The sequence below is a fragment of the Micromys minutus genome (assembly GCF_963924665.1).
Source record: "Micromys minutus genome assembly, chromosome: 6".
NCBI classification, from domain to species: Eukaryota; Metazoa; Chordata; class Mammalia; order Rodentia; family Muridae; genus Micromys; species Micromys minutus.
In genome coordinates this window covers 56,156,791-56,300,969 of record NC_137975.1, presented here as the reverse complement: position 1 = coordinate 56,300,969, position 144,179 = coordinate 56,156,791, and the positions used below count along the sequence as shown (strand labels likewise).

Here is a 144,179-nt window from a genome sequence, read left to right as displayed (position 1 = left end):
ACTTGGAAACAAATAGGTGTCCTATGAAAAGTGTCCACTAGATGGCAGAATCCATCCATCTATCTGCCTCTGACTCAGCTTTTCCGCGGAATAAATTCACTTTTGACACTTGATAGCTAGAGGGCAAGATTTCCTTACAAATAAGTTACCCACTTAAAATTAGTAATAACTCCAACTTCATAGAGCGTGGGGGAGGTTCGGTGCTCTGTTCCTGGAGGTCTCGGGTGCCAAGTTCCGCAGCTATGGGGGAGGAAGAAATTAATGTGTGATTTTTGTGACTTAACTGGGTAGTGATGATGATGATGATGATGATTTTGAGTGATAGACATCATTTGTCTTTCCAGGGAACATCCTCTCCCCATAACTGCCATTAGATTCTCTAGAGTTACGCTCTCTCTCATCATCACCTTGCATGAGAGGAGGGCCGGGCTGTCTCTAGGCCCGTCCCCTCTTTCCCACCCTGGGTGAGAGCAAGAATTAGGAACTCGGTTCCTCTGCCTTCTGGAGTCAGAAAAGCCAATCTCAGAAATGTGTGCTGTTCCTTTTGTGAGCAGTAGCGATGTTTCAAGGTCCCTCTCTGGGTCTCAGCCCCTAGGATTTTGACTGTTAGAGGGATCATGTGTTGCATGGGTTCGGGTCTCTGCAGCTTTGATGAGAAAGGGAAGGTTTAAGTCCACTTCACCCTCCTTCCTGCTCAGCCTGAAGTCATTCCCTTCCATCTCCCTATGGACTCTCCCTTTGTCCCTTCCTGCACACCAGGGGCTAGCCTTTCCTGTTTCGCGTTTTCTGATCTCTGATCGGAACAGCCTTCGGTTGTCTCCCTCTCTTTATCCTCGGCATTTCGTAACTTCCAACGCTGCCTTAAAGATGTAAACCTGTTACTAAACGCTAGTGTAGCCCACACGGAGATACGCAGGAGAAGGCTATTTCAGAATCCTGGGGGGCAGAGCGTATTTCCTGGCGAACCAAAGCATGTCAGGGCCTTTATTACCCATGACCAGCTCTTAACCTGGAAGTGGGGGCAGGGGAGGCCAAAGACGCCAGAGGAATCCCTCGTGCTCCAGCACGGGGCTGATGAGATGCAGGCGACAGCTCTCCCCGGACCACCGGACCACCGTGTTAGTCTGCTCTAATTACCATCAGTTCTGTGGCAGCGACTGCGGTCCTCAGGAAGGGAACTCCAATGTGCTGAAGAGAAAAGGAGAATTCAAGTAAATACATCGCCACCCTTCCCATCTCCGTGTGGCTCCCACACAGGGAAACAGCATCTCCTGCTCAGATTGTCCCCAGCCCCTTGCTCACATCTATTCAGGGCACCTTTGGATATGTGTCTTTACCTGGACACGTTCCCCGGGCCCCCTAAGAGCACCTTTTACATTTCTCTCTGAAAGTCTTCTTTTTTAATTGTTCCCATATTTTACTTATAAACAGGGTTCAGTGTGTGTGTGTGTGTGTGTGTGTGTGTGTGTGTGTGTGTGTACGCGCGCGCGTGAGCAATAAGGTTGGCAGTTTACACACAGGCATCAGGTACACTAGAGATGAAGTTACAGGCAGTTGTAAACATTCGGTGCTCTGAACCCAACTCTGGTCTTTTAAAAGAGCATCAAATGTTCTTAACTGCATGGCCTTCTCTTCAGAGCCTCTAAAGCTTTGTTTAAAGATAAAGAAAAGGGAAGGGAGTGGGAACACAGGAAAGACAGCCAGCAGCTTGGAAAAAGTGTCAGTATTTCCCCAGCATAAGTAGTCACTGGACACACACACACACACACACACACACACACACACACACACACACACGGAAAAGGAAAAAGGAAGAAAGACAGATTAGATTACAGGTAGAAAAGTAGGTAGATAGAGATGGACAGACAGACAGATAATAAAGAACAGATTGGGGACTGGAGAGATGGCTCGGTGGTTAAGACACTGACTAGTCTTCCAGAGGTCCTGAGTTCAAATCCCAGCAACCACATGGTGGCTCATAACCATCTGTAATGGGATCTGATGCCCTCTTCTGGTGCGACAGTGACAATATACTGATATACATGAAATAAATAAATCAATCTTTAAAAACAAGAACAGATTGGTAGATGATACTATATACATATACAGAGATAATACACTGATATATTACAGATAGTTGGATGGATAGATAGTAGATTAATAGGAGGTAGATAGACAATGGGTAGATAAATAAACAAATGACAGATGATAGATAGATAGATAGATAGATAGATAGATAGTAGATAGATAGATAGATAGATAGATAGATAGATAGATAGATAGTAGATAATAGATTGTGGATGGATAAAGAGAGAGAGAGAGAATGCTGTGTTGGCAACTGATCATTGTGGGAAGATGGGCTCTTCTGATTGAGGGATCTGCTAGGATTTGGACCCCTTTGTTCAGAAATTAAAACATTCATCTGGAGATCACAGTAGAAAATGCCTCCGCAGGTTTTCCTTCAGTGACATCCATGATTTACATAGTTTCTGTATTTACCCCAAATAAGCCACTTCAAAAATAAATCCCGATGAACTAAGACTGGCCCCACTCAGCCGTAGCGCTCCTTGGAAGGGACCCCCAGACAACAGTTTTGTTGTCTTTCGGACTGGTGTGGATACAGTGGGCTCACTTAATTACAATGCCACATGCTTTAAATATTTCTACTGAAATCGATCAGGCCACAGGGAGAGAGAGCCGTAGAAACCAGGGAGGCTGGAGGACAGTCCCTGGGGAGAAAGAGGAGATTGCTTCAAAGGCTTCCCTCGAAGAGGTTATGATTAAGAAGAAGCAGAAGGAAGGAAAAAAGCTTTATAAAGGAACGGGGTAGGGGTTCTGATTTTCCCTTCACACCCAGGTCTTGCTTTCTGTGTCAATAAATCTGAAGACATAATGGTCAAGCTCTGATTTTTTTTTTTTTTTTTGTACTTTCTCTTCAAGTAAAATGTGTGTGAAGGCAGCAAAAGCAAAGGCTGTCCTGGGAGAGTCAGGCTGATCGCTTTCTCGGATGAAGATGGCGAGACGGCTAACCTTCAGGCTTTCTCTCTGTGACATTCTTGTCTAGCTGCTCACTAGTCTGCAATGTCAAGTTTGGTGGGGAGGAGGTGTTCCCTCTTCTCAGTTGTCTGATTTTATTACAGCAAACATGAAAGCCAAATGGGACAAACGCAGCATGTACAAGAGCTCAAAACTATCCCTGAATTTCTCTTACTTTTGCTTATTAGTTTCCTTCTCTTTAGCTCTTTGTTTTTCTTTGGATGGAGTTTCTCCGTGTGGCCAGGCTTGGCTTTGAACTCTAAATCCATCTTCCGCAGTCGCTCGATGCTGAGGTCACAGCAGTGCACTTCAGGACCAGAGCAGCCCGCTTACTTTGAAAGATGTCATTGGCTCCCGTAATCCATCTCTCCCATTTCTAAACATGCCTTTCCACCTTAGTTTTGTGAGAGGAAAATGGTTTTTATTACACACAACCGCGGTTATTTATGAAGATAAATAAAATACAAGTCTTTCGATTTAGTTTCTCCAGTGGAATCACTGTGAAGGACAAAAGCTTTTCCCCAGAGAACAGGAGTTTATAACCAAAATTAGGTGAGTTTTCTGTACACATACATATGCATAAATAATTTTCACTCATTGCAACAGTAGGAAACGGTTGAAGTAGCAATCAGCAGTCTTAAGTTTATCTATAATTGACACATTCTTTGACACAATGTTGCTTTTCAGGCAGACTGGATTCCACACAATCATGATAAGCTTTTCTTTCTTCAACTTGTATCGGGCGAATAGTGGTCAGGAAAACCCGCTCAGTGGATTCTGAGTAGAATAGCTCTGTTGTATTTTACCTTTGCTCCAGGTAAGGATTGCTCTGTGGAGGTTTTGTTTGTTTCTAAGCTACCTGCAGCAGTGGAGTTATTAGAAACGAGACAGGATTTCACAATTCAGTCGTGAGAACCTGGGTCAGTGCCTACAATTTCATCCCAGAGTCAATACTAGGTTTGAAACACAGAGATTAGTCTGTGCCCTTAGCTTGTGGCTTTGTGCAAAGCCCTCCTCTCTTGTCAGATGCTAAGCAGCAGCCATTTTCTGTTTGTCCCTAAGATAATCAACTTCTTTACACTCCTCATTTTGAAAAATCTATTCAGCGATTCACTTAGGCACCAAATCCATATTTATTGTGTAATATTGATTAGGCGCCCATTCTGGGTTTCAATAGTAAAGCAAAGATTCAAAACATACCTGGTTCATGTTCCTGGGGATTATTCAGTAGAGGGGAGAAAAAGACATTAATCAAAGAATCGTCGGGCCCAAATGCAAAATGGACACACATGCATCCACGGAAAGGAGATAAAGGTGGGTATATATAGTCACAGGATTGGGAAGAGCAATGCTAGCTAGTCTTCAGATCCCAAGATGGAGCAGCTATGGCTGCAGAGAGGGAGGAAGAGGGTTTCTTCCCCACTAGCTGGGACTCAGAAATTGAGACTCAGTGCAAAGAGACAACAGCCAAGCCAGATGCCATTTGAACAACAGTAGAGAAGAAGAGGAAAAGCGCTCTAATCCAGGAAGGCCTGGAATTGCACTGAACAACATGACTATGAGCTAGGGTTCCAGATGGCCTCTCTGGCTACAGTGCAGCTAACACACCAAACAGCTTTCTTGGGGAGACACAGCCAAGACGGCTCGGGAGCACTCGCCTCTCCTGGAACCCATGGAGACCCTTCTCAGAACCCATGGGAAAGTCATTGAGAGCACAGGGAAGTGTTCTGCCACACGCGGAAGCTCCTCCCAACTGCAAGGGGAGGACTGTCCCTAGGAGCACACCCGTTCAAGAAACTAAGGAGTGTCCTTTGGCATCTTAGAAAAGTGCCCTGCAGGGCATAATCACCTTCCTTGCTAAGGGGACAATGGTAGCCCCAGCAGTTAGTTATTGCTGGGATGGTCTTCATAATACATGGTACAGAGTAGGTGGAAGCCTCCAGAAGAAGCTTCGCCTCTAGTGACAACAGAAAGGTGACAGTGAATATTTGTATAAGCATTTTTGGTGGTGTGGGGGGTTGGGAGGTATGGTTGTATGTGTAACATAGGACAACTCATAGTTGCCATGTCTTTCTTTATGCTGTCTGGGTCTTAAGGATCAATCTTAGCAAACTTGTTGACAAGCATCTTTACCCATTGAACTGTCTCATAGTCCTAAAATCATTGTTTTCAATGTTATAAATCTTTACACTTTGAATCAAAAATGCAACTTGAAAGACTATGTTTAGTTGTATAATATATGTACCAACTTCTACTTCACACTACATGTCAAATAAAAACCAAAATCTTTAAAAGGGAAAAAAAAAAAAAGAAAGGTGACAGTGGTGTCATGTACTATCTTCTGCCCTAAGCTATGAAAACATGGCCCAGTGTGTGTGTGTGTGTGTGTGTGTGTGGGAGGTTAGGTGGTAAATGGTAGTAGAAATTAATACTGTGGCTTGCTCCTAAAATTCTTTTTCCTTTACAGACTTTTCTCTCTCTCATCTCTGTGTTTGGAAATATTGCCACTTCTCTTCTTTATCCAAAGACAGAAAAGGAGAAAGAGTGGCTCATCTAAACGACATGAGGTGGCCGTCAGCAGCCCTGCTTCACACGTCAAGCCTTGCGTGTTTTAAATAGCTTTATAAATAGGAAGCCACACATCCCACTGGAAAATAGATTTACATCTGTGTGTGCATGTGTGTGTGTGCATGTGTGTCTATGCATGTGTGTATGCATGTGTGTGTGCATGTGGCATGTGTGTACATGTGTGTGCATGTGTATGTGCATGTGTGTGTGCATGTGTGTGTGCATATGTGTGTGCATGTATGTGTGCATGTGTGTGCATGTGTGTGCATGTGTATGTGTATGCATGTGTGTGCATGTGTGTGTTTGTGCATGTGTGTGTGCATGTGTGTGTGCATATGGCATGTGTGTGTACATGTGTATGTGCATGTGTATGTGCATGTGTGTGCATGCATATGAGTATGCATGAGTGTGCATGTGTATGTGCATGTGTGTATGCATGTGTGTGTCTGCATGTGTATGTGTGTGTGTGTGGCCAGTGTCTGTGAGCATTTTGTAGTGGCTCGAATTCCCTCTGTTCTTCAGCCGCTTGATTAATTTTTTTTCTTGGATGTCAGTGTGAGAACACTCCTCCTGTCTGGGTGTCAGCATAGTGGCATTATTCTGTATTGGCACACGGAGGATGGTAAGTACCAAGGACATCCAGATGGATACATTTAGACTGTGTCACCAAAGGAGAAAAAAGTGTGGTGTTTCTGTTTGCCCAGAGCTTCGGCTGAATGTCACACAGGGTGGGCCACCATAGAAGATTTTTGGCTGGATGGATGCTATTCCTGTGCTCAGCTAAGAACAGAAGTGTCGGGGGCTTTAGTGACCACTTGACTGTGTGGTCAGGGTATTCTTGAAGAATGGAGTGTGCTCAGTTAGTTGAGAAAGATTCATTACAGGGCATTAAAAGATTCACAGAATCTCTGCTTGGGAGAAAAGGCTGAAGAGCCAAGCCTGAGTCTTCAGTAACTGCTTCCAAAGCTGCATTGCCAAAAAAAGAAGAAGAAGAAAAAGAAAAAAGGCCACCAAGAAACTACAGTTTCATCACCATCAGAAAATGCCCTGTCATTGCAGATGTCCTCCAGATGTCCTCTGGGCCCCGCCTCCCTCTCTGGTGGAACCTAAGTTACACTGAGGATCTGAGAGTAGTCAAGGGTCTGCAGTTAAACAGAACCAATGGAGTGTTACTGGCTCACACATTAATAGAAGGTTTGCATGTCCTGTCTCTAGAGGGCAGAGACCCAGACTGTTGATGCCATAGTTCATGGTTTGTTGCAGTAAATATTAAAAATGGAAAGGCTTGTCTCTATAATGGCCCCTCGGTCTCACTCTCGGACACTGTTTCTAGTACAGAGCATATGCATGAACTCTGTCGCTCGGTCCGAGCTGCCCCCACGGTCTCACTCTTTCCACACGACTCCCTTCCCTGGCGGTTTACTCTGCCTGCCCTACTGCCTCTGTCCTGGGGGGTTTCTTTACCCCAAATTCCAACATAAACTCAACTCTAAGGCCCGAGAGCTTTTCATACAGGTTTATATATTCAATTCTCAATCCACAAACCCTCTACAGAACAAGATTTCATCAAATAGACAAAGATACAAACTGCCCCTCTATATGACATAAAAGACATATAATGTCCTTAAATGCTCATAGCTACCTAATGTCAATTAAGCCCACCTAGATCTAATTCATTCTTCCTGAGGGCCATCTTGGAGCTTTTCTCCTCCTCTGTTCTCTGACCCTCTCTCCACCTCCCTTCCCCTGCCCAATCACTGGCTCTCGCCTTTATTTTATTAATTAAAATGGAAAGATGCAGATGAAGTCAGCTTCATGAGTAGGTGACTAAGCAACCCTTCTTGGGGGAAGTGGGATTAATGTCAAATTAGAATGGCTGTAGGACCCCCTACAATGGCCAAAGATTATCTCATTACAAAATCCTTTCTTCTATGGAGGAGTCTGACTTTTGTTCTGCCAAGGTTGTAGCCCGGTCAAGTTGACCGCTACATTCCTATTTGCAAGGGTGACCACCTCAATAGGCACAGTACAGGAAGTAATCCCCGAGAGTCTGCAATAGAGATTGTGTGAGCTGTCTGCAGACTCTGCCAGACATCATGGCGAAACACTGAGGAAACTGGACTGATTCTTCTGGAAAGGTTGACTTACACAACCTTGAAGGTTAGTGACAGAGTTTCGCTGTGTCTGTTGGGGCAGAGAAGACGGTGCTACCGGTGAAGTTCTTGCCTTGCAAACACAAGAATCTGAGCTTGATCTCAGCCATCTAGGCGAGTTACTGTGAGCCTGCAATCCCAGGGCTGGGGGTGCAGAGGCAGGAAGGTCCTAGGCTCTCGTCAGCTACTCTAGCGACACCTGTGTGTTCCAGGACAAAGAGAGAGGTTGTCCTACAAAAGCAGAGGGAGAGCAACTGAGGAATACAGCCAAGGTTGCTTCCTTTCTCTACATTCACACACACACATGCACATCCACTCGTGTATACACACACACACAAACACACACACACACACACACACACACACACACACACACGGGAGGAGGTAGAGCTCAGTTGTATGTTTTCTCTTTGTATTATTTCTCCTCCTCCTCTTCCTCCTTCTTGAGATATTTTTTTAAAATAATGTCTTGCTATATAGCCCAGGCTGGCCTTGAATTCGAAATTCTCCTGTCTCAAATATATGAGATTGCAGGTACGCATGTACTTCTATGCTTGGTCTTACTGCAAAGTCTTAACAGAACTAGTTAAACTATTTCTGGGATGGAGGATATATCTTCACTATGAACAAGACTGTTTAAGGTTATGAAAGCAAAATCAGGGTCAGAGGCCAAGGCCAGGAAAGAAAAATACCGAAGCAAAGATTTCCACAGCCATCCCCACCCGTGCTCACACAGGGTTCCCAAAACATGATTTTACGTTCTTCCCCCATTACTCTTAAATAACACACAACTTTCCTCATCTATGTTCATTTCCCAAAATTCATGAGTCAAATCACCATTTTGCAAGACTTTAAGGGTCTCCCAAAATCTCAACCAAATTGCTTCTCCTTCAGCAAGAACTTTGAGTGCTCCTGAGAGCTGACTAGCGCAGCTCTCAAAACTTTGCCTACATCTTTGCCCAGTTCCCACATCCTTAGGTGCTAATCACACAAGTTAGACTCCTCCCTACCTGGCTGGTGCTTTGTGTTTGGAAAGAGTTTGTTTCCATTATCTTTGACTTTCAGGCAAGACAGTCCGTGTGGTGACTTCTCCTTTCCTCTCTGATTTCTCCATAGATGAAGAAAACGGAGCCACAGGTACCTTAAGTTACGTTCTCTCAGTAGTGTGGCTTTTGGTACTGATGTTGGAAGTACCTCATTCATCTCTATTCTAATCCCTTCATTCCATCCTCAACATCCCTAACCTCCATCACAGCACATTTCACGTAACTCTCGGTTACAAGGCTCTCAAGACCCCAACTCTACGCGATGGTTACCTTTAGTGCATAGCAACACTCATGAGGTAGTGCTAATGGGCAGTGAAATTTATTAGAAGTGCATTTGAATTCACTTCCATTCAAATGTATTTGAGATTTATTCTCGAGAGACCGGTCTCTGTTCTTGCATTTCTCAAGACTGTCCACAAGGGGGCAACAGGAGTTCTCAGAAGGGCTGAAAAGTGGAGCAAGGTCTTGTTTGTTAGATGTTATTACAACTAACCAAACCAGAAAAAACATTGCTTTGTCATAAAAATACAAGTGTGCCTGCTACAGGCAAGTCCATGAAAATTCTATTCTAACCCATTCATTTACACCGTTTCCTTACTGGGAATGTATATGAAATGCTAAGGTTTACATGTTTACCAAACCCCTTTTCTTCAGTGCCAACTTTCTTTTTAAAACAACATTTATTTTTATAATCTCTATCTTTGTGTGTGTGTGTGTGTGTGTGTGTGTAGGGTATACACGTGTGCTCACACATGTGTGTTGTGGATATTGCACATGAGTGCAGGTACCATTGGAAGCTAGAAAACCTGGTCCCTGGTCCTCATAGAGGTGGAAATACAGAGGCAGCTGTGAAGCAAAAAAAAAAAAAAAAAAAAAAAAAAACATGGGTGCTGGAAAAAAAAACAGTCCTCTGAGCCATCCCTCCATACCTCAATGGCAGCCTTCCTTCTGTCCTTCCCATAGAGAGCCACTTTCTCTCAGTGGGTATTAAGCCCTCTCTTGCTCACTTCTGCTGTAAGCCTCCAAGGTTAACCCCCCTCATGCCTCTTCTCCCTGCCCATGCTACTTGATAATATTCTCTCTATAATATTTGGGTCTTGGGGACAGAGCTCAGGTCATCAGCTCAAGCCATCTCACCAGCACCATAGTTTGCACTTCCACAGACAGGAGATTTAAAGGCAGAAGCATTTGGTTTCCAAAAGGAAACCGTGTGGCATTTCACACAACACATCCATGAGGTGCACACAGGGGGCAAGAGCTCGTGTGGTGTTCAAAGAGTAAGAAGAGAGTTCAGCACAGGTTCCATTCTGAATCCAAGACACCAGACTCTATTTGTATAGATAAAGACGGAGCTGAAGATGCCCTGACTCTTGCTTAGTTTTTTTTCTATCACAGCGATATGCATAGGTGTGACCCTCCGGGATCTGAAAGTCAGCCAGGGTCCAGAGAGCATGAGGGAATCCCAGCATGCATGTGGTTTGCTCTCTGTTTACAGTCCGGTCCAGTGAGCATGTGTTCTGCCAGCAGCAAAGACAGAGGCTCTGTCAGAGCGTTGCCATGGCACCAGGCGATGTGTCCATAACACAGCCTTTCCACATGCTCACAAGCCAGCTTGGAGGTTCGCACTGCCTGATGTTCGTGAGGCTGAAGTGAACAGGGGCCTTTGGGAATGACACTCTGGTTTGTGCGTGTGAAAGTTGAACTCTGGCTTAAGCTGGACTTGCCCAGGGCAGCGGACCCATCACTGACGGCCAGGCAAGTGCTAACTTCCATGGTTCAAGATTTTAGACAAAAAAAAAAAATTGTAAATTTTCCTAACTTTCCTACCACAAAGGAATTCAGTATCTCAGTGTGAACTTAGGCTGAAGGAGATCCTTGTGTCCTGTCCTGGGCCAGCCACCCACCATCTGCTCTTTCTTAGGTTATTGCAAAAGAAGTCCACAATTTGCAGAGTGCTGAGCTTCCCTTAGCATCCCTGTGGGAGCTCATGCTGATCAAGACACAGGGAGCCAGAAGCTCCCTCAGAGCCAGAGCAAAGCCTTGGCCAGGGTGAGAAGAGCAATTTTGCTGACCAAGAATCACCTGCAGCTGAGGCGCAGCAGCCACAGAACTAGGCCAGGGTACTGTGGGGTCCCCGTGGTTGCTAATGCCATTATTCTCTTGGGGACGCTATCCATTCTCAGGATGAGAGGATGACCTCTTCTCCATGATGACTTTCTTCAATCTTGATTGTCTCTCTAATCTGTTCAAGTTACTCACATGAAGCAGACATCTAATGGGTTTTGTGTGATTGGTTTTGTTTCAATATTATGCTTAAGCTGGCTCAGAAAAACTTACTGAATAGCCCAGATAAATTCCTTTCCCTCCCTCCCTCCTTCCCTTCCTCCCACCCTTCCTCTCTCCCTCCCTCCTTCCCTCTATCTTTCCCTTTCTTCCTCCTTCTCTCTGTCTATATCTAGCTCTGTCTTTCTGTCTCTCTGTTTCTCCCTTTCTTCCTCTCTCCCTCGTTCCTCCATCCCTCCCTCCCTTTCTTTCTCCCTCTCTCTGTCTTTATCTATCTCTGTCTCTCTGTTTCTTTCTCTCTCCCTCCCTCTCTGCCCTCTGTCTCTCCCAGTCCCTTCCTCCATCCTTTCCTCCCTTCCTCCCACCGCTCTCTCTGGTGAGACAAAGTCTTATTCCTGCCATGCTGGCCTAACTCATTGCATAACCAAGGATGGCTTTGGCCTTCTGACCTTTCTGTCTTCACTGCCTCAGGGAGTCTTTGGGAAAGAAAGATTCCTAACTGGGAGTGTGAACATGTGTGTGGTGTAAGTGCCCAAGTGCATGTATGCATGTGTACTCATGTGTATGGACACAAGATCAACCTCAGATATTTTAGTTACTCAGGAGCTACCGACTTTGTTTTTTGAGTTAGAGTCTCTCAACTGGATGTAGGACTCATGCATTTGTCTAAACTGGTCCAGAAAGCTCCAGGAATCCTCCTGTTTCTGCATTGCAAGCACTGGCTTGTCTACAGGCATGTATTACCCTGCCTACATTTTATGTCAGTATGGGGATTAAAATCAGGACCTTCTGCATATATGGTTAGCACTTTACTGTGAGATGTCTTCCCAGACCCAAAAAGATGGATTCTTAGGAAAAAATTTAAGTCTAGCCCTTTTTGGTGTGTTTAGAGTTCTATACAATGTTGATTTCCAGGGGAGTATAAATGTATAAGGTAGAGCTGATAACAGGGAAAGAGGTTTAAACATTTATTATTCAAAATGTAATTCAAGGGCTGGAGAGATGGCTCAGCGGTTAAGAGCACTGACTGCTCTTCCAGAGGTCCTGAGTTCAATTCCCAGTGACCATATGGTGGCTCACAGCCATCTGTAATGGAATCTGATGCCCTCTTTTGGTGTGTCTGAAGACAGCTACAGTGTGCTCATATACGTAAAATAAATAAATCCGTAAAACAACAACAGCAACAAGAAAGAACACTGAGTAAGAGAGAAGTTGATTGCTGAGAGTAGGTTATTGCTGTGGCAATCTTGACCATTCTGCTGGAGGAATATGGAAGATTTTGAACTTTGGGTTAGAAAGCTAGTTGGGCGCTTTAGGCAGGGCTTATGGACCATCCTAATAAAAGCATGGCTGACGGTTGTGGTGGGCTCCATGGAATATGGAGGCCTAAACAGTTTTCAGAGGAGAAGAATATCAGTAAGTGGCCTAAAGACCATTCTTATAATATTTTGACAAAGACTGTGTCTGCTTCCTGTTTTTGTCCAAAAAAAAAAAAAAAAAAAAAAATTCTGCCTGGGGCTAAATTGAAGAATTTGTAGATTAATGGTATTGACAGGGGAGACGTCATGACAGCCTAATCTTGACTCTGTTGTGTGGTTATTACTGAGCAGTCTTATGCAGATCTATAATGAAAAAAAGCAAGGTGAGCATGGAAAAAAATGCAAAATGTGCAGTTTGAGGGGAAAAAGAGCATCAAAAAGTATAATAAAGCTAAGGCCAGTGCTCACAGAGATAAGTTTGAGGAAAAGCCTGATGCTAATTGTAATAAAGGAGGTGTTGGCATAACAACATGACCCTCCACAGCCAAGCTTCTAACTTGTGGAAAGGAATTAAGAAAAAGCTCAATTAGTGAAGGAAACTAACAACATAAAGTTGATGCAGATATAATTGGAAGACAGAGCCAAGTTCTAGGTCCAGCAAACATCAGGACTTGGCAGCTTCAGCCACTTGTCTCTACTGTTAGAGTTGAAGGAACAAGGAAAGAATTGTTGAATCCTTAACTACCTTCTGTAGCTAAGGAAAGCCACTGAGGCTGGCTGTGTATCAGGGGTGACCTTGCATGGCACCCCAGAGAGGCCATTGTGTGAAGCTGTGAACATGAAGCCTGGGTTGCCTTGGAGACCCTAAGATGTTGGAGATGCCAGAGCTGTGGTACATTTGGCGAGTAGAGCTTCCGACTGGGTGTGGAACCAGCACAAGAGTGAGAAGCGTGCTGTAGTCAACAAAGCTGACAGGAGTTGGAGATCTGACGAGCCCTTTGACATCAGACATGAAGGTGCAGAATTTAGAGTTTACCTGGCTGGTTTTTCAGTCTTGCTTTCGGTTCTGCCCTTTCCTTCCTTTTGGGATGGAAATGTATATTCTGTGCTATTGCATGATGGAAATATGTAACCTGTTGTTTTGTTTTGTCTTGTTTTATGAGACTTACAGTTAAGAGATTGCCTTGGGATTCAAAAGAGACTTTCAACTCTGAACTTTTCAACAGTGGGACTGTGGTAGACTATGGGAACTTTCAAAGTTGGGCTGAATACATTTTGTATTATGGTATGGCAATAAGCCAAAATGGGGGCCAGGAAATGGAATGTGGTGGTGTGAATAAGAATGGCCCCTATAGGCTCATGTATTTGAATCATACGTCATCAGAGAGTGGCACTACTTGATAAGTATTAGAAGAAACTGGCTTTTTGAAGTAGACATGACTTTGTAGGAGAACGTTTGCCCCTAGGAGTTTGTGGTTTCAAAAGCCCAAGTCAGCACTGAGGAATTGCATGTAGAGCTCTCAGCTTCTCCAGCACCATGTTTACTTGGGGTCACCATGTTCCCGGCCACTATGATAATAGACTAAGCCTCTGAAACAATGAACCAGCCTTCGATTAAACGCTTTGTATTCTAAGAGTAAACGTGGACACGGTGTCTCTTCAAAGCAATAGAACATTGACTAAGACACCTTTCCAACCCCAAACCACAATCTGCATTTTCCCACATTCTCCGTGTGATTGTAGGCACCTTAACATCTGAGATGACTGACTGAAAGAAAACCCCCAGCAGCAGTCCCCAGAGGTGGTGACGTGAACACATCAGAGGCAGATTCTTGGCACAGCCCTGCAGAAGACTGAAAATTCCAGAAGGATTTAGCAATGATTCTGTAGTTCCAATACAAAGCATCATTGTAGAAGCTACTGGCTACCTCATTTGCAAATTCTGGGCAAATCAATAGTCCAATTAGACTCTGCCAAGTCTGCCAAGTCTGAGCAATGTGTGAAAGGGCAGTGGAGGAAAAGAAAAGGGAGAGACTGTAATATTTTCTTGTTAGTTCTAAAGCAACTCATAGGCATTGTGGAATTTCTAGACTTTAAGCAACTGTGAAGTATGAAGCTTGACAGCCGAACTGCTTCCTCTAAGACTGAACTAAGCACACAAAAGTGGTTCAGGCTGCAACCTGGATCCAAATTGGCCCATGGAGCCAAGCACTTACTCGCTGTGCAATCTCAAGACGATTATTTAATTCCACTGTGCCTCAGTTCTCTGAGCTATGAAGAAGAGGTAACAGCTGAGTCGTTAGGACATTTCAAGTTGAAATGTATAAAGTTATTTTAAACTCTGGTCAGGGGTTGGTTGTTATTCTAGTAATTGAATGATTTTTCACATTGAAACCATTGATCCATGTGGTATTTCAAAGCAAGAATGGCGGCAAGGGGTTAAGAATTCATTCATCTTTTAGTTCAATGATTAGTCAGTTCTACCAGCAACATTATTTGCTAATCTTCCCACATGTGTAGTAGATTGAATTATGTCATTCCCCAAAAATATGCTGGCCCATGTCCTGGGGATTTCTGTTGCTATGACAAATTATCTTGACAAAAAACCAATTTAGGGAAGGAAGGGTTTACTTTGGCTCACAATTTCATGTGAGAGTCTATTATCATAGGGAAGTCAAGGCAGCAAGCTTAGACTTAAAATAGCTGGTGACATGACATCCTCCTCAGGAGCGGAAAATGAATGTGTGCACACTTTGTCTCAGCTCACTGTCTATACTCTTGCACAGTTCAGAACTAAACCCAGGGAATGGTGCCTCCCACAGTGGGCTAGGTCTTCTTACATCGAGTCATGTAATCAAGTCAGTCCCCAACAGATGTACCCACAGGCCAATCTCATCTACATACTCCTCATTGGGGATCTATTCTTAGGTGATTCTGGACTGCGCCAAGTTGACAGGTTGAAATGAACCATTCTAAAGTCCCAATCTCCAGTATTTTGGACTGTAGCATTGCTTAGAAATCGGGTTGTTAAATAATTGACTTGCTAAGCTGAAGCCATACAGTGTTAGCATTTGGCCCTGGTTCAACACTAAACTGCTCTCTTTACTAAAGAAAAATACAGCGACACACAGGGAAGACAGTGATGGTAGAGACAGAGGCAGGCACAGGAGTGATTCTGCCACAAGGTACAAAGAACCCGGAACCCCCAGAAACTATCTCTCTTCAACTGATGGAAGCTTGTAAAAATTGCTGAGATGCAGTTGATAGTTTATAGGTTCCAACCACAGATAAAACTGAAGGCTTTGGTGGAAAATGAATTCTCAGTACACTGGCTAGGGACATTTTAATGACTGTTGGTGAAGGTGAATAGGGAAAGTCAATGCCAAGTTCTCTTTCCCATGAATAAAACAAACCAGAGTGAAAAAAAAAAAAAAAGAGTGACAATCTAGGAAGTAGAAGGCCTGGGGGAGGGGCAAAGACAGCACTTTGGGGCATAGCATGTGACCTTCTCTGTGGGATAAACAGGGATGCATTTCATAGTGGCTAAGCACCAGGAAATATGCTTTTAATTATCACTTAAGATGTAACCTGTCAGAAGTATTCTTATCCCTTATATGTAATGAGAATTGATTTTGGATTCTATTACCCAGGAAGCTAAGGATAATGGGAAGTTCTGGGTCTTTTCTGACCCATGACACATCTCCATGCTGACCTTAACAGTCACCAGACATCCCCTCTGGATCCAACTTAGGCAGAAGCCCACTCAGCCTGAAAGTGACTTGCAATGAATGACTGAGAGTCGATAAAGCCAGGCACAACTCAGGAGTCTCATTGCAAAGAGAGGAACCTCCAGGGAAAGCTCCGGAGGTGTTGAATTTCCACTGAGGTCCACAGGCTGGTCTTGTCAATCCAGGGGTAAAGTGCAGAAGTGAGGTGTTGGGGGAATTGTATAAACAATCAATGCCAAACTGACCTTCTGGGGTGTGTATGTGTGTGTGTGTGTGTGTGTGTGTGTGTGTGTGTGTTTGTGCTTACATTCTTTCATGGGGCCTTGAGCACTCTAGGGTGGCCTGTCTTTGACCTCTAGTCTGAACTCTTTTCGTTGTGCGCTACTGTCTTGTTAAATCGCTAACCTTAAGCTTTAGGTCTTTCTGCCTTGGCTTCCTAAGTAGCTAGGGTTACAAGTGTGTGTTCCTTCACTTGTCTGAAATGGTAGGCAGTTTCCGAAGAGCAGGCTGGGGTGGCTGTGCAGCAGATGCCACAGGCAAGGAAAACATGTCTGATTATTCAAGCATGTTCCAAATTTGTGACTTCTGCTTTTTTCTTTTGTTTTTCCTGGTAGAAAGTAATACTGCTTTGGTAATTATCTGTCTAATATTTTCCTTGAGGGTGGCCTAACTAAATTTTAAGGTTCATTTTGTAAAGGTGATTTAAATGGTGACACCGAGAAGGTCCATTTTACTGGTCTCCGAAGATACAGCATGGTTCAGCTGCAGATGAATGTTGCGGAGAGCTTATGGTTTTATTGTTTGGAGTCTATAGATCATAAAGGTTTGAGAGGTATTCAGCCATAGAAAAGTGACCTGGGCTTTCTCTTTTGTCTTGTTGGATTTTCAAAGGTTGGAACAAGTTCCATAGAGGACTTTTTTCTTTATTTATTTACATTCTTTAATTTATTATTATTATTATTATTATTATTATTATTTTACATATTTACTCTACATCTTGCTCACTGCTCTTCTCCCCATCACCCCAACTCAATCTCTCTCTTCATTCCTCCCTCCCCTTCTCCTCTGAGCAGATGAGGCTCCCCTCTGGGTATCCCTTCTACTCTGAAACATCTAGTCTCTTTGAGGCTAAGTGCATCCTTTCCCACTGAAGCCAGACAGGGGCACCCAGATAAAAGAACATATCCCACGTACAAGCAACAGCTTTTGGGACAACCCCAGCTGTTGGGGACCCACATGAAGGTCAAGCTGCACATCTTCTACATATGTGCGGGGAAGGTCTAGGTCCAGCCTGTGTGTGTTCTTTAGTTGGTGGCTCAGGTCCTGAGAGCCCTAAGGGTCCAGGTTTGTTGATTCTGTTGGTCTTTCTGCAGAGTTTCTATCTCCCACAGGACTCTGCAATTGTTCCTCCTATTTTTCCAAAAGAGTTCCCAAGCTCCTTCCACTGTTTGCCTGTGGGTCTTTGTATCTGTCTGAGTCAGCCGCTGGGTGGAGCCTCTCAGAGGACAGCCATGCTAGGCTTCTGTCTGCAAGCATTACAGATCATCATTAATAGTGGCTGGAATTGATGCTTGCCCGTTATAACATGAACTGATTTGTGCATTACTTTTCTTTCCAGTCAATATATACAAACCTTTTCCCAGGCCTTGAAATATTCTCTAATACTAAAGCCTATCATATAAATAACACCATCATTGGTGCTACTAATCACTTTTTGTTAAGATTTTGTTAAGTACCTGAGCTATCTCTAGTCTGGCCACAGCATTGTACATGAGCTTTTGGCCCACATCCTGATAACATTTACCAACCACTTTCCTTGAAGTAGGATATAAGCATGTCGAAGAGGACAGCTAGTGACAAGTTGCTCTTCAGACAGGTGGCAACAATTTTCCTTTGCATCATTAGGATATCAGAGTATCCATTCTTCTGAGTAGGGTTACACTTTCACTAGTGGTTGCTAAAGAGCAGTGTAAGTAGAGACTTAGTAGTGATGAGGACAGGAGAACTGACCAATGTGTGCAGACTCTAAACTTATGAAGACTAGGAGCCAAAAGTTCTGAGTTCAAGTCCTTTACCAACAAGTTACATGATCAGCTTCAGCGTGTGTAGGTATAAGCATGTGCGCACATATGTGTGTGTGTGTGTGTGTGTGTGTGTGTGTGTATGCTAAAGGCTGATTTCAGGTGTCTTCCACAGTTGTTTATTTTTTAATTATTATTTTATGTGTATGGGCTTTTTGCCTGTACATACATATGTGCTCTATGTGCGTGCACAGGTCAGATCCCCTGCAACTGGAGTCACAGGTGGTTATAAACCACCATCTTTTCTACTTTTATAGTACTAGATTTGCTTTTATTACACATGCGCATTGATGTGTGGGATGGGGCATGTAAGTTGTGATGATTTATATATACTTGGCCCAGGGAGTAACACTGTTAGTAGGTGTGGCCTTCTTGGAGTAGGTGTGTCACTGTGGGCCTGGGCTTTAAGACCCTCATTATAGCTGCTTGGAAGCCAGTCTTCTTTCTGCCTTCAGATGTAGAACTCTCAGCTCCTCCTGCACCATGCCTGTCTGGACACTGCCATGCTCCTGCCTTGATGATAATGAACTGAACTTCTGAAGTCTAAGCCAGTCCCAATGAAATGTTGTCCTTTCAAGAGTTGCCTTGGTCATGGTGTCTGTTTCTGGTAGTAAGACACATGTGGAAGTCAGAAGACAACTTAGTGGGGTCATCCTTCCTCAAGTTCAGGTTCAGACTAACAGGGCAGGTGCCTTTGCCCACTGAGCCATCTTCCTTGGCCCTCTACTTTTATTTATTGAAACAGGGTCTCTTACCAACCCAGGAGCTTATTCATTTGCCCAGTCTAGTTAGCCAGTTAGCCTAGGACATCTCCTTTTCAGGCTTCCTAGCACTGTGATGGCGGGTTAGCCACCACACCCACCCAGCTTTAATTTATATACATACATACCTGGATATATGTAATTTTATATATTTTATAACTTGTATGTGCACATATAATTTTATGTGCACGGGTGTTTTTATTCATGTATGTATGTGTATCATGCGTATGCCCTGCTGCCCATGAAGAGCCAAAGTTGTCTGATACTCTGGAACTTGAGTACAGATGGTTGTAAGCCGTCCTGTGTGTTCTGGGAATGGAACCTAGATCCTTTGCAAGAGCAGGCAGTGTTCTTAACTCCTCAGCCAGTCTATGCATCAGCACCCACCCACATCTCCACGGGTCCTGGGATCAGAACTCGCGTCCTCACAAATTACACACCAACTCCTGTGTCTACACAGCCATCTCCTCAGGCTCTTCAGCTCCCTCTTTCAAAGGGTGAGGTAATGGAAGATATCTTTTCTCTTGAGGCTAAACTTCCAGCTTCTCGGAAGTGACTGTGTATGGGAGCTGCTGCCCCCTTAGCTGGCATCATGACACTCATTCTCAGCGTCTTGGTCATAACACGTTCTTCTGGGTTACTGGAGAATGCATTTCTCCCCTCTAAGCTGATGGGGTGCTGCCTTGGCATCAATAACCAACTTCAGTTGGTTCATAAAACATTTTTTTTACTACACTATTACTCCCTCTATAGTGGGCAAGACCTGGTGGGCCTTGTGGTATGGGATGGGCCTTGTGGTATGCTGCTAGCTGAAGAAATTCTACCTTTGGTGGCCACAACATCCCAAATCTTTGAGCTCCTAGTTGGATGTTTGTGTGTATGACTGGTCACATAGAAAGCTCTGGCTTGACTGCTTTATGAATTTTCTAAGTTCAGAAGAGAGAGCAAGTCACATGCTCGAAAGAATAGTTAATCAGGAGCTCTCTGCTTTACACAGGATGAACAAGATTTCCTAAATGTGTCAGTTTCGAGGACAAAGCTGAGATCAATAAGACAGGTAAGATGGAGCCCCAGGTTAGGCACGAGAAGTGGGGTACAGTTCTCCTGGTTATGTGCCCCCCCCCCCGTTCATTCCCCACACTCTGCAGTTAGAGTGTATTCTATGCACTGCTTTATTTTCAGCTGATCAGCAGACAGAGTTTTCTCAGGTCGTTACTGGATCCGAGTTTCTGCTGATGACAAGCAGTATCCTTTGGGACAATGTGGCAGGATAGAATGTCTTCTTCAGAACTGTGTGACAGAGACATATTCATTCCCATCCCCTCGGGGGCACATTTGAACTCTTTCTGGCATATGGTCCAGGTAGTCACACTCTTCACACTCACCAGAGCAGAAAGATGAGAACACAGTGTGTTTCCCCCCTGTGTACTCACAATGCACACTGTCGTGCCTCCCACGCCTCAACTTCCCAAGAGGCAAGATCAGGACAACAGAAGCCAAGTCAACAACAATAACAAGAGTAGTAATGATAATAAAGGCTAACCAGGAATGAGTTGATCATTCCTGGGCTTTAGCCAAGACTTTCAGAAATGTAGACTATGACCAGTACATTAATTACCCACAAACCTCAAATGACACATTGCTGTGTTGTGCATTCGGCTGCCCTGAATGGAAATTATGTAGGCCGAACATATGCTGATCGGTGGCCATCGTTTTCTTTTCTCTTCAGTACTTGATATGTATCAGGCTCTCCCCTTAGCACACTGATTGTAATCCACAACTGAGGCACAATTATCACCTTGTCTACTTTACACCTGAAGACGTTTCCATATGTTAGGTGAATTTCCTGGGTTGGACACTCCCCAGGTAGGAATAAGAAACGGGTTGCTTATTTCGCATTGAGACATAATTTCCTTCTCATTTATGTGGGTTGTGAGGGACAGGCTCCAGCTTACTTTGATAAACAGAAAATCCAGTAATATTGTTCTATTATGACCCAAATCTCTGCCTCACTTAATTTAGGCTAAATGCCCTGAGTCTCACCTCCTTTTATGCACTTACTGGACATCAGGATCAGAACCCAGGGACCTACAAGGCAAGCCACTGTGTTATAATTCTAGGCCCGAATTTTATTTCCAAACACTTTTGTAGCTGCTTATTAAGTATATGTATTCCCACTGTTAGGCAAGGTGTTTTGTTTCTCATAGATTATCAGGAAATAGATCTCTACTGAAAGTTTTTTCCCCTCCACTCCCCATGAAAGTACCTAAAAGAGATAAAAATAAATCCTCACAAAAGAAGCAAATTCTTTATAATCGTCTGTATTTTCGAGGCATTATTTTTTTAAACAATGGGTATGTATTGTTTGGTCATCAGAGACAAACTTCACTTTGTCGGTAACTGAAAACGGAAGACTATCAGCCTGACTCGGAATGGAAGCAGAGCATCTCGGAGCACACTCTCCGATTCCATTTCTCAGGTGCCCGTTTCAGCCGGCGCTCTGAGGTCGCCAACACTGCCTCGGTGTCTCCCAAACATGAACAAAGCTCTATCTCACACACATTATCGTCTGCCGGTTACGCGTGGGAACAGAGCCCTGCTAGGTTAGGACTCAAAATATCAGAATGAAAGCAGGAGAGAGCTGTAGTCTGACCTTAGGAGTAGCTTTGAGGGTAGAAGCGTGTATGAATTTCGTTTCACTATCCAAATGGACTTGAAAATCTAGCTTTCAGAAAAGGGAAAAGGGAAGAAGGGAAGGGGAGGACAGAGGGAAGGGGAGAGAAGAAAACAAAAGGTAAAGGATAAAGAAAAGGAAGAGGAGGGAAGATAGAAAATTGGTTGAAACACTTATATGAATGCTACTCCAGTTTGATGATTTTGAATTATAAGGTGTTTTCTATCCATGGTCAGACATCACTATGCGTAAAGTCAGTCACAAGGTTCTGAGGTTCCCCACACTCAAACGATGGTCCCAGAGACACGGTGTCATGTTCACATCAACAGCACAGACCAGTGAGAAGTGTGCCAGCCCTGTGTCAGTGTTTTCAGACTGTAGCAGGTATGTGGAAGTGTGAGACACAATGGACCTCCCCACCAGCATTCTTCACATGTGAGGAAGCATGGGGGGAGCAGATGAAACCTGCGGGCATCTCCTAAGAGCACATCATTAGGAGAGACAAGCTGCCCTCAGAGGAACTAGACATTACTCTTTAGGATCCAAAAGGTTCTGTTAGGATCCTGTCTCATTTGGGCATTCACATTTAGTCCTGTCTTTTAAGGAACTCTATAACATCTTCTTAAAGACTTGAAGAGTCCAGGGCTTTTCTCTCACAGTTCACGACTGCTGGACCAGGTTACAAACCTGAGTCACCAACATTCCAGGAATGGGTGCAGTTCTTGGTCACATCCTGTCGTCTAGCAGGAAGAAAGAGGGTCTGGGTGCTTCTAGCAACGTCTGGCTAGGATTCCTCGGCTTGAGAAACAGCCCACAGTCAACACTATCTCCACACATTTCCTGACTGTCTTATCTTTATTTTGGTCTTGCTTAGCCCCTGAGGATTTTGTTCAGGAAGTAAAAGGCTCATGGGATTTTTATTTTAACTCGTGGTAAAATATACACAGCATAAAGTTTAGCCCTTTAACTACTTTTCCATGCAAATGTTTTCTCGTAGTTAAATTCAATCAGTAATTAATTTAACTTTTGCATGACTGTTTATAAGTGTTCATAGTGTTTACTGTGGTTATTGTTGTGACATATCTTTTCCATTCCCAAATTTTTCCTTTTTTTTAAAAACTGTGGTACTGTGGTTGGTCTAACTGCCAACTTAATATACCACATAGAGTCACCTGGGAAGAAAGCACAAAGACTTGTCTACATTGGGTTGGTCTGTGGACATGTCTATGGGGAACTGTCTTAATTTTAAGTTAATTGGTGTGGAAAGATCCAGCCCACCATGGGTCTCGAGGTGTGGGCCCTATAATGTAATAACAGTGAAGACATTTAGCTTATTCAGCTTCTCACAATCAAGCAGGCAGTCAACATTATGAACTGGGCTGGAGAGATGGCTCAGTGGTTAAGAGCACTGTCTGCTCTTCCAGAGGTCCTAAGTTCTATTCCCCACAACCACATGGTGGTTCACAACCATCTGTAATGAAATCTGATGCCCTCTTCCAGCGTCTCTGAAGAAAGCTACAGTATAATACACATATACTTAAATAAATAATTAGTTTTTAAAATATATATATAGCCAGAACAGTTACAAACCACACAACTCAAAATTTACTGTCTTAACCATTTTTAAGTGAACTTTGGAAGTGGCAAACGTGTCAACATTGTCATAAAGTGTCTTCCTAGAGTGTTGTCATCATGTAATACCGAAGCTACATCCATTAAACAACAGCTCCCTGCCCTCTCCCACAATCCCTTTCTTTGGCTGGCTGCTTTCAGTTAGCACAATGTCTTGGAGGTTCATCCATGTTTATCACCTTTCCTTTCTAGTGCTGCGTGCATGCGCCATGCTAGCACGTTTGTACATCTGCCAATCTCCTTCATGTCCCAGCTCTTAGTTGTTGGGATGGTTACGCCATGAATACACACGTACGAATATGTGGTAGTCATCAATCCACATGGAAGCACATTCACTCAACCCCAATGCAGAGGACTGAGATTAATCACCTAAGTCTGAATTCCACAGACCGAGATGACTGCTGCAATGAGCCCCCCCCCCCCAGACCATCCCAGGGGAAGGTGGGTCACTCACAAGGATGACTGGCATCTCACAGGGAAGTTTTCTTTCTGGCTAGTCTAGGCAAGTTTGGCAGGCAGAACCATCTATAGATGGCTATGATCCCAGCCACAAATGATGAAGTCTGACAAATCTCAACAGAAGTCTTGCCTTCAGGCTGTTCCTTCCAGGTCCTGTTAGGTTACTAGAGCCTGGTGGGGTGGGGCCAGCGAAGTTGCCTTCTGGCAAATGTTCTCCCACCAACCTTGATTCCCCTCACTACTCCTCAAATGCCCCCTCTTCTCTCCGGGGTGCTAAAGTTTCCGGCTATATGGGTGGGGGGTGGTAAAATGCTTCTGGGTTTATCAGAGTTCATCAGACTGTCGAACAGCAGGCGCCGGGCTGCCAGCATCCTCTCGAGTTGAATTTCAACCCGTTTTCTCTGCCTAACACCTCCCAGACCTCCCTTTCTGCCTCCACATAATAAACTCCATTCTTCACCAGCAGGCGGGCCAGTATAGCAGCCTGGGATCTACCTTGTGTAGATAGGAATTGGCTCTATTTAACCTGCTGAGTGTTTTTCCTTCCCTCCACCCCATCCCCTCCCAGTTCATTTAGCTGTAATCCTAGTAGACCCCAGCCCAAGAGGAGCAAGGAAGCATTTGCCTCTGGGAAGAATTAACCTCATAGGGCCAGGTGCTGATAGCTCAGCTCTGCTTTGCACCGGCTGTGTGGTCATGAGTGGCTTGGTAGGTGTAGCTTGCACCTTGACCTAGAAGGAGTAGACTTGCCTCCCCTGACCTCACAAGAAGCTCCTTGGAACTGAGGTGGCCTAAATGCTAAAGCACTGTGGAACAAGGTAACCAGATGATGTATATGTTTAACAGATAAACAAAACAAACAAACAAACAAAAAAAACCCCACACACAAAGCAATCATAGGTTTATGCCAAAAGGAAGTTCACTGAGAGGGATGGGCAGTTAGGAGTACAAGAGGTAGGGAGGGTCATCTGAGGATCTATGCTGGAGGGATTAGGTTTAAAACCGGACAGGGATACAAGTCTGAGATGAAGTCTGGTTGTCCCTGGAATATATTCGCAAAGAGCCGTGTCTGCTCTGGAGAGTTTCAATAGGATGCCCAATGTTAAGACATCCTTTGCCTGGGAGTCGATTTGCTATTGTTTGTATTTCAGGTCCCTTGACTTCAAATCTCCCATTGTGTGAGGTACAGAAATGTATAGGGGTGCACTGTGTGCGCTTTGTGAGGAGGCCAGAGGTTGACATCACGTGTCTTTCTCCAGCTCTCTCCACTTCACAGATTAGGTCGGTGGCTCACTAATTCAGCCACTCACCCCTGTGCCCCATCCACGATGCTGAACTCACAGTCATTTCTGCCTGGTGTTTACGTTGGATCTGGGGCCCTACACTCTGGTCCTCATTCTCTTCAGGCGCAGGCTTTATTCACTGAGCTCACTGACCATCTCCCCAGCCCTGAGCCACGATCATTTCTTTTTAGTTTTTTGGAGACAGGGTCCCTTTATGTAGTCCTGGCCGTCCTGACCACATAGAGTAGTAGATGCAGAACTCAACAAAGATCCTCCTGTCTCTGCTTCCCAAGTGCTGGGATTAAAGACCATTCACCAGACTTTCTCATTCCTTTCTTTCCAGCTACTGGGAATGTCGCTCATTTGCATATGATCTCATCCCAGGTATCTTCCTTTCTCACTGCAAACTCCTGGAGACTCGTTCACCTCTTCCAAAGGGGGTGGGGGATCCAGGGCACGGCTCACCCCACAACACAGCTGCAGAATGGCTGCCAGGCAAGGAAGGAAGCTGCCCCTGCTTCTTCTGCTCAGCCTGAGGCCCTCCCTGCCAGGCACTGCCCAGGGTCCTCATTAATCATGCGAATACCTGCATTGTCTAATCTTCTCACAGGAAGACAAGTGACATTTCCAAAGCCGCTCAATATGCAGATGAGTCTGTCTCCCAGTTTCTTCCCAGCCAGCTCTTGCTTTGCTCTCCATGGCCACCCCCTTCCCAGCTCCTGGGTGTGTTTCGTGCACTTCCTTCTCACAAGGATTTACTCCCAAGATCTGCAGGGAAAGGTGTGTCTTAGGATGCCCGAGGAGAAGGGATCTTCCAACGACCTTCCAGAAATTCTGCAGCAACTAGTCCTAGGTCTCCTGGGATCTAAGGAATTAAGTTGAGACAAATGTCGCTCAGCCACGGGTCCAGCAGAAAAACCTACGTGCCAGGCTGAGGCTTTGCTCTCTACCCAGGCTCCACAGTGCTGGTCCTCTGTAGACTCTCCTTTTCTCCCAGCAGCAAACACTTGGAAGACAGTGGCCATCCTAAAGACTCCTTGTGCTGTTAATCCACCAGACCTCATGACCTGCTGCACCAAAACCAGAGGCCACAACGGTGACCAGCTTCTGCCTCTAAGCACTTATAAAAACACACCTCCTGCCACCTCCCAGATTCTCCCGGCATCTTAATTTGCCCTGGAAACGAGAAGCCCACAGTAGTCAGACCAGCCACACCCAAGAAACTGTGTCTGAGACAAGGGCAGGTTTTCATTCTGTCTGAAAGCTTGCTTCTTCCAAGTAATTTATTTCCCCTATTTTTTTATGGCGTTTCATGAAGGATCTGTGAAGTTCCTGGGCCTTTCTCTTTTCCAAACCAGTTCAGTAAGATCTAGATCGCTAGTTGCTAACATCTGGCTGGAGACCCCTTTGCTAAGTAAGCTCTACCTCCAAACTTATGTATATTTCTATTCACAGCAGTAGCAAAATCACAGATATGAAGTAGCAGCAATACTAATCTTACGGTTGGGGGTCAGTACAACTTAAGGAACAGTACTAAAGGGTCGCAGCATTAGGAAGGTTGAGAAGCTCTGTTCTAGATGAAATAGGGTTTCTTCTTTGCCTAAGGGTATGAACAGTTCCCCACTCCCTGCCTTATTTAACCCCCTATTTATTTGAAGCTCTGTAAATCCGACTGCTGTCTGTTACCCTAACTAATTAAGTTTATCTGTGGGCTGCACAGAAAGATCGGTTTTACTGTGCTCCTGACATTCCTTTTGAATGCATGATGAGGAAACATGTCCATTTTGAGGACATTTCTGTGCTGCGCTAAATGGCTTGAACAGAATAGGAGGCTAATGTCACTGGACAAGGCACAAGCTTTTGGGTTATGTTTCCCTCAACAGCACAGTTCTCACTGTGGTGTACTGTAGTGTCCCAATTAGGCAGACAAAGAATTCAAAGAAGAAGTAATTGCTCACAAGTTCTAGAACATTCCGTTTCTAGAATATTCCTGAGCTTCAAGTTTTTTTAAAAATACATATCACTTTGTGTGTGTGTTCATTGTTGTATACATATACATATGTGTGTAGGTAGAGGTTAAAGGTCAAGCTCGGATGATTTCATCACTTCACCCACCCCTGTTTTTGGAGACAAGGTCTTGCTTTCACTCACAGTTTGCTCACTGTGCTCATCTTTTTAAAGTCGATTCTGGGGATCGAACTCGGGTCTTCATACTTACTTGCCGAACACCAACTACACCGTCTCCCTAGCTTGGCATCTCACTTCTGAATTGAGTCTTGAGCTGTTTTTGTCTGTCCATGGACAGGTTTGCTTCTCCTGTAGCTTTCCATAAGCCTACAGCATAGAAGCCAGACTATATTATTTGAGCATTTATTTATTTATGACAGTTTTACAGCTCATCTTAGCTTAGTGCCTGGAATATCACAGAAACAAGAGCAGACTTCTAGTTGGAAACCTTACCAGGATGAACAGGTATAACTCTTCTATTCAGCCCTTCATTTATACTAAACTATTTTAAATACTGTTTTTTCTGCATTGCTGTTTTTTTTTTTTAAATGATTTGTTTATTTTATGTATATGAGTACACTGTGGCTGTCTTCAACCACACCAGAAGAGGGCATCAGATCCCAACATAGATGGCTGTGAGCCACCATGTGGTTGCTGGGAATTGAACTCAGGACCTCTGGAAGAGCAGTCAGTGCTCTTAACCGCTGAGCCATCTCTCCAGCCCTCTGCATTGCTTTTGGAAGTCTGAAATAAAACGAATTTTAAAAATCATATTGAAATGTATTTATGATGAATTTTACACTCACAGTTTGATGAAGTTATTTTGCGGTCATGTCAATGAGTTTATCGAGAATGGTGTTCAACTTATATAATCGGAAATTCCCAGTAAGCTGTTGGACACTGGGTCTGCTCTCGCACAAACACAGCTGTTGTTTGGGGGAAACAATATGAGTAGGGAGAGGAGCACGGGGAGGGAGAGGAGCACGGGGAGGGAGAGGAACACAGGGAGGAAGAGTCAGCCAAAACTAGCACTTCAGGAAAAGCCTCAAGGAAATCTGATACCTGGCAAACTAATTAAAAGATTAAAATTTCAAAAATTAAAAAAAAACATAAGATAATACAATTACTTGAGAACTCAGCTCCCTATGAAATGTACCCAGCTCATGAATATGCATATCTACTTTTATTGTCTGAAAAAAAGGACAAACACTGGAGTATTTCCCTCCTTTTGGCTCAGGTTTCCAGATCCAAGGCCCCATGCAATTACAGATACTTTGAAGAAGGAAAATTTGCTGTAGTTTCCAAGTTTGAGATAAAGTCAGAACAACAACATCTGGGAACTGAGGTCTGAAGTCCACATTGCAGAGGTGAGTGAATTCTTTAGCCATCTACGAGGGGACAAAGAGCAGGCACTGGGGGGAGTAGGTTTGGGGCCTGAGGAGGAGAAACCCCAGGGCAAGTTCTCAGTCAATAGGAAGAAAGAAATCTTTCAAAGAGACTTGGAAAGATATAAGAAATACTGGTACTTAAAAGAAGGGGGGACCCTGTATCACTGAAGAAAAAAAAAAAGGCTAGCTACACCACAGCTACTAGAGTTAGACACAGGGAAGAAACTGTGGTGTCAGAGATTTGAATCCATTGAGTTATGCAAAGAACAGGCTAGGAGGTGGGGAAGGAGGGAGGAAGATTCAAGCACACCCCCCAGCAATTCTGAGGCTGAAGTGTAAGGAAGGAGACAAGTGGCAGGGACAAGAGTCTCGGGTCCTCACACAATTTCATGGCAGGCATGTGGATCTTCGATGGGAAAATCTAAAACCTCAGCGCCCTCACATAGAAGATCCAGCGAATGTTTTAGATTCTGAAAAGTTCTGAAGTCTGAGACTTGTACACGAAGAGACAACCCATCTGTGTTTGAAATCAAGGGGCAGCGCTTGGTACGGTTCACCAGTCTAGAAGGGGAAACTGAGTCAACCCCTCAAAGGAAGAGAGGAAGGAAGGGACCAGAGGAAGGCAAACAGTCACACATGGAAGCTGGAGGGTTGGGGCCAGATGACACAAACAAGAGGGGCTGCTTCTTCAGTTGCCTCAGAAAAGTCCAAGTAGGGTTGCTGTGGAGAGTTACAATTGTACAGCCTGCTGGAAAACAGGAGCATTTAAGACAGTGGACTAGATGAAGTTGGACCAAATACTGTCAGAATAAACCTTTCATTGTCAGAATAGATGTATCATTGACGACTGCGACTCCTCGGTGTCATCTGAATCCCAGGAACAGCAGACAGTGTGATGTGAACATGGGTTGTGATCCGTCCAACACAGGGTCAGAGAACCCAGGATTCCAGTAAGTGTTCTCTATCATAAATCTCCCCTCTGTAAACCGATTGTTTTGTGTGGACAATGACCTTAATTGTCTAACACTATAGAAAGCACACCTCACCTGGTTTATGCCACTCTTCCTTGCAACTTAATTGTCTGTTCCTTGGGACCATTTCCTGGCAGGCCTCTGATCCTTCTCTTTCAGCTGCCCCTCCTCTGTGTTCAGACAGCAGCCTTCAGCAAGGTTTTCATCTGTTACGGTTTCTACTGTCCTTGCACCTTAGCACTCTGTGTATGTCCTGTTCTCTGAGCTGTGAGCTCTGCGGAGCCAGGAACCTGGTTCTCTGGTGACTCCTCAAGCCTAGCACAGTGGGACTCTAAATGTGTCAGGGACGAAAATCAAAAGACTCTTCCATTTACCACTGAGCAGCTTGGGAAGGCTCTTCCCTTGAAGGCAGAAGATGAGATCAGTGGTAGAGGATTTGCCTAATCCATGCAGCACCCTGAGATTGAGCCTCAGCAATGGGAGGAGTCAGGGAAAGGAAACCTAAGGCAAAAGACAAAGATGGGGGCCAGGGAGATGACTAGGAAGGGATTTGATCCCCAGAACACGTGTAACATCGCCAAATGCAAAGGTACGCGCTGGTAATCCCGGCACTCCTACTGTGAGGTAGACAGGATGTGGAGGCAGGAGAATCTGCCTGAAGCTCTCCAGCCTGCTAGCCTGGAGAACAGAGCAGACACAGAGATGCTGCCTCAGAAATGAAGTGGAAGGAGAGAGCTGACCGAGAAAGTGTTCTGCTGATCTCCTTGCGAACAGCTCATGTGGGTTAAGGTTTTTGTTTGTTGGTTGGTTGGTTTTTGTTGTTGTTGTTTGTCTCATTTGTTTAATGGTTTGGTAGCTCGACACAAATTGGTAGAGTTATCTGGGAAGAAAGAATGTCAATTTTAATAACTGCCTCCACCAGATTAGCCTGTAAGTGTGTCTGGTGGGATGGGCTTTTCTCCACCATGATGATGGGGAAAGGTCTAACCCCACTGTAGGTGATTTCACAACTGGGCAAGGTGGTCATGAGTTTGAATAAAGTTCAAGGTGAGCAAGCATTGGCAAGCAAGCCAGTGTGCAACATTCCTCTCCGCAGCTTCGACTTCAGTTCTTGCCTCCTGGTTCCTGTTTCTACCCCATGTCCTTTCACGGTTTACTGTCAGCTATAATGGGAAGTGAACCCTTTCATCCCCAAGTTGTTTTACCTCATATTGTTTATCACAGTGGGAGGAAGCAAGCTAGGACATCACAGTACACATGCACCATACATACATGCATGTGTGTATGTGCAGGAACACACAGATGTGGGTATGTATGTGTATGTGTATGTGTACACACACAGACACACATTTTGTTTTTTAAGATGAGGTACTGAGGATCTCTGATGCTATCTAACCCAGTTCCTTTATTTTATAGCCACAAAAGTTGAAGCCCCAAGAAGACAACTTAATATGGGTTCCTTGTTTTCTACTGTTTGCCACAGCAGGTGGGTGATGGCCCTCTTATGTTCTGTGCTGGTTTTCACCCTAAGCAAGCATTGCCTTATTTAGAATTTTACACAGCTCAATGAGGTCTAAGTCAGACTGGACAGGACCACTGAGAACTGGAGGCAGAAGTGCCGGAGACAGAAGTACCCTGAGCAAAAGAACTCGGGGAAAATTATTTTGGCTTGTAGTTTCAGAAGGGAGAGGGTCCGTCATGGTGGGGAAGACTTGACACCAGGCCAAGAAGGTGTGGTGGCAGATCACACCAAATCTAACCCAGGAAGCAGGGACACAGCAAGAGGGGCTGAGCTATAAAACCTCAAAGCCTGCCTCAATGGAGGTAATTCCAGCAAGCTCTACCTCCTAAAGATTGTATGACCTTCCCAAACAGTGACACCATCTGAGGACTGCATGTTCGAGTGTGTGAGCCACTGCGGGAGGGGGATACTTCAGATCATACAGTGTCCTCGGAAAGAAATGAGCTGCTTGGAGGAAACATCGAGCCAGATGAGGGGTGAAGTGCGGATGACTTCCTGACCTGATAAGGTGATGGAAGTCCAGGGTATCAGAGCTCCCAGAAGCGAATGCACTGAGAAACTAGAGCCTGTCCTGTGTTTGACAGATGTGTCCAGACACAGGGGAGGATTGGAGAAGTGACCCAAGCAGTTAAGAGCATTCATTGTTCTTCCAGAGGACTCAGATTCAGTTCCCAGCACCCAAATTGGTCTGCTCCCAACTTTCTGGACTCCAGCTCCACATAACCCAGTACTCTCTTCTGGCCTCTCTTATCATCTGTGCATCACGTGTGTTCATGTGCACAGAGACACACATGTGCATGAATAAAAATATAATAGGCATAAAGGGGTATCTCCTATAAATTTTCCATTTTTCACATTACCTTTCCACAATATCTTCAGCGCACTGACTTATTGTATACAGTTGCATAGCCCTTAATGATGAGATGCATCCTGAGAAATGTCCTGGAAGGTAAGAACTTCCTGTGCCAGCATCATAGAACATACAGACACAAATCTAGACGGTATAGTTTATTATACACCAACACTACATGGAATATCCTTTTGCTTCTAGAATATAGAAATACACAGTGTAACTATGAATTCTTTAACCAGCTATAACTCAATGGTAAATATTTGTGCACATGTACAGATCTAGACATTAAAATAGAGCAACAATACTGGGCCACAGAATTTTCAATTCTGTCATAACCACACAGGGCCGCTGCCGTATCAGTCAGTGACGGACATCACCAAGACAAAAATACGTTCAGGACTGAAACGCAGAAATTTCTGAAAACAAGTATTGTGGTTAGAATGATCAAGTTTTATTCTCAGTAGCCTTGATTTCAGCTTCCCCTAAAAAATAAACACACTGTGCTGTTTGTTTTTAGACATCATTTTTTTTTAACAAACTTTAAAGAAACAAAGTCTTTTGGGATGTGAACAGTCCATGCCTACTTATTTGAAACAGGCTAAAATAAATATTTAACATTGCATCTCTAACTATTTGGTTAGCTGTGTTATTGTATTTGCTGTTTATTTTAGCTGGACCATGTTCTTAGGCTTTCAGAACTCTTTCAGATTTTAACAACAGCATTGCTTTTGCATATTCTGGGTAGCCTGAATAAAGGTGAAGATTTGTGCTGTGAAGTCTTTCTTTATCTCAGTGAGCCTGGGCTGCTATATGAAGAATACGTTAAACTGGGCAGTTTAAACAAAATGCATTCACTGCTTACAGATCTGGAGACCAAGAAGATCCGGATCAAAGCACAGATCTGGTGTGTGGCTCCTGGCTTTTTCATGGGCTCTTTGTCAGTCTTACATGACAAAAAGGAGTAACTGTGTGTCTCTGATGTCGTGTGTGTGTGTGTGTGTGTGTGTGTGTGTGTGTGTGTGTGCTCATACGTGTAGGTACACATTTTTGTCCAAGCGTTCATGCACATGTGGAGGATGTGTTGGTTAAGGTTCCTCAGATGACATCCTCTTTCTCTTTTTGAGCAGATTGTCTTATTGGCCTGAGATGCACTAAATACATTAAACTGACTGGTCAGCCACCCTCACTGATCTGCCTGCCTCAGCCTCCCCAGTAGTGGGAATGGGAACATGTATCTTCCACACCTGACTCTTTTGAGTTCTGGTGACTGAACTCAGTTTCTTGGATGTGAAGGGAACCCTCTACCAGCCAGATCCCCTGTTCATTAACTAAATATTTTTGACAGTTTCACACGTGAGCCTTTTCACCCTCTCTCTCATCAGATCCCCCTTTGTAAGTGTCTGCTCATGAACACTATAAACCAATCCACAAGACCTCTGTTCTCAGGACTTGACCCTTTCTGAACTATTCCACCTTCAGGGACTATTACAGAGGAGATTTAGACTTAAGTGTGTGTATTTTGAAAGGATGCTTTTAATCCATAGCATTTATTTGCCCAAAGAACTCTGTTCTTCACCTATCTGTGAGGACATACAGTTCAGGTTATAACACACATAAACAAAAACAGACAGATTGACAGACACACACGCATGCATGCCCTTCCCCTCGAGCGCACATGCGTGTGCGAGCGTGCGCGCGCGTGCACACACACACACACACACACACACACACTCACACACACACACAGAATCTCAACAATGCCCTCTCTGCATAGCCCTGGCTGTCCTGGAACTCACTCTGTATACCAGATTGGCCTCAGAATCAAATATCTGCCTGTCTCTGCCTCCTGAATGTTGAGCGAATATTGTCTGTGACTCTTGATAATTAAAAAAAAAAAAAAAAAACCATGGGCTGCCATCTCCAGTTTCCAGCTGTCTGCATCCTCAGGGTGGCTTCTGGGGCACAGAAGGGATGTGTCTCTACTTCATCTTTCGAAACATCCCCAGCGCCCAGCTTGAAGTTGAACGGAAGAAGATACAACAGCACACGGATGGATGGACAGGAGGCTGTCATCACTTTATATAAATTTTTAGTGAGAAATCTCTTTTAAATGACCCATTTCCATTCCTTTCTTCATTAAAAGTGGGAATGTGAGGGGAGGTACTGGAAGCCAGAGTCACAATATTGCTCAACAGTTTAGCTCACCGACTCGTTTTGATTAACTACTGCAGTAACAACTTGATCTGCCCCATGTAACGTCCACAGTTTTCTCCAGCCATGCCAATTGTCTATTTGGTAACCTCCCACCTCGTCTTTTTACAAAACGCTCGAGGAAAATAAATGCTTGGTCATGTGGCAAAAGAGTGTCAGAGATAACATGTGAACCCTTTGGGCTCAGCCCTACCCTACTCTACATCTTGTATGTGACTTAGGGTAAGAGGCTCAGCTGCCTCAGTTTCCCCATATTTAATCTACGATAACTGGGCACATGCCCAGTTAAATAAAAACTTTTCTGTTGGTGTGTGGTTGGCGGGTGCCCAAATAGGACTTTCCAGCTACATCAGATAATTTAGTGGGGGGGAGAGACAGAGGGGGGAGCGCTACATTTGTAGAATGTCTGTCTAAAGACAAAAGGGATTTCTAAGTAAAATCTCTCTGAAACTTTTAAGTTGATTTGGTTCTAGAAAGGACAGTGAATGACAGGCGTCTTGCTGGTGTCTTCCACGTGCTTCTGCTCCTAAACAACAGCAAGTAGGATCTGTTCTTGTCCTAATGATATCCCTCTGTTGATGGTGAAGACAATATCCAGAACAGCGCACTCGTATCATTGCTCTGAGTGCAACCAGTGGGCTGGGGCCCTGAGCCACCTGGCTCCAGAGCTGTCTCTCCAGCTGGGATTTATGTAATAGCAAGGTCACTGGACCACGCCCTGGGGCCAGCACTAGTTAGGCCTGGCTGAGATCCTCCTTTCCCTAGGCCTGAAAAGACGGGAACATCTGGCAGCTATACGGGTGGCTCATCTCTGCACTCCTGGCCTAGAAACGGACAGATGAGTCTGGGAACACAGGAGTCAGATAAATATCACAGATAAATAGACCAGCTGTGGCCTGGTGGGTTCACGGGACGGAGAGAGAGAAAGAGACTCAGTCCTCATGGGCTCCTGAGGCTGCCGGGTCAGACAGGAACATGTGGATGCCACTGGTGAGGCTCAAATGTTTCCCACAGGAAGGAAAACAATTTTCCTGATGCTGATTTTTCTCCAAGTGCTAAGTGGCCTTCCTGATTCACTGGAGAGGGTACCTTGCCTTGGCCCCTGATGGAAGAGATCTCGTATGGGGAAGTGTTGAGGCCTTCACTCTGGTCTACATCAAAACACTCCTGCTTCCCCCGAGCGCATTCTTTTCCCCTTTCTCTGTTGTTCAATTCCATCAGTCCCTGTTCACCTGTTTCTGAGCAGGCCACTCCCACACTAGCCCCGAGAAGGCCAAACACAGCCAAGAAGAGCACGGAGTGTAAGAATGGAGCCTCCATGTTCTCCGTTGGTCTTGTAGAAGACAGATAGGCTGCGTGGCTGAGAGTCACAATAAGGTTATATTTGCTAATCTTTAGAAGCCCCCTCTGATTGCAACCCTCTCCTTAGTAGATTCACCTCTAAGTACTGGAACTAAACCTCATGTGCTCATCTGAGATGTGGGAATCCCTTCTCAGATTTTCTTTCCTTTGGTTTATTTATTCGCAAACCCATGCATATCTCTTATGTATTGGATTACAACCTCTCCACTTCCCAAGATCTTCTTTAATGGTTTCCTTTGTCTCCCAAAGACCCCCCCCCACCCATGTCCTATCTTCATGTCTCTTTATGAGTATGTAACTTACAGCATTCAGTTAGGGTTGCTTGGTATAAATTGGGGATTATTTCCATAAGCAAGGGCAACTTAGCAGTGGCTTTGGAACTGAGGGATATGACCACCCCCTTCTCCAGCAATTGTTAACTAACTATAGCTTTTTAGGCAGGAGTGGGGCCTCATGAGCCCCCTCTCCATCCTGGGTGGCATATTAATGGATCCTGTCTTCTGCAGATAACCACTACTAGCCCATGGTGCATCAGTCATGTGTGTAGACGTGTCCACTTCCCTCTGAGGAGAGAATAGCTGATTCCTCCCACAGGTAGGCTGAGCCTCTCACTCTAGGCTGCATCTGTCTGCCATGCCCTGTTCTCATCTGAATTATTATTTCCCGGATATTTAAAGGCAAAAACAAAAAGCGTGGGAATTATGGCAAAAGCTAAGCTGCTCTGAGTAGAGGTTTATTTTTCTACTAGCTGGCTCTCCAGCACCTAAGCAAGCCAGTAAGAGAAGTCTGTGGGGAGTTTTCCTATTTATTAAAATCACTTGGTTTATTGGAATGAATTGAAAAACAGCCACCAGGAAGGCCAAGTGACCAACAAAGCCAATCAGAATGAGATTAGTATCTGGGATATTGACTGGGCAAGGTTCCACAGTGGGGGTGGGATGGGGAATATCTTCTGCTAAGGAAAGACCTAGTTGTTTAGAGAGCCAATGTGTAAACTATTTATGTGCATGATTGGTAGCTTGGCCTCCATGTAAATGACCTCGGAAGGAGAGGTTGGGAGCACCATCTGGAGAAGGCAACTGAAAAGAGATATTTCTAAGCATTAATATAGGACAAAAAATTAATATAGGTCAAACTCGGACACTTTTACAAAGAAAATAAATGCCATGGCAACCCCAGTTCCTCAGAAAGTGTTACATTACGGTAGAATAGATGGATAAGCCAGGTGCTACACGATTTTACTTAATTCCTCCTCTTGGTGCTACCATTTTTATCTAGTATAGATAGGATGAGGAAGACAGGAAGGGAAGTAGAATGTGATATTTTCATTCCAGCTTCCTGCCTTGATATTGGACCTCCACCCCATCAGGGGGCAGGCTACTGCAGCACAGCTCATAGCAAGAGCCCAGGTAGGCACATGTAACAAGAAGACTCGCATCCAGAGTAGACCCGACGTCACTTCCCTTTTAGACACTCTCCTCATGAAGGATGTCTGTCTCGGCTTTCCTGCTCAGGCCCAGTGCATTCTCTGTGTCAAAAGGATGGGATGCCAGGTAGTCTTTATAGACACCGTCAATGAGATCGGCGGCATTGTTTCGGTCAAACCAGCAGTCAACTTGCTCTTGCCCGTTGTAAATCTTCCTTTGCTTCCAGACCACTGGGACTCGGCGCCCTTTCACCTTCAGGATAGCCTCTGGCATCCCTTCTGCTGGAGGAAATGGGTGATCACTAAGATTCTCGCCGTAGTCCTTGGGAGCTCCCATGAGTTTGGCATCCTGGTTCAGAAACTGACCTGGGAGTGCAGAAAAATGATATAAGTTGAACGCAGACATCAGCTTCAATCTAATGTTGGTGGTGTCGGGGCAGGAGGGTTTGTCATGGACCACTGGTCCTAGGCTGGACCCTCCCCGGAGGCATTAATTCATTAATTCATTCATTCATTCATTCATTGTCCAGTCTATGGGAGTCCATGCACTGGACTATGTGGGGGGAGGCAAGAGATGAGATTCTTCTTATTGTCATCTGTTTGCCTCTTCTGGAAACTTCCCAGTTGCTAATGCCGAGACAGCAAATGGAGTTAGCTAGCATAATGCCCTGCTAAGTTGGGAGTACATAAGTAGGACTAGAGCTATGCCTTGCCTCTGCTCTCCTTGGTAAGAGATCCTTCCCCACCCTACCCACCCGTGTTGTGTAGGGCTAGGGAAGTGGAAGTGGTCAGCTCAGCTCACCCCGGACACTCAGCCTCCGATCCCCCAGGTCAAGCGAGGGCATTGCTCAGGCCAAGGGGACATGGATCCGCATCTGTGGGATGGAGCTTATGCTTGGCATCCAGACACAAGGAAACAGCAAGCTTAAGTGGCAGGAAATCCTGCCTTCTGGATGGAGCTCCGAAAGTGACTCAGTCTTTATTTTTGGGCGAAGGGCCCGCGTGAGATTGCACATTGGAGAGGGCCAGCCAGCATGGCTTCTCACAGCAACTCAGATGACTCCCTAGGAAAGGCATCCACCTCTCGTGCTTAGTGCTGGGCTGCCCTGGATCTGTTCCTTCTTGCAGAATGGCGAGAAACCAGCCCTTTGGATGACTTCTACTCATCTCTGAATTCTCAGAGGTCTAGTGAGAACTAGTGTATATGACCTACTCCAGAAGCAAGAATACAACTTTCAGGCCTGAGGAGATGCCTCAAAAATCAGTGAAAGCAGTTAAGGACAATACCCAGACTTGTTCTCTGACTCCCGCATGCACATGTACCCCACACATATATGAACACACATACATATACAGAAAGCAACCTAATTACTAATGATTAAGGCTGAGTGTCAGGGCTGAGCTGAGCTGACAACTTCTGCTACCCTATCCCTACTTAACGTTCAGTGGGTAGGATGAGGAAGGATCTCTAACCAAGGAGAGCAGAGGCATGGCATGACTCCGTGTCCTACCTACCTGCTACTATATCGTCCTCCCAACTCAGCAGGACATTATGCTGCCTCAGCATTACAACTGGACGGTTTCCAGAAGAGGCAGACCACAATGAGGAGAATCTCCTCCCCACATAGTCCAGTGCATGGACTCCATCACAAATTAGGCAATGTATATATGAATGCCCGTAGGGAGGGTCCAGCTTAGGTCCATCGGTCCATCAAAAAGCCCATATGAAGCTGTGCTTTCTGCATGTGAAGAGCCTGCATCCATGTCAACTGTGGATTGAAAATGTGAAGGGGGAAACATTCCCTGATACCGAACATATAAACTTCCTTCTTGTTATCCATCATTCCGGAAGCAAAGCAGTACAGCAACTAACTACACAGCACTGGCTTTGCTTTGGGCATGCTAAGTACTTATCCAGAAGTTATTTAAAACGGGGGAGACTGTGAGTAGGTTCTATGTAAATTCTGCACATTTTATTACAAGGGACTTTGAGCATCCTGAGATTGTAGTAGATCCTGAAACTTTGGCTCCAGAGGATGCTGAGGGATAACTTGACATAGAACGGCCAATACCCTCACTGCAAATTTCTGTTAAGCTCATGATATTGGCCCTGTGAGCTTCCTTTTAGGAAACTCAATCCTACCCTCTGATCACAGACTGAGCATGCAGCCACCCACCTAATAGTCCGTGGCAGTTGTCGGAAAGGCCTTTGCTGTTGGCGATGTAGAAGCCCAGATGATTTCTCTGGAAGGGTGCTGGGTTTTTGTAGAGATGAATAAGGATGACAAAGGCAATTGTGCCCTGGATGGTGACGGTGACATTGGCATTGGCAGACACCGACACCTCCAGTCCTCGACTCCCTACTGCCGTGCTCTGGTTGCAGGGGAGGACCAGCCTGTCTCCTCCATCCAGGATGACCCTGTTTGGTGTGATCTCAAGGTAAGATCTCTCTGGCCGGTTGATGAGGATGGTGATGGTTCGGAAGTATGTGCGTTGTTTCTTGTGACCATTTGGAGGTGCGGGGGCCCCAATAAGCTCTCCATTCACGGTCACACCTCAGAGACCAAGAAGAGAACAATGGTTAGAAAAGCCTATGTCTATTCTTTGGCTGAAGGCATCTGTTATGGTTTGGGCATGAACTGTCTCTTCAAAAGGCACAAGAAACAAAAAGCTAATCTCTCAGGTGTTGGTTCTATTATAAGAGGTTTTAGAAATTAGGAGGTAGGGCCCAGCTGTGTAGAGCAGCTCACTTGGAAGATGAACCCTTGGGATACCTTGTGGCAGGCAGCCTTACTGATTCTCTGATCCTCTACTTCCAGATGTTTGGTTTCAGACCTGGGGACAAAGGACTGAGGTGCATATTTTACATGCCAAAGTACACCTGGCCTCCAGGTTCTCCCAGCATTCCTCAGTCCCTACCTAGCACACCCTGTCCTCAACCTTGAACCTTCCATTCCAGGTGCTGAGCTAGTCTTTCCCCCAGAGGCTCCTTCTCATGAAATCCAGACATCTTGGTTTCGAGCTCTCTCTCTCTCTCTCTCTCTCTCTCTCTCTCTCTCTCTCTCTCTCTCTCTCTCTCTCTCTCTCTCTGCATACCCTTTCTCTCTCCCTCCTTTCCCCTTCCTCTCCCCACAGTGACTTCCCTGGCCTTGGTTCTAGAGGCCAGTAAACTCACCCACCCGAGAGCAACTTTCAAAGAAACCTGCCTTTAATATAGTCTAATATGGTTTTAAGTTGGCTCATTTCACCAGTGTCAGAGAAAAAAATCCTATCACCTATCACACATGAGTTGATCCCTATCTGTCCCATACCCCACCACCATGATTCTTTGCCTCACTGTGGGTCCAGAATTGACGGAGCCAAAGATTATGAACTCTGAAACCAGGAGTCAAAATAAAATCTTCTCCCTTAAGTTTTTGATGTCACACACTTTATGACTTTTACAGAACACCATAAATAGGGTCTAACAAACTTCCTTCCACCTTTTTATCTTTGTATCTATGCCCAAGATTGTTGTCTGGACTATACCTATAGGCCACTTAGTGGTTGTGGACTGAGCAAGTGAATGCATGGAGCTTCCCTCCATGTCCAAATACAGGACTAAGGAATAGGTTTGAGTCCAACTGCCACAGAAAGTGACGGATGTGTTCACTTGCTTTCTTTCCCGTGTCACTCAGGCATCTGCTGCTGTGCCATTGTGTCTAGAAGCTGGCAATGATCAGAATTTAGAGATCCTCTGATGTCACTAATCCAAATTTCAAATGGCTTTTCATTCAGAAGGCCAAATTACTTCTACCTAACATGTTTATTCTTGGATAAATCAGTTAAGATAGTAATGTGAAGTTCCTTGTCTTATAAAACTAGGAGTATGAAACCTAAGGGAATTTGGGGGCGTATCATGGAAAGAGGCTTATGTGAAAGCCATCAAGTGCCATCGAATGCAACGCCTTCTCTGTTTGCTTCATTATAAGGACAGCTGCAACTTTCCAGACATCCGAGAGAGCTGCGGGCCAGATCCCAGAGTTCAGCGATGTGCCACTTAAGAATAAGCAGACGCCATTGTATGTGAAATATGTGGAGATGCATGCTGTATGTTTTGCTTTCAGGAAAAGAGGTAACTTTCAATAATAAAGGCTGCTACATGCTTGTTTTCTTTGCTTTAGGATAACCTTCTGGAAACGTTTTAGATGTCCAAGAAGAAAAGTCTTTTTGATTCACCAAAGGTGTGAAGAGAGAAGAAATCCCAGCCTGAAAAGACACCCTGTTCTTGGGACTCAAAGCTCTAACACCTGAAAACTGATTGTATGTTTTTAGACTTGTCAATATAGAAACCACAGAAGAGCCTGGTGGTGCCAATTGTTCTTGCTATGACACATTCCTGACAGAAATAAAAGAGGAAAAATTTATTTTGGTTCACATCTTTGGAGGGATTTCAGTTTACTAGATAAAGAAGGCAGGACAGAGGCAGCTCTTTCCATGGTAGTGGAAATGTGGAACAGACAGCCTTACTGGGGGACCAGGAAGCAGATAACATTGCAGCACGGAGCCAGATAAAATACAGGTGCCCCTCCCTAGGGGGCCAATCATAGTGATTCAATTCCTTCAAGTAAGCCCTTGTGTCTTAAGAGTTCTATAGCTTCCCGAACAGTCTCATCATCTGAAGACAAAGCATTCAACACATGAACTGTAGAGGATGTTACAAATTTAAACCTTATTGGGCTTTTAAGAATGAGCATCTCCAGGAAAGCATATGGGTAGGTCACTGACTCAATGACAGATGCTTCTGTGATGGTTTGTATATGCTTGGCCCAGGGAGTGGCACAATTTGAAAGTGTGGCCCTGTTGGAGTAGGTGTGTCGCTGTGAGTGTGGGTTGTAAGACTCTCATTTTAGCTGCCTGGAAGTGAGTCTTACACTAGCAGCCTTCAGGTGAAGATGTAGAGCTCTCAGTTCTGCCTGCTTTATGCCTCCTTGGCCATGCTCCCACCTTGACGATGATAGACTGAACCTCTGAACCAGTAAGCCAGCCCCCATTAAAAGTTGTCATTTATAAGACTTGCCTTGGTCATGGTGAATGTTCATAGCAGTAAAACTCTAACTAAGACAGCTTCTCAGATTAAAATTTATTTATTTATTTATTTATTTATTTATTTGAGATTTAATTCTGAGGTTAGACAGGCCTGTGTTGTGGTGAGCCTTGTCACCTTGAAACAACCCACAATCACCTGAGAAAAGAGTCTCAAGGATGAGTCTCAACTTTTAGTTGGCCTGGGGACATGACTACAGGATGGTGTTTTAATTAAGTTTATGTTGGAAGACCTAGCCTACTGTGGGCAGCACCATTCCCTAGGCAGTGGTGGAGGGTATCCTGAACTGTATAAGAGTAGAGAAATTTCTTTCTGTTCTTGACTGTGAATATGATATGACTAACTTCTTCAAGTTCCCACCTCTTTTACTTCCTCAAAGTAATGGACCATACCCTGGAATTATGGGGTAAAATATGCCTCACTGCCCCTTCTCGCGGGATTGCTTTTGGTTAAAGTATTTTACTTTAAATAGGGCAGCCTGCAAGAAAAATATCTGATAAAGGAGATCAAGGACTATACTTCATGTAGTTACATCACAAATGCTGTCTGTGGGAGTTACCTATACTTTTCTTGCCAAGACACTTACTGTTTAGTACCTAGCAATGTTAGAAAGTGCATGCTAAAGCTGGTCCTCACAGTACTGGGCTATGTGGCTGTCCCCAAACAATGTTACCTACACGGAACTCAAAAAGTATTTTCTATGCTAATTTCTTTCACTCAGCCCCTCTTTATACAGAGTAGAGGGCAAAACTCTTTTCAAGTATATTTGTGAGCTGTGTGTTTAATGTCTGAAATATAGGTCTCCAGGGACTATGACCCCCTACCACCACAGCTTCTGAGCAGGAAGACATCATGACAATAATAATAAGATCTGATACATTTCTACCGCACTTGAGTGTTTGTACCCATGATAATTGAATCAGTTATGTGACAGCTTGTGAGACAAGGAGAGTGTTACTACAACCATCTCACAGCATGGACACTACAGATGCTATGGTGCACGTCCAAGGCCATATTGAGAATATAAAGCAAAGGGCTTGAATATGTGTCCAGAAATTTTGTGCAGTCCCTTAACCAGTCATCAGTGTCTGCTGAACATCTAGAATGCCTCCCTTATATAACTGGCCATTCATAGAATATTTCTCTTCTATAACTGGTCATTCATACAATGTCTCCCTTCTATAAGTGGCCATTCATCTTCAGCACAGAGTATGGAATGTTCATTCTCTTTACTTAGGGATCACAAGGGAAGGTAAAACTTACCAGAGTCCAGGTGATCAGAGACCAGCCGTAGGATGTCCCCGGGCTCTCCATCAATGTTAAAGCAGACAGTGAGTTTGCTCAAGGGGAAATCCACAACAAAATGAGGATCACCATCCACTACCGAGAGCAAGAGAAAAAGAAAAGAAAAAAAATGCTTATTGGCTAAATCCTTCTATGTGTTATCAGATGGATCATTTGTTTAATCATAATCATAAAGCTGCAAGAACAGTGTCCTTGATTCTAAATAAGGATCGTGAATCAGATGTGATGGTGTTTCTATCACACTTCAGACAACTAGGCTTTGAGAGGTGAAAAGATATAAAAAGAGAAGGGAGATTTTTTTAGGAATTTCCAGTGACTACTGAGTTTGACTTCCCATGTGGACGCTCATATTAATTTCTTTGTCCTTTAATTGTCTAATCAAGGAACAAAGACACAGAGCTGGAAAGATGGCTCAGTGGCTAAGAGCACTGGCTGCCTCTCCCCCCCAGGACTCAACCCCAGTTTCTAGTACCCTACTTGGTGAGAGTTTCAAACCAAGGGGAGATCCTGTCTCATATAAAATGTATAAGGTCCCTAAGACATGAAGGTTATCTTCTGACAAACCACACAATGGTACCCGCCCACATCTGAACGTGGTGAGAGGGGCGGGGGACAGGACACAACAAGAAGTCAGTCTTGACGAAAGAAGCAGTGACCATCTTTGGCACTATTATAGCTTGCCTAACTGTTGTCTGAAGTTTCTGCTGAGTTGAAAAATAGTTCCCCTCCCCCCAAATCCTCACTTAAGAGAAGTCATTCACTTGTTCCAAGAATATGTGGAGGAGCCCAGCATCCATCAGCACAGGCCAAGGCCAGAGAAAGGTTCGTTCACACTCCACAACTCACAAGCACGTAAGAACGTGCATGCCCTCCATGGGATGCTCTGTGCTCCTATCCTCAGATCTAATCATGGGGATGTCCCAGGCTTTGTAAACACACACATCTGCCTCTGCCTCATTGGCTCATCAACAGAAAGGGAAGACCGAAAACTTACAAGGGATGATGCAGACACGGGGAGAAAAGCTCCCAGATGTCCTTCCGTCGGATTCTTAGTATATTAGTCTTAGAAGACGCGGCCAGAGGGAAATTTAGTGCTTCCCTTCAAAGCCAAGGAGTCAAAAACTAACAAGAAACCAAACAAAGACCAAAAAGGCAAACCAAACCAAAAGAAGTCCTGCCAGTACAGCCAGACATCTTTATTTTTGTAACACCGTTTTTAACTTTGAGGCAGCAGATGCTGGAAGCACACTTAGCTCTATAAAACCCAGTAAAACAGTAACAGAGCACGGTGAGCCTCCACTCTCCGACTCCTCTCCTCGCACGCCTGCCAGGCTGGGTCAGCTCTGGTTTATTGTATAAACATTGGTGTTTATACAATGGCTTGTGATGGTTCTCCTGCAAATGCTCATGTTGCTGAACCACACAGAGGCATAAGGACGTGTTCTGCGAGTTCCCACTTTTACTGGCCTCGGAGAACTCACAAAATTTCTTACTCTAAAGTACCCATTTACTTACCTGATGTTTTAGAGATTTTAATTCTTGGGTCGTATGGCTTCTTGAGAGCGGGTTCTGAAAAGGACACAGAAAAGAACAGTTGAAAGATGGGTTTAAAGATGTGTGGAGAGGCACAGAGAGCAGCAGGTGGAGACGAGAAATTCGCAACAGCTTTCAGAGACATTTATAAAAACTGTGAGAATTAAAAAGCCGGAAGATTGAGCTGGAGAGATGGCTCAGTGGTTAGAGCACTGACTGCTCTTCCAGAGGTCCTGAGTTCAATTCCTAGCAACCACCTGGTAGCTCACAATCTGTAATGGGACCAGTGCCCTCTTCTGGTGTGTCTAAAGACAACGACAATGTGCTCACATACATACAATAAATAAAATCTTAAAATAGAAAAAAGCCAAAGATCACAAATTCTAGGCAAGCCCAGTGTAACCCTATATCAAATAATAGAACAAAACCAAAAGCAAGAACTAAGAAGATCCTCCAAAAATAATTCAGGGCCAGGGAGATGACTCGGCAGGTAAGGCCACTCACCTGGCCACCACGCCTGACCACCTGAGTTCAATACCTGAGCCCCACAGGGTGGAGGAAAAGCACTCCCCTCATATTCTCTGAAGTCTATTTGTATTCTGCACACTGTCCTCTCCCGACCCTCCTCCTCACAGGAACACACTCACACAATAAGTTAAATGTAATAATGTGTCATATAAATAAACTAGAACGAAGTCTCACTATCTTTGCCAGCAGATGCTTCATTTATCTGAGATGGAAAACAGCTTGTGCCTGAATCCCTCAAAATTTTCAGGACTACACACCCCATGGGCGAGGCATCTATTATTAATAGAACACTCGTCCTATGCCAAAGGACACTGATGACAAGTCTCATCCCCACTTGTAGGCAAGCGACTGCACTCTCGGGGAGGTCCCGAAGTCTGTCCTGGACTTCCTAGCTGCTCGGAAGGATCTGAACCCCACGTTCCCTCTGCCATTGTAACTGCTTGTCAGAGTTTAATGTGAGAAATAAATTAGCCAGCACATGATGATTCTAGGAGGGCCTAGTTAACTTCATGCTCCTTTCCAGAGGATGGGAATTTGACAAGAACAATAAAAATGTTACCCATTAAAAACCAGGACACTTCCCACACGTTGGTGGTACTGATGATGTGGCCCTTGGCTTTAGTTTAAATTTTTTTCCTGCCACTAAAAATTCTGTCAACTCTCATCAAAATGAATGGGGTGTAAATCACAGATTTTTAAGAGCACACATGTTTCTTTTTAAATGTATATATAAAGTCTTGCTGACTTCAGTGGGTAACATTTCTCAGCCTCTTGCCACTTTTTCTAAGCTCTTGTGAGCTACAGCTTAGAAGGAATTTAGTTACTTGAGGTAGGTAGTACTTTGTGACTGTGCCTTTCATGAAGGGTCAATGCTTGCAATATGATAATCAATCAATCAATCAATCAATCAATCAGACTTCTGCTGAGGTTCTCTTGGCCTTACAAGGAATTATCTTGCATGCAGACCACCCCGAGACTCTGTTACCTGGCTGCACACTGGTCTCTCGAAGGTTCTGCACCACTGTCGCAGGTCCTGTGGCTGCAGACATGCGGTGGGTGTCGTCCAGCCGGTTTGTGTGGAGCCCTGGCTTCTTTAGTTTCATGGCGGTGAACGGGGTGAGGAAGTGGTAGTTCAGGGCTAAAGCCTGGGCCTTCTGCCTCAGTTTCTCTTTCTCTTGCTCACTGTTGCTCTGCATCCAGGAGCTCAGCAGCTCTTTCACAGTGAGATAGCTCCAAAGACGCTCGATGTGGTTGGGGTCCTCCTCACCATCACTGACAGAGCCAGAAGTGACTGAGACATCATTCCCCATCTTCCGGGACTCCACAGGGATGTCTTTTTTCAGGATGACAAATTTCTTACTGTTGCTGGCAGTGACTTCCACATGCAGATGATCAAAGCTCTTGTCTACCATCTTTCCTGCAATCACGATCTCAGAGCCATTGAAGTAGTTGGGGAACAGGGTTTTGGTGGTATGCTCTACTACGTCAGGAGGATAATCTATGTGGATGTCGGAAAGAAGCGGGGTCCGGATCTCATCGTAGAACCTGCAGAGGTAGGACAGAGAGAATCGAGGCCTGGCTGGGCTACGGGTGGTCATGAAGGACATGGGACTCTCGGAGGGTATCACATCCTGCACTGCATTGTTGGGTATTTTAACAGCAGACGGCACAGCAGTGACCTAAGTCCCTCTAACGAGTGAACACTCACTATTTCACAAATCATCCAGGTCTGCAGAGGAAGAAAAACAGCAGCTTCCTTAGAATCAACCAAAATCTCCCACTGCCTCACCGACCCTTACTTTCTTGAAATAGTCTTTATGTGATACAACCCCAAAATTCCTCAAGACATCTGACAAATTTCCACTGGACACACCCAAGTTTCTCAAAGTTCTACTTACAACTTATTTTCTTCAAATCAACAATACGTTATGAAGGTCCTTGTGGCCGCACATTAAACTTGGGAAATCCCATCGGGACTTTAAGATAGTGCTTTTGTGTGATACAGCATTTGCTTCCGTTAGCGTTTCCTGTGGGCCTGTTACATGGCTGTTTCTGGCTAAGCAGTGGTAATGTCAACATTTCCCTTCCAAGGATCTAGAAGGTGAGGGCCATGGGGGTCTGTCTCCTTGCTTTAGGACATGTGGCTCCAGTTCCTCCAATGTTGTGAATAGGCCTGAGACGTTAACAGTACCTCTTTCATGGTCACTAGCTGACTCCCTGTGTCCGTTCACTCCTTTTAAATGATAGTTTTCTAACTGGGCATCTGTCCATCTGCCTACAAAAGGAAATCAGCAGCCTCTCTTGCAAACAGCTATGCCATGAGATCATGGTTTCACCCATGCAATGTAACTAGGACCCAGATGTACATCTTCCAAGACATGTGCTTGTAGTTTTCTTCCTGTTGGGTCTAGAAATCAGAAACAACAGTGACTCTATTTCAACACCGCAGATAAGAACAATGTTTAAGGAAGTGGAGCACAGAGCCCCACTTGGTCCCTGAATGACTATATGGGAGCAGAGACCTAACCTTTATTAACCATGAAGGAGACTTAAATAAATAAACCACTTAGTAAGCCATTACAGCTAGATATGTCTGCGGAGCACGTCAGCCTCTACTCTTATCTACTGTCGTCTCGATGTCTGTGAGGATTATAGGAGACAATGAATGTAGAAAATATGTGGCTTGGTTCGGGTTCTCTGGGAACGAACTGTATGGAGGATCTCTGGCACAATGGCAGTTTAGATAACAGGTTTCAATGCAATTGCTCTTTTTCTAGTCACCTTCTGATTAATCTCTGGTTCTGTTTCTCTCTTTGAACCACTTTTGGTTTTGGATAACTTCTATGAGGTAGGAAGCAGACCTATGCGCTCACCATCCCCAGGGAAAAATGGCAGCCAGTCCTGTGGCACCCACCTGTTTGTGTAGTTCAGAGACAGGCTTTTTGTTCATAAATCTCTTTGTGGCAACTGAAACCTAGAACAAGCACACTTTTCCTTTGAGATCAATCCCTTATTCTCACAATTTGCAGAACGAGGTACTCTGTGTGGAACCTGGGGACAGTACTTCCTCCAACAAACAGCAAAATCATCCACCCCAATCAGCACCACAGGATCTGACACAAGCTGATTCTGTCTCAGTAGACATTAAGTTCTAGATTCTTCCACTGCTTTAAAAGCTTTCATCGGTTTTAGTTGGTCATTTCACTTCAAATTACAGTGTGATCATTTTACCAGTTACTCAAAGTATCAAGATGTTGGGCAGCACCCTCTCTGACCGCCAGTATGCAATACTCATCATGTGAAATACCTACACGTTTGCCCATTAGACTGTCATCAGTTATAATCCTCATTTTGCAGAAGAGGAAACTGAGGTAGAGACAGCCTTCAAAGCCTACCTAAGGTCACATATTAAGCTCAAATCTAACTGTTTTCATAAACATGTGCATGATGGTGCACACAAGGGTCACCAAATGCTGAAGGGTTGGAGGCAGCAGGATCACAAACTCAAAGCCCACTTGGGGAAGTTAGCAAGATCCACATCTCAAACTACACTAATGAAGGGGCTGCTCACTGATGAGTGGATCGTCTGTTTAGTATACACAAGCCCTTGGGCTCAACTATCAGTGTTGGAAAAAGAGATAATTAAAAATAATTTTAAATTTAAGAATAAACCCCACTGCGACATTCCTCAAAGCAATAAGCTGTCTTCGTTTGCAGCAGATGAGAGACTAAGGCCCAGAAAAGGCACCCTTAGGTCTGGGATCTTCCCTCAGCCCTGGTTAGGAAAAGACAGACTACAGACCCGATGAGCTGTGCTCCGGCTTTCTCCTCCTCCTGAACATGCCTCGTGAGACCGCAGTTCTCCAGCGAGAGCTTCTCTAACAGTCTGAAGTCCACGTCATTGCCGATGCCAACGGTGAAGATGCAGATCTGACCTCCAGTGGCTTCCTTGGTATTGCTGAGAATCTTGAGGGTATTGGTCTCCCCAAAGGTGGGTTTCCCATCAGTGAGGAAGATGATGAGGGACACGCTTCGATCTTCAATGTCATTTTGGGCCACATAGTTGTTTAGCAGTTTGATGGCGCTCTGAAGGGCCCCATTGATGTCTGTGCCTGTAGGACATCAACACAGGGCAGTTCATGGCTTTATGTTCATCTTTTACCTGTGAAGTCACAGCCACAGCTGCAGCTATGGCCAATCAGAGTCTGGGCAGGACTTAGATATAGTGGCGGTGACTTTCCGGGCTATCTAGAAATCTGACAAGTGTTTGCTCAGTATATGTAAGTGATTTAAAATTATCCCACAGTAAAAACCTTCTCCTGTGACTGTGGAGGTACACACAGACACACACACACACACACACACAGAGATACATACACACAGTATGGCACACCCTTATCACTCTTACAATCCTACTTCAGGGGAGGCAAACTCAGAGAGATGTCTGAAGCTTTCTGGCCAGCCAGCCTAGCCTATTTGGTGAGTTTCAGGTCAGAGTGAGATTCTATAATAATGATGATGATGATGATGATGATAATAATAATAATAATAATAATAATAATAACAATAATAATAATAATAACAATAACAACAATAAAGATGGCCAGCATCTGAGGAATGACAACTGAGGCTGTCCTCTAACCTTCACTTGCATGATTTCTCACACATGTTCACACACACACACACACACACACACACACACACACACACCCCATAAAATAAAAATCTTCTGAAGGTGTTCAGTGATCACTCAGCTCGTAAGTTCCCATTGCCTTAGTATTAATGGCCTCTCTAATGTTTTATGAAAATACCTTTGAAAATAACAGAAAGTTGGGTGTAGAAATGTGAAGGGAGAGTCATAGAAAAAAAAAAGAGCCCAGAATGAGAAGGGGGGAGGAGGCAACGGAGGCCCTCTTGGGTGCCTTCATATGTTCCCCAGAGAAGATCCAGATGTCTAATAAGTCACCTTCATTATCTCTACTTCCTTGTCTTTGTCTCTCCAGCATCGCCTCTGCTTGTGAGAACCAATGGGAGAGAGCGTTAGCACTCAGAGCTCCTGAGGGTGGGGGCGGAAGCAGCGGGTAGCATGCTGGGTATGGATTCTAAAGGACCACAATCAATTTGCATCCCCAGACCCACAGGAAAGCCGCACATGGCTGTGTGCTTCTGTAACCCCAGCGGTGGGACCTCGGAAACAGCTGGACACCAGAACACAGTAGTTCACTAGCCAACCATGTCAGTGTACCCGGGGTTCACATTCAGTGAAAGACTGTGTCTCAGAAAGTAAGTTAGAGACTGAAAGAGGAAGGCATCTCGTAGTGACTTCTGGCTTCCATGTACACATGTATAGGAGAACACACACACACACACACACACACACACACACACACACACACACACACACACCATCCTTGCATACTCCCCTGAAAGGTGTTTATTATCAGCATCTCTGATTAATGTGATGAGTGATGTGAGCAGATGCTTAAGAACTGTTTTTTTGGTGGGTGGAGACATTGGCAGATGGTTGGCTGAGGGGGGAGGAGCCTGCTGTAGTAGTGTTTCTGGGTTGCCTAGAAACTCCATTTAACTTATCTGCCACAGCCCCACCATTAGGAGGACGGTGTTCTTACTGTAGTGTTGGACATCTGTTTCTTTTGATGACTTTTTTCTAGAGGCTTGAGATAAAACATGTACAAACCCCCCATTTTAACTTATTGGGGTTATTTTTATAATTGGCTTAAAAGAAAATAAATGCCAAAATGTTTTCACATTCTAAATACTGTTTTTAGTAAAATATATTAGTTGTTCTGGAATGGGAAAACGTACCATGTTTAAAAGAACCAAATTATGTCTCTTGTTGCTTTCTGTCCTCAAAGCAAACAGACTAGAAGCTGGACATAGTGATGCATATGTATATTCCCAGAGTTCAAGAAGCTGAGGCAGGAGAATTACTGAGAGTTTGAGGTCACCCTAGGTGATACATCGAGACTGTCTCAAAAGAGAACAACAATAAACAAAAGAAGAAAAGTCGATAATCCATGGGTTATCATGACAGATACATCCGCTCATGTCACTGAAGTGCAGAGTCCAGACAGGTACAAAAGATGCAGCTGAAGCGGAACTTAGTGTTGCTTTGAGCCGTCAACTTGCCTTCTTTTTATCATGGGTAATTTCGTGTCAGCTCTGTGTGTATGGGTGTGGACATGGACATGCAGCAAGCACCTGTATTGTCTTTAATCAGCACTCATGGTGCCAAGTCTCTTCCTCCATTCGAAAGCCAAAGAGAGCCAGGGCATAAACGTAGCTTTGCCTTTAATGCTTGCACACATACACCCAAGGCACATCAGGGCTCAGGATGGAGGCTATGCTGAGGCAGGGTATCTCCTGCATGCTCACCAGCACTGGGGCCCCTCCACAAGCAGAGTCCTCAGCAAGTGTTTAATCATTTCACCGAGAGCTCACAGGAGGCCCCAGCACCAGAACGACAACTACTCTGTTGGATGAAAGTAAACAGCATATTTGATCTTAAGATCAGACCCCTTATCTGCTCTGACCCTTCTCTCACTCCGACAGCCAGGCCACTGTCACCTTCTCATTTTATGGAGGAGGAAGGAAGCAAATGGCCAACAAAGGGTGGAGCTAGACTCAAATCCAGAAAGGCAAGCTCCAAAGCTATGTCCAGCACAGAGAAGGCAGAGCCCTCTGATGTTCTCCAGGGGCGGTCCAGGCAATGAAGGATCAAGGAAACAAAATGACTGAGAGGTAGTTTCCTGGTTAAGAGTTTTTACTGCTCTTGAAGAGGACACATGTCCGTTTCCAGCACCCTTATCAGGCAGCTCACAACTGTCCTGGGGAAGAGTGCCCTCTTCTGGCCTACAGGGGAACTTGCATACAGGTGGTACACACAAACAGGAGAGGAGGGAGGGGGAGAGGAAGTGCAGGGGAAGTGTCAGAGATGGGGAAGGGGGAGAGAGAAGGGAAGGGTGTGGAGGGGGGAAGGAGGGAAGGAGAGAGGAAGAGAGACAGAGAGACAGGGAGAGAGACAGGGAGAGAGAAATAAAGAGACAGGGTGGGGGGAAGAGAACAAATAGGGATTCATAAGTTTGGGCTCTAAATGAACATATTACATATCAGCTCTTTTCTAAAGATGTTTCTCGCTTCTGTGAGAAGCACCATTCTAATAGTAAGCAATACCACTAGCCTAAGTTTAAACCAGCAGATAGTCACCGAGCCCGCATCATGCAGTAAGCAGCACCTGGAACTTAGTGGCTACGAAAAGGAAACAATTTACTTTAATAGATAATAGCTATAATATTAAATCTAATCTTTTTACTTCCAATGTCCACTGATAAAACAGTTCTGGTAACTGGTAGAAAATGCCAGCATAAGTCAAGTCGCTGGCCATGCATGACAAGTGAAACAAAGAGTTTTGTTGGGGGGATCGGGGCTCTGTCTTGGATAGGAAATGGTGAGTATGGAGAGCTTCACAAGGGGAGATGCTGACTGGCCTGTCCGTCATAGTGTTTGCAGATATCCAGAGTAGAATTAACAGACACAAGAACTCCACGAGATCACATAGCTGCATTGGGAAAGGGTTGGGTAGCGGGGACTGGCACGAAGGCTCTTCAAGTCAAGGGCTTTGTTGTGCAAGTCTGACAACCTGAATTCAGCCCAGAGCATCCCACACTGATGCTCATCCCCCATTGCTACAGCCCAGAGCATCCCACACTGATGCTCATTCCCCATTGCTACAGCCCAGAGCATCCCACACTGATGCTCATTCCCCATTGCTGCAGCCCAGAGCATCCCACACTGATGCTCATTCCCCATTGCTACAGCCCAGAGCATCCCACACTGATGCTCATTCCCCATTGCTACAGCCCAGAGCATCCCACACTGATGCTCATTCCCCATTGCTATGTCTCAGGCAAGACCATAGCTTGTTTTACAGGGCAGTTCCACCTGCCATTGCTTGAGCACATGCTAAATTCTGGGTGGTGCACTTGGCTTCAAGTTTTCATCAAGGGAGAAATGGCTCAGCAGTTAAGAACACTTTCTGTTTTTCCCGAAGAGCCAAGTTCTGCTCCTGAGACTCATGTCAGGAGGCTCAAAACTGCCAGAAACTCCAACCCCAGTGGATCTCATGCCCTCTTCTGTTTTCCCTTGGCACCTCCCCATGGGTGACAGTAATTTATAGAAATACACACATACAAGAAAATAAAAATAAACTTCAAAATATTCCCCAACCAAAAACGATCTACCAAAACCAGCTTTCTTGTTCAGGGTCCACACTGGGGATGGATTTTCCAACGATTACTTGTCATGACTAACTTATGGTCTAGGAAGTGAGAACTTAGAAGACAAATAGGCGCCTGGGGAAATTATCGCTGCTTCTCTTGTTAGTGTCAGCTTCAACTCCGAAGGCCTTGTGTCTTTGCAGAGAATGAGGTATGGTCACCCCAAAGCTGGGTGAAAGGGCTGCCAGGAACTATTCTTACCTCCAGTGGGGGACAGGTGGTACATGTAGATCTTGCCATTCCTAATGTTGTCAGGAGTCACTGGTAGCAAGTGGTCCTTCCACATTTTAATTCGGTTGGAGAACCCAATGATATTGAAGTGATCCTGGGGTCGAAGGTCATTGAGAATTGTGACGAGGGCCTCCCTGGTCTAGGCAAAGACAAAATGCAAACTGGTCACCTCTGAGCCCATTTGTCCACACGTTCCCTGACTTAGCACTGACTGCCAGGATCAGCTTCAGGTTCATACTTAATGCCTACCATGTAAAGTGTGTGTCTGCCTGCTGGGACACGGTATTACATGTGACAGCTGAAGAGAGGACGTGAGACTCACTGCATACCAGGTCACATGCTGCTACCAACCATAGTAGATCGTCACTGCATCTTCACAACATCTTCTAAAGCTCTTAAACTAAGGTTTGATTTCTGTATATGTGTGTATGTGTGCATGGGTATGCATGTGAACTCACACCTGTCATGTCACACAAGTGGATGTCTGAGGACAGTTTGTGAATGTTTTCTCTTTCTGCCGTGAGTCTTGTGGATTGAATTCAAGTTACTAGGTTTGACAGCAAACAGTAATTCTTACCTTTCAGAGCCATCTTCCAGAGCCCAAAGACCATTTGCTTAAACTAGGATGATTTTCCATGTTGCTTTGTCCCTATCTTTTACTGAGAAGCCAGGGAGCCATGTGTCATTCCCAGAAAGGTGGGCTAAGTTCCACTATCAAAGTTTCTTCACTGCTCCTAGGAGGCCCACCATTCCTTTCTCTAAGCTGGCCCTTGACTTTTTAAAAAAAGAGTATTTATTTATTTAATGTATGTGAGTATACTGTAGCTGTCTTCAGACACACCAGAAGAGGGTATCGGATCCCATTAAAGATGGTTGTGAGCTACCATGTGATCACTGGGAATTAAGCTCAGAGCCTCTTGAAGAGCAGTCAGTGCTCTTAACCACTGCGCCATCTCTCCAGCCTGCTGGCCCTTAACCTAACATACTCCTACCATCAAGCAAATTTCAGAGTAACAACAGCTTATTTTAAGTCTTTCGCCTTAACTGATGTTAAACTTTCTGTAGGTGGGTTTAAGTCACAATCCGATTGACCAGTAACATTTGGGAAACTGCAGACACGGCTGTACTGGGGAATGAATGACTTGACCATTTAACAAATTATAAAATTAAAGATAATTAAAAACTATATTCATGGAAATTTGGGTAAAAAACGCCCCTCATAGACTCCTAGAAACTATCAGGAGGTGTGGCCTTGTTGAAGTAGGTGTGGCCTCATTGGAGGAAGTGTGTTACTGGGGGTGGGCTTTGAGTTTCAAAAGCTCAAACTAGGCCTAGTGGCTCTCTTCCTGATGCCTACAGATCAGGATGTAGATGATCAACTTCTCTCCAGCATCATGTCAGCCTGCATACCACCACACTTCTTGCCATGATGATAGTGGACTACCTCTGAACTGTAAGCCAGCCCCAATTAAACATTTTCCTTTATAAGAGTTGCCTTGGTCATGGTGTCTCTTCACAGCAACAGAACTTTGACTAAGACAGTATTATTTTTTCAAAGATTTTATTACATTTATTTGTTTGTGTGTGAGGATAAGGTGTGTGTTCTTGTGCAGTGTCATGTATGTAGGTCCAAGGATAATTTGTGAGGATAATTCTCTCCTTCTATCATGTGGGCCCCAGGCTTTGAACTCAGTTTATCAGGTTTGGTGGAAAGAGCTTTTATCCACTGAGTCATTTCTTGGGGTGCTGTTATAGGATTTTAAAATATTACAAAAATCTCTGAACCAGAGTGACATGTGCTTTAAGAAAAAGAGTCTGAAGCTGGCCATGGTGCTACACACTTGTCATCCCAGAACCCAGGGCCAGTGTCAGGACTGAGAGCAAGGTCATTTGAGCTACACGGTAAGACTTTGTTTCAGAAAGTGGAGAGAAGGTGGGTGGAAAAGAGGGAACAAATAGGAGAGAAAAGAAAGGGAGGGAAAGGGAAGGAGGAGAAAGGAGGGAAGAGGAGGGGAAGGAAGGGGAGAGGAGAGAGAGGAAGGAAGGGGGGAATTCAGAACCTGAAGGAACAGAAAAGACTGGCTAGCATAGGGACATAAAGTGAACATAGTAAGAAGCAGACACCTCGGGTAAAGCAAAGGAACACAGGTGAACTGTGGGGGGGGGGGGACATAACTGGATAAAAATGACTACTTCTGATGTGTCTTGCAGAAAACGAAACCATAAGAACAAGAACGGAGAAAAATGTCTAAGCCTGAATAGGAAATTTCATAACCATGCAGAGATGCTGTGACAAACACTGCCATGTCTCATGAGTACCATCATCAGACGTTTAAAGAAACTCCGTGTATAAAGTTAAGAATCCATTTGCATAGCTGCCATTAGCAAGAACCCTGGGCACAATATTTACCCTCAGTTCAGCCCTGGGCAGGAACCTAAATGTCATACATTGTTATTCCTAAGTTTTCCCATAAGTAGAATCAGGGTGATAGGATCAGCTTCATCCATTGTGAGCAGGAACAAGATGAAAGATTTTCAGAAGGGAGCTGGGCTGATGAGTTTGATATTGTTTGGTTCCCAGTGAAACTCACAAGGAGAATTCGGAGAAGCACTGGCTTCCGGGTATGGGGGCAGAATAATGAGTGGCACGGAATGGATGTTTGCTCTAGCATCCCCTTGGTCTTCCCCTGGGTGTTGTGGACCTTGATTCATATCCTGGATTCAGACAGTTACTGTTCCTTCGACCTCTCCACCAGTGGGAAACTGCCACACCACTTCTTTCAGACTCTCCCTTCTGCATGTCTCTCTCTCTCTTCCTTGCTCTTCAGTCATCTTTCTATCCTGTAACTAGGTGTTCACCTAAGATCTCACAGCCTGACTCTTGCACTTCAAAGGAAGTTTTGAAATCCACTGCAGAAAACTGTGGGTGTGTCTGCGTTAAGACTCTCTGTTACAGCCTCTCCTACAGAGCTTAGTGAACTGAGATCTTCTGGCCTGAGCATGTGTTTGTCTACCTCCCCGGAGACCTTTGCTGAGTTACTGTTTCTTACATTCCCACAATTTCTTCATTCTGGAGACCTGGAAAGCAGCAGTCTAAGGACATTGCCAGAAATATAAAGACGGAGGAGGAGGAGAGGAGGATAAGAAGGAAGAAGCAGGTGTTGGTGATGATGGTGGTGATTGTGATGATTTTAACAGCTACTATTTCTGCTCATTAGCTATCATGCTGAGTGCAAGATGATTGGCTGGCTCAGTCCTCATAGTCACGTGTGGTGAAGCCTTTAATCAGCACACCCATTTATATGATGCTACACGGGTGCAGAGGAATTAAGAATGGGGTCCCATAGGAGTCATGATCACAGGAAGTCTCATGCCAGGACTCACACTGGCATCCAACACAGTAGGATCTGCAGCTCCCAAACCATTGGAAGCTAAGTACGCCAAGTCAGAGCCTTTCCAGTGTGCAGCTTTACTCGGGAACTGTTCCAACTCGCCTGCCAGGCACTCTCTCTCTCTTTCTTTGTTTCTTTCAGTTTATTTTTTGGCAGCAGCTAATGGATTCATCCTCTATAACATCCGTGCAGAAAGCACTGAAGGAATTCCACAACCACCCCAGAATGAGAACAATGGGCGCATTTCATTAATTCCATCTCCCCGCCCTTCTCAGAGCTGCCCCCTACTTCCAGTCCTTCCAGTCAAAGAGAAGCTTGGACACATTTCTTAGCCCCCATAACCCCAGGAAAGTCCCTCTGTTCTGTCTCTTCCCCTTCTCCTGACTCAAAGGCTTCTCTCAGCAGCCTAACATTGATGCAGAAGGCTCTTTTCCCTTTCCAAGCTCTGACTCCCACTCACAGGAAACATGCCTGAGCATTCTGAGAAAATAGCCAGAGTCTACACTCCAAAAGGCCAGCACGTCCTCAGAGATCTCTGTGAGATGCTCTGCTGTAAACACACATTCTTCATAAAGCCTTATTTGCTCTGACTCTTGGAGGTCCCCTCCCTCTCTCTGGTGATTCCATGGTCTCCCTTGGGGCCTTCTCATTACTCCCTTTGATGGACGAATCGTAGGATGACTTCTTCAGCCAAATTTCCAACTAGGCTCTCATACCTCACTTTTTCCCCCAACAAATTTATCTTTATTCAAGTGCACAGCTACCAATTCTGCTCTCCAAAACTTCCAGATTCACTTCTGGAATGCACTTCTCTCTCAGTTGAGGACCACTTCCTAGTCAGTTCTCCAGGCCAAGACCCTTGAGCAGCTCTGACTCAATGTATTGAAAGCCAGAAAGTTTATCTTCTTCCTCAAATCTGTTGTTCTGAGCTCTTTCTCTCTCTCTCTCTCTCTCTCTCTCTCTCTCTCTCTCTCTCTCTCTCTCTCTCTCTCTCTCTCTCTCTCCTTCAAAAAGGAACCTTCAGAACCCCTGAAGCCCAACTAACAACAGTGGCTTTTGTGTCTTTTTCCTGCCTCACCGGCAGCACCCAAGTCCTTCAGCACCCAATCCTAGAATTTCAGCTCTTCTTTTGATCTATCCTCTGGATTGTAATCTGGGTGTTCTCTCTTGTTGTCTTTCATTTTGTTTATTAACTTACACACCTGCTTGCAAAACCTTATTTGAGAAAAGTTATGCAGCCTAAGATGGCTTGTAATTTGATCTATAGCTCAGACTGGCTTATAACTCATGGATTCTCCTGCTTCAACCTCACCAGTGCTGAGGTTCTAGGTATGTCTGGTAGTTGTGGCAGTGATGGTGGCTTCCCGTCCTCCCTCTCCTTTCTCTTCCTTCTCCTCCTCTTCCTCCTCCTTAGCTCTCACTATATATTTACTGACTATCTCAGAAGCACAGAGCTTTTCCTGCCCCTGCCCCTTCCTTCCTCTGACTTCTGAGGTCTAGGATTAAAGGTGCATGTCACCACACCATTTTTATAAGAACAGAAGAAAAACACAAAACTCACACAATCCCACTCAGCTAGCATTAACTACTGTTAAAATGCTGGTATGCTACAGGATCCTTTGGAAACTTCCAGATTTGTGTGTGTGTGTGTGTGTGTGTGTGTGTGTGTGTAAGAGGGACAAACCACAGAATCAAAGAAGGAGGAGGAGAAAGAAAAAATAAAATTGACTTAGGAACATAAAGGAAACAGCCAGAGATACATAATATTATAAGGGAATATGATGAATGTAAAAAAAAATATCAAACTGGTCTTCTTTGGGAACTGTGATTGTTAGTGGTCATCATTAATTTAACAAAATCTATAATTGCCCAGGAGATGGGCCTCTAGGCATGCCCATGGACAATTACCATGATTACATAAATTCAAGTGGGAAGACCCAACTACTGTAGGGGACACTATTCCCTGGCTGGGAGCCAGGACTGTATAAAGAATTGGCCCTAACAAGCTTTCATCCCCTTGTGTATTGACAATGGATGGGATGGGATTAGCTGCTTCAGGTTCTGGCCACTTGGCCTGCCTGCCATGGTATGAGCTGAAATACCCTTGAACTGTGAGCCAGAATAAACCCTTCTCTCTTAAGTTGCCTTTGTCAGAGTATTTTCCCACAGCAACATGGACAGAAACTTGTGCAGGAAATGAGATTGGATAGTACTGAGAAATGTCTCATCAGTGAGAAACATGAGTAGTAGGCTCACAGTGGCGGAGCCACAAGCTACAGTAAGAATATATAGTTAGATGTCTGTACTCTGGTGATGTGAGCAGTGAGTCCCGTATCCTTATAGTGGCCCTGTGCAGGGAATGGCTCATGCCAGGTTTCTTGCTTGTGTTTTCCTTGATAGCTAGCTCACCTAGCATGAACATGAGACAGGTGTCATTCCCCAACAAAGCATCTAGAACCCTAGTCTGTGAGCGTGTGTCCAAGAATGACAATAAGCACCTCTTCTCTTTAGGCTGTGTCTCTAAGAGCTCAAATCCACAACTCTAAGAGACCTGGAGCTGCCTGTGGTTCAAAGGTCTTTGTCAAAAGTAGTTGTTTGTTTAGCTGCTGGTATTTCTAGGGACTCTTAACCAGCATCCCATGAGCAACCAGGTTGTTTCCTTTGTGTGGACTTTCTCCAGCATGTTGAGTATTCTCTGTGGCTATTCAGTCTCCCCATCTTCCTCTGGAATAAGTAACTGCTCATTCCTCATGACCTTGTAAGGCCTCAGCTGTGACCCGTCCTCATGTGCACCAAGGGAAAGCAGGCCAGCATCTGACAGTTGCCCCATTTTTAGTCCCATCAGAACTGCCCAGGGAGATCTCCCAACCCATCCCAGAGGGAGCTGAGAGACAGCTACTGCAACTGCTCACAGCTTCTCTACCCTCCCTTCACTGCTGACTGGCTCTTTTATTCAATATAATGGACTGATCAGCTTCAGATCCCTGCCTTCCCTACAAGGGTCTTGAGGGACCAGAGGAATGTGGTGACTGGCCACACAGCTGAGTGAGCATTAGTGTGATTGTGCTGACCTTTCTCTGCCTTGTGCTTACACGTTGAAGAGTAACAGGAGCCTACTCAACCTTTGTCCAAGAATACAGTCCAGAAACGAGGTTAGCACATTCTAGAAAGATCAGAGTAAGCCTAAAGAGTGAAGACTGTGTAATCTAAGCTTCTACCAGCCTGGAAACCATCCTGAAGGCAATGGAGTAAGTCATGAGGGGCTAACTGGATGCCCCTTGGGGTTCCTGCCAGACCTGACAAGGTTGTAACTAAGATGTACATGTTTGGATCCAAGTGGTGGATAAGGTGAGTTACCACCTACCAGCACCCTTCCAAAGCCTGAACAAAAACTATGGAAACACCAGGAAACCACATTGCTTAAATTTCTTCTTCTATTCTCAAAGCTCTCTCTGAGACTTATATATTGGAGAGAGGCCAAAAAACCCCCAAAATGTGCAACAAGGAACAATGATGCCCCCAAATTTTTTCATGAATAGGCAACCAAAGTCACTAAAATGCTTGCAGTTCAAACACAAAGAGTTGAGTATGAGTCTCAGAGCCTACATACAAAAGCCAGGTCTGATGGCACACACTTATGCTTGCTGTCCAAACAACCTAACCTAATTAAGTCCCAGTCAGAGACCCTGCCTCAAAAACAAAACAAAACAAAACAAAACAAAACAAAACAAAACACCTTCCCCAAAACAAGGTGGCTAATTCCCAAGAAAGGATTCTTGAGGTCTATCTCTGGCCTTCATACACAGGAAAATAAGCAATGTTCATGAACATATGCCCTCCTCTACATAGACACAGTGCACCCACATAACACACACATGCACACACACTACATATACAAACATTAACAGGTATATAAAATTAGTTAGTCATGTATGTTGGTACATGTTTATAATACCACTACTTAGAGGTTAAGGAAGGAGAATCACAAGGTTGAGGTCAACTTGGGTTACGTAGTTCCATCCTGTCTCCCTAATTCTGATGTACTTCAGAGTCTCAGTGGAAGAAAGGGCAATTAGGGCAGGGGTAATCTGATTAGGGAGAGGGGTTAAATGTCTGATATCAAAATGTCACATATGCTTCCAGTAGGTCATTGTCCTCCTTTTTCAATGTAAAATTCCACAACAGAACACAGAGGAGAGGGAGATGTGTGTATAGCAGCTACATTAGGGTGGTGGGTCTGTAGGGAGAGAAGGGAATACGAGAGAGGGGGCAACTGTGCTGAGGTAAGAAAACCAAATGGAAGAGTCTTCAGAGGGGGAAAACAATAAATTCATGGAAAGCCTTCGAAGAAGAGGGAACTCTTAAAGAGATCAGCCAGCAAGAAGCCCCTGAAGGACATAAGCTATTTTCCACTAGTGCTGAGCCACAGTCACCACCCATCCATTAACCCCAGTCACCACCCATCCATGCACCCCGCTGACACAGAAGGACCAAATGACAACACCATCCAGACATGTCATCAGGAAAGACCTTGAATCTTTCAGGCTGTATTTGGACAAAAGGATATAGAATGATATGCAAAAATTTTTAATGCAAAATATAAATATAATGTTTGTATGTAGATAAATGGGTATATGCATACTTATTTGCCTAGTGAAACTAAACCTTGGCTGGGTGCAGATATTTGACAAGATCCCTTCTAATCCTAGCTATTTAAGCTCTCCGAGGTTAAAGATTATTCACTGTTTAACACTGTTTTACTGTGACAAAGCCCTCATCCTGTGTGTACTTTACTTGGATTAAAAGAAGAATGAAGTAGTTTCTTAAAAAAAAGAAATCTTAGAAGTCCATTTCAGGTCTGCCTTCAGTTGACTATGGTGTAAGTCTTTTAATCTTCATGAAATTCATCCAAGGACTAGCCAGAATCTAAATAAGCCAAAGCACAAACTCTGCGTCAAATCTCCTCACAGTCCTTATGGCTGGCACTGGTCCATCTTGCTCCCATGGATGTGATGAAAAGCATCCGTCGGTGGTGCCTATGGAAGGCAGAACTGGGCTCCTAGATGTGCAGCGCCCTGTTCCTTCTTCCCTCCCAGCGAAGGCAGCACTTGGAGACAGCTCGGTCTTATGCAAAGTGAGTCCTGCCTTAAGCTACACTTAGAGACAAGAGTTGGAACTTTCATTTCTGTTCCTTTTCATCTTCCCAGCAAAACCATACCCATGCAGCTGCAGGATCCTGGCATACCCCTCAAAGGCGTAAGCTCTGCCCTGTGACAGCTGTTGTGCAGTGAATGGTTATCAGTGTCCAACAAGACCCTCAAAGAGAGGTCAGTGGAACCCACGTCAAGCCCAGCAGTTGCCCATTTCTCCCCACTCCTTCCATCTGGGTACCCGCTGACACAGCTCTGCCAAATAGCCCTGCATCTGTGTCAAACCACACAGGATCTAAGGGACACAGAAGGCTTTTGTGCTGCAAGTCCTAAGTTGTTGGGCATAAGACAAGGGGAACCCATGACATCATAGATGAATTTAAGTTCAAGGGAATGAGTTAGTAGCCACACTGTGTTTTCAGTACAACGATGGTGTTGTCTCCACACTCAGTCCCACATGTACCTCATTCTAAAATGTTTACCAAGGAGCTGGCATTTTCTCACCCCATGACCTTTTTGAAAGAACCCAAGAGAAAAATATCTTAAAGCACATGGGTTAAAGCAACCCAACAAAGAGGTCCAAGACTTTCCAGAAGTCTGATTAGAACCATAGAAGAGAGTGGTTATCAGAAAACCTATTTAAAGTAAACAGCCTCCATTACTGAGAAGCAGAGCAGACAATGGAATGAACCCAAGACACACAGGGCTCCAGAGTGCAGAGGGAAAGTGGCCCATGCACTGCTGCCTCCTGGCCTGTCAATCAAAGTCCTCTTCCTCGAGGAAGAAGATTCTTAAGGGCCAAACAGGATGGAAAGCAGTATTACCCAACCACATACAATCAAAGCAACAGGGTTGCAATAGTTCATTTCCCCCAAACAGTGTATAAACTTATTTGGGTAAAGTGGAGAGTTTGGACTTCAGTGTCTTTACAAGAGTGTGATTCATCTGCCTCTGCTTAGGGATGGCTGGGCTCACAGAGGGTGCTTCCATACTTGTCTCGATTTCCTTTTAATTTCTCTCTACTGGTAACACCCCCCCCCCCCCGCAGAACACATTTTATTTAAGACTCAGAAGCAATTGGGTCCTCTGCAAGAACATCAAGCTCTCTTAAGCACCAAGTCTCCTCATCCCCAGGGTTAAATGTCGATATCACTTTCAGGACTGAGTCAAAGCTTACAATGATAGTTAGAAATAAAATTCCATCTAAATTCAGCCATAACATTTTTTTTAAAGACTGAAGATGTTTAGATCCTTTAAAAAAAAAAAAAAAACAAAAACCTGCAGAACAAATGTAACTTGATCTCTTTAGTCTCTGTGTTTTCGTGACATCACTCTAACGTGAGAGACAGACGCCTTGTCTCATCCTCTGGCTCAAGCTAAGATGAGTTTCCAGTGCTTTGACAAACATGCCAAACACGAACCTGATGATGTCATGGTACATTTTTCTAGAAAGTTCTTTGCCAATAATATTTCTTTACATCTTCATGGCATGCTGGGCGGCACATGCATGTTTTTCATATTGGATATGTAAAATATTCAAACGTCGTAACAGTTCTGTTTTTTTGCAACACGGTCTCATGTACCCCAGGCTGTCCTCAAACTCACGTAGCTGAGAAGTGGCACCTGGAACTCTTGACCTTCTTGGTTCAACCTTCAGAGTGTGAGTAGTGGAGTGGGAGATAGGAGGGTGGGGGTGGGGAGTGGGGGCTTCAGGGGTTTTTGGAAGGTGGGGTGGGGGTATGGAGGTGAGAGTTGGGGGATGAGGGGTGGAGGTGGGAGGTTCAGGGGGGTTGGAAAAATGGGGGGGTTGGGGTGGAGAGTGAGGGTTGCAGAGTTGCACTACCACACCCAGCTTTAAGCAGTGCTGACTATCAAATGCAAGGCTTTTTCAAGTTGACTCTACCACTTGAGCTACGTGCCTTGCGCTCTTTTAAAAGGTTAATGCTTATGCTAATGTATTCCCTAGTTAATTTCACTGCTCTCATCGGAATGCAACCTTTCCATCTGGTCTTGGTTGCCCTATCAACAATGCAGCCTGTTCCTCTGTATACTCCTTACAGCTGGAGCATAAGCTGTGCTTCCCTGGCTTGTATAGCAGATGACTGTCCCCGGCCGGTGGCACTATTTTGGGAGGTTATAAAAACTTTCTGAGTTGGGCCCACTTTGGAGAAAAAGACCACAGGTGGGGGTGGGGCATACATTTGAAGGTCAGACCTATTCCCAGGTCTCTGTCTGACTTTCTCCGCCCTGTCCACCAGAGGTGAGCAGTCTCATCTTCCAAATGCTGAGGCTGCTCAGAAACAATCAGTGCAGCAACTAGGAATGGAAATGTCAGCATCATGAACTAAAACTGGCCTCTCAAAGTTTGCAAAGGTAACTCACTCGAGGCTGAAGGTAGTCATCCCTGGGTATAGCTTTGCTCTCTTCAAGAGAGATTTACCTAGAGCTGAGCAGATAGTTTGGCCAGTAATGAATTTGTTGTGGACTCTGAGTTTAGATTCTTTTAATATCTATGTTAAAAAAAAATACTGGGTGATGTGTCCTCAGTAACCCTGTTGCTGAGGAAACAGGATAGAAGGGCCTCTGAGGGTCACTAGCCGAATTGGTAAGCTCAAGATTTAGTGAAAAATGTTGCCTTAAAAATGTAAGGTGGAGAGTCACTAAGAAAGGCACTTGAATCCCCAGGCAATGGACAAAGGGACAACTTGGTGGAGGTGGTGTTCTATCAGTCAGGGGCAGAGCAGATGGCAGTCCTTTGTTCATCCTAGCTTGATGCCTGGCTTGGTGACCAGAGCTGTTTTGTGACTAGGACTGATGAAAATCAAATCAAATCCAAGCAGCACAGCCCAGGAAGAGGAAGGAAGACCTATGGACTGCCCTTCCACCCACAAAACTGCCCTCCAGTGCACAGTACGGGCGGACAGTGACATCTGCCTGCCAACACACAACACTGTCTGTAGGCATGTCATGCAGGGCCTGACAGCCATGTGGCAGCCGCATCACCCGGGGCCATGGTGAGGTTCCAGCCTGAGCTGCCACTGAGGGCCATTTTGAGTCTGTGGCTGTGCAGTGGCAGGGGTCCGTGTCGGTGTCCATGGCTCATATTTCCGCTAGAGAACGTGAGGGTATCCCTGGTTGAGGCAGCTCCTGGGACCACCCGGATGTCCGGGGGCTGTGCGGAAACTGACCCCACCCCTCACGGAAGGAAGTGCTCTGGAGACCTGGCAGCATGCGGGAGAGTAGGACCTGCATGTCATTCAGGCATCACAGTAGAGCTGTCTTTAATGGCTGGGGTGTGGGAAAACTGACCCCATTGCTTGTTTGCCCTCTGCCAGGGAAGTGGGAGTGGGTTCAGGGAGGGTAATGTTTTTCACCCCAACTGGTCCCTTGCCATCTGCAGTAGTCTAGTTGGAAACCTGACCCTGAGGGCATGACAGCTGGAAAGCAATCCCTGCTCCTCGATGGCTATAGTACTTAGGGGAGTGGGCCCTGCACTTTGCCTGGGCTATACAGAGGAGTGGGACCTGAAGGCAAAGGTGTGGGTGAGCCAGCCCTGAGGGTGTGAGAGCAAGAGAGCTGGCCCAGCCCCTCACAGGCTTCCACATTTGGGAGATTAGGCCCCTTGCCTTGACTGGGTAACACAGAGCAGCTGGAGTTGGAGGCACAGATAAGATGTCCTTGAGAGTTTAAGAGCTGGAGAGCTGACCCTGCCTCTCATTGCTGGCTGCATTGGGTGGCCCAGCCAGATGAGTGCTGGGGAACTCGCTTTGGTGGTTCAGATAAGGGAAAAGCAGGTGGGCTGACCACCTCTGCTTCTACCCAGGCCTAGATCCAGGGATCTGAGTTGGCCCATCCCCAAATATATCATCTGCAAATGGTTAGGACGGGTGAAAGAGCCAGTCCCGCTGTTCCAAAACTGCAGGATCTCTGTGACACAGGGCAACAACAAGACAATCTCAAGGAATCCTAAGGAGGATCTAATATTGGTGATGTCCCAGAAGCCAGAGATCTCAAACTAGACCAATGACTCATCACAATGAATGTTTGCAAGTGAAGGTGTGTGGACAGAGGGATGTACTGTGGGGGACAATGTGACACACCACAGCTTCCATGATAGAATGGTTTCTATGCTTTGTTTTGTTTGTTTTTTATTTTGTGGGACATTGCAGGCACAAAGGATGGATATGTGGGGATGGGGGATGTGTGGGAATGGAGTGCATAATGTGGAACCCTCAAAGAATCAATTAAAAAGTTTAAAAAACAAAGACAGGCACTTGATATCACCAACATACAACGTACACAAATGTACACACACAAACACACATACACACACACACACACATACACAGAAACATACATGATATATAAATCTTCCTGGGGCTGATGTTTTCCACCCATTATCTGACAAGCTTACAGACAAAAATGATGGAGTACCTGGTCCCTATTGTCTATTCTAAATGCTAAAGTTTTATTGCCAAGCTGTGTGTTTGGCCTGTTAAACTCTGCCTGTTTCCTCCTGCAGATTTTTGATGTTTGACTCTTCAACTGGCCTTTGTCCCATTCCACTTTTCCCTAGGTATTGAGTTCTTATGATTCCTGGTTCCTCTGCCTTCAGACCCATGCTTGGGTTTTCACACTACATGCTCAGGATTCAGAATGCAGGGACCATAAAAGAGAAGAACACAGAGAGGTTGAGAAAAAAAACATACTCAATGTAGAATTGTTGGACTATTGTGTAATACATCAACACAGTTTGCCAAAGACTTAGATTATATATCCAGGAAGCACTTAGAGGAAGTAGATCTTTCATCTGCCAGGCAAGGAGAATGTTCCCAACCATTTTCCCATGCTCTTAAAGTCACCACAGAGTTGAACAAGTGAGACTTTTACTGGAGGAAAGAGGCCACAAAGCCAGGTGAAGTGTTACTGGAAGTTAAATAGTTTTGTTAATTACTCTTTCTCGTCTTCCTTATTTATTCTGGAAGAGTAAATTCAGAATAGGAAACGCAAAGGTTTGCTCAGATATATGGATGGGGAGGGGGCAAACTAAAGTCTTATAGTTATGAGCCCCTGGCTTAGTTGCCTGGGGATGGATATTAGTTATTCTCTGTTGTGTCAAAATACCGAACATAGGAAAACTAAGAATTTTTTTTAAGCTCACAACTTGAGAGTATCATCCACTCTGGCCAGAAAGAGGTGGTAGAGAAAGCAGATGTTCCAGCTGTGGTAACAGGAGCAGGAGGAGCTGGGCATCTGGGGCCCACAATCAAGAAACAAAGATAGATGTTGATATTCAGTTTTCTTTCTTTTTATTCATTGTGTGGGACCTACATTCAGAATGGTCTTGTGGCCTTGGGCATAAGACATGCATATAGAATGCATACATACATTCATACAGACAACTCACTCATACTCATAAAATAAAAAAAGAAATATTTTACATTCTTAATGGGCCTTCAAGCTACAGATAAGCCTCTCTGGAAATATTCTCTCTCTCTCTCTCTCTCTCTCTCTCTCTCTCTCTCTCTCTCTCTCTCTCTCTCTCTCTCTCACACACACACACACACACACACACACACACACACACACACTCTCAGAGGTGTGTCTCCCAGGTGGCTCTGAACCCCAGTCTAGCACACAGTGAAGATTAACCATGACAAAAGGAAACCAGTAGTGCAGGCTACCCACTGGCATGAGTTTCAGATAGTGTAGCAAGATAGGCCTCACACAGAAACCCGATCTGGTGGACAAGATGAAAACGGGTGAATAACTCAGTTTCACACTTCATCTGGACCCTAGAGCTTCATTTCCTTCATGGCCCACCAGGTCTCATTTTATCTTCTGGGCATTTCCCTCAGTCTCACAACTTCATGAAGCTTTCCCAGTGTCCTTATGAGCATCCCAGACTCCTCAGTCTCTATAGCTTCCTGCTGTCTCCACCAGAGACAGAGCACAAGAGACCTATGACTATTGTCATAGCTTGATTGCCAGTTTGAGGCATTATCTGGAGACTGTGAGGACCCTTAGAGCTAGGGCCTGGAAGGTGAGTGTAGAAGACAGGGGCTGACCTCTGAGGGTTACAGCCTCCTTGGCCTGATATTTGGCACCCTGATTTGCTTCTATGAGCAAGGTTTAGCCATATGCTCCCCACGAGCTCCACTATGTCTTCCCTGCTATGATGGACTGAAACCACTTGAAACTGTGAGCCCAAATCAGCCGCTCCTCCTTTTCATTGCACATTCAGGCATTTGTCCCTGCAATACAGAGGTAACTAATGCCCCAGGCTTTTTATCTGCCCACCTTGTACTCATAGCCTTGCAGAATAGAAGAGAGGACTGATGGTCAGCTGGTGTATATTTGGTAGTCGGACCCTACATCTATGAGTTAAGCATTTGCCAGGGGACTATGCAATGGACTGGATTTTTGTGCATCTGGCCCTCATTCTTACATTATGACCACATCAAAGCAAAAATGAGATTTCTAAAAAATCAAAGAAACACAGTATCTAACTTGGTGATTACATGACTATTCTCTCCTTTTATCTCAATTCAGACTAAGGGTCAGTTCAGTGGTGTTCTTGGATGTTAAGAATGCCAAATGCCAAATGTTCATTGAGAAGAGGCAGGGTTTGGCTTTCACAGAAGCAGATCTGCTTGAGCCAGACCCAAGAATTTGCCCAGAAATTATGAAGTCATACACAGCTGTTCTAGGTCCACGATTTTGCCATCCCTGGATCTTTGTATGCATGTGTATTACATATGTGTGCCTGTGTAAGTGTGTGCACATGTGCGTGTGCTACACATGCAAGTGTGTGCGTGTTCATGAATGTATAGGCCAGAGGTCAACACAATCATGTTTTTGGGTTCCTCAATCACTATCTACCTTATTTTTAAAGACAGGTTCAGTTTGTGAGCCTGAAGCTCTCCAATTCAGTTAAGCTGGCTGGCTAGTGAGCTCCGGTGATCCACTTCTCCCCAGCACTGAGTTACAGACATGATTAGTCATACCCAGATTTTTGCATGGGTGCTTGGGAGCCAGGTTCAGGCCCTCTTGCTTGAATGATAAGCACTTTACCAGCTGAGCCATCTCCCCAGACCCTTTCCTTGCTCTTTAGCCTCAAGACACATAACTACTCTATAGAAAACCCCAAACTTCTCTCTAGTGTGTCTACACAATACTATACACAACAGACAATATTAATCAGGTGTCATTCTACAATTTGTATGAGAGATTGGGTTCTACTGGGGGTGGTCAGATAAATGTACACGACCGGTTCCATAATGAAGATGGTATGATTCAAAAATTGATCAGCAGCACTGAACATAACTGCCAATGGGTAGAAAAGGCTTTCATTAATGTGCTACATTTCATCTCTGAAAAAAAATCTTTTTATCCATTCTAGAAGTATTCATCCCATGGACAACATCCCTTTTCTCCGTATACCTTGCCTCTTCCTGTTTCCTCTGTCATGAGGCCTAGACTTGTAGGTTGATGTCTCTATGCAGGTGAGGGCTGGAAATAGTTAGGTCAAGGTGATACATGATTGGATGGTAGAAAATGGGCGGGGACAAAGTTTTGGTAAGTTGGGAGTGAAGGAGGAGAGGATGGAGATGGAGATGGTAGAGGAGGATGGTGCAGATCAAGGTGAACTAGATCGATTTTATCTTGTGTAGGTGGGCGGCTTATATCTTCATAAATTGGCAGTGAATTTGTTGTTTGGAGGTATTGTAGGTTGAGAATTTTACAAATAAATCTGTTTGATAAATTATTGATTATTGAGTCATGATTTTACCAGGCTGTGGAGGACAGTGTGGGGAAAAAATGGCTGAGAGGATCCAGCTCTGTTTCTCACACAGAGTGAGGACACCCGGAGCCCTGCAGTGGAACAAGATGTGTGTATGTGCGCCAGGTGTGATAACTGCCCACCCAAGGGACCTCACAGAGAGACCGTGTGGCAGAGTAGCAGCCATGTCCACATGTGCCATGTGGCCCTAATGGTGCTGGCACTAGCATGGGATAAAAAATTACCACATTTTAAAATTACTGTAACCTAGACTCTTTTTCTTCCTAAAGGGATCTCATCCATTCTTCAGCTACTTTGGAGATTTCCCAAGTGTACATCTCCAGGCTTGTATTTCCTCAGTCTGTTGGAAATACCTCATGACATTCTTAATTATAGAGTACTCACTCCCCTTTCAGTTTCCATGCTCATACATATGTTTCTAACATCTGTGGCATCTCCTTTCACTCTTCTGTTGTGCAGTATCTGGTTTTAGGAGACCGAGGAAGTATATCTGAGAGGACCTCCCAAGAGGGATTTACCTGAGAGGAAACTGCAACATAGACTAATGTCTTCCCAGAAGCTTCTGCTAAGAATTTCTGGGTTGTCACAGGCTCAGAAGGAAGGCCTTTATATATGTTGTTGGAGAGTTTCTTGATCACTTGACTTCATAGTTTGATCACCAGCCCAGATATCTTCAGGACTATTTTACTTTAAACTCATGGTTAAGAATAAAGTCTTTCTTGCCAATTCCAAGCAGGCCTGTGGACTAGAAAGCCTAATCCCCATTTGTGGTCTCACATTAGTGGGTAGACATTTTTCATGTAATGGGGAGGTCTGGTCCCTTAAAGGAGTAAACTCTGCACAAGATCTCAAGCTCAACTCTCCATCTCAGAAGGCCCAAGGTCTCATCTGTTGTTCCCACCTTGGACTGTGAGACTAAGACCCCTGTGAGGGAACAGCACTTAACTTAGATGCTCTCTGCTTGCTTTTCAGAGATCCTTCCTTCTCTCTCTCCCCATTTTCATCTCCCTGTCTTCCATTTTAAAACAGGATCTCACTTTAAAACTGGCCTACAACTTACTATGTAGCTCGCAGCAAGCCGCCTGCCTCAGCCTCCAAAGTGCTAGGATTATAAATGTGAACCACCATGTCCAGCTTTTCAGTGTTAGAGTCTATGGTGTAGTTTGCTTGTTTGGCAGCTCAACTATACACTTGAAGCTCTTGTTCTGATTTGACTTTCTTCACAAACGTTCATGTCAGGAATGTTTCCATAACTCCCAAACTATCACCTGACCCTTCCAACGGCCACACATTCATTTCTTGTTTCCAGCCTTTCTTTGTGTTTTTCCTCAAGCAAACACATTCCTGTTCTGCCAAGAAAACTGCATCCAAGGACTTCTTCTGACCCTCCTCTGTCATTAATTTTTTTGCTACTCAGCTCTTCCTTATCCCCAGGATTCTTTCACTATCTACATGACAACGGCATGAGTTTGAATAGTGTGAGAGTTCTCCGCCTTTCTCTTCCCCAGCAAAAATGCTAATGTACTCTATTAATGTGGCTTACAGTGGGGGATATTCTTTCTTGAATCAGCTTGCTCTCTCATCTCCACAGTTCAGCTATTGTCCTGCCTTCTGTCATAAAGCAAGCTGACAAACGCAGCTTCATATAGAAAAGGTGTATTCTGTCTCACGGTCAACGATGGGGCAGCTGGGGCAGCTGCAGAAACAGGAAGCGACTGCTCACCAAGAATCCATTCGCAGACCCTGGAGAGTAACCAACATGTGCGCGGTACACGGCTCACTTCTTGTTTTACGCAGGATGCCCCCCCCCCCCGCCCGAGGAAAGGCCAAACCCACAATGAAGATGGGTCTTCCCACGTCAATTAACATGTAATCAAGATAATTTTACATAGACATGCCCAGAGTCCCATTTCTCAGACTTCAGTCTCACAATTCCATTGTGTTGAATGTTAACACTAAGTTTATCGCTCCCCGTTGTTGTGGCTGCTGCCGGTCTGCCTGCACTAAATAACTTTCAAGAAACCTTCTAAACTCAGTTATGCCATCCCCTCAGCATTCCTGTCCCCCACCACCCCACACACTCTCCTGTCATCCTTAAGAACTGGTCCCCTTCCTGTGGTACAATTACCAAAGCTTCCATCTCTGTTGTTGAGGACTTCGAGTGGTGATTTTGTCTTATTCTCTATTCCTTTTGGCTTCTTGTGAGAAAAGACTCCTGGCTATCTCTGTAACCCCTGTGCTCAAACCCCACTGACAGCACACAGTCGGATGTTTGTTTCATTCCTGGAGAATCTGAGTCTGGGGTCAAAGCCAAGATGGAGACCCTGGGGAGAGGGGAGTCAGGTGTCCTGAACAAGAGAAGGGGATGGCTGTACTCTGTCAGATCTGAGGAATTTACTTCCTTGTAGTTTTAATCACCCAGCCAAGGCCAGGAAGCCTTGACAAAGATTTCCGACACCAGGACAAGCATTTTTAGACTTACTATCTCATCTAATTCTCTGGCTTACCGTGTTTATCTCTCTGTTACCTACAGTGGTTTCCTTTCAGCCCCTCTATAGCCCCTTTGTAGAAAATCTTTGCCAATCCCAGCTGGAGAGTGGGGGGGGGGGCAGTTTTCAGGAAGCAGGATGAGAGAAACCTGGCTTTTCCATTAGCCGCTGGTGCCATGATTTCTGGTGCTGACAAACGGCAGTCAGTCGGGGCGGCTGAGGGGACAATGCCTGTGCTCCACTTTACAAGCGTTCTTTGTGTGGCAGCCAGAGTCTGTGTTCAGAGATGCTCTACATTTCGAAGCATGACCTCATTTTGGTAAATCTTCAGGGCCTCCGAAACAAATTGTTAAATGGGTAGCTCCAAGTTATTGAACGTTTGCTGTGTTATGGCAGGGTGGGCTGGAAGGTGTAGGTGTGTGCTGCCTCCTGGGTGACTTAAGCTCTAATGTGGTGACCCACGTGGTCAAAGGAGAGAGACAATTTCTCCAGCATGATGTTATCTGACCTGCCCTTCAGTGTTATGGTGTATACACACTTCCAGACAATCACATTCCCACTGAATAACTGAGAATTTACTATTTATGATGTCAATATGAGAGAACATTTTTTTCCCTTGAAACTACAGATCTTGGGGCTTGGGAATGGCCCAAGGGAAGTATTTTGACCTCTTTTCAATACTTCATAGCTTGGCTCAGATAGACAGTCACACACACACACACACACACACACACACACACACATTTTTTTTTATCTTCTGTATCCTGCCCCAGGTCCTAGATTATTTTGTAATGTATTTCTGAAACATGCATACATTGGTAGCCAAGACAGCTATGTAAGAGGAACATAATGAAATGACCCCAGCCACATGTGGGTTAGTCATTGCACTAGGTGATAAGTCAACAAACTGGGACTCACAGAAGAACCCAGATTTCAGTCTGTGCTGAGAAAAAAAGTTGTATTAGAACATGACACCCCTACTTCTTTGCATGGAACCTGTGGCTCTTCTGGAAGAACAGTAGTAGAGTTGCTGGACTGGAGGTGTAGCTCACTGGTATAGTGCTTAGCTAGCATTCGTGAAGTCTTGGGTTCAAACCCCAGCACCACATAAACAAACAAGCCGGCATAAACAGTGGTGATGGGTAGTTGCAATGACTTCTGGAAGTGCAGAGGCAGCTCAGAGATGAAAAGAGCTGGCTGTTCCTGCAGAAGTTGGAAGTGTGGGTCTCAGCACTCACACTACCTCACAGTAACCTGTAACTCAGTTCCAGGGGAATGATTTCCTCTTCCGGTCTCTTTGGATACCTGACATGCCTGTGATGTACATACATACATAATTCAAGCAACCACTCATACAAATGACATATAAATATATTACTTTGATGTTAATAACCTGCCTGAGGTTATCTATTTACTCCTTTCTGGGAAGTTCGCAGATCCCTCGAAACCAGAAAAAAGGAAGTGAGGCTCTTTAGTTATATTCTGGGGTCGGTGGAATTCTTCCATCAGGGACGCTGACAGTGCTGTCTAATATCTAAACAGACACTCAGGATACCCAGTACTTTATACTAATTTTCCTCTGTGTGATTCATATAGTCTTTGCCTACTAGCCCCTCCCAGTTTTTAGGCATACTCTCATTGGTGTGCTTGTGACACACCTTCCTGAGAGTCGTCCCTTATTCTGGACGCTTTATCCTCCTAAGCACACAAGTCTGATGAGATCCTTTACATTCCATGGCTCATTTCCGTCTCACCTCTCCCAGTCATTGGACCAGTGCACACGACCTCCCTTTATCCCTTGATCCCCATCACTTAAAAGCTACACCATGTATACCCTGGTATCTTCTAGAATCTTCCCTTCCAAAATGTGGCAGGCTCACCGGATCATGAAGACCGCGTGCTAGATGTTTTGGACATTGTTGGGCTTCTCAGTCACGTCCTCGCTTAGCACTTCTGTGGTCTACACGCTCAGGTTCAAACCATCCAAGCAAATCTTATGAAAGGGGAAGAAATGCACAGCCCTGCTTACACCCAGGGTGTGCGTCATGTTAAACATCAGTAAGTCACTTAGTCATTCTGTGCACCAGAGCAGAATCACTTCGTTGGCTTTTTTGGAGCACCCAGCTACAGCCTGGAGCCTCGGGGCGGGGATCTCTGTGTCTACACCTGCACCACACAGCTTTCTCCAACACAGTGTGGGTCCACAAGAGCAGGTGGAGACTCATGAACCAGGGGTGGCTTCCTGACTCATGTTACCTTGAGGAACTTAAGAGCAGGCTTGGGGTCAATTTGAATACTAACTTTCTTCTCTTAACTTTGTGTATTTCAGACTACTGATGTCATGTTCCTGCCCATCGGCCATGTCCTAGATAAAAAAGAGGCGACAATATCTATTTCTTCATTGGATTGCCAAATACTTAAACAGTATTATACAAAGTAATGCCGGGGAGATGGCTCAGTCAGTATGTGCTTGCCCCGCAGGCCTGAGGACTTGAGTTCAGATCCCTAACACTCACATTTAAAAGCTTGGCATAGACGTACATGCCTGCAAGTCAGGCTGAGAGACGGAAGCGGGGAGAGCACCAGAGCTTGCTATCCAGCCATGCCAGCCTCATGGCAAATGCAGAGCTCCATGAAAAATTTTATCTCACAAAGTGTGACGGAAAATGATTGGAAAAGCCATCTAACATTGATTTCTGGTCTCCACACGCACATGTATATGAGCACCTGCATACATATGTGCATACAAACTCACACATATGTAAGTACATGAAAGTATACTTTGAAAAAGTGTACTTTAAACCTATATGTGTGTGTGTGTGTGTGTATTAAAGGTATATTTAAAGGATTATTAATTAATCAGTAGTATCCAATGTACCTTTAAAAATACAAATTAAGAAAAAAGAAGTGGTTTGCAGCCCGATAGGAAAAACAACAACATCAACCAACCAGACTCTCTCCCCGCAGAACCACCAACCAAAGAGTACACGTGGATGGACCCATGGCTCCCACTGCATGTGTAGCAGAGGACAGCCTTGTAGGGCGTCAGTGGGAGGAGAGGCCCTTGGTCCTGTGAAGGCTCCATTCCCCAGTGTAGACAAATGCCAGGGCAGGGAGGCAGGAGGAAGTGGGTGGGTGAGTGGGGGAACACCCTCATCGAAGGGGGGGAGGGGGAGACGAATGGAATAGGGAGTTTCTGGAGGAAAAACCGGGAAAGGGGATAACACGTAAATAAAAAAATTCAATTAAAAAAGAGAAGAAAAAGAAAGAAAGAAAAAACAACACAAGGGAAGGCCACACGTACGTCATGGTACAGGAGACACCCAGAAGCCTGAGATCCTGTGGCCTACCTGCAGGGGAGCTACTACAGTTACAAAGAGTGTAGTGGACAGATGGGAGAGGAAAAGAAGCGGAACAGTTTGAGGCATATGAGGAGTGGGACTAGAGACTCACGGGTAGAGAGAAGCCTGTGGAAGGTGGTCTGCCCTGCCACCTAAGGCCACGGTCAAGTCCTGCCCCTGCTGCCACTCCATGCTGCAGCAGAAGTCTCTGTCAATTTCCATAGCTCACAGTACTACCACATACCACGTGGACATCCGTGGTCTGCGCTGCCACCTGGGACCGTGTAGATGTCCCAGGACTGTGCAGAGCTGTCCCACCCCTCACTGGCTGTCACAGTCTGGAGAGCCGGCACCACCTTTCAATGGTCGCAGAACTTGAGGTGCTCCCCAAGCCTCTGCTGAGGTGCAGCACAGTAGAGCTGGCCCAGGGGGCATGATACAGGAGGGCCGACCCTGCTCTTGTCAGCTGCAGCTGGGTGAGCTGGCCAGGGCCCTTCTGGGGAGCTCGCCCTGCTGGCGCCCGAGCAGGGGAGCAGGCAGGCTGACCAGCTCAGCTCCCACCCAGGCGCGGATCCAGGGCGTCGAGTTGGCCCACTTCAAAATCTACCTCATCTGTGAACTGTTGGAGTGTGTGAAAGGGCCAGTGCGGCAGATCCAAAGCTGCAGGTTCCCCATGACACAGGGCAACCACGGGATATCGGATAGAGTCCTTGTGAGGATCCATTATTGGCGATGTAGCAAAAGCCAGAGGCCTCAGAACAGGCCAATGCCTCCTCACAATGAACATTTGCAAGTCAAAGGATAAAAGGTCCTCTGTGGTTCACACCGTGACACACTGGAGCTGCCACAGAGAGACCTGTTCTATGCTTCCTTTTCTTTTGCTTTGCTTTTAAAAATAAAAGTCTTGTTTATTTTATTTTCTACTGGGAGGGATGCTGTAAGGTTAGAGGGCGAATACGAAGGGATGGGGGATGATTGGGATTAGGGTACACGATATAAAACTCTAAGAATCAATTAAAAGTTAAAAAATAATAAAGTTCACGAATATGGCCAAAAAAACAAACCAAAACAACAACAACAACACAAGCTAAATCTGGTGTTCTTGTGTGAAAGCTGGGAATACTTAGAACCAAGATGTCCCCAAGCCCGTAGAGCTTCCAGACTCTTTACCTAGAAGGTGGCGTAGGAAAACATACAACTAACTCCTGGAAGAGACTGTGTGAAGCTTAGTCTATGATACCCTGTTCTAGAGCCAAGTCACGCCTGTAATTCACACTTTCCCTCATTTCAAGGCGGGAATGGTACACAAGGGATGCCAAGTTAATGAGAGGATGGAAGACTACCATCTTTCCAAGCCCCTGGGAACCCAAAGCTGGCACAGAGTGACATGCAGATTGGGAACAAATGTCAAGGCCATCCCAAGATGAGAAACGGCTGGGAAACGACCATTCTTCACAGGATTTGTCAAAGAGATCGGAGAGACTGATGATGCAGGAAGAAGCAATCGATCTAGTCATACCGATTAGAGGGCTGGAGAGATGGCCCAGTGGGTAAGGCGCTCATGGCAGGAGTGTGAGGAGCTGAGTTCTGATACCCAGAGCCCATAAAAGTCAGATGAAGTAGTGAGCCACCATGACACCAGTGTTCCCGTGGTGACATGTGAGGTAGAGACAAAAGAATCTCCAGAAGCTCACAGTCAGCTGCTAACCTGGCCATGCAGTGGAGGAACAGTAAACAGCCTTGTCTCTCTCACAACAGAAGGGAAGGACCAACAGGCAGGGTTGTGCTCTGATTTCCACACATGCCCCATAGCAATGCACCTGATTGTTCATTCATTGTTCTCTCTCTCTCTCTCTCTTTCTCTCTCTCTCTCTCTCTCTCTCTCTCTCTCTCTCTCTCTCTCTCTCTGTGTGTGTGTGTATGTGTGTGTGTGTGTGAAATGCACTAAGATAAAATGTAAAAATAATACTAATATACAAATTAGAAAAAAAAAATAGTCTTTGGCCAAGAAAACAATGTATTAATGTATTTTCTGAGAACTTTTATTAGTGTGTGTGTGAGTGAGTTGGGGGTAGGTAGGGATCAGAGGACAGCTCTCAGGAGTCAATTCTCTCCCTCCATGTAGGTCTCAGGAATTGGACTCAGTTCATCAGGCATGACAGCAAGTTCCTTCACCTGCAGAGCCATCTTGCCAGCCCACATAATGCGCTTAGTAGGCACAGCATCATCGCTAACGTTCCCTAAGACAGGCATGTTCACATAGACTCATGCCTTGGCCGCATAAGTTAACAAAGAAAGGCCCAGATCACATCATCTCTCTTCTCGTTATCCCTTTCAGCTCCCACCACATTGAGATTTATTTGTAAGTGTTGGTTGGGAAGCAGAAGTCTTTCTGGCCCAACACCAGGACCATCTCTCATCATATTCATCTGCAAAGCCTGATGGGAGACAAACAGCCAAGTATGTGCCAGCAGCCAGTGGAAGGCACCATCCCTGCTTCCAGAGCAGTGAAACCTTAGCATCCAGATGCACAGTTCCACTGGATTAGGAAAAGAACCAGAAACTTCTGGATGCATGCAAGTTTAGGACCTCATGGGTACAGACAAGTCCCTTACTCAGTCTATATTTGTTTTCAGGTCAAATGAACTTTACTGTGTGCGTGGGGACATTGTGTCTGCATGCACGTGTGTTCTCACATGGGTGTGGAGGCCAGAGTTCAGCATTGCATGTGTTCCTCATTTGTCCCCCCAACTTTATTTTTTTGAGACAGCCTTTTCCTGAACTGGGACCTCCCCAGTGCTGCCAGACTGTCTTGTCAGTTATCCACACAGATCTTCCTGTCTCTGCCTCCCTTCTGAGTGATTATTTAATCTCAAATTGGGGTTTTTCACCCCACTTTTGATTATTCAATTCCTAGTTAAATGACATGCAACTTTTATATTTATAATATGTCTCTAATCACTAGAGCGGGGCAGATATCTACCCTCTATGTCATTATGTCTGCTTCCACATTAATAACCCGGAGTTATAACTTGCTATGCTCCATCTGGGCTGCTCTTAACTACAACTGGCCAGTCCTCACGGCCATGTTTTCATGACTCACATACCCCATGGCAACTCTCCTCTCCCCACCTTTTTCTCCTTCCTCATAGTTTCCTGCCTCTGACCTCAAGCCGGGGACCCAAAAAGCCTCACCTATCTCTCTTCCGCCCAGCTATAGGCTGTAGCCAATCAGGGACAACTTTGGGGTGGCAAGATTACAAGGTCACTTGGATCTACGTGCAGGCCCCCTCATCCCTGAGAAAAATCAGGCCTTGGGGACCTGTATCTAGCATTAAAACACATGGCAAAGCACCAAACCTCAACCCTTCGTCAGTACTGACAGTACAGGTACATGCCACTGTTCCCAGCTTCTTTTCCATGGATGCTGGGAAGCCAATCCCAGATCCTCAATGCATGGCAGACAATCCTTAATCTTTCCAGTTCTTTATAAACTAAGTGTGTGTGTGTGTGTGTGTGTGTGTGTGTGTGTGTGCGCGCACGCGCACATGAACCCTTAGGTACACACGGTGCATGTATAGAGGTCAGAGGTCAACTTTTACGGGACAGACTCAGGTTGTCAGGTTTACATGGCCATGACCTTCATCAACTGAGTCAGATCTCCAGCCTCGAGTAACTATGAAATACCAACTATACTCTAAACCTGATAATAAGAACAGTAAAATTGTTCAAGCCCGTCAAAGTTTTGAGATGCTAAACATATGCAGAATGATTCATAACAAGATCCAAGTGGACCTGTGACAAATGTCTTCTATTGGCAAGCCTGTTGGCACGATATGAAAGCCTTGGGCTTGGGACAATTGTCTTTTCTACCAGTTCTGCAGCATCGTCTATGCGATTCCACCACCAGTCAGCTGAGCTCTTCACCTAGTGGTGTGGCCTTGGAGAAACCATGGATTGCTAAAATAGGAGTTGGCAAAACCACTCCAGCCAGCCGGGGGCCTTGCAAATTGCTCAGACATGTGTTTGGCTGTTCCAGGGTGGTTCTCCTGGAAAGAGGCCAGGATGCTGCTCAGAAGACAGTAGCATGCATGCCAAAGTGACAGTGACTAGCAAGGAATGAGATTTTAATGTCCATAAATGACAGAAGAGTAGCAATGGTCTTACACCAGTCATGGATTGCTCTTGAGAAAAGCCAGGAGACTCATGCCTTCCAGAGGGAAGACTTCAATTAAGTCTTAAGCTGAGAGATAGCATCGACCTTGCATCACCTCTCTTAGCAACACACTGTTGCTTGCATAGTGTTGTGACAGTTTTGTGTCTGGTCCTCAGGCTTCAGGGCAGACCTGGAACCAAAGCTGGAGCCTTCCAGTTACTGGCCAGGATTTTCACCTGGGCGAACCTTCCATTTTCCATCAGTGAAAACGGGACGGTGGTTAGATGGTTATGAAGACTAAACACGCCCATGTTACATAACTCATGGGATACACTTAGGATATGACTTACTGTGCTTTTAAGAGGTCTTTAAGTGGCTGGAGAGACACGAAAGCCTGTAACATGCTCACATGCAACTATAAGAACCTAAATTTCATACCCAGCACCAATGTTCAATGAGACACTCTGCATAAAAATAGTCAGGTGTGCAATAATTAAGGAGCCAAAGTCACCCTCCACCCCAAAGCACATGCACACAGGGGTATGTGCACGAATATGAGAGGGCCGTGCTAATTTTATCATTAAAGGTGAATTCAAGAGAGCCTTGCTTAGTTTTTCGTCTGTTTGTCTGTCTTTGTACAGTTCAGGCAGGATTTTGCTTTTCTGAAGATTATTTGCCAAGGTTTCTTCTTTTTTGTCTTATTTCTTTTTAGTTTTGTATACAGGGTTGTGCTCTGTAACACTGGCTGGCCTTGAACTCACAATTCCCCCCAGCTTCACACTGCCTACAGTGCTGGGTTTGCATGTGGACAGCAACCCTTCTTATCGTTAAGTATATCCTTGGCCACCACCTTGTCAGACGTGGAAGACCCAAGGTCCTGAAACTGGCTGGTCTTGGGGTCACTCAGGCACCCGAAGGTGAGCCCTTAGAGCAGTTTCAGATCATGGTCTGAATTGGGTGGCAACCGCAGACTGGCTGAGCATTTTTCCGCTTTGCTACTTCTTAATACTTTATTGAGAAACTAATGCAAAAATTAAACTTGTGGATATTAGTCAAAGTGTCCTTATAAATAGTTTATAAACTTTAGAGTTTAAAACTATGGAGATAAAACTACTGTTTCTTTCTATGTTGTTTTATGTGTTTGTTCTTGTTTTCCAATGAGCTCTCACATACCCCAGGCTGTCATGGAACCTCCTATGGAGTCAGGATGACCTTGAGCTTCTTGTCCTATACCTCCCGAGAGAGCTGGGATCACAGAAGTGCACCCCCACATCCAAGCTGCAGACTAGACCAGAGCTTTACGGATGCTAAGCTGCAAGACCTCTATGAATCCTGTCAATAGCTTTTTAAAAATTGTTAATATGGTTGTCTCCCTTTCCATAGCATTGGTGAATTTTTATTTCTCATGGACTGCCTTACATCCCTTGTTCCCTTTCTTATGTACGTTTGTTTCCTATTGGTCTGGGAAAGGCTCACTGTTTACAGATGATAAAGTTATCTTTTTCTGCATACAGCTTTCCAGCCATTTATTGTTTTTGTTTTTAATTTGTAGCACAAGTTTAAATTTTTCTTTTACCTGAAGTAATTGTTTTTCTTTTTTTGTAATTATGTTTATCTCTTTTATTCTTAAAAACTCGCCCTTGGCTATAAAACTAGTTAACAATGAACCTATTCTTTTTCCTAATGTGGCTCACTGATTGTCTTAGCATCTCAGTGCATGTAGAACAGTTTTACTGTCATAATTCAATTAAGTATTTCCAGGAGTAAATGCACATGAGTGCTTAGCTACCTTTCTTCACTCTTAGACAGTTCAGAATCCTCTAGAGAATGATGCTGCCCATAGTGGGGAGGGGCTTTTCCCACCCCAGTTAACAAATAACAGTCCCCTAGACCTGCCACCACAGGACAGCCTCACCCAGAGGAACCCTGACTCCCGTGCCATTCCCAGGTGAGTCTCGATGGTGACCAACTGACAATGAAAGCTAATTCTCACACCCGTGAACCCCCAAACTCATAGAGCATGGAAGGAAAAACCTTTAAGGAAGAACATTCAAGGAGCTATCATTCTAAAACCATAGAAACCCAAACTAAAGGGGAAAAATCACAAAACCAGACACCAATAAAGAGTCCCCCTGAAGAGAACAAAAGTTAAATTTTTACTGACTTTCAACTGCAACAATAAAAGTCAGCAGACAATTTAAATGTCCTCTAACAATCCCTCTGAACTTGGAAATGTGTGTGTTGGAAGAGGTGTAGATTTTGTTAAAACTATCCCTGAATTATTGAGACCGGAATGTTTTGCCCTGAGAACATGACAAAGCTCTTTCTAAGGGTTCCTTCTATTCCAGTGCTCACAAAGGAATCCTCACTGGACAGAATTGTTGTTAACATGGTACTGTTTTGGTTTGTTTCATTCTGTTTTACTTAGTTTTTCCATTGTTTTTAACCAGGTGTCACTACATAGCCCATGGTGTCCTGAAACTTGCCATGTACCAAAGGCTAGCCCTCAGACTGGTATTTCTTCTGTCTCAGTCTCATAAGTGTTTGCATTCCAAAGTGTGCCACCACAATCAACTGACTGTACAGCTGAGCGGTCCTCAGTGTGCTCCCATGTCACTCACACTATCCTCTCTGCCCGGTGTTTCTCTAGTGGGCCTTTTGCTTTCTTAAATTTATACTTTCTATCAGGGGCTTACATGAGTCAGCTTAAGGATGCCCATAGGAAAGAATAGCTAGGTGGTAAAACAGCATCCACCGGATGTCACTCACAAGGCAGACCACCCTCTCTGGCAAAAGCACGAGCAATGGCTGGGCAGGCAGCCGACTCACCTGCTGGAGTTTCGCTCCCACCATGGAGGCACTGATGTCAAGCACAAAGACCACATTCTTGGGTAGAGGAGGGAGGTTTTTGGGAGCAAAGTAGTGCACGAAGTAACCATTTAGAACCTGGTGGGGGAAGAATGGAGTAATTGAAGCAGCATTCAGAAAAAAAAAGAAGAAAATTAATAGAACAGTCTTTGGGAATGTCCAGAACAAAAAGATGGCATGAAACTGTCCAAGGCTACATTCCATTCTGAGAACAAAGTTATCTATAGTCTTGACCCCTCTATGACAATTAGTTGTTAATTAATACAACAAAGTAGAATCATCTATGTTAAATGTATCCATTATGGAATGGGATGGGCGTATAGCTCAGTGTAAAGTGCTTGCTGAGCATGTGTAGATCCCTGGGTTCAATGATACCTCAAAACTAATATAAAATGTATACATGGGTATATAGATACATAGACCATGACAAGACAGCTGCTCTAATTGTGCATCTTCCTCTGACCTTGCTCCCTAAATTCTTGCACTCTCTTTTTACTAAGCATCTCACATGGTGAGATATCAAGGTTGTCTGCATTCTCTGAGCACATTCACTCAGTTTAATATTCCCACCTTGTCTCTGGAGCAATACAACCTGAAGGGAAATAAGCTACGGAACAGTCTCCTTTTAATTAAAGTTGAAGAAGTGCTAAATTTCTAACCTCATCTAAAACACCACGGGGAAAATTATATTATAGATTTTTCATTTGCTGTCTAGGTTACTGAAGCACGAAATAGGTACCCTTGGCAGCCAGAAAGGGAGCATCAGTTGGCTCTTTGAAGACATACTTTGGGTTTAAATAGTTTTACTAAGAACTGGAAAGATCTTTCACTTGAGGGAAGTATTGGAATCTGTAGTTCTGAACTGAAGAGAATGGGTCAAGCACCACATGTGGTGTCAGGTGTCATGGGAACCATTACCTGGATGTCTCCAATGTTTTGCTCTCTCTTGACATCATACCGAATGATGAAATCCCCCAAAATTCCATTCTGGGCAATCTTAGCTTGTTGGACCACGGTAGGCTTAAAAACAACTTTGGCAAACGTTTCGTTTTGGTTGATGACAGTAGAAGGAGGAGGGCCCAAGTCACCTGCACACAATAAACAAACACAGCAGAGAGATGACATCATAAAGACTTCCCCTGAAAAGAAAAAGCTTTTTGCATAGACACAGGATGTTGAACTTCATTCTGTTAGAAGTTTGACTTCCTCCTCCTGTCTTCTAAGAACTTTTGTTAATTTCTCGGGAATGAAAGGGTTTATTTTGGCTCATAGTTTGAGCAAATGCAGACCATAGCAGAGTGGAAGCTGGTCACACTGGAACCAAAGTCAGAAAGCGCAGACACGGACGCCATATTCAGCTTACTCTGTAAATTTCATCAGTTCAGAACTTTGTGCCATGGAACAATGCCACCCAAATCAATAAGCCTAATGTAAATAAGCCCTCACAGACATATAGAAGTTCTTCTCCTGGGTGATTCTAGAGCCTGTCAAGTTGACAGTATTAACCATCACACAGAGCCAAAAGAACCTGTATTCAGGTACTGACCCACCGTGCTGGATGTGAGCCCTTGCATAGGCTGTCAAGTCATGTGTAAACAACATTAATAGTAGGGCCATGTCATCCTCTTGGAACGACCTAGTGACATGCTGTACTTATCAACATTCTAGTTTGTGGAAAACATTACACCAACTTTGTCATCATCAAGCATAAGCATTTTCAAAGTAGAAGGAGGAATTCCATAGGGTATTATAGACACGTCACACTTAGGATGGTATATGACTATCAAAATGTAAGATGCCTGATGGAAAGTCTACCGGTAATGCTGGAAATCATATCAGAATCAGAGCATAGAGAAAGCATCCTCTGTTCTTCATTCACTTAGAGTTCAAAGTCAAGTACAACTCATCCAAAGGCAACTGAAGTAGGGCTGGTGATCCTTTGGGAGGAGAGGTCCTAACTGGTGAAGAATACAAAAGATTCTTTGAAGGGAAGCATCCTATGTTTGATGTACAGTGAGTGTACTAAGTTTGAAGGGACGTGCCCTATGTCTAATGTAGCAAAATGATCATACATAGTACAAATGTATGAATGTGCATATGTGTATATAACTCAGGAAGATTTATACATAAGTCACATGCTCTTTATTCTATCTTATTTATTTGAGGTGGGAGTTGGGAGCAGAATGTATTAAACGGGCACTCTGTGGCATGGAATATAACAATCTACTTTGCCAAGGGAACCTCACTCTATTCTTTTCCTTGGACTCAGTGTTGTGTGTAGCCACTTATATGGTGATTAGGGGTATCTGCAGATGTTCCAGCTGGTAGAATTAATACCAGGGGAAGAGTTACTGGAAAGCACTCGAAATGCCACATCAATTAAGTCAAAGAAAGTTGTTCTGGTGGCACAAGCAACTGTCACCCCCCACTTTGTTAGGTGTGTCTAAGCACACTCTGGAAGAGTCACCTGCCAGATGATTAAAGCAGGTCTGAGTCTCAAAGAGCATCATTGGCAACACATTGGAACTTCCTAGAAACGTCAACTTTCAGAGCCTTCCCAGAAGCTCTGATGAGAACTTTGGTAAGTCCTGTAGGTGATATGGTGTGTGATGATGGCAAATCGGATATGCCTCTTACCCTGACCTCATAACATGCATGCAGAAGATAGTCATGGCCTTTGTTGTATGTAAGTACACCTATCCCTACATTCTGCAACAATCAATACATGCTCTTTAAACTACCAACATGGACCCACTTTATCTTGTTCCAAGTTTCTCTCATCAAAATTCTTTTTTTTTTCCTTACAAGTGGCCGAACTTAATACACTCATAATGAAATAAAAGTCCTGGGGATTTAAAAAGTATTCTTTCTTCATTATTTATTTGACTGTGTCCTTTGATACAGACCACAGGAAAGGATGTGTACTAGTTTTGTTGCCTGTTGACCTCTGGTGTTTGTCCGTTCGTGATGAAAATTCATTAGTTCCATATAAATGGGCTTATTTCATATGCCCAAAGAGTGGGTGGATTCTGTTTGGTTCTTCACCAAGAAGCTAATTCCTGATGCTGGTTTCCACCCACTAAGTGCCACACAGTAAAAGTGACCCAGTGGAATTTTGACTACTATTGAGAACAATTTGAGAGTAGCATCTTTTAAAATGTTATTATTATATACAGGTGCACAGGTGTACCATGGCATGCACGAGGAGGTCATCAGTTGTCTTCTTCAACCTTGGGTTCCAGGGATCAAACTCAGGTTGTCAAGCTAGCACGGCAAGCTCTTCCACACTCGGACCCAACCGCCACCCACTATTATCCTTAGAATATTACAATGTTCTGGGCTAAGGAGATGATATGCACAAGCGTGAAGTTGTGAGTGCAGATCCTCAGCACCTGTGTAAGAAGATGGACAAGGTAACCAGTGCCTGTGATTTCAGTGCTGAGACGTGGAGACAGGGGGATTCCAGGGCTCTCTGGCCAACCAATCTAGTCAATCAGTGAGTTCCGGTTTCAATGAGAAACTCTCTTTAAAAAATACACCAATAGAAGAGTAAAAATACAACAGAAAATACACCTATGTGCCACATGCACAAACACAGGTGTATATACACATACACAAGAAAAGGGAAAATAAAATCCCCCATTTATTAGAGGAAGGGCAAATCTGATAATTCCACTAATATAGACTTCCAGCTACTCACCTAAAGCCCAAAGCAAAGTAATGCTCTATAATACTATCTACCTTATCTTGTTCTGAACTAGGGCACATATTGCTGGCTGACACACAGTACTTCGTAAGCCTAGTGTGTGTTTGCAGTGCCCTTCACTGTGTGCTAAAGACTAGGAATGCTGCAAAAGAAGAGTTTACAAGCTGCCCAGAAGAAGTAAGCAACTGTCATGCTTGTCTAACAAGAGGCCTTGCTTATTTTCATTGTTGTTTCCTGTCCACTTGGTGAAGGGGTAGGAGTGCACTGGGGCAGCTATTCCAATGACACTATCTTGTCACTCTTCAGGAAAATTTAGTAGCTGCTCTCTGTACCCACAGACTCCTTCTCTTGGGCCACCAACCTTCCCAAGAGGCTGTCCTCCTATGCAAATCTCAGACTGCACAAGCAAAAACAGTATTGCCCATGAAAGCATGTAGTTCCTCTCAGGAGTTTTATCCCAAGTAACTGTGCTAGTTATTTGGTGTAGGGCACTGGTTGTATTCTAGATGAAAAGATTATTCCCCTCAGTATTTAAACTTCTATAAATAAGTACAGTATCTAGAAATTACACAGGTAATGTATACATTCCTTAAATGTTGAAAGTATTACAAAAATGTTTCACACATGTTGACATTTACCAGCAAAGAGAGCCAGCTCTAGTGTTTCAGAGACTAAACATAATTAACTCAACATTTCAGTTCTATGCCTGGGGAACTGGAGCACCACCTGGCAACTGGAGTACCGCCATTCTAGCATCATGGCTAGGATGACGGTATGAGATTACATAAGGAAGATACTGAATGTGGTGCCTGGTGCATAATAGTTGCTCAATATGTGACAGTTCACCTAGTCATTAGATTTCTATTAACTGTGACAAAGTGCCTGACAAAAGCAACTTATGGAAGAAAGGTTTTATTTTGGCTCACAGTATGAGAGTATATAGTCCACCAGGGAGGGAGATTCCAAACAAAGGAGGAAAAGCAGCTGATCATATTGTGTCAGCTTGCTTTCTGCTCTTCTCCTTTTGATTTCAAGAACCCCAGCTACTGGACTGTGGTATACACACTCAGGCTTAGCTTTCTGTCCTCAGGGAAGAACTCTGTAAGCAGCATTACAGACAAGCCCGGGGTTTGTTTCTTGGGTGATTCTAAATCCAGTCAAGCTGATGATGAACTTTAACCACCACAGCCCCTCTTTTTTTTTTTTTTTTTTTTTTTTTTTTTTTTTTTTTTTTTTTTTTGGAGTCCAGTTTATTCTCTGTCCAATTTTAAAAGACAACTTGAAAAAAAGAACTCTATCCTTTGATAATAACTAGTGTTTATTTGGAATCCCAGTTTTCTCTATACCACTGTGCACTTGGTAAAAACAACAATTTAGAAAGATCTGGCATGTCCTTATGGACATTATTGAGCTGGAATTTAAGTATGTCTACATAAAGAATATTTTTATGAAGTACAGTGGAGTTAACTGTTGCCAGAGAGCCCCCAAAAGGATGTGCAGAATTTTCATATTAATGCAGGTATTTTTTTTCTAAAGGAGGACTCATAAGAAACTGATACATATAAATGATATTATATATTTATCTATTTGATTCTATCTTGTAAAGACAAAACATGCATTCCATCTACAAATATGATGTATATTATGTATAAAGAGAACAAGGTCCAGAACACACAAACTTACAGTCATGGCCTTATGCTAGATCATGGGTGCTACCCACAAATAGACATTCTTTGAGACATCGGCAAATGCTGGGGTGATGCCAGTTATTATGTGAGGTGTCTAATGGTGAAAATATGTAGGAGCCAAGGGACCATACTCATGGACACTGGCTGGAAGCTACAGGCCTGAGAGCTGGTGAGCAGAGGGACTTCCTAGAGTCTGTTTCCTGTGGGTGTTGGGTTTGGCTACTGTCAACCCCAATGCTGCCAATACCTGGGGGCTTTTACAACAGGATTTCCAAACAAACACTGCCTGTTCATTTCCCTTGAAAAGAGAATAGATGGTCTGAGTTTGTTTATAAAAATTCCTCACCTGGGACCTGGGACCTTTGTTAAATTTAGGGTAGTCAAAAATGTTGTGACTAGTTGGGCATCTACAATTTGATGGTCCCAATAAAAACAAAAATCATGGAAATCAGCATTGAAATAAAAAAATAATAAAGCAATGAAAAGAAATTTCTGCAAGTTTCTTGTTAAATAAAAGTTCTTTTTGCTTCTTGTTTCTTTGGGGGTTTTGTTGTTTTGGATTAATTTTTGTTGCTGTTTTTTTTCTCACAACTTCGCTGGATCTAGACTTGCCTAGGAGACAAACTTGTGGGTGTGTCTCCGAGGACCTATCCACAGTGAGCTAAGGGAGATGAGAAGAGTTATCCTGAGTGATGATCTGGAGTCTCAGGCTGGATACAAAGGAGGAAGTGAGCGGAGCATCTGCTCTCTGCTTCTGATTGCAAATGCAGTGTGGTCGGCTGCTTCACACCCGGGTCCAAGACTTCCACAGCACAGTGAAGGGGTTCCCCTTGATCGGCGGCCCAGAATAAGCCCTTCACTCCTTGCCCTGCATCTCGATTGGGCTCAGCAACTAGAAAAAGCTAATAAAGTTGGCATGTTTTTCCCCCATTTTGGAGAGAGTGCTACAGGAGCGTGATAGCATCATAGAGCGGAGAAGAATAATGAAAAATTACAACTCGAAGATGTCTATTCTTTTTTATAGTCAAGGGGTGTTTGCTTCCATTTCCTAACAAGCTTGCTTTCTTCACCACTAGCTTCTTCCTCCCTCGGATAATATATTTTTGAGTCTCAGCTGTCCATACTTAAATCTGGAGAAATCTCATACAGGTCAAACACTGAACATAAAGGTCTGGTCGCATCCGCAGGTGGCTGGGCAGGTACACAAAGCAGCCTTCCAAGAGAACTGAAGAGGCTGTTCGTGAGCGTGTGTAGGTGGATATAGCAGGTGACGGTCTGATTTAACCACGGTTGAGACTGGTGGTCTCATTCACACGGAGACGTGCACCTCACACACTGGGAGAATCAAAGAAATGAAGAGCCCAAGATTCAAGTGCTGCAGGAAGAAACAGGCCATCCTCCACTATCCAACTAAAGAGAGAAGGCCAGATGTAGGTGACACACTCATATCTAAGCATGCTATTCACGGATGGCCTTGATCAAACTATAATCAGAACAAAGAAGGTAACACGGGCTTCCATGCCAATATGAAGAAGCAAAACAAGACCAACTCCGGGGCCAAATGATTCACACCTGAGTCACTTCTGAGCTAAACAGCACTGAAAAAAAAAAAAAAAAAGCTTCACATAACAATTGCCTGTTTTCCTGGAAAAAGTTCAGAAATTTCACCAAGGTCAAACAGGGCTAAGGCCTTCCAGCTGCTAAAAGGCAGCTGGATCCAGGGAAGAGAGTCAAGCTGGGGGCTTGGTGGTGAGTCACAGCGGGGACCTTTAGTAATGGACACTTGCCAAATTTGGAAAATCAAAATACAGGATGTCTGCTTCTCTATTTGAATGGTAGATCAATCGCTGATAGCTTTTAGTATGTCCAGAATGTTGCATGGCAACACATGTGGTTTACCCACAATTCAAGTGTGCGTAGGCAACAAAGTTTCACCAAGCAACCCTAGCAAAGGGAGATTTAATCTAGATTTTTTCTTTTCTTTTCCTATTTTTTTTGAGCTAATGTCTTCTAATGCCAAGATGTATAATTATTAAGTCTGACTTCTAATCTCTCCAGTATCAGAAAAGAGACCCAAGACCTGGCAAAAACTAAAGCAGCAAACTGTTAAAAACAGATCTTGGTTACAAAGCTATTTCTTCCTTGATTTATAGGACAAGACTTCCCAAGCATCCATTCCATGTCAGGCACTACTGCAGGGGACTGAAAATATCATCTCAAGAGGCCCGACATCAAAAGATAAGGTCAGATGTTAAGGCATTTAAGAAAATCATACATAAAATTTTAAGGATTTGATTCAACCCTTCTGAACATATGACCCTGTACTGGTTTCCAGCCAGACAACTACCAACTTCTCAAAAAATGTCAATAACTTCAACTTCCAATGCAAAGGGGAATGAGGCTATACCTTAATGGTTCTCTTCTTTCTAATTAAGCCACTCAATTAGTGGGACTATTTCAAAGTCAAAACAGCAATGGATGCTTTGGGAGGGAGTAAGACAATTCAGACAGCTTCACATCAACTCCTCACAGCCCAGATCCTTTGCTTCTCCATCTCTAGTGCCTGCAGTGCTAAGTCAGAGGTGATGGCTATGGGTCAGGTAAGCAATTCTGAGTTGACATGAACCCAGTAGTAAAGAGCCTATTGGTAAGAAGCTGAACAGCAGACATTTGAACAAAGCTCTAAAGTCAGGTTGGGAAGAAGGGTTTCAGCAGGAGGTGGGACTGAGAGGTGGAGAGACTGCAATGAGTGTACAGTGTATGTGCTTGAAACTGTGAACATGTACATCTTTTTAAAAGATCCAGGGCCAAGAATATTGTGAGGGTTCCATGAACAGTGTTACCCCATTTAAAAGCTGCTTCCGTTAATCAACATCTTGACGTGGCTGATGTCCCTACGTTCTGCTGGGAAGCCTCAAGCGGTGACTCCCAGACTTTGGTAAATGTAAGAATGATGACATGGTTTTGAACGTATCTTCCTGTTATCTAAAGGGTGGAGAGTGGACTAGGGTGTGCCTCGGGCTGAGGTGGTAACGGTGACTGTATGTGGGTATAGATAATCAGGAGTGATGGTTGTACAACTCCACAGAAATTGAAATGTAATGAACTTCTTAAGGCGAGTTCATTTTATATCATGCAGCCAAATCACAATTTAAGATAATAAACTGGGCATGATAGTGCACACCTGTAAGCCCAATGCTAGGGAGGTTGATAAAGGAGGATCCTGAGTTTGAGGCCAGCCTTGGCTCTGAGTAAGGGTTATCTGTTTTAGTTAGGGTTTTATTGCTGTGAACAGATACCATGACCAATGCAACTCATGTAAAGGACAACAATGAATTAGGGGTGGCTCACAGATTCAGAAGTTCATTCTATTATCATCATGGTAGGAAATATTGCAGCATGCAGGCAAACATGGTGCTAGAGGAAGCAAATGTTGATCCAAAGGCAGCCGAAAGGGGACTGTCTTCTGCAGGCAGCCAGAAGGAGGCTCTCTTTCACACTGAGCAGAGTGTCAGCATAGGACCTCAAAGCCCACCTCAACAGTGACACACTTCCTCTAATAAGGCCACACCTCCTAACAGTGCCACGTCTCATGGGCCAAGAATATTCAAACCACCACACTATCTTAAGGAAATAAACAAGCAAAACGACAACAAAAAAAGAAAGTTGGTCAGGGAGAAATTCTGATAAAAGCAGTAGGCCAAGTGCTCTGAGCTGAAGAAGGCTGTTTATGAGATAAATAGGTAAATAAATGTAGATGCACGGTGTGCTAATTTTTTTCTAATTTCCATAACAAAACACTTCAAAGAGCAACTCAAAAAAATATTGTACTTTATCTGATGGTTGAGGGTACAGTCTGTCATGGTTAGAGAGTCAGGACATCAGGAGAATGAAGTAGTTACTGTGGTGGACATAGAGTGGAAGTCATAGGCTCACTGGATGCTTGGTCTGCAGTAGATAGACTTATTTGGGAAGAATTAAGAAATAGGAAGTGTGGCCTTGTTAGAGGAGGTGTGGCCTTGTTGGAGAAGGTATGTCTTTGGAGAGGGTTTTGAGGCTTCAAAAGACCATGCTGTTCCCAGGTAGCTATTGTCTCTCTCTGCCTCCTTTCTGTGGATTGGGGTGTAAGCTGTGCCTGCCTGCCTGCGGCCATGCTCTTTTCCATGATGATCATGAGCCCCAACAAACCTTTTCTTGTATAAGTTGCCTTGATCATGTAGACGCTATACAGCAGTGGAAATGTAATTGTCCACACTCAGAAGCAGAGGAGGATCAATGCTGGCACCCAGCCTGTCTCTTTTTTATTCAGTTGAGAACCCCAGCTCACAAGATAATACTACCTACATTCAGAGTCAGTCTTCCTGCTAGGTTCAACTCTTTTCTGGAAACATCCATATAGATACACACAAAGGTTGTTTCCAAGGGGATTCAAGTTGAGAATGAAAATTAACCATCACACAGGGAGAATGGAATAGAGAGCCCTGAACTAATACAGGTTTAATATATGTGCCTCAGTGCACACCTGGAAGAGCATTTATCCCAGCTAGCCGGGGTCCAGAAAAGGTTTCACTTCAAATAATGGCACATGCGGCCTAATAATCATGAAGCATGTGGCAGTCCGAGTACATATGTGACAGTGGTTCTGTAAAAATTATAACAAGCCTGAAGAACTCCTATCATCTAATGATTTTATGGTCTGTGATCATTCCTCTAAAGGTATAGTGTCGTTCATGACTTGTGATTCACACAGCTATCAACAGCCAGTTGCACAATTGCACGCACGCACAATTAGGAATCACAAGCAACAGACAGCTGTTACTGGTTCATTTACTATGTTATTCCTTTTATAATTTCTGTATTACTAGCTGCAAAAGAATGTGTTCATTGTAAAACACTGCGGTGAACCAGAATCAAAGAATTCAATGGGTGTGGGTTCAATTCTGATCTACCAAAGTTAGCTAAAGCAAGGGTAAAGATCCTGCTTTTAGTCTTTTTATGTGTGTGCATAAGAGAGAGAGAGAGAGAGAGAGAGAGAGAGAGAGAGAGAGAGAGAGAGAGAGAGAGAGCCCACACACATGAATATACACTGTGGATGTGCAGTGTCAGTTATGACCACAAGGGGGCATTTGGTTCCCATGAACTGGAATTTCAGATGTTTATGAATCAACCAGTTTGGGTGCTAGGAATTGAACGCAGATCCTTTGTAAGAGCAGACAGTGAATACACTTTACTGCTGAGCCTTGTTTCTGCCCCCTCCTCCTTATATTTCTATATCTAGCTAGGAAGATAATTTAAATAATCCCTACTCTCTGTAGAAAGCAATCTTCTATTTAAAGGGAAAAATGGTTTGTACAACGGTTAGGGGCATGAACTTGGGGTCAGATCTATACATAGCGATGGTTTCAATTAACAATTAAATATGAGATCTTGTATATATTTCTGCATTTCTGTGTTGTGTAACAGTTTCCTCTAAGACTGAAGCATTCCATGCTGCAAGAATCTCCTTAAGGTGAGCAACTCCAAAGAGTGTCAGGAAGTCTCTGAAACTGGCCATATTCACTAGGCCTCTCCCTTCCAGAATAAGCAGAACCAAGTTACAAAGATGACTCTCAGACAAGCTGAGCTTCAAAACACTCTCCCACCAGCCCAGCTATCTGGAAGACACAGGAACCCGCCAGCTGCCCAGAAGAGGTTTAGACCAACTGAAGCATCTGAACCGGAAACTCTCCAATGTGTTGAGCTGGCTGTAAGCTGTGCAGTGAGCTCCACATTCCCAACTTTTGTGAACTGTCATCCATGAGGTGGGTTTTGGTGATGCAGCTGTCTTTGAATCATGTCTGCTCCTGTAAGTAACCCCTCCCCCAGATTCCTGTAAGTAATGCCAATACAGTTCATCGGCTCATCAAACTGTACTTTGGTGATATCCATACTTTGGTCTGATAAAGGTTTCCTTTCTGGGTGAGTTTATGTGTATGTTGCTACACCATTGGAAAAGTTTCGTCAAACTACATCTGTTAGGCTTTCTTCTTCATGGGAAAACCAAGCATGAAAAGATGTGGCCTATTGAGGATGTGATGAAGAGCAAAGGAGACACTACTACAGGCACCATGTCTGTCTGGTACGTAAAATATCACTTAGTCATGATGCATCCTTCAAGCCCAACACAAACAGAAATCATGCTGTTAAATGAAAAGCCAGCCTCAAAACGATCAATCTGCATGCTATTTCTTACGTGCAAAATCAAGACATAAAATCACATGGGCATCTATATACATGTGTGTGTGCTTACAAACATGGGAATGGAATTGGAAAGGGAATTTCAGGAGGGAAGAAAGGAATCCTAACAGAGCCAAGAAATCACAGAATGATGGAAATTTGTAGGGAGAAAGGAGAAAGGGAGACTGGATTGCTAGATAGAAGGCAACCAGCAAGAAGGAGGGAGAAGTGGCTGGAGAGATGTCTCAGTGGTTAAGAGCACTGACTGCTCCACCAGAGGTCCTGAGTTCAAGTCCCAGCAGCCACATGGTGGCTCACAACCATCTGTAATGAAATCTGAAGCCCTTTTCTGGTGTCTCTGAATACAGCTACAGTGTACTTATATATAATAAATAAATAAATCTTTAAAAAAAGAAGGAAGGAAGAGAAGGGAGAGAGGAATAAAAGAGAGTAGAGTCTAATGACCGGCATGTATGAAGATGCCATGATGAAACACAGGGCTTTGTGTTCTAATCTGAAAAGTAAATAAATAATGTTTTAACAGATGCAGTGGAGCCATAGGTCAGAGAGGTCAGAGACTCGTTTAGACAAATTGCAGACGTCTGATTTCTCAATCACAGATGGATCCATAGAGAAATGAAATCCTGGTCTCAGGCCGCCATGCTCTATCAGTTCCAGATCACGTTCTGGTGCAAGCCTGACTCTAGCTTGATCTCTACCCTGGATTTATTTTGGAAACACACAAGGGTGCCCAGACAAAACCACAACATCCTGTGCTGGGGTCACCATTCTCAGGAACAGCAGCAGCTGGGCTAAAAAGGCCAATAGGGGATTAACTGTGAGCAAGTCCCCCCCCTCCCCCCGGCACCAGACTAAAGGACACCCCTGTGAAATCTCCATGGTCTGGAAGACCAAGGCTCAGCTTTGCTACAAAGACCTGGGAAAATAGTCTTAAAGATAAACAGGCCAGAAGAGATCAACAGCCTGGAGACATTCCTTGGAGATCCCAACAAGCCCCCAAATATAAAAACAAGCAATGGTTCGGCTGATGGTCATAACGTATACCCTGCCTAAACATACACTTAAACAGAAGCACACAATTCCATATTCAAAGAGCTAGAGGGGCTCTGAAAATTGTTCAGAGCATGCACTATGCATTTCGGTTGCTTTCCGATCATCCTAAGGACATATTCACTGCCCTCTGTGTATTAATGGCAGGCATTTCATTGCCTAGAAGACACCAAGAACGCTGGGAAACATCTCCCACTGAATAATACCTCTCTCACATAGTTAAGGCTAAAAAAAAATTCCCTCTGAAGTTACAATTAGTAATTTATTAAATTTGAAAACTTTTTTTTTCATTTTTTTTGTGGATATCGGCTTTTATTGTCTAATTTGCAGGTGTGGTGTTAGTGCTACATGATATTCAAGAGGCATTATATTAGATCCTACAGAGAGACAAAGATTGATTAGAGACAGATCTACCTCTAAAGGCACTTAATATGTTATAAGATTTCTAGAGGGGCTGGAGAGATGGCTCAGAGGCTAAGAGCACTGACTGACTGCTCTTCCAGACGTCCTAAGTTCAAATCCCAGCAACCACATGGTGGCTCACAACCATCTGTAATGAGATATGATGCCCTCTTCTGGTGTGTCTGAAGACAACTACAGTATGCTTATATATAATAAATAATCTTTTTAAAAAATTGAACAAGCATAAAGAAAATTTTAAAAAGATTTCTAGAGAGAACCAATAAATATAACTATCATAATAATGGTAATAATAAAACAATAATTACTAGGCTCTTAGGTCTGGTTAAAGGGTTCTGTACAACAGTGCTTTACAGTCACCTGGGTTAGCCTCTGCCCCTGCTGCACAGATGTGAAAGCCCTGGTTTATATCATTGCAACAATTTCCTTCCAGTTTATACCAATAGCAGACCAAAAATATGCAAGCCATATAATTACCACCCATAGGACGAGAGCATGAAGGGTCTTAGTTCCTGCCATTTCTGAATGTCAAACACCTTGACAACAGTTTGGGTCAGGTTTGGTTCGTATTGTTAACATGTTTCTGCTCTGGACTCTCCCATCAGATGCTTGTACTCAACCCAGATTCTGTGCTTTTCCTGCTCAGCTACTTTCCCCTTGTTCTCAAGGCCACAGTTCCTGTCACTTCAACCTGCTGTGATGCTTGAACATGGCCACCTTATTATTTGATTGGCTTTGAAAATCAGTGGTCCTTGTGTGCTAGCCATGGAGACAAGACACAAGTGTTTAATACAAACTATTACTTGAAATTAATGATTAAAATAGACCTTTGATTCCTGAATTCATGAATGAATGGGTCTCTGTTTCTTGTCCCTTCTTTGGGATCTTTTCCTTCTACTTTTTTTTTTTTTTATCCCATCCTAATGTGTGAGTTTCTGTTTTGTCTTATTATATTATAGTTTATGGCTATCCCACAGAAGCCTGTTTGTTTTGTAATGAGAGACAGAAAGGAGGTGGATCTGGATGGGAGGGAAGGTGGGAAAGAGCTGGGAGAAGTAGAGGGAAGAAAAGTCATAATCGGGATTTATTATGTGGGAGAAAAAATCTATTTTCAATAAAAGAATAATATAATACATATAAATATACATAATGTATATAGAAGTTTCTGTATCTGTATACTGTCTTAAATCTTTCATAATCACATCAAGAAACTCAATACTATATATTAAAAAATCAAAATTCAAGAAGAACCGGAAAGTTTTCTTCTATATAGTTAAAAATGTCTGTTTCATATCATGTATAGATCAGAACACTTTTTTCACTACTGAGTACTGAGCCTTCCACCTCATGCACACTAGGAAAGTCCATTTCTCTGGGCTATCTCTTGGCTGACCTCTGACTCTCCATTTTGAAAGCCCCACTGTTGTCCAGTCTAGCCTTGATTTTACTCTATAGTTCAGGCTAAGCTTTCAAATCCTCTACTTCAGTCTCCTAAGCAGCTGGGGTTAAACACATTTTTAAAGTTTAATTTTGGAAAGAATATAACATTGTTAACTATTTCAACATACAGTGGGGGCTGGAGAGATGGCCATTAGTGAAGAGCACTGGCTGCTCTGCCAGAGGTCCTGAGTTCAAGTCCCAGCAACCACATGGTAGCTCACAACCATCTGTAATGGGGACCTCTTCTGGTCTGTCTGAAGGCAGCTACAGTGTACTCATAAACATAAAGCAAATAATTCTGAAGAATAAGAGGAAGAGGGGGAAGTGGAGGAGGGGGAGGAAGATTGGGATGGGGAAGGGGTTAGGAGAACAGTTCAATGGCAGAGGTTTTTACTAGCTTTTTTTTCATCGAATAAACATTTCTTTCAACTTCTTTTTTTACATCCCAACTGCAGCTTCCCCTCCCTACTTTTCTTCTAGTCCTCCACCCTCCCCACCTCTCCTTCTCCCTACCCCTTGCCCACTTCCCTTCAGTTACTCTTCAGAAAAAGGCAGCCCCCCACCATGGACATCAAGAAGTCACAGTACCACCTTTCTTAGTAAGGCCAGCCAAGGCAGCCCTGTGGTGGGAAAGCATCCCAAAGGCAGGCAACAGAGTCAGGGACAGACCCTGCTCCCACTGTTAGGAGTCCACAAGAACAAGGAGCTACACGACTGTAACATACGTGCAGAGGGTGTGAGTCTGGCTCATATATGCTCCCTGGTTGGAAGTTCAGTCTCTGTGAGACCCTGTGGGCCAAGTTGGTTGATTTTGTGGGTTTTCTTGTGGTTTACTAACATGTTGAAAACCGTGGGTTCCACCAATCCATTCACCATGAAAAAGAGATTTTTATAAGATATAATATATGTACATTATAAATATAAAATTGCAACCCTATGATCTTAATATAAAAGCTTTGTTTTATATAGTGTTCTAGTCTCTTGCTGGACTGGACTTATTTAGTATTATCATGCATGTTGATATTTTCTTTTTCCCCCATCATATGCTCAATTACTTTAGATCATCGCATATTACAAGTTGCTCCCATATTAAATATTTAGACTGAAAAAACGTTTTCTCTGACAAATACTAACAGACAGCTTCAAGGATGTAATATTCTTGATATTTTAGAAGTTTTATGTGCACTCAGCTCCTCAGAGTGGGGTTACAGTGTCAAAAATCTAACATGCTTATTCATCTCCTGATGGTATCTGGGTTTTTTAAAAAATATACACAAAGTCTAATCTTTGCCTTGTGACTTTCTTCCAATTCCCATTAACATGCAAAGCCTTTGCAGAAGGGGCGCCATTTCTTTTACAGAGTTCTTGAAACCCAACTCCCAGCTTTGAGCAAGCCTTAAGATCTGAGCCCTGGCACTAGGCACTACTCACCTTCTGCCTTCCCACTACCCTTCTTCCTGCTGTTGTGAAGAGGCAGCACTTCCAAGGACGTGATGCCCGACCTCTCCAGGATGTCCACCTCCACAGTGAGCCGCCCCACCAGCTGCTGTGGGCGCACGCTGATGGTGTGCTCATATTTCCCCAGCCTCCTCTGCAGAAGTTCTTCATAGCTGAGGAGGAAAGCAGCTTTGTCCTTGCTGGGAATCACTAGAGAAGCTCTGAACACACCAGTCCCCTTCTCCCTGTTAGGAAGCAAGACATGGACCACAGTTAAGCTTAGGGGAGGGAAAGCCTGCTCCTCAGGACCTGTGCTGTACTTACTAGGGAGACTCTTGGGTGGAGCCAAATAAGAACTCTAAGAAAAGGAAAATGAGAGCTCTCGGTGGAGAGGGCTTGTCCAAAGAGCAGAAAGATCTAGGCTCAGGTCCATCATCATAAAAAAAAGAAAAGAGAAATAGAAATAAAATTTAATTTCCGGAAGAAGTATAGGTCTGATCTAAACTGCCCACCCCCCCACAGACTCCTACGTTGGGCATTTGGTCACCAGGGAATGACAGTGTTTGGAGGAGTCTTGGAACCTCTGAGCTCAGCTGAAGAAAATAGGTCACCAGCAAAAGGTCTCTGGAGGGTAGCTCAGCCCAGTTCTCGGGTAGGTTTCTCTTCTCCTGGAGCTGCCGCCTAGGGAGCCCCACCAGACTCCCACTGCACATTCTGAGCAGCTCCCATTGCTGTGCCTTCCTCATGTGGTGGATGATAATCTCTGAAACCATGAGACAAAAGTAAATCCTTCCCCTCTTCAATTGCTTCTGTAAGGTTTGCTTGCATCCTACCAAGGGCCAAGGAATATTAAGTACGAGAATTAAATGTCTGGCATCCTTAGCTCTCCCCAAGACAGATGCAAGGTTTTGATAAAGAGATCAGTTAGGAGTCGAGCTACCAGAAGAGTCAGCTTGGTCAAGATGTGAATAGCATTAGAGGTGTGGTCAGGAAAATGCTTGTATTTTACGTAATTCTAAAACTGGTATTACATTACTTTTTTTTGCACCTTGGTGATTGTGTTTATCAGGAAATAAAATCAGTATGACTGTGAAAGTTATAAATATACCACCCACTGCAATGTTTGCAGGACTGGGGGGGCAGGCTGTCTGGGGGTGCAGGCTGTCTGGGGGTGCAGGCTGTCTGGGGGTGCAGGCTGTCTGGTTTGGAGCGTCAGAACACTAACAGTGGTTAGGAGATTCAAGATCATTCTCGGAAAACTTTGTGCTGGGGGTGAGAGGAAGCATCCATTTAAAGAAGAACTCTACAGCTCAGAGCATTCTGGAAGACGCTTCAGGAAAGAAGAGATTCAAACTGTCCAGAGGAATCTCAGCAGAATTCAGCTCTGATTTCAGGATACATCAGAAAAGGAATGACGAAGGGGACCAGACAGGGGAGACCATTCCAGTCCACAACACAAACGGATCACTGAGATACCTGGCTCGCTTTACTCCTTCCCAAACTGGAAAGAGATACAAATATTGAGTCAGAAAAGTTTAACTCCATACCAGGCAGAGATGAAGTGCAAAGGAACTGACATCAAAACCCATTGAAGCAAAAACTTCAGAACATCTGATGGAGGAACCATGGGCAGAATGGTATTAGACTGTATTCATTAGGAAACAAGATCTGATTACCCAAGACATTGGAGGAATAACTCGAAATTCAAAAGGGAAGGCTTTTTCTTTTAATCTTAAATCCCACACATAGCCAAAATATCAATCCAGGCCTCAGAAAGCCTGGCCGGCAATCACCTGCGCTGAGAAAGTTAATTCCGAATATACTTTCCACAAAGGTGAAGACCATTAAGGAGGAGGAAGTCCTAGAACCAAAGAAATAACAAAGCCAACTCAGAACCAAAGGGAGATTTCAAAGTAAACGTTTTACAGCAAAACAACAAAGAAAAAGCAGTAAATTGTAGGGACAGACCCCAGCCACGTTCTCATAGCTGTAAAATCAGAATTTCGCCTGATCTTCCACTTAGTGGCTGACACTGGCCTGGTATCCAGTGTGGTTGGTTGGATGCCATTTCACAAGAAGCTCAGTTATAGCTCCTCATTTGGTTATCATTTCAAACAAACTATGTGTCTCGGTAGATGTTACCAGGCACAAAATTAATTTTTATCTCCTAAGAATCAAGAAAAGCAATTAAAACTCCAGGACTTATGATCCAACTAAATTAAACAGTGCCATCATTTTGAACAATTCTGATTAAGACAGCTTGGAACACAGCTGTGGTTCAGCAAAGTGAGACTTTGATAACTTGTTGACCAAAGAGATGGCATGCAGAGACACTATACAGCATCCCACCAAACAGAGACGGCGCCTGAGGATTGTGGGAACGGGGAGGGGAGAGGATAGAGAAAAGTTCAATGAGGAATTGTTTGAACAGACTCAAAGCAAGCAGAGCTGTGTGCAAAACCAGCAATGTCACCTTTGCTAGAATGCTTCAAGGTCCTGTGTCCTTGGTAACTGTGACATTGGGTAACATATAGAGTGGCTTGTCCTTATCTGGCACTCTGGGTTGGTTTGCTTTTCAGAATCAGAATGTAGCCAAGATTCAAATCTTCAAAGAAGAAGGGGCTTCTCCATTCTCACTGATGGCATTTCTGACCACCAAGTCCTGTGATCTTTGAGAACTAGTTTCCCCAATCCATGGCCTTTTATCAGATTTACAAATATCTAACCTTTCTGTCCAGATATTAAAAGGACTTATCTGCAAAGGGAAAAGAAACCTTCCAATGGGAGTAGTAGAGGCAGAAATAAATCCTTGTGTACTATATAAAACCAATCAACATCAATATTACAAAGGAATTCTGGGACTGAAAAGATGGTTCAGTAGGTAAAGTGCTTGCTGAAAAAAACTCAAGGACCTGACTTCAAGTCCGTAGCATGGACAGAGGGACCAGATAATGTCACGCTCACCTGTAATTCTAGCATGGGATTGGAGAGACAGGAGTCTCCTTGTGTGTGATCACTGGCTAGCTGATCTAGACAGAACAGCAACCTTCAGGTCCAGTGAGAAATCCCTTCCCAAAAAACTAAGGTGGGGGGAGGTAGAGGAGTGTACCTGAAATCAGGCTCTGGACTTTGCACACTCACTCACAGGTGAGTGCACACAAACACATGCCCCCTCCGCTCACCAATAAATGTGTGCATACACACCTGTGCACATACATAAGATCATAGGCTACTTATTCGTTTAGAAAAATTCAACAAAAGTCATCTTTGGCTAGATTGTATATATTAATAATTCTAACTGCAAACATAAGTTATGTATAACAAGCAATGCATATAATAATTATGGAAAGGCAGGGTAGAGAGTGGAAAAGAGTATTACCATTTATGGTCAGGGAAATAGCCTAGGCTAGTCTACTGGTAGTGAAGGAAATGACATAAAGTTTAGGCTTTAAGAAGAAAGTATTATACATTTTCTTCACAGCAGAGAGAGACTGGAGATAATGTTTTATTCTTTTCAACAAATCAAAAAACATCATAGAGTTAGGGAGGTAACCATAAAGGCAACTGCACAATTTTTTAATAATAGATATTCTAGAAAGCAAGAGGGAGGCATAAGTACAGTAAACCTTTCTTATTATTAGAAGCGCTTGCATCTGTATATTAATTACTTTGGTTAAAATGAAAAACATTTGGAGAAAAGGACAGATAAGCAAAAAGGTAAAGGATGTGGAACTTTATTTAACTGGATTCTCCATGCCCGATTAACCACTACTTACTCATTCTCGTCCGTGGTTCTGTTCCTTTTTGCTTTTACACTATCACGGCTCTTCCTTTCTTTCTCTGTAATTTCACTCTGATACACGTTGTCTCCTATAAGCCTAAAACAGAATACACAGCAGTGTTACCAGCTCCATGATGAACTCCAGCACTGACCTTAGAGCCATGACAACTAAAGAAAAAAAATGGATGTGCCTCCTCTCCTGGGTATTCAGGCAGAATGCATTCCGGACTCATCACCAACCTTGAAGCACACATTTCTTTTAAGAGCGATTTTCATCGAAACCAAAGGGCAACACTCTGACCTAGGATACCTCCATAATTCAGAGGAGTAAACCCCAAGATCTCAAACTCCCATGGAAACTCTGCAGCTTGTACCTTTCCCACAGCAAAAATGAAACACAAAATATCTACCATGGTTATAACTCTTTACCTCTTGGACCAGAATAAGAAGAAATAGATTTGATAGTATTCTGAAAGTTTTATACTGTCTCACTGTTTAGGTCTCAAATTAATCCTAGCTATTTCCCTGAACTCCCTTCCAAAGGAGTTCTTCTTGACAAGTATGACAGTGATAATTATCACACTAGCCCTCAGGAGGCTGGGCAAGAGGAATGATGGGTTCAAAGCTTGTCTGGTCCACATAATAAGACTTCATCTTAAAAAACACAAAAGTCTGGCTCAATCATTGTACCAAAGTGTTCACTGCTGTCCAGAATGATCTCATTTACTAATTCATTTATTTAATTATTGACTGTTTTTCTTTTGCTAAAATTTCTGGAGCAGAGCAATATTCTTCATCATACCAATCCCTTCAAAGGGTGCCTATCCTAGAGTGGACATGAAGAGTGGAGAGAAGAAAAGAAAGACAAGGGGGGAGGAAAGCAAAGATGGAAAAGAAAGAATAAAGATGAGGAGAGAGGAGAAGGGAGGAGGGAAGGGAGGGAGGGAAGGAAGGGAGGAGGGAAGGGAGGGAGGGAAGGGAGAAAGGAGGGAAGGGGGGAAGAGAAGGGAGGGAGGAGGGAAGGTAGGAAGGAGGGAAGGGAGGAAGAAAAGGGAGGGAGGGAAGGGAAGAAGGGAGAAGAGAAAAGGAAAGGAAAGAGGGGAGGGAGAAAGGATGGTAGAAAAGTCAAAAAGGAAGAAAAGGAACCAGGAAACTAGGGAGGGAGAGGAAGGAAGATAAGGGAGGCGAGAGAGGAAGGAGAGCAGGCAGGCACCTTCTGCTTCTTAGACCACCTATAAGACATATTCTCAGTTAATGGACAGCACCCCTGGCACCCTCTCAGGTTCCCCCTGACTGTCTACAGACAACTGTCTCTCACCCATGGCATCACTTACATGGTGAAGTTGGTGATAAAAGCCGATTCTGGAATCTGCATCTGGAACTCAGCGTCCTGGTCTTCAGAAGCTCTGTTGAGCATTCTGCAGGACACCGTGGTGAAGGCATAGCGGGAAATGATGGTAGACTTCACCGAAAACTCCGCCATCAGGGGCTTGGTTTTCTGTAGAAGTTAAAACACACACTCTTCTCAGTGATACATGAAAATGGGTCCAAACACTTGAGGCTGTGAGTTTTTTCCCACATGGGAAACAATCTCCAGCTTGAGAACTTTGGCATATGAGTCCTGTGCGACCTATGGATCTTTAATTCTTCATCTTAATCCATTTCACTCTTAAAAACAACTTTTACTGAATAATCAATTCACAATGTAAAACCAACTCTTCAACACTAACTTTTATAAGAGAACAAGATGGTATTCAATTTCCAAACAAACAACAACAACAAAACCTCAAACCATTAATTAGATAGCCTTGTAAATTGTCCAAAGTTTAAAAGTATGCAATATTCATTAATTCTGCTACAAACTTTTAAGTTACAACACAGGACCACTCTGTTGATCACACCCAGCTTCAGAATGTGCCCACCCAAGTGCTCGGTTCACATTTATTTCCCTGTTCATTCAGAGAAAACTGTAGTCAAGGGCTTCCCCACCTGGTTCACAGCTCCATGACTATAAATTAGTCTTTATATAAATTAATAGCAAAGTCAAGAGACTATCAAGAAATTCATAACCAAAGAAAAAGAAAACTTAAGTCTGTACTAATGACATTTATCACGAAAGCTTCTTTCAGGAAGTATATTTGTTTATTCTGTGTGCATATTTGTGTTGGAAAGCCTACTATCAGACACATGGAGGTCAGAGGATAACTTGCAAAAGTTGGCTTTCTGCTTCCATCATGTGGGTCCCAGGGTTTGGACTTGTGTAAAGAGGCTTGGAGAAAAGTCCCATCATCTTCTCTGCCATCTTCTTCTACGGGCAGTAGCAGGAGGGACAATTTAAGAACTCAGTAAAACTGTTCCCTGCTTTGTTTTTGTTTTTCCTAGCTACATCTGGTAACAGCTGGTAGTAGAAGTCCTAAAAAGGAAGAAAGACTTCAGGAGGAAATTCACCCCTAACCTTGATCCTCTGACTCCAGGAACTGGGTGAGCAGCTGACAGGGTTATGGCTTGATTGTAGGCCCCCCACAATCACAATAGTCAGATTGGAGATCTGACTATTGAAGTCTTAACCCCCAGTGTGATGCTCAGCCGGATGTGGTTGCTCTTGACAACAGAAAGTCCAAGTTCCGAGTGTACCAGGACTCAGTTTTTGTTTGGTGTTGCTCCCATTTCAGCCTGTGAATAGCCAAGTTTGTGATGTGTGTATGTGTGTATAGCATTGGGTGTGTGTGTGTGTGTGTGTGTGTGTGTGTGTGTGTGTGTGTGCAGACAGAGAGAGAGAGAGAGAGAGAGAGAGAGAGAGAGAGAGACAGATAGACAGATAGACAGAGAGTTCTAGTACCTCTTCTTACAAAAACCTTCCATTCTCACCACCTTATTTAACCATTCTTACCTGTCAAGGCCACCAAATTGTGACATTTTATTATGACTATTCAAGCATACAGACAAGACAGTGACCCCATGTGATCTTGGACCTGCCATTGAAAACATCTCATTCTCACTTTATAGATAGATGGTGGCAGCAAGTGACAGTCGGTGATGGTACACATTGGTGATCACCCTCCAGACACAGAGATGGGACTTGGACCCACACCTGCCACCATCACGTGAGGTCTCCTGGCCATCTGGAAAGGTTTCACCTCTCATGTGCTCATGTCCCAGATGAGCTCCCTCTGGACAAATTATACTTTCTTCTGTGAAAATTACCTGGACAATTCAACCTTCAGCCACTTAGTTTCTTTACAAACCTGGAATAGTTTCCCAAATGCACACGGATTTGTCACATGTTCGTAAGGAGCTACTGCCAGGGCTTCCATCACTCAAAATCATCGGAACAAGGAAAGAAAACTCAAGAGATGCTTTCTTTAGATGATGTGTTCACCAAATGGACATGCATTATGAGTCTAAGTGAGGCAGCTCTGAGGGGAAAGATACTCTGACAGTAAGGTGCCAAGGATTATCACAATGTCAAGTCACACAACAAAACTCAAGGAAGAGATGTATTCGGCAGGGGTGGGGAAGGGGGGGAGGACCCAGGACGGTTGCTATCTTCAGCAAGAAGACAGGTCTTATATAAAATTTCTTGCGGGGTGGTAAGGAGGGAGGTTTCCAGGGCAGAGATTTCCACGGTGAGGATTGGTGGGATTTAAATCCAGACTTTGGGATTTCTTTTTACTCTGTAGAGCCAAGGGGCTGGGTGCAGCCCTTAGGGCAATTAGAGTGTTCTCTGGGTGAAACCTCTGTGGGGGCCAGAGGTCCTCAGGGGAGGAACCTGGCCACTTGGTTGCCTCCTGGTGCTTAGAGTAACTGCAAAGGGAATATATTCAAATTCCCACAGAAGGGTGGGCAACAGGATCTGAGCCAAGCTCACTATCAGGGAAAAAAAACTCGGGCCTCTGCTGTGCTCCATGAAAGGTCGGCAAGCAAGACTCAGCTTTTTGTCAGTTATGGGGGAAGGGGCAAATTCTGGTCTTTAGTGACTGGAGAAACAAAACTGACAACTTAATGGGACCATATGAAGGATACTGTGTGTCTCTCTGAGACAGCTGGAAGACATAAGCTGGACTTGAAGTTTTGCTAAGTAATCATCAAGTTTGGGGGAGGGGAAAGGGCGGGATGAAGCATATTTGAATTTTTTTTTTATTAATTTACTTGAAGAAAAAGTCTGCAGTTTGGTCCAAGGAGGAGTTGTTTTTTAACTGTGGTGCCGTAGGTAGGTGCTTCCTTATAACCTCAGCACCTGGAAGATGGTATTTGGAGGACCAGGGGCTAAAGTTAACGATGGGAGGGGGCAGAAAAGGGAGAGGGAGGGGTCAGAGAGACAGAGTGGGCTAAGTTTGAGCATCTCAGAGTTACATGGTTAAGGTAGTTTACAGGAGCACGTATGTATTTGATTACTGCTTGTATAAAAGGCATGAGCCAGATGCCCCTGAAAGTATGCAGGAAAAGAAGAAGGCCTTGGTATGGAAGGTAACTGACCAATGAGAGGCATAAACCAGGGGCTTGGCTCCTCCATTCTCTTTGTTAACTGAACAATGTAATTATGCTCACTCAAAAATAAATATAATTAAAATTTTTATAATTACAACAGAAAACAATTAGTGAAATCCAGTGAGACTTTTGCAGAATCCCAGTGGGACTTCATTCTATCTGCTATTTGAGGGAAATCAATGTTTGTAGGAGATGCACTTCAATGTGTTAAAAGTCAATTTGGCCAATAACATGTTTCAGTGTTCCTCATACTAAAAATAACTGAGTAAAAATAATTTTAATGCCAATTCTGAAAGTGGGATCCTCTAGCCAGTGGTATCATTAAAAAACTTATCAAAAAGGCAAGTTCTCTTCGCTCCAACCCCAGAGAACCAGGAGCTCAGATCAGTCTGTCTTAACGAGCTGCCTACACTACGAGCAGTCATGTTCTAGAAGCCTTAAAGTAACTTACAGTGTGAACCGAGATGGCTTGAATAAGCCACTGGAAACACATACACTTCTGAGATCCATGGAGCCTAACAGGAAGCTAAAAGTGAGGAGCGCAGGCTTGCAGTTTAAGAAATCTTGCCTCAACTCGGACACAATCGTATTGCACAGTGTACTCGAGGATGAACTACTGTTTCTCCCCTAAAGTCATTTGGATCCAAAAGACATTTCAGATGGAGTGCAATAAAATGTCCCTGCTAAATGACCTTATTAAGAATCTCTAGTACATTTTATAAGAATGAAAATCAGGCTGGGGAGAGATGCCGAGGGGGTGGTCTCAACAGTACGACAGCCCATCAGGTTCATGGAACTTTAAATCTATGTCTCAGCGTCTTTCAAAGCAAGAAGAACCCTAAAGGAAATCAAGAACTGAGATGAACCTGTGTTGTTGCAGGGAACAGGTTTTCTTACTAAATTAAACATGTTTAAGTATGTTGTTTTCTCTCCTAATCTGAAGGCATGGACGAAAGTTGTTGGCAGCTGTGCTCTTGAGAATTTGTGCAAAACCTAAAAGATCCTATAGCACACAGTTCTGCTCGGATTCCCAGGACTACATGAGGAAGTAAAAGGGAATCTGAAAAATCAAACTAGTACTGTGAACTGGGGTTGTGTTTTGTTTTGTATTTAATGGCTCTACTTGATATTTAAACTGTATCTCAAGAACTTTTCGACTTGGGGACTCACTGGCTAAGAGTGCTTAGCGCTCTTCCAGAGGACCCCGGTTTGATTCTCAGCCCCACATCAGGCATCAAACAACCTGGAAAGAACTCCATGGGGATCTGAGGCCTCTGAGCACTGATCTGAGCACTCTGATTGGCACACATGGACTTTAAAAGAAACAACAATTTTTAAAATTTGAGGAAATCTCAGGGCCTGACAGATGGCTCAGGAGTTAAGAACACTGCTTGCTCTTCAAGAGGATCCAGGTTCAACTCCCAACCATCACATGGCAGCTCACAACCATGTTATTCCAGCTCCAGGGGATGCAATGTCTTTTTCTGTCTACCTCCGACACTGAGTGTGTGCAGGGTACAAAGACATGCGTGCAGATAAAATATCCATGTGTGTAAATACTGAAAAAACATTTTAACTATCAAGGCTCATGTACATGGCTAAAACTCTAGATTATACCAAATATAAATGACAAGGGTCTTCCTTCCACCTTGAATGTATAGCTTTGTTCCCTAATTGCTTAAGTTTGGAGTATACTCTCCCACAAATGGGTACAGTACTCATGTGCTGATTTCCTTTGGTTAGCCTTGCTTTGGTTTTTTTTTTTTTTTTTTTTTTTTTGTTTTGTTTTGTTTTGTTTTTTTTTTTTCTAGCAATGTAGTAGTTCACCCATCTTTATCTACAAATACCTATTATCTCGAGCAACAGAGCAAACCAGTCTAAGTCTTGGTAACTAACGATTGTGTCTCTTCACAAGCTTTCTGTAGACCAAGGGTCCTGATAAACTTGGCTGAAAAGTCTGGCTCCTTCACAATCAAATGCAGAATGGAACTAGAAGTAATTCAGAGTTGGCCCATACCTTCCTGTTTTGTGTTGACCCAACAGCAACCCAACGCATGTTAATTCACAGCCTTATCAGAGTCTGTAGGAGCCAGAGACTTCACTAATGACGGGATGGAAACTAGACCCTGTTATGTGCGCTAACTTCCAAAATCGTATAGCTAGCTGGGCAATTTGAAATGCTGAGGCAAGGGAGTTGCAATGTCAAGGCCATCTGGAATAATTAATGAGATTTTAATCTTAAAATTAAAAGGTATAGAGAAATTGGAGCTATGGCTCAGTGGTAAAAATACAGGCTTGAGATAAGTACCACAAACAAACAAACAAACAAACAAACAAAATGCATAGTATTTTTTTACTATCCTATCCTGTTGACCAAAACAATCACACAAGCATCCCCACTTTCCATGGACAAGAACACATGCATCATCTCAGCAGGAGAAATGGGGAGTCAAAGAGCCACATCATCTTTGGAAAAGGCTCCTGAACAAAAAAATCTGCCTCTGGTTTTGGTAGTTGCATAGCATTCCACTTTATGAGTGCAGTGCACTTTAATGAGCAAGTTCAATGCTGTATGTCAATCCTTTGTTTAATCCCATTGTATTTCAAACTCCCTTCAGATCCCTCTGTCCTTCGATTCAACTATAGGGATGGGTAATCTGCGGTAGGTAGACCACCCACTCCAGTACATGAATGCTTATTGAACACAGCCACACATCTGTTCATTTAAAGATCATCTAAGGATGCTTTGGCTTTAATACAGCAGAACAGAGGAGTAATATTGCTGTAATAGAGAACTTAATTATCTACTATCTGTTTACATATATGCTGCTGGTCCTGGTGTCTACTATTAAACAATTTAACTGGATACTAGCTATTCAAACACCTTTACTGATTAATGTGTTTTAGGAGATCTTCAATTACTTTATTCATAATTGTTTTAAATAGTCAAGTTTGGAAGATATTTAGTAATGATTGAGAATTTGGGGAGCATCTCTGTCTGGCATCTGAATATGAGACTGTAAATTACCAGCAGAGTTGAAGGCTGTCTCTTCTGATCTATCTCTCAGACCACAGCTATCTTCTAGGGTAACCCTGACCTTACCAATCTCAGATGCCTCATTAGCTGTGAGGCTGCCAGTACCCAAGTTTCCATGTATTTTTAGCATGTTTTTCTTATTCCAAACCTACTTCACTCATTTAGTTTGCTCTAGATTAAAAATGGCTGCCATTTGTTTCTCCTTGTATTTAGAGGAGTGATGTCAGTAACAAGGTAGAAGCAGCCTTATGTTTGTCAATAGGGGAGCTGATACACAAAAAGGGATATAAGACACAATATAACCTATGCACCCTGAAAAAGGAAGGCCATCCTGCCATGCCCTCCAATAAGAGTAACTCTTGAAGCCATAATCCTACTTAAAAATACTAGACACAGAAAGACAAGTACTGTATGAAGCTACCTACTTACAGAGGCAATGAACATCAGAGTTCACCATAACCAGCAAAGAAAGAAACTCAGGTTTATTAATGGTATAGAGTTTCCATTTAGCAAAGCATTTCTGGTGATAGATACAATGCTAATTGATACACCTAATGACAATGAACTATAGTCTGAAAAAGAATGATGTGATGGTTTGCACATGCTTGAGCCCAGGGAGTGGCACTATTAGAAGTTGTGGCCCTGTTGGAGTAGGTGTGGCACTGTGGGTGTAGATTTTAAGACTCTCATCCTAGCTGACTTGAAGCCAGTCTTCTGGTGACCTTCAGATGAAGATATAGAACTCTCAGCTCCTCCTACACTATGCCTACCTGGACACTGCCATGTTCCCACCTTGATAATAATGGACTGAACCTCTGAACCTAATTAAATGTTGTCCTTACAAGAGTTGCTTTGATCATGGTGTCTGTTCACAGCAGTAAACCCCTAACTAAGACAGATGGCATCATTATACCCATGTTACCACCACAACAAAAATTAAAGGGTCATTGAGTTGCTACGGGTCTTAAAGTACAGACCAGCACAGTCCACTGCTCAAGGTGATCTCCTTGCTTATTTTCTTTAGGGTAAATGATATAAATGTCGGTACAATAGTCAGGAAGACAGATATGAAAATGAATGAGATCAATTATCAGTTTGTGCTTCACTGGTTACATGTACCACTGAAATAAATGGCACAAACTCATTCTGGAATGTGGACAGACACACAGTGCCTCCTGAATGGCATCGTTGGCTTCACTGTATGGCTAATGAACCTCTGCCAACAAAAATATCACTCATTCACAAATCCTCTTGAGCAAACAATAAATTCAACAAGAGTGGCACTCCACAGTAGTACACACCTAATTCTACCACTAGAAAGGAGAGTCAAGAAGGGGTCCCACTTTCAACCCCTTATCAGTAGAGACAAGGAAGACCAGCTTCAGCACATAATACAGGATGGTGTGTGGAATTACACTTTTAATTCGACCCACGAGTATCTGTTTCTCCTTCCATGGTGAGATGAAGTTTCATTTCTGGTTGAGTCTGGACCTTGGCAGTTTGCATCATCTACAGAAGGTACTGAAAGTTGTTCTTGAGAACTACAAGGTTAGGCCATAGCAAAGCCTAGTTTTTATCTAGATATCCTGAAACATTTCTTTCTAACTTCTGCAGTTACTAGGAATTGCCCTGCTACTGAGGCTACACACAGACATCAGAGTTCACAGAGCAAGCTCCAACCATCCTTGCTAAACTCAGTGTTGGGGAAAACCGTTCTGAACCATGTCGGCTCCTCTACTAGACAAATATCTGAGTGACTTCTGTCTACAGAGCATGATAATCTCTGCCCTAATCCCTGCCTCTGACATCATGCAAGATGGCTGCTGATCTAAGCTGCTGAGCTGTGCACCAGGGTTTTTATACAGCAGTAGAAGACAGAAGTGCCTCTAACATGTCTTTAGCATTTGAGTTTGCTCTTTAGTATAGTTTCATCTTAAGTAGAATTTAGTCACATCTTCTTTTATATTTCAAACTACGTGCTGTTCAACATTTACAGGGAGGTTTTTGGTGAGAGGTTCTGTAAACTAGACTTCTAAATCAAAACTCCCTTGAGGAACTGGGAAGTCAGTAAAGTGTTTGCCACATAAGTATAAGGAGCCAAGTTCAGAATCCCTACCACCCACTTAAAAAGCAAGGGAGGGTGCTATACATCTATAATCCCAGCGCTGGGGAAGTGGATTTAGTAAAATCCTTGGAGATCCCTGGCCAGCAAGTCTAATCAAATTGATGAGCTCCATGTTCACTGAGAGAAATTGCCTCAAAAACAAGGTAGAGAGCAATTGAGAATGGCTAAAGATACTCAGCGGTGACCTCTGTCCTCCTCGAGCACATGGACACAAATGCACACACACACACACACACACACACACACACACACAGAGAGAGAGAGAGAGAGAAAGAGAGAGAGAGACACACACACACACACACACACACATCTATATGTACACACATACTCCACCGCACACTGAAATCCCCTTGAGATCTCTTCTACAAAGGTCAATGGTACAAATTATAAAGACAAGGTATGAAAGGAAAGATGCTCTCAACCTGGGTCTTTCTTTGTCATTTATCCTGTGACTTTACCACATCATTAGCTCATGATGACCTTCAGAAGCCCTGATTCCCAATCCTGGGCCTCTCCTTAAAGGATTCTCTGGACAGCCCTCCTGCACATAGCCTTCACATTGACATTTGATAGACAGCCAAGGAAACTCCCACAGTATAATAAAAATTATATTTATTATAAAGCCCCCAAATAAATATAATAAATATAGCTTGGCCTTTGCTGCTTACTCAGGAGGTAGTTGTGACAGTTACTGGTCCTCTAATAAATTGCAAACTCTGAAGACATTGAACAGAATCTATTTCCATATTGTTGCTGCAGTTACTCATTGTTGACAAAAGCTCTCACCAACTTTTCATATAAGTCTTTCGCTTAAAAGTTTGGTACTTGCCCTTGGACACAGGCTTATCAAATACATAACTTAAACAGAACTTTCTAACCCTCTAAATAAAATGTATCTCCTTGTGGTAGACATTTCTGGTACAGTGTATTTTCCAAATAATTAAAAAGTTTGATCCTTTGGTGCATGTAATACAGTATTAACATAATACTGTGTTGGCTGATTCTTGATTTTGAGATAAGAAATAATTTCATTGAGTTTTAAATGTTCAGAAACTATTGACAATTGGCTGCTGCTAGAGGAGAGTCAGTTTTCTTTGAGGGTAACCCCTGCTAGCTCGACCACAGTGGAAGCCACATGTCCAAGAGCAGATGAGTAACAAAAATCTGACTTGATGGATTTAGAAGAAGAAGTGAAAAAGAGAAGGAGAAGAGGAAGAAGATGCCACAAACTTGTTTGGGTGGATCTGGGAGGAGTTGAGGGAGAGAGGATGAATAGGATCCAAACTACATTGTGTGAAATTCTCAAAGAAAATATTTTCAATTGCTAAAAAACTATGTAATGAACAAAAATTGCTTTTAAAATGCAATAAAATGAAATTGTGTTTTGAGAGATAGCATAGCAGTTAAGAACACTTGCTGTTCTTCCAAAACCTTGTTTGGTTCCCAGAATTTATTTACTTGGCAGCTTACAACCACCTGTAACTCCAGTCCCAAGAGATCCTACATCTTCTCTTTAGGCATCAAGAGCACCCACATATGCATACATTCTCTCTCTCTCTCTCTCTCTCTCTCTCTCTCTCTCTCTCTCTCTCTCTCTCTCTCTCTCTCTCTCTCTCTTCCTCCCTCCCTCCCCCTCACCCCAGTAAATAAAGGACCATGAGAAATCAGCACTAGAGAGATGGCTTACTGGTTAACGGAGCTTGCTGCCAAACCTGATTAACCAAATTTAATTCCTGGCACTCAGATGTTCAAAGAACTGATTCCCACAAGTTAAGCTCTGATCTTCTTCTGTGTTGTGTGGCACATGTGTGCCCCCACATATACCAAATAAATAAGTGAAAGGTAGTAAGTGTGAAAAATCAAAAGGTGCCCAAGAAAATATTAAGTTTATTTTAGTCATTCAGGCCTAAAATAAAGATTATGGGCATAGCTGAGTTTCCACAGTATTACATCAAGACCATGAGCCACGGTTTATGGGTCCAAGGAGACGGGTTGGAAGAGCCTTAGGATCTATTTTAGTTTTGCAGCTTTAGCCCAGTTACTGTTTTCTCAGGAGTTCCTGTAATTACTCCACAGCCTCCTGCAGAAACTCAAGTGCGCATGTGCAAAGGTTAGCCACGCCCTGTTCCTACTGTGCGGTAAATACGTAAACACACGGTAAACAGAAACCACAACGGTGGTGGCTTCTCTGTCCCTCTCTATCTTCTTCTCTCCTTTCTTCTTCTCCTTTTTCTTCCCAAGATCTCAAGTATGGAACCCACTTGGGGCTGAAAAAAACGACTCAGCCATTAAAGTGTTTGCCATGAAGTCATGAGGTCAGGACTCCCGTCCCCAGAACCAGTGCAAAGAAATCCAAGCCTTGGGGTGAGCGCTGGTAATCTCAATGCTGGGGAGAAAGAGAGAGTGTTCCCTAGGCTTGCTGGCAGCCCACCTAGCTAAGTCGGTGAACTACAGGCCTGTGAGATACTATTTCTCAAAATCCAAGATGGACAACTAGAAGCAACGCCCAGAAGACAGCTAACCTCAACACATATATGCACAAACTGACATGTATACCTGGTCCCACAACATTTGCATGCTCCCACAAACACACATACATATATACATACTAGAATGGAAAGAAAAGAACTTTAAAAATATTGGTGGAATTAAAATGAATTTTCTGACTTTCAAACAATTAAAAAGTATATATTCATGAAGAATAAAATGTTCCAAAATAATTTTTAAAAGACCTACTACTGTATTTCATGAAGGTTTGAGAAGAAAGATAGCATCTGGCCACTTATCTGAAGGCACTTATAATTATATCTGGAGGGAGGGAGAACATGAAGCAATGGACAAAGATATAGGAAGAGGTGCACATGTATTATGGGAAAGGCAGGGAGAGAGAGACACACTGAGTAATGAGATGCCACAGGATCCATTTCTGCCAGACCTTCCAGAGCTCAGAAAAAGATAAATGGCTGAGGTTCAGCTTGACAGTAATCCCTCTCACACACATGGGCGCTGGATTTAGTAGTCATGCCCCACAAACAAACAACACGGGAATAAAATTACTGGAGAAAGACAATTCAGCGATAGCTGCAAAGTGTGAAAGAAGGTGTTTTCAATCAATCTTGACATTGTAGAGGTGGAAGAGTATGAAAGGGGTGTTCTGGACTGAGAATATAGTGCTTCCCTGTCGTGCATAATGTCCTGGGTTCACTCATCAAGGAGGGAGAATGGAGGGGAGATGGAAGGGAGGGAGGAAGGAAGGAAAGAAGGAAGGAAGGGAGGCATGGAGGGAGGAGGGATGGAGGACAGTAGAGAGGATAGAAAAAAGGGAGAAAGGGAGGGAAGAAGGGATGGATGGATAAAGGACAGTAGAGAGGACAGAAGGAAGGAAGGGAGAGAAGGAGAGAGTATGGGAGAGAGGAAGGACAGTATAGAGGACAGAAGGAAGGGTGGGAAGACAGAAGGGAAGATGGAAGGAAGGAAGACAGGAAGGCAGGCAGGCAAGCAGGATGAAAGGAAGAAAAAAAGGAAGGAACGAGAGGGGAGAGAAGGGAGGGGAAGAAAGAGAATAGAGGGTGAGGGAAGGAAAGGAGATACAAAGAAAGAACGAGAGAGAGAGAGAGAGAGAGAGAGAGAGAGAGAGAGAGAGAGAGAGAGAGTACACAAAGGCATGAAGTGAGCCATGCTCATTTCAGACGCAGTGACTACATCAGATTAGTTAGAACAGAGTCACAGTGAGAAGCGTACTGGCTAAGGGGATGACATGTGGGCTAATGAGCCTGACACCAGAAAGCAAGCACAGAGTTCTGCTTGGCAGAAGTGTATGGAAATTTGTCATCCAAGGAGGACTTTAAAAGGGTTGCCTCAAACTTTCCCGATATAGTTCTGAAAAATTCAACATGGTCTCCACATTTATATATAAATAATTATTTTGTTTGGAGATGTCAACTGGAAAATACAAAGCAAAAGAAAGCTTCTCGTGACATAATATAATTTCTTCATCATTTCTTTCCTTCAAAGCTAACCCAGATGGAAAAGTGTTCTGAAGCAGGGTGTGCCTAATTAAGCTGCCTGAGGGACCAGAGGTTCGGGTATGACTCATAGGAGTCACTTAGCTTCGAGCCACCCAGAGGATGTCCTGAATTACCCAAGTTGCCATCTGGAAATGTCACTGTGGAATGTTAGGGACATCAACTCCCAGAGCTCAGTTCAGGTCCCTCTTCCTAGAAGATTATTAACCCCTTGGTGCTTGGTTCTGGACTCGCCATTCTTTACTAATAATAACTAAATAAGATTTATTTAGTCATTTTTATTTTACGTGTGTGTTTGCCTACATTTATGTATGTGAATCATTTTGCATACCCCGTGCCCACAGAGCCCAGTAGAAGACATTGAAATCTCCTGGAACTAGATTTCTAGAACTCCATGAGCAGCCGTGGACATGCTGGGAACAGAACTCAGGTTCCCTGGAAACGCAGCCAGTACTCCTAACTACTGTGCTATCTCTGAGATACATTAGTGTAGCTCAAGAAGCCAGATAACCCACTCTCCCTTGTTTTACAGAGAAGACTGGAGTGGAGCATGTGGCTAGATTATTGGGTTCTAGGTCTGATGGCCTTTACTCAAGCATAAGCTCTCCTCTTCTTTACAAAATCTGGACCGTGTGTGTTGTCAGTGATGAAGTCTCCTTTGATACTGTATTCACCACCTGGGGGAAACCATTCCCTCCGGCCATGTGCAGACGGACCATGATACCAGCCCCAACTCACCTGTTCACATTCATACAATCTACACAGCGACACCCCCTGATATTTAGAGATAAGCAGAAACATTAGTGTAATCATCTCTGCCCGGGAAGAAGCACCCATTCAGTAATCTGAAAATGGTACCCTGAAGTGGGGAGACAGACACAGATGTAGGCAGCATTCACAAGAGACTGATGGTCAGCTCCAAGTCAACAGCTGTCCTATACTTCCTTTACCTGCCTCCCATCCATCCTTTTTATCCTTCTAGACCTTTCATGTCATCTACACATAAACGACTCTATGAATCTATAAGGTCTAAAACACACAATAAGAGAAAACATGCAATATTTGTCTTTATGAGACTGGCTTAGTTCCCTGAATATGCTTCTCTCCACATGCATCCCTTTCCCCGCAGATGATATAATGTGATGCCCTAGCATTTGAGAATTTATTCCGGGGAGACTCCTTCCCTCACCATAGAGACAAGGGTGACTGTTGTGCTACTACACCTTCAACAGGCAAACCAAATTATCTGGGACCCACACTGCTGACCACTTCCTCTACCAAACTCTCACACAGAAAACAAATACTCTCCTTTCCCCCAAACCACCCCCAGAACTGGGCAAGGAGGAACAGCTGTTACAGCCAGGAGCCTGCCAAAACAACGGCAAGTGTTCAAACTGAAGCTTACGATGCACATCCACCTACTCACACATTCCTTCCCATGAAAATTCTAATAGATGCTCTGGGCTGTGCCCTCCCACCTACTGTTTCCTAATGGGCCCTGGTGCTTCTGTGTGTGGAGCGCTGCTTCTGTTACCAGGGACATGTGAGAGTACTTATTCCTCCTTGTCAGTGATTTCAGTGCTTGTATATCATACCACATTGCAATAAAATAATTCCTGGCACAAACTTCAGAGTACCATCTCTCCAAGAGCTACCAAGAAAGATCCCTAATGTCAGAGAGTAAATGACAGGAGGAAATTGCTTTGCTAAAGCGAGCCAGCATCTCGTAAGTATGGGGGGAATCTCAGATACAAAGATATCTCTGATATTCAAAGTGCAATATCTGTGTGTGTATGCATAAGCATGCATGTGTGTATGTGTTCATGGGAGTGAGCGCTCGTGTACATGTGTGTCCAAGGACTTCTACTAAAAGCCGAATCTAATTAGTTCAAAACATCAGCAAGCATGTCTCTGTGGTCCAGACAATGGTGAGAGAATCCTAGTTGATGTTCCTTAGTTTCTGTTAATTAATTAAAACCTAGAACAGCCTGAGCTGTCTACTTTCTCTCACATGAATAAATGCATACGCTGTGTTGAGAGTTTTAGACTCAAGGTCCGGAACTGTAGAACATACGGCATGTTACTCCTGGAAAGACTGAGGATCGAGCTCATATTAAAACATGAGTGAGACATGTGAGAAGAAGACTTGGAAACTTGAAAAAGGCTCTAAGATGTGAGAGGTCATATGAGCAGTGCAGGTGATGGAGCTGAGAAAACCTTTGTACCTGCCAGACACAATAGCACATCCTGGCCAGCAACCCTCCCTACATTTGGGAGACAGAAGCAGGTCAGGAACCAATGGACAGTTTTGGTTGCTTAGAGAGTTTGAGGCCAGCCTAAGATACAGAAGACCCCTTCTTAAAAAAAAAAAAAAGCAAACCAATAACAAAGTATTTTTGATCAATAATGAAATTCAGAGGCTACAAAAGAAATGATAAACACAGGGCCCCAAAAGACTTGCCCAGCAATTACAGCAAAAACAAAACCATTAACTGATGTCATGTTTCTTAGGGAATCTTCCAACTCAGAAGACAGATGTCTCTAGCTGCGTGAGCATCCCCAGTAAGTTCCCAATTAGGGGGATTTAAACTAATACCAGGAAGAAGGGCAGGGACCCAATAGCAACGTTTCAGAGGTTAGGTCTACCAGATGGCCAACAACCTATTTTTAACTGTTGGAATTTGTTCACCATCAGGGAATGTGTTCATGGACTCCATGGTGCATGGAGAGACCACCCGACTCCCATCCCACAATGTTTCACTCTGCAAGTGCTGTTCACTTCAAAGCAAAGCCTTTACTTCTTGAGTAAAAATGTTCTAGGAAATAAACAAATATGTAAGATCGATTTAGACTTTTGATTCTTAGTGTGGGTATTTGAAGCTCCGTACAGTGTTCTGTGGGGATGGGGGCTGTATGAGCATGCAGGCCAAGGCCAGAGGAGGCCCTGAGGGAGTCCTACTCTGTCATCCCCTCTTAGACAGTGTCTCTCACTGAACTGGAGGTAGAGGGACTGCCAGAAAGCTCCAGTGATCCTTCTACCTCACACAGCCTCTGGGGAACAGACCTGCATGCAGCCACATGAGGCTTTTTACATGGGTGCTGGGGTTCTCACTCAGAACCCCATGCTTGTGTAGCAAACACTCTTACCCACTGACTCTCTGGCCCCTCTTTTAAGGAAAAAATACTCCCCTTGAGGAAACTTCTAAAGGAATCAGGTATACCGCTTCATGCTAGAATTCTTGTCTAAGAAGCAACAGAAGAATTCGGGAACTCGCATATAAACTAGATCCTGGTTTGGAGAAAGCAGAAGAGTGAAGTATTTGAACTCGGTGTAAGGGAATATACATACCAGCCTTTGCAAGAGCCGGAGCTGCCTGGGGACCCTGAGCACGGCCTGGAAAGAGAGAAACGTGAAACAGGACTGTGGGTTTCATGACTGAGTCGTGTGAAGGTGTGAGACCCATTCAAACCCACGCTAAGCTTGCAATGCCATTCTGACTGTTTTTTTTCTATCAGAGACTATTTTGCTGGGCAGGATTTAGAATCTCCCATTCTAGATCCGCTGGACACAGATCCCATGAGGTCAAACTACCTCATCCCGTGGGTGTGCCTATGTCTGTACCAGGGGTGTAGATGAAGTGACAGGACCAAAGGTGTCCACAGAATGCTGACATTCTGCTTCACTCTGCCTTTGGCCTGACATTAATTTCCTTGCTGTCATGTGTCATATTAAATATTGAACCTCAGTTGGGGGTTTCTACCCCACCTTAATCATTCAGTTCCCAGAAAAAAAAAAGACACTCAACTTTTATGTTTATAAAAAGCCATTAATGCACTAGAGCTGGGCAGATATCTACCTTCTAAGCTGTTAGACTCTACTTCCCCATCAATAACCCTGAGCTATAACTTGCCACATTCCCTCTGTGACACCCTTAACTCCAACTGGCCATTCCTCAGGCCATGTTTTTATGACTCACTTACCCCATGGTCTCTTCTTTCTCCACCTTCTCTCTTCTCCCTTGTCTCTCCCCAGTCCCCAAACCCAAGAACAGAAAACCCCGCCCATCTCTCTTCTACCCAACTATAGACTGTAGGCATCTTTATTCACCAATCAAGGATAACTTGGGGGAGGGGACAAGGTTACATAGCATCACTTTGGTCTATGTGAGAATATTCTCATCTCTGTGGGAAACCAGGGCCAGTATTAGCATTATAATATATAACAACAGACCAAACTTCAACAATTGTGTCCATTACATCATTGTAATTCAGGCATGTGGGCTTTTTCTGGAGAGTTCCTACTAGTAAAAAATCCTGGGAAATCCAGCTTCAACACTGAAGTTTCCTGAATTGTCTTAAAGATATTTTCCTGGAAGATTTTTTTTAATTTTTACATAGGCAAGAGATGGGTAGAGAAAAATATTTTTTTCTAAAACAAAACAAACAAACAAACAAACCCAAACCCACAGTGGCTAGAGAAATTTCTCAACAGTAAAGAGCTTTTCAGAGGACCGGGTTTCATTCCCAGCACCCATATGATGGCTCACAACAGTCTGTAACTACAGTTCTTGGAGATCTAATACCCTCTCTGGCCTTCACACGCACCAGGTATGCAAGTAGTAATCACACAGACAGACAGGCAAAGCATCCATACACATAAAAATAAATAAATAATTTAAAATCACCGTAATAATAAGCCATTTCCTCCGGGCTGATTTAAAAATTGTAGCTGGCTTTTGAGTATTCACACACAAATTTCTGTTTAAATAACAGAAACATAATGAAGACACATGCACACACACACACACACACAGGAGTAAATGTGCATGCACACACACACAAGCACAAAAACACACATAAGAACTCATGGACATACACACAAGCACATGTACATGCATACACACACACACCTTACCCCCTCTGGTGATTACTTCCCAGTTCTCACCCCCAGCCTTCAGCAACCACTAAACTGTTTTATACAGCTTTGTCCATTCTGATCAGTTTATATAAATAGAATCATATACCACGTATATTTTTATATGTTTTGTGTTTTTATTTTGCAAAATGGTCTCAAGGTTCATCTACGTGGTAGTAGACACTTTTTTATTCCTCTTTATTGTTGAATAATATTCCAAAGTATAAGTATACAACATTTAACATTTTGTTTGCCAACTAATGGACAGTTATTGCTTCCCTCTAGCTGGTATGAATGATTCATAATTGAATAAAAATTTAATTTTCACACACAGGCAATCTTTCCTGGAGATGTAGAGATATGGTTTTAGTTTTCAATGAGTGAAATTCATATTTCATGTAGTAAATTTGACTTTCAAGAAACTGTCAAACTTTCTAGAGTGGGTATGCACATATTCCCATCTATGGTTATATCCTTCCATTACAGAAAAGTAAGAGTGGGGAATCATTAGAAAAATAAAATGTATAACTTTCAAAACAGTTGTTAATAGTTAAAAATAGCCTAAAGCTATTCCCTGCCTGTGAGTCTTGACCCCTTTGGGGATTGAACAATCTTTTCATGGTGATTGCCTAAGACCATTGGAAAACACAGATATTTACATGACAATTCATGACAGTAGCAGAATTATAGTTATGGAGTAACAATAAAACAATTTTATAGTTTGGGGTCACCACAGCATGAGGAACTGTGTTAAAAGGTTACAGCTTTAGGAAGGTTGAGAACCATTAGCCTAAAGTATCAACTAAAAGTAGTTTGGTTAAATACACATGATACCCTGGGGACCAGAGATGACTCAGTTGGCAAAAATGGACCTGAACTTGGGTCCAGAACCCCAATAAGAACCCAGGCATAGTGGTTTCCTTGTGATCCTGGTGCAGGAAAGACCCAAACTGGGGAGACAGACAAGAGGACCCAGAGTCTCTCTGGCCATGGTCAGACAGAGATGGGAGGATCCCAGGGCTCACTGGGCATTGAGCATAGCCTGAAGAGCCCAGGGTTCCATTGAGAGATCCTGTCCTGAAATCCAAGTCACATGAACTTCTGAGAAGTGCCACCCTAGGTTGACCTCTGACCTCCACATACACATATACCCCCCCCCCACACACACACATTTTTTAAAATTAGCTAAAAGTATAATGGAGATGTCTCCATCCTTTCTCTTCTTCCTAACTATGTGACCACTGCACAGCCTCCTGTTCAACAGAACATGAAGGAAGAAGTTTGGGAGACTTAGAATAGCAGCCGCCGACCCCACAAGATCTCCCTTGGGAGATCTGCTTGTTCTCTAAAGTGAATGGAGATGAAAAGGGGAGTCAAACCAGTCTAAGGACCCAGGGAAAGGGCTTTACCAGTTCTGCTAACCTTGGGTCTTTCCCTCCCTAAAATTGTGGAATAGTCTGGGGAATGCCTAAGACAATTCCTGCCAGAACACAGCCCACGTCTCTCTCCCCGTCTCTCAGCCTTAAGTCCAATGCTTGATCTAAAGTATGTTCTTTGATGTCTCCTCCTTTGCAAAATAGGGTTTCCAACAAAACAAGCAAGCTTGAAGGAAACCCAGAGAAGCTGCTTTTTCATTTTTGAGATGACTATCTACCATCTCAGGGGATTGCCGTGGCAACACTTCAGTCCAAGTTTAGACTCAAACTGACCCAGGACTGAATCTTACTGGTACAAACTGAGGGCCGGTGCCAGCCAGGCAAGAGGTGGAAATGGCCTTGATGTCATCATCATTGTTTGCAGCAAAGAATTTTTATCCTTTTTGTTGTTTGAGGACTTTTTCCCATCTCCATTATCTTCAAAGAACCTGAGGAGTCAGGTGGGGATTATGGATAGAAAAGTAAGAGACTTCCAGATCTAAGGCCAGGACCACAAATAGTTTAGGAGCCTCCAGGAATTTCTTTGTAACTCCAAACCATAGACCTAAGAGATGGCTCAAGTGGGCTTCATCTAACAGAGCATTTCATCTCAACATCAGAACACAAGAGGTCCAGACCACACTATTAAGATGTGTACTCTGACATCCAGAGCCACATTATATAATGAACAAGTAAAATGGGAGGGGAAAAAAGAGAAAGGAAGGTAGGAAGAAAGGAAGAAAACAAGGAAGGAAGGAAGGAAGGAAGGAAGGAATTATGAACATGTAATAACAGACCCAGTACAGGTACATGTATAAGTTGCAAACAAAACAAACAAACAAAAAAAAAAGAAACAAGCAAACACAAAACCAACAACATCAAGCTCACCATATCCTTGAGCTTGTAGTAGAAGGCTTTGGGGAAATCACGAGATGGCTAGAACTAGCTGTGTAGGGCAGAACAGAAAGAATTTTTAAAAAGAGCTAGGCTCTCTAGAGAAGCATGCTCAGAAACCATCAGCTGTATGGTGCCGCTGCCCCTTTGACCCCTGTGGATCTGGCAATAAGTCACCACCCAGAACATTTGAATAGGTTCGCTGCAAAAGGACAGTCGAGCTAGAGTTTAGGATTACTGCCTCTACTCTGTCATATATGAGGAGAAATATATGTTAGAAACAGAATCTCTCAAAACCATAGGTGTTCCTCTCTGTTTCTCACAGGGTCTATCTCAGTGTTCAGTCATACTTCAGAGAGGACCAGAGAAATGAGTGTGTCTGTCAAAAACCTACATGTTAGACGCATCATCTCCAGCTTTTTACTATTGGAATGCGTCAGAACTTGAGCAGGTAGGGCCCTGTGGGAAGGCTTCAGGACACGAGGGAGGGATGCTGGGAGGAGGGATGCTGGGAAGAGGGTACGGGAAGCAAGCTTCTATTCTTTTTTTTCTTAACTCCAACCAAGATGTAAATATATTGTTACTCTACCAGTGTTTCTCTGAATTGTCTCACGCAGATTTCAAGCAATAGGGTCAACCTATCAGTGGATCAGAACCCCTGAAACTGTGAACCAAAGTATATCTCTGTCTTCACAGGTTGATTATCTGGTATCTGTTAAACTATCACAAAACTGAGTAGTGTATTTTTTTCAGCACACTACTCAGGAAAGTATGAAAAAAGTTCATCAGAGGAGAGGAGGGGAAGGGAGGGAAGAGGAGGGAAGGAGGGGGAGGGGAGGGAAAGAGGGAAGAGGGAAAGACCTAGAATGTCTTCACTGTTTTCTGCACTGGATGCTTGAATAACCAAGATTGGCTGGTACAGGATGGAAAGGTGGATCCACACTCTCTTAAGTTCTATCCAGGGGTCCTTGAATCTAGATACCACAACACATGTGAGAGATGGTTCATTCATGCCAGCCTCAGCAGGTACCTTGAGCACCCCAAAGTCACCCTTCCTAGTGGGGCAAAGATGAGAAAGCGAACCACCAGCCTACATCGCTCTTCTGAGGGCCTTCAGAACACTGACAACAAGACCCAGGGACAAAGCAACGACCACTAACTTAGGGAGCCGATGTAAGACTCCCAAACAAAATTGAGGCTGGATATTGAAAAGTCACTTGAGGTTGGAATTATCCCAGGTTAAGTGCTGTGAGTCTGAGTCTGAGTCTGGAAGGGTTGGAGGGAGAAAGTGAAAAAGTTAATGAGAGATGAGAGGGGAGTTGGAGGGAGGGAGGGAGGGAGGGAGAGAGAGAGAGAGAGAGAGACATAAAGAGAGACAGAGACAGAGAGACATAAAGAGAAACAGAGAGAGTAAAACTAATTAAATCTTTAAAAAGACAAGTAAATACAGCACTAAGGAACAATATCCAAGGTTGCCCTTAGGCCTCCATACACAAATGCATACAGCTGCACACAAGGGTTCCGTACACTTGCACATACATATGCATGACATATGCATATGCACACACAGAGGAGAAGATAGACCGAAAAAAGATGGGGAAGAAAGAGAAAACAATGAGTGACTTAGGACACACCCATCTTCACTTCCCTGCTCCCTAAAACTCTCAGAGGATCTTCCCGCGCCTCTTCTAAACCAGCCTTGGATGTGGAAGTGCTGCTGGATTGCTGACTGACTTCAGACCGCACATGAGACAAGAATTTTTTATGGATGAGCACCCAGAGTTTTGAGAAATACTACTTAGGAGCCCAAAGTCACATCCAGTTCATCACCCAGCCTCAGGCTACCCCCACCCTTCCTTCCCACCCTCAGGACATGAGCTATGGCTGGTTGGGGAGTGAGCACACTGCTGGACCGTCTCCCATATCTCTTTCCCGTTCAGTTCCATAGCTCCACCTCACAATCCCATCCCTGTACATCAAGAGGCGTAACGGGGAGGCCGGCAGACTGCAGAGCTTTTCCTGGCTTTGCTTACTTGAGAGCTGAAGAAATATGTGTCTCCATTCCAGTAAGAAGGCAAGCTAACGAATACAACCACACAGGGAGATTAACATTTGGGAAGTCTGAAAATGGAGCTCCAGGAAGGACATTAGGATCAGCGTGTGCTGAGGAAATTTTGTGTCCTGAGCATTAGACCAAAATATCAGTCTGGAAGCAGTCTTGTATATTGAAGGCTCTTTGGGAGCACTAGCCTCATGGCTCAACAATCCTGAGTTTTGAGGTCTGTATGTATGAGCTTAAGAGCAAAGCTCCCTCTGGATGTCGTTTCCTGGATAGCTGGTTTTTTGTAGATCAGTTTTACTGTGGCAACTGTGGGTTTAACTAAAACACACACACACACACACACACACACACACACACACACACACACGTGCATATCTCATTTATAGTCAAAATTTCAAATTATTTCTTTTAAAGGAGTCCTTTTGAATTAAGTTCTCTCCCCAAAATGCAGAGCCACCTCTTTCTGTGAGCTAGGAGCTATTAACTCTATGCTGATACAATGATAGTAAAAACCAGAGAGGTTAAGTTGCTTGTCCAAGAACACACAGCCAGGCGGTAGCAGGATCCACATTTGAACTCCACATACCCTGGTTCTACTTGGAATATTTTTAACCATAATACTTCATTGCCTCTTTTTGCTTTAAATAAAACATTTTAGAGATCTTTTATATACTCAGTAATTGATGATATTTAATTTTTTAATTTAATGCTGCCTTTGTAAAAACCTTATTTTTACTTTAAAAAACCATATACATTTAAGACATGACTTCTTACCCAATATTAATTCTCTGGCATATTTCTATTTTGCATTTTTATTGCAATTATTAATTTACTTTGTAGGGGAGGGATGTCACAACACACTTGTAGAGGTCAGAGAACAAATTGTGGGAGTCATCTCTCTCCTTCTACCATGTGGGTCCTGGGGACTAAACTCAGGTCACTGGGCTTAGTGACAAGCACTTGTACCCACTAAGCCATATCCCTGGCCCCTGGTGGCTTCTTTTAAGGTAACATTATTCAATATATGATCCTCCCATCACCGGCCCCATCCCTTCCTATAGATCAATGTGGATGGAAAAGAAGCCATGTTTCTGATATTCAATTAACTTCCCAAGTACACAGAGACAGTTGGAAACCACTGATTTTAGTAGGTGCTCTAAGGGTCATATAATTTATAGATGCCATGAAAGAGGGTGGAAGAAGGAAACTGAATCTAATATGCAGGTAGTATTTTCCCCAGATTCAGGTAAATGATCAGAACTGCCATGGAAGTTGGAAAGCATGATCAGTTACATTACAATTTACATCAAATTTACATAGTTTTGTGCATGTGTGTGCATGTGTGTGTGTGTGTATATATATGTGCGCTCGTGCATTCGTACACTCTCGAGTGCATGTATTTAATTTATTGTACCTGTGAAAAAGACCATTCCTCAGGCTTTGTCCACAGCTTTTGAGATAACATCACTAGCCTGGAACTTGCCAAGCAAGTCAGACTGGCCACAAGTCCTGGACCGCCTGTCTCACCTCCCTGTCTCCACCTCCCTGTCTCCACCTCCCTGTCGCTAGGATTGCAGGCTGGCCACCATGTTCTGCCTTGCTTGTTTCTTTGTCCTATGAGGTCGGGGATTGAACTTAGACCCTCAAGCTTATAAGCTAGCTTCCTACAGCCCAGCATCTCCCCAGACCCTGATTGCATTTTACAGGTTTACTAAGTTTACTCATAGCTTCAGAGGTTCTAATGTTTGAGACCAGAACAGTGACTACATCCTCAGATTCTATGCTAAACACATCAGCTCTTCAACCTCTCTTATCAGTTCTTGGGATCGAACCCAGGACCTCATTCATGTCTGCCCTCCTCCTCCTTCCTCCCTCTCCTCCCCCTCTCTCTTTCACACACACACACACACACACACACACACACACACACACAGACACACACACACACACTATAAGCTAAATTTAAAATACAGTACAAATAGAAAGTAGAAATGCAAACTTCCGGAGCAGTTTATACCTCGAGCATTTGAGTGTGAGTGTGTGTTGTCTGATTTAGTCATTTTTAAGAGAAATGTTTCCATGGGTTGAAGACAACAGGAAATCACCAAAAATGAGCCAAATCTCTTGCTTTTTCTAAGAAGGAAACTTTGGAAAGTGTTAAGCTCACTTGTAGTTGTGGAGACAACATGGCTTGAATCCATCCCTAGTCCCCAGAAAGATTCTTTGTCTCGGTTCTTCCCACATTCCCTTCCCCTTACACCCTCGCAAAGCTTCAAGAACTTTACCCTGAATTCCTTCCCTCAGCAATTCATCTCTGAAGCCTACAGCAGAAAGCTATGTCAAGTGCCAACCCTGCTGGCAGCTTAGAATTCAGATCTAGGTAGCCAAGTCCTAATCACTAACATATCTCTCATCTATTGAGTGCCTACTGGATACCAAGTCCTTACACAAGCTAGCTAAACCCTTATTATATGCTCAACAGAAATTGTAAGCCAGACGCACACCTATAATCCTAGCACTTGGAAGATTCAGGCTGGAAGACTGAGAGTTCAAAGCCAGCCTGGGTTAATAGCAAGCTCTAGGCCAGCCCCGGCTCCATAGAACAGCATGCCTTGCAGAGAAAATGCATTTCAATCAAATACCGAACGTGCCCAGGACACAAAGTAGCAGACTGGGGACCAGCCTTTCTCTGGACCCAAAGCCTACTTTTCTCCTGCTCCACCACGAAAGCTTGCTTCTCCTACAGGATCCTCACAGGTATGTTAGGGCAAATCTGTTTCACAGTTTTCACGGACCTTTTTTAGTGGTCAGACTGAACCTTTTTATTTGCAGGGCTGTTGGTCACCGATTAAAACACAAACGCTGGTGTGTGTACCAAGTACCTGATCTGTTTTAGTTCTTGACATTGGCTTAATCATGGGACCTCCAGTAAACTACTCACGATTGATAAGAACCGGGAGGGGAAATTGAGTTTCCCGTGTTTGGGTGGAGAGTGTTGAGGTTTCCAGGAGTTTAGGACTTTTAATCAGTTCTTTTCTCCCTGGGTGAGAGCTAACAATTAACCACCTCACACTTCTAAGGTGGAAATTCGCAATAACCTGCTGGGAAGGCTCCCGGTTCAGACACTTTTCAGGACGGATAGGAATCCGGTAGACAGCGAGAGCCACCAAGGACATTTGGGTCTGCAGAATTTTGAAGTTTCATGCACAGCTCTATGGGCATCTGCACGGGGCAGGCACTGAGGGCCACTCAGAAATAGCACAAGTGACCAACAGATGGGAAACACCCCCCCATGCCGAAAACTGGGGAAAGGAATGGTGCAGACCCGGAGGACGGCGATCCCCCTCCCCCCTTCCTTGCATTCTACGGATCAATTCCAGCCTGCCCAGAAACTATACGGCCCAGGGAATTGGAGGGAAGGGACAGAGTCGCGGGCTCCCACAGCTCTTTCTGTTACTTACTTGCTCTGAGGTGTCATCCCAGCTCCGTGCATCTTCCTGGGACTCTGATAAGAGGGGCAACCCCAGGCACAGCCCTAGCAGCAAGAGCATGGCTAATCCCTAGCGCGCGACCTCTCTGGGACAGGGAAGGATTTTCAGAGTTGGAGTAGCGCCGGCTGCAAAGAGACACGCTCCATTCAGCCCCGCCTCCACCAAAGCCACGTCCATCAAGTTCCCCGCCCCCTTTATGCCCTCCAGGATGACTCAAGTCAGGTCTCTGCACCGTCACTACCCCAGGCCACTCCTCCCTATCCCTTGCCGGGTTTAGGAGGCATCCTTGGTTCCGCCCACAACTCACCCTGTGATCCCTAGCCTCCCCTGGGCTCTAAGATTGACCTCAGGCCAGCTTCCTGCATGCCACCACCTCCGGGTCCCGCCTCCAGTTTGAGTAGCTACTGGGTCTCCACGGTCCCTGTAGGAAAGCACTGCAGACCTGCCCTAGCTGTGTGCACAGCGAGGCAAACTTTGCCCTGTTCGAACCCAGTCTTGTCCTACCATCCTGCACGCAGGGAACAAACTTCGGTAGAACTTTTTCCTCTGCCTGTAGCTGCTAGCATCATCACCCCAGCCTTCCCTTCGCTTTCTAGACTTGGGTAATTCCTGTTGCCAAGAGATGGGAGATCGGAACACTGGGCACCCCTGAAGCCTAAAGTTAACAGAAGCCCTGCCCTTGGTATCTGCCACCAATGCTAGCGTCACTAGTAAGAGAAGACAGCTGATGATTCTAAGGCACACGAGCTGATTGTCCCATTTAATGGCATTCTGGTATTGGGGGACAGAGGAGAGAGGCAGAATGGAACCTTTGTGGCTGGGAAATGAATGACATATATCTTGATTATAAAAGGTTGATTTTCATTTCTGACTTGTCACAGACAAGTCACTGCCTATGAAGCTGCCAGGCCTGACCTTTTGCAACCCAAGGACAGTCTTTTCGCCCTGTACACAATGTAACTGGGCTATGTGTTTAGTCCACCTTGCAAAAGGCAACTGTCTCAGAGACATATTCTGTGTCTCTGCCAATTTCATCTATATAGATAAGGTGAAAAATGGGCTTCCCTGACCAAAAAAAAAAAAAAAACGGGGAAGTGGCTGCCCCACCCCAGGCATCATATGTCCTGTGGACCGTTAGACAACTAGTAATAATCATGAGGTCTATAAAAACACTGAGGGTGTTGGCAGTGTGATGATTGGGGGAGGGATTTCAGATCACAGACACATTGTAGCTAGGTAAAAACACACAGGAATACACTGTACCAAAAATGACAACAGTGGCCATTCTGGTTTGAGCCTCTACCTCCTCTTAAAACACCACACTTAGATAGTCTTGTGGCAATTTTTGGTATCTAAAAATCATTATGTTTAATCTTTACACACCAAGAAAACTTTGACTATTTCCATGTTACTTTTTGTTTTATGTGTACTTTATGCTTATGGTAACTAGTAAGATTTCAATGCATACTATCAAACCTTTAAAAAAAATCAAGTATTGACAAAAATATAGTCATATAGTTTTTATGCCAGAATGCTTTTTAAAATGTGTACATGTGTCTCTGTTTATTTTTAAATAAAGTTGTAAGAAAAAAAAAAACACTTACTTCCTCTTAGAGCAATCTTGTTTCCTCTGCAGAGAGATCAGAAGTTCAAATAAGCAAACTCCATGCTACTGTGCAGTAGATGAAAGGAAGATCCTTGTCTTCAACGCTAATCATTTAATTAGCCTAATCACCCAGTAATTAAAAAAAAACACACATCGAGTAGGGAGAAAGAGGCTGTTCCAGCAAGGTTTCCACACAGAAACCACACAGAAACCTGGCAGCCAATATGTTGTTTACAGTTGCCATTCTCACTAAGGAAGAAAGCCTCAGGTCTTCCACAATTAGTTCCTCTAGGTCCTCAAGGGACGAATAACTACCTGCAAACGGAGAGTTCACATTGCAATGAGCATCAGGTTATTGGAAGGGGGACAAGAATGACTACCATGATTTGGGGTTTAAACAGACCAGGGAGGGGCTCCATCTTCTTCCTCTCTCACATTCCTTTTATCCTGAAATGTTAGACAGGACCATACTCACCACCCCCACCCCACCCCTACCCTCACCCCACCCCAACTCCACCCTCACCCACCCTACCCCTACCCTCACCCCACCCCAACCCCACCCTCACCCACCCCACCCCTACCCTCACCCCACCCCAACCCCACCCTCACCCACCCTTGCTTCACATTTTACCTATTATCATGTGCTCATGAGCTAAGAGTCACAGCAGCAAAATGAAGTACGTTTTGCTTTCTTTAGATTGAGGTTTCTTCCTCGTCCCAGAACCAAGGTACTGACACATACCTGCTTTACTTTCTAGTCAATTTCTTGATGTGATCAAGTTCTTTGAAAACCAGCCTGTTTTACAGCATCTAGCATTGCTCACGGCACAGTTAGCACTGGAATAATCTTTTGATGAGTGAATAAATGAGACGTAAATGGAGTGGTTAAGTGCTAAGGAAGGAGAGGACTTGTCCACACTGGCCCCCTCGCTAGCTACATGGTTGAGGTTCCACAGTGTCTGTTAAAGGGCCTAAGCCTACAATGGCCCACTTACAACCCACTGACCTTATAGCGGACCAGAGCAATACACATTTAAGAGAGCATGCTTTGAATTTTTGAGTTTAGCAATATTAGTTGCTATGCTATCGTTAGTTGCTAGGGCAACCGCACCATCTGAATCAGATCAACCATGTAGCCATGAGCATATACAACTAAAATATTCATAGAGCATATACACTCTACAGGTGTTTCCAGCCCATGGCTGAGGATGGCTATGAACAGAGCCCGGTACAAACATGTATGCTAAGTTAAAAGACTGTGAAATACCGATGTAATTTTTTTTTTTTAATAACTCACTTGAGTACTTTGTAAGCATGGACTTTGAAGACAACCAGGTTGCTGTGTGAAAAACTGGACGCACCTTCGTGAGTATGGAACATTGCCAATATTTTGGGAGACTGTATGTTGTGTTTCATGCATCGTTAGTCAACAAAAGACCTACCTATATGTGTGTGTGTGACACTCAAGACTTCATTATGAAATAGAAGCTGAGTTAGATGGTTTTGCTTTCTATAGACTAATAGAAATATTCCTAGCCTGTTTGTGATAGGGTTGGTGTGATGGTCAGTATTAGGCATATTAAGTACACTTGCACAGGAATGGTGTTTTCAACTCATGACAGGTGTATCAGGAGGTAACCCCGTTTAATAGTTGTACCTACATTTGTAATCTGTAGTATTCTATTGTGCTGTGTCACACCCAGGCCTCTCTGGGATGTTTGTGGGCACAATAAAAATAAGACCTGGCAACACCTTCCAAGACTGTTGACAGATGTTGACCTCATGCCTATAAATAGGGGGATTGTCGCTTCTCCATTTTTGTCCCTGCAGTTCTTTTAGACAGGAACAGTTCTGGGTTAGAAATTTTGACAATGGTTTAGTAACACTGTCCCTCTGCTTGAAACCCTGATTATCTACTGGAGGTGGACTCTTCGAGTTCCCTTTCCCCAATGTTGGGCATTTTGGCTAAGGTCACCCCCACTGAGTTCTTAGAGTCTCTCACTTCCCAATCTCTGGTACTTTCTAGAAAGCCATCCTTTCTCTCTCCCCCGCTCCATACCCCGGAGAGACTGAAGGAAAGGTGGTCCAATGACCAGTCAAACTTGGGATTCATTTCATGGGAGAACACCAAGGTCTGACACTATTACTGATGCTATGGTGTGCTTACAGACAGGAGTCTGGAATGGCTGCCCTTTGAGAGGCCCAACTAGCAGCTGACTGAGACAGACACAGATACTTACACCCAACCCTTGAACTGAAGTCAGGAATCCCTGTGGTTGAATTAGGCGAAAGATTAAAGAAGATAAAAGGGAGAGCAACCCCATAGGTCTGCTTACCCAGACCCCAGGGAGCTCCCAGAGACTGAACCACCAACCAGGAGCATACAGGGGCCAGTCAATGGTCTTTGGCACAAATATAGCACAGATCTGCCTGGTCTGGCCTTAGTGGGAGAAGACACACAATTCTTGAGAGTCTTGAGGCCCCAGGGAAGGGGAGGTTTGGTGGGGGAGCACCCTCTCAGAGGCAAGGGGGAGGAGGAATGGGGTGAGGTTCTGTGGAAGGGGGGGACTGGGAAGAGGGCAACAAAGAAAATGTAAATAAATAAAATAATAAAAATTGAAAAAAAGAATCGGGGAACCGTACTGCTTCTCAAATGAGACATTTGAATAAAGGCTAAGACGTCCCCCACACTGATATGTCCTCTAATACTAGGAAAGAAAGAAGGAGTCAAAGGGAAGGAAAGAAACCAACAGAAAAAGGGGTCAAGGAGATGAAGAAGAAAGTTTGAGAGAGTAAATGGTCAAACTATATATTATATTTGAAATAAGCCATCTTTTAAAAACCCATTCACCACACAAAATAAATATAAACCAATAAAAAAAAACAGATAAAGTCTACATTAGGAATATAGGGAAGGTGCAATGGGCAAAACTCTCTCTGTGCAAGCCTGAGGACCTAAGTTCAAATACCCAGCACTCATGTGGAAATCCAGGCATGATCACCCTGTCACCTGCGGTCCCATTGCTGTCTGAGGCAAAGGCAGGAGAATCACTGGGGGTTGGTGACCGCCAACAGCTCCAGGTGTGGAGAGCTCTGTTTCCACCCATCCCCCCACCATTAATCCCGTGTTTTTCTTCATGGACCCTCCACCCAAATTCTACTCAGAAATAGCTTCAACCTTCTCCAGCAATACATTCTTAAAGGTCTCTCTTCCTTGAGAAAGCTTAAGGCTTATAAAACGCAGGCCTAGGGCTGCATTGTAGGGATTGGCTCTAGGTGCTTGCACAAGTTAGAGACATGTGTCATGCTGCTAAGCTAGAGTTCCTAGCCATTAGCTTTTTCAGATAGGTGTCCTTAAACTCCTGGTCTTTTTACTCTAACTTCCCCAATGCCAGATTTGCCAAAGTGTGCTCCTATGCCTGGATTGTAGTCACACCTTTTAATAGATTCTCAAAGGCATTAGAAGGCACAATTAATGTTAATTTTTGCCTTGTTTTTCAGATGTGAACGACAACAACGGAAATCTGAGCTGGCGTTTCATGGTCTGGCATTGTCTGCTCAGTCTCTACATTCAAATGCAATTCAAAGCCAGGTTAGTATCTCTGCTGAAACATTGATCAGCTGAGCAACCATTTATCTATACAGAAACACCCATTGATCAAAAATCTTGCAATCAAAAAAACAGGGTTGTTTGGATTTTCTTTTGAAATGATTCAGTAGCAGTTAAAAATCGTCACCTTTAAAGTATCTGGAATTACCAACAGGACAAGTCTTAATGTATCTGTAGGCGTTTTCTAGATTGTGTCAATTAAGGGAAAATGACTCCTCCTAACTGTGGATGGCACCATCCTATGATGGGCTGGCTGGAGTCCTGGGCTGAAATAAGGAAAGGGAATAAAAGAGCTGAACATCGATATCTGTCTCTCTGTGTGCCATAATGGACCATGTCCCTTGCGCCATAACCAAAATAAACTCTTCTACCTTAAGCTACTTCTTTTTGGATATTTAGTTGTGACGGTGAGAAACCAATACAGACACTCAGAACAACAGTGGTCCTCTGAAGCAGAGTCTGAAATTATCACTTGGAAAAAGCACAGAGGGCTGTTCAGACACAGATGGAATAAGACACGAGTTATGTCTCCCCTTCCTCCATGTACCTGATGCCCACCTCGTATTTTCTGTGATGCTAAAGCCAGAAGATGGAGAACCCAGCAGCACCAAGGAGTGCTTCCAACCTGAAGGGCTGCCAGATGTGTCTCAGGCAGATGTTGGGAGAGCTCCAGAGAACATACCTGCCAACACAAACTCGTCTCTGGAAGCATTCTGGCTCCCACAGAGTGTGGGTTTTGTGGGTGGTGCTAAGAGATGTATCACACACTAGCTGAAACCAGGATCTGACTTGGCAGCGTTGTTGGGTTCACTGGATAGGCTGATGGGCAGGCTGCCTGGCTGGCAGAGACGAAGCCTCTGTGGCATGCAACATGCGACAGGTACCAAACACATGGGTGCAGACTTGCTGAGAGAGTAATGCCACCCTTTCTCTCCCCGAAACTCCAGGCTGTCTGTTGAGAACGGCCTTGACTCTTGGCAGTTTATAAAAATCTTTGTATACATCTGTTCTGGTTTGTTTTAAAATTCTTTTACTGGCATTACACTGGGTTATATAAGCCATATTCATGCAAGTATATACTATACTTTGAGTACATTTCTCCAATACCCCACCACACTTTTCTATTTCACCCCTTCTAAGTATGAAATTTACTCCCCTCCTACGTGCACATCCATGATTTTATTTGTATGTATAAAATCCAAGATTCAGGGTCTGGAACGATGGCTCAGCAGTTAAGAGCGCTTACTCTTGCAGAATATCTGGATTTTGTTTCCAGCATCTACATGGATGATCCCCAATCACCTATAGCTTTAGTGCCAAGGAATCCAATGCCCACTTATGACGACCACAGGCCTGTGGCACAATACAGTCTCTTGGCTACACACATAAAGTAAAATAAAATAAGGTAAAATAAAAACATTTAAGATCTGTAAATGAGAGAAAATCTTGGTCTTTCTGAGAATAGTTTAATTTTCCTAATATGATTATCATCTGTTCCTTGAAAATGACACAAATTTATTTCTTTTATGGCTGAAAACAATTTCATTACATATATTTTTTTTCAGAGAAGCAAATCAATTTTCTTTCTCAACTTAGAATTCTTCATCTTCCCACCTATTATTTGGGTTAGTTCTAATTTCTAGAATACTCTCAGGAAATGGAGTGTGGAAGGAAAAGAAAAATATAATACTGGTGTGCCTTGCATTTTCCAGGGGCTCTGTGTGCTTGTTTGGGTAATAGTGTGTGTCTGAGTATATGTGTATATGCATGTACATATGTATGTGCATGCATGTATGCATGTAAATAGATGTGTGTATGTATGTGCATGTGTGTACATGTATCTGCATGTATGTGTGTGTGAGTGCATGAATGTATGTGTGATTGAGTGTGCATGTGTGTACAAGCATGTGTATGTATGTGCATGCATGTATATATGTATGTGCATGTGTGTATGTATTGTGTGCATGTGCATGTATGTATGAATGTATGTATGTGCATGTATGTGTGTATGTATGTGTATGCATGTGTTTGGATGTTGCCATGTTTTGAATGAGAAATGTTTCCTATAGGCTCAGATATTTGGATATTTTTCTTTGATAGCCTCATGGTTTATGGGGGCTTAGGAAGTGTGGCCTTGCTGGGGGAAGTATGGCACTGAGGGCGGGCTTTGAAATTTTATAGCTGCACACCACTTGCAGTATGCTCTCTGCTTCATGCTTGTGACCAAAGATGTGATTTCGCCACTTCTTGCTCCAGCCACTATGCCTGCGGCTTGCTGCTACGCCTCCCTGCTGTGATGGCCTCTTACCCATCTGAATTCTGTCTTCCTTAACTTGCCGTTCATCATGGTGCATCACCATAGCAACAGAAAGGTAGCTTCTGCAGACGTGTATTGGTTTATATGCGTATTTATGTGTGTGGCCACTCTGCATTTTCTCTACCATAAGATCTGCTTTTACTTTTAATGGCCTTATCAGAAATAACAAGAGCTAGGGATATAGCTGAGAGGTGAAGTGTTTGTCCAGTATCATGGGGCCTTGGATTTGATTCCCGAGCACTGTCACAAGTAGGGAATAAAGAGAGTACTTTTTAGCTTCTTCTATCAATGACACATGACATGCATATCAAAGGAGATTGCTGGCCTCCGAGGTTCTACTATACAGTCATTTCTCTATTCTGCTACTAATTGTCTGATTTAACCTTGTAATGTAGTATCTATCTACTCAATCGATCTATCTACGATTCTATCTTGTCTATCATCTGTCTTATCTATATATTATATATCATCTATATATCATCTATATATCATCTGTCTATCTATCTATCTATCATCTGTCTATCTATCTATCTATCTATCAATCCATCTATCTTATCCCTCTCATCTCTATTTATTTCTGTCTCCTTTGATACAAATTACTGCAATGTATGCCAGGCTGGCCTCAAACTCATGACCTTCCTGCCTTATCTTGCCCAATGGTGGGATTACAGATATCTGCCACTGTGCCCCACTGACCTCTCTTCTTTAAATATTTTTCAGTTTTACCACCATTTCAACAGACATACCAGCACATCTCTCCCTCCCACCAGGAGCATGTCTAATGTAGCTTCATGACCACAAAAGGGAAAGACAACTTATGGACCACATGCCAGCATCACGTTAAGTGTTTTCCATGCCTTACCTTATTTGCTCCTCGAGATTATCTGCACAGCTCAGACGAAAATACAGCTTCAGAGAAATGCAGCAACTTCCCCAAAAGGACAGAGCTATAAACAGTGGAGCTGGGGTTTAATAAATCCAAGATAGTCTGAAGAACAGCTGCGGAGCTTTCGTTTCCTCGTAAGGCTGCTGTACTTTTATTGCATATTTGGTCTGTGTTCTAGTAGATTCCGAATCTTTCAGAGCCACTAAATTCTCAAGGCTACTAAGCATACTGGGCATATCACCAGGCAAAATAGCACACTCACACACACACACACACAGACACACACACACACACACACACACACACACACACGAGTCTGGGCCTCTGAGTACACATCTCAATAGCAGGGCATAAGCCCTACTTTCCACCTCCAAAACACAGACAGAAAAGAGGGTCAAAGAAATATATATGATAGATTTTGTTATGCACAAATGATGCACTTATTAATGACAGAAGGCAAAAACTTTATCTGCATTATTATGGCACAGTAAACCACAAACATGGTTATTTAATATTGCATAAATGTATTGTCTTAGACTGCTGAAGGTCTGTGGTTAGTCTAGAACCTTTTAACTGCATCTCCAACTACATTTATCTGCATTCTGTGGCTTTTGGCCCCACATCCTCTCACCCTTTGCTTTTCCTGTGACTTTCCTGCTCTCTCCCCGCCCCCTACCCGCCAACCCCACCCCTGTAAGGACCTTAATGATCATTGGGCTCACCCAGATGGCTCAGATCTCATTTCAAGATCCTTGACCTAACCTTGCCACCTTCGAAGTTCTTTTCATCATGGAAGGAGCAAACTCTGAGGTTCGGGAATTGGGGATGTGAGCATGTGCCATTCAGCTGACTGGCACCTTAATAGACCTGGTGTCCTACGCTACAGCCTGAACTTTGTACTTCTGAGAAGAGAGAAGCATTTTATGTATAGGGACACATTTCTGGGAAGATGAATATGTCAGCAAAGTGCTTACCTTACAAGCATGAGGGCCTGAGTGCAGAGTCACATTAAAATAAATAAATAAATAAAAAGCCAGGGATGGTGGTGTGCACTTATAATTCTAGTGTAGGAAAGGCAGAGATGGGGGAAGTCTGGGGCTCAGGCCCAGTCATTCTAGCCTGCTTGCCTGGTAAGTTTCCGGCCAATTCAGAGATCTTGTCTTGGAACACAAGATGGAAAAGAGCTGGAGCTATGGCTTGGTAAGAACACAGACTGAGCAAGCATGGGGACCCGAGTCTGGATCCCAGTACCTATGTGAAAAGCCAGGTATGGCTGCACCTACGCCTGCATCCCTGGGGTTTACTGGCCACAAGCATAGCTCCAGATTCAGAGAGAGATTCTGTCTTAGAGAATAAGGCAGATACCGACAGAGCAAGACAACTTCCTCTGGTCTCCACAGCCCCAAGCCCACCACACACACACAGACACACAGACACATGTACACGCGCACACGCACATACTCCACACACATAAAAAATATTTTAACAAGTGAAAATATATTTGGGTAAAAATGTAGAAAAGACTAGAGATTTCTGAAAGCTTTTGTTTCCTGAGACATTTTGATGATTAGGCTCCCAAGTGACAACCAATTATGGGCTGTAACAAGTAACAGTGACTTTTGATGCCATGTCTAAAAGTTCTTCAGAGGAAGGTTTCTTGATGAAATCTTCAGCGTTTAAGATTTTTAAATGTGTTAAATACATTTGTACTCAAGCTTTCCAATGCAGTGACTATTGGTTAGCTGATTGGCTCATGAGTTTACTATACTTTTCTGATTTATAAGCCCAGTTTTTGAATAACTTATAAGTATGTGTTCTAATAAGCCTGACCCAGTTTCATTCTGTTATTGAAGTCAAATTTCCTGACCCAAAGCAACTTTAGGAAGAAAGGGTTTTATTTTAGGTTAGCATTTTAGGAGCAGTGGTTTGAATAAATATGGCTCCCATAGACTCATGTGCTTGAATGCTTGGCCCATGGGGGGGGGCACTCTTAGGAGGTGTGGCCCTGTTGGAGTAGGTGTGGCCTTGTTGGAGGAAATGTATCACTGTGGGGGTGGGCTCTGAGGTGTCACATGCTCAAGCTCTGCCCTTTGGTTGCCTTCAGATCCAGATGTAGAACTAACTCTCAGATCTTTCTCTAGCACCATATCTACTTGGGCACCACCATGTTTCCCACCGCAATAATGGACTAAACCTCTGGAACTGTAAGCCAACTCCAGTTAAGTGTTTTCCTTTATAAGAATTCCCTTGGTCATGGTGTCTCTTCACAGCAATAAAACCCCAGCTAAGACACTCCGTTATAATTCATCATCGTAGTGACGTCCCCTTGGCAGAAGTTCTAGGTAATGAGTCACAACTCCACAGTCAAAAGTGGAGAGAAATGAGTGCACGTGTGCTCTAGCTTTTACTCTTTTATGAAGTCTGCAACCAGACAGCGGTACCACCTGCTTTCAGGCCGGCTTTCCTACTCAATTAGACAATTAAGATAGTGCCCCATAAACTGTAGAATTCCAACCTGATCCAGACAATCCTTTATTGACCTCCTTTCCAAGTGATCCTCGGTGGTCAAGTTGACATTTAAGCTAATCATGACAATTCCCCTGTATATCCATTCATCTATGCTATTATATGAACCTTTATGTATTCATAACCATAGACAATATATTCTTATAGATTAATCATGCATTACAAACATGTATATATTGTCAGAGTCAATCTGTAATAGTTTTAAGATATGACTATTTAAATACGCTCTTGAATAGAAAAAGCTTAATTACCCATAAAGTCCTCCAGTGGCGGAATGCGTTTATTTACTTAATGACACAGTGGTAAAGCTCTAATTACTCTATTGTCCCAGTAACAGCTGGTATGAGCATCAGCTCCCAGCATGAGGCCCTGTTTTATTTGCAAGTTCCTCCTCTCCAGTTTAGACCGGCCTAAAATGATGACCACTGTCTGCCACCTAGTGGAGATAGACATTCTGAAAAACAGGATGAGCAACCCTTAGCTGCCCAAGAATGAAAGCAACAAAAACTTCAGAGAAAAATAAAAAACTTTTGCACAAACAGGGAGCTAAGATCAATATCATTCCTAGTGCGTCTTACCCCATGGTCCTGACCTAACCCTTACTTTCTGCTGAACACACTGTTTTGTCTTTCATGGCTGACCTAACCACAAGATATGTTGGCCCGTGACAGGCAATGGTGCTGCCTAAGAGCTGAGGGAAAATGGCATTGTTGATGGGAAATGAGACTTTGTGGTGGACAGGAGCTCTTCTGAGTTGATCTCTCTCAGTCTTGTTAACCACACGACTGCTATTTGAATGAACCATTCCTCTTGGGAAATGGATTTTTTTTTTTTTTCTTTCATGGTTTTCAGTTTCTCCTCTAAATTACTGAGTACTTCTTCCACATTGCTTGTCTACATGCTGAACTGATTTCCTCACCTCCTTGATCTGACCAAGTCATTTCTGGGTCATTGATCTTTCTGAAAAGTCAGACCCTTAAGATCTCCTTCTGGCATTTCATTTATCCCATTATCATTGGTTTCCAGGCTTGAGGAGTTGCAAGCTTGTGGAGGTATCATGTGAGTCAAAGAGTTAGTACAAATATTATATTATTTTTGAAAAACAAAATAAAAGAGAGAGGCAATTAAAGAATAGCTTACTTGCTACAGCTGAGCAAGTAATGTTGTATATAAAATACAAGTATACATAGATGTTATATAACAGTGCTAACCTCAAATATTTCTCTTTTGAACCTGTGTTCTTAGGCTACCTTCTATTCACATCTCAGATGGGCTATCCACCTCTATTCACATCTCAGATGGGCTATCCACCTCTATTCACGTCTCAGATGGGCTATCCACCTCTATTCACATCTCAGATGGGCTATCCACCTCTATTCACGTCCCAGGTGAACTATCCATCTCTAATATCTCAGATGGATTACCCACCTCTAACATATCACATGGGCTATCTGCTAAGTTGGGAAAGAAGCTGGTAGGAAAGAGGGTGGTTGCTCTAAACCAAGTAAAATGAGAAGAAAACTGTTTTCTAGTCTTCTACAGAAGAGCTATAGCTCCTTTAGAGTTTGACTTTCGGGAGTTTACCACCCCAATACAAGAATCCCTGTAGGTCCTTCCCAAAATATGTTCTGACAGCCTCTGTGCAAAGCTCAGACATTTTGATGACAGACCCAGCGTTAATAATCACAATGTCAACCTCCAGTGCAGACCCTGTTCAGTGAGGCTTGGCTATGCTCCATTTACTGCAAAGCTCTTCATGGTGGCCTTCAACTTATCTCTCGAATACTCTTTAGTAAGTATGCATTTCCACATTGACACCATGTCTCTGAAACTCTGTCTCTTTACGCTTTCCATATCCCCCACTTTCCTCGTTATTAAAGAAATTCCCAATGGGTTCAGAGTGTAGTTCTGTGATAGAATATTTCCTAGCCTAAAGATGGCCCCCAAATTATTTTTCATTCTTCAAACTGAAGTTGGGATTTATTTCCTTTCCTTTTGGATCAGAGGTGTCCCTTCAACTTGGTTTGCCCAATTAAATGCTACAGACATATGGAATTCAAGGTTGGGACTTAGAGGTCTACAAATTCCACTTTTGAATTTCCAGGAGGCTCTTCTTGAGACCTTGCTGTGTAGGTCACGTGGTGAGAGAGAAGTCAGACGCAGCAGTGATGACTTTGGATCCCTGGTGAGGTCGTTGGATGTTAGAGCCTAGAGGAATCTCTGCCTGACTACAGACCCAGACTACACTACACAGAGCAAATGAACCTCCAATTGAACCCAGTAAACCTACAGACTCAAGAGACTTATTAAATTGCTTCACTGATGCAGCAGAAAGAAAGTGGAACATTCCTGGTACCGACCTGTCTTGGCCCAGTGATTGCTGCCAAACTGAACCTCAAAGAAACAGCTGGCAGATGTTCCAAGCTCCTGGGGTGAGTTACAGAAAGGCCCAGTTTCATCCATTTGAACTCCTTTTGCCCCTGGCTCTCTTATGGCAGGCCTAGCCCCGTTCATTTTTATGCCATGGAGACTGGCTATCTGCCCGGCTTCTTTCAATCTTTGATTACTTTTCCTGGATTCAGACTCTGTCCTCCTTTCTGGCATGGAGTCTCCATAGAATAATAAGTTCTTTTTTTTTTTTTAAAGATTTATTTTATGTATGTGAGTACATTGTAGCTTTCTTCAGACACACTAGAAGAGGGTGTCACGTGCCATTACAGATGGTTGTGAGCCACCATGTGGGTGCTGGGAATTGAACTCAGGACCTCTGGAGGAACAGTTGGTGCTCTTAACCACTGAGCCATCTCTCCAGCCCTTTTTTAAAAAAAGATTTATTTACTTATTTATTACATATAAATACACTGTAGCTGTCTTCAGACACACCAGAAGAGAGCATCAGATCTCATTACAGAGGGTTGTGAGCCACCATGTGGGTGCTGGGAATTGAACTCAGGACCTCTGGAAGAGCAGATAGTGTTCTTAACCACTGAGCCATCACTCCAGCCCCCCCCCCCCGATAATAAGTTCTTAATAACCTCTTTGGCTTCATACTTGAATGACAGTCATATCCTCTCCAGCGCCGCCATTTTGAACTGTGTTCAGATTATATCCTCAGGATGTAGTTTTTAGATCTTTGTTCTACCTTCAATGTCATCCTTAGGAACACTGTCCATTTCCGTGGAGATAGTGTCTGTTGTTGGCCTGGAGCTCACTGTTATTACAAGAACACACCAACAGCAGCACCCCTGACATTTTCAGATGGATTCTGAGAAGCCAATCTATATTGCCATGCTCACAAGACAAATACTTTACCAACTGAGCTATCTCGCGAGCCGTCATCCTAATCTCCTGGTTAGATTTCTTGAAATAACTGGTCCTATAATGAACCAGATGAAAATTCACTGCATCATCTCCTTTTTATCTCACCCATAAGAAATATTTTTAAATAAATCTGTACTATGCCATCTTAAAACACCATAGTAAAGTGATGTAAAATTAGTTCAATTTGATGTTCTGTAGAGCATTGTCAAGCGCTTTTTATTTAGGCAGCAAGTCTCCCTATATTATCTGTAAGCTCCATAGTCAGAGAGGATTTGGCTATGCTGTAATGGGAGTGTTTATGACGCATGTGTGACAACTCATAAATTGTCTGCTGACAAATTACTTTGTGTCTGAGGGCCTAACCAGCATGAGGCCAGAACCCTGGCTTCAATGTAACCCCAACTTCGATTTGCTCTGAAAATTCTTTGATTCCTTTGTTTCCTTAAGCACATCTTGGCAGAACTCTCTGTACTTGGCTTGGTCTTTTAGATCTCCTTCTGTCTTCTTCCTGAACTTGGGGCCCAGACTGTCATCTTCTGCCTTTTTTTGGTCAGCTGACCTTTATCACATGGTTTGCGTATATGATTATTTGTTTGTAGTAGCAAGAATTGGACACAGAGCCTGCAACATGGTAGGTAGCATTCTGCCACTGAGCTACACCTGCCACACTGGAGTTTGAGTCTAGAATACTTGCCAAAGACCTGTGTGTTGAAGTTTTGGCATGATTAGGAGGTGGTGGAATAGGAATAGAAGTCTTATGAAGGGATGAGGTTAGGTCATTGAGAATATTGGTTACATTACTCACTTCTGAAGCACAGG

At 43.9% G+C, this 144,179-nt stretch overlaps 1 protein-coding gene across 1 annotated transcript; it reads right to left on the bottom strand.

Annotated features, from left to right (window-relative positions):
• Nucleotides 1-31,846: 31,846 nt before the first annotated feature.
• Nucleotides 31,847-129,193, bottom strand: ITIH5 (inter-alpha-trypsin inhibitor heavy chain 5). Its single transcript, XM_080918249.1, has 14 exons — nucleotides 129,065-129,193; nucleotides 119,667-119,711; nucleotides 103,977-104,140; nucleotides 102,638-102,739; nucleotides 98,856-99,106; nucleotides 83,802-83,971; nucleotides 82,845-82,961; nucleotides 53,654-53,822; nucleotides 48,958-49,267; nucleotides 46,141-46,700; nucleotides 44,610-44,663; nucleotides 43,053-43,169; nucleotides 38,881-39,258; nucleotides 31,847-37,069 (listed from the first exon to the last, which is right to left on the bottom strand). Exons 1-14 carry the CDS (start codon nucleotides 129,152-129,154, stop codon nucleotides 36,744-36,746), a joined length of 2,853 nt encoding a protein of 950 aa, XP_080774375.1. The 5' UTR covers nucleotides 129,155-129,193; the 3' UTR covers nucleotides 31,847-36,743.
• Nucleotides 129,194-144,179: the final 14,986 nt, after the last annotated feature.

What these genes read in the sequence shown, in the direction of transcription:
- ITIH5 (XM_080918249.1), bottom strand. Translation starts at nt 129,154, where the DNA reads ATGCTCTTGCTGCTAGGGCTGTGCCTGGGGTTGCCCCTCTTATCAGAG. An exon ending in GGGTAGTGGGAAGGCAGAAG is followed by an intron (nt 83,972 to 98,855) that starts GTGAGTAGTGCC and finishes TATTGTGTGCAG; the next exon opens with GTGACTTGGGCCCTCCTCCT. An exon ending in CTCTGATCACCTGGACTCTG is followed by an intron (nt 39,259 to 43,052) that starts GTAAGTTTTACC and finishes TTGGTCTCTGAG; the next exon opens with GTGTGACCGTGAATGGAGAG.